General features: G+C 40.2%; 3 protein-coding genes across 5 annotated transcripts; 1 reads left to right on the forward strand and 2 right to left on the reverse strand.

Moving 5' to 3' along the window:
* Positions 1 to 11,241: 11,241 nt before the first annotated feature.
* On the reverse strand, positions 11,242 to 24,699 carry CDO1 (cysteine dioxygenase type 1). The gene is made up of 5 exons (XM_056124688.1): positions 24,267 to 24,699; positions 20,770 to 20,847; positions 18,251 to 18,405; positions 12,987 to 13,156; positions 11,242 to 12,071 (listed from the first exon to the last, which is right to left on the reverse strand). Exons 1-5 carry the CDS (start codon positions 24,434 to 24,436, stop codon positions 12,042 to 12,044), a joined length of 603 nt encoding a protein of 200 aa, XP_055980663.1. The 5' UTR covers positions 24,437 to 24,699; the 3' UTR covers positions 11,242 to 12,041.
* A 6,508-nt stretch (positions 24,700 to 31,207) lies between these two features.
* ATG12 (autophagy related 12) lies at positions 31,208 to 45,731 on the reverse strand. Its single transcript, XM_056124390.1, has 4 exons — positions 45,448 to 45,731; positions 41,288 to 41,424; positions 33,982 to 34,044; positions 31,208 to 32,906 (listed from the first exon to the last, which is right to left on the reverse strand). The coding sequence occupies exons 1-4, from the start codon at positions 45,608 to 45,610 to the stop codon at positions 32,847 to 32,849; spliced, it is 423 nt and encodes a 140-aa protein (XP_055980365.1). The 5' UTR covers positions 45,611 to 45,731; the 3' UTR covers positions 31,208 to 32,846.
* A 282-nt stretch (positions 45,732 to 46,013) lies between these two features.
* Positions 46,014 to 113,294, forward strand: AP3S1 (adaptor related protein complex 3 subunit sigma 1). 3 transcript variants are annotated; one of them, XM_056124375.1, is made up of 7 exons: positions 46,014 to 46,219; positions 62,983 to 63,074; positions 70,383 to 70,494; positions 96,380 to 96,451; positions 103,239 to 103,346; positions 108,490 to 108,620; positions 112,582 to 112,720. In XM_056124375.1, exons 1-6 carry the CDS (start codon positions 46,151 to 46,153, stop codon positions 108,538 to 108,540), a joined length of 504 nt encoding a protein of 167 aa, XP_055980350.1. In that variant the 5' UTR covers positions 46,014 to 46,150; the 3' UTR covers positions 108,541 to 108,620; positions 112,582 to 112,720. The 3 variants fall into 3 exon arrangements, with proteins under 3 accessions (XP_055980350.1, XP_055980351.1, XP_055980348.1); XM_056124376.1 differs by lacking the exon at positions 108,490 to 108,620 and adding an exon at positions 106,276 to 106,316 and having other exon boundaries at positions 112,582 to 112,719; XM_056124373.1 differs by lacking the exon at positions 108,490 to 108,620 and having other exon boundaries at positions 46,015 to 46,219; positions 112,582 to 113,294.
* Positions 113,295 to 144,179: the final 30,885 nt, after the last annotated feature.

Genomic DNA, 144,179 nt, shown 5'->3' on the forward strand with positions numbered 1-144,179 from the left:
GGGCACCTGCTTTGCATGCATGAGGCCTGGGCTCGTTCCCCAGCACCAATGGTTCCATCCCAGGAGTACATCCAAAAACCTAGCTGGGGTGGCCCCTGAGTACTACTAGACATGGCCCAAACACAATTATTTTTCTACCTTTCAACACAGTGAGACTTAACAGGGTAGTACTCAACGGGTCTATCCTAGGGCCTGTTCCCAGAGCCTCAGGAGACTACAAGAGTTGTAAGGAAGTGAAAATGAAATTTTGTGAAAATCCAGAATGAAGAAATTCCCTAGTGACTGGAAAACTGTAAGAGTTGACAGTGGCCTAGGCCTGGGAGAGGAGTTGCTACTCCCCCCAGAAGACAGGGTTTGGGCAAAATGCATTTAAAACATTTATTTAGTTATTTTTAATTAGTTTTTTGTTCAGGGGCACACATGGCAGTGCTCAGGGCTTGCTCCTAACTCTGCACTCATGGATCACTCCCGGTAGGTTCAGGGGACCATATGGGGTGCCAGCCATTGAATGTAGGTGGGCTATGTGCAAGGCAAGCTTCCTACCCTCTATACTTTCTCTCCAGCCCCACTCCATTCCTTAATTAAAACAACAAATAGCTAGGTAGTGGAGATGGCTCAAAGGACCAAGGGCAGGCTTTGCATGTGGGGGACTGGATTCCTGCCATCACATAACCCTCCTAGCGCCACCTGGAGCAAACATGTGTGCCTGGCTAGGAGTAGTGGCCTCACTGCCAGCATCACCAGGTGTGGCCCCAAAACCAAAACAAACAAAAAGTCAACTAACCTAACAAGTATCAACAAGCTCTTACATGGTGGGAATCTGTTCATTTTGTTTTCCAGCATTTCTTCTTTCATGGCCCCTTTCTTCTCATTGTAGAATTGCAATTTTCTTTGGTGAAACTCTCCACTTGCCCCAAAACTGATTTAAGAAAACCATTCCACCCTGACCTCAGATATACACTCCTGACTCAGGTGGGGACAGAAGGTTTTTGTATTGGACGATCAAACTCCATGTGGGTGGGTTCTATAATTCCTAGGGAGAGACCAGGAAGAAACTCTGTCTTAGCATGTCAAAACAGAGATTGGGATTGTTGAACTCAGGAGAACATTAAAAATGTGGAAAACAAGACAGAATCTTAAAAGGGTAGTGCTCAATGGGTCTGTGCTAGGGCTTATTCCCAGAGTCCGCTGGTACGGTCATGGTGGGGAGACAGAAGGCATTCCAGATTATGTCATCAAAGAGCAAAAGGCGGCCAGGCCAAGTCACCACCAGTCAACAGGAAGGTCAGCTATTCAGATCGTGTAGCAGATACTCAGCAACATACAGGGAGTTGCCCAGGAAGGGTATTGGAGCCACATGACACGGCCCTGTTTGAGTCCATGACAGAGACAGAAACTGGAGCCTCTGAACAAAGGAAGTAGAAACCCTAAAAGATGCACAATCTCTGCTTCCCTTGGAGAAATAATGATGAATGATTTCATAAGCCCAGTGTCAGTGAATTCTTCATACCCTAGAAAACCAAAGTTCTTTACTGATCCAAGAAATTTCAAATCCAGGGACCAGAGTGATAGTACAACAGGTAGGACAATTTGTCTTGCATATGCCTGTCCTGGTCCCCTGAGCCCACCAGAAGTGATCCTTGGACACAGAGCCAGGAGTAATCCCTAAGCACCACTGGGTGTGACCCCCCCAAACAAGCAAACAAATACAAAATCCCAAAACAAAACAAAAATGTTTTAAATTCAGGCTAACTGTATGCGACAAATTCTCCTTGTCCATGCACCTGTTGTCAAGGCAATAACACAAATAGCCCTGTGCAAGTTATAAGGAAGAAAAGTTAGATGCTTCTAATATAACTGACATTTACAATATACCAAAGGAAAAATAAGAACAATCCCCCTAAAGACTTCCAACAATTAACAGCTTTTTCCTTTTGGGAAAAGATCATGATAACAATTCTGAGGTGCCTATGGATATATCGCAGATTGGCAGAATTAATTGTGACTTTCAAAAATGGAAAATTAAGACTCAGTTTGGGTTTGAGTTATTCAAATATTCAAATATAGATATCTTAATAAAGGCACACCCATATTCATTGCTGGTGCTATTTACAATAGCCAAGATCTGGAAGCAATCCAATTTCCCCATGACAAATGAGCATGTAAAGAAGGTGTGGTATATGCCACACACGGTTAGTGGCATATTACAAAACTGTAAGAAGAGATGAAGTTGGGGCTGGAGTGAGATCACAGTGAAATTCACTTGCCTTGCAGTGGTCCACCTGGGTTTGATCTTGACACCCCATATGATTTCCCCAAACCCTATTAGGAGTGATCCTTTAGTGTAGAGCAAGGAATCTGTCCTGAGCACAGCTAGGTGTGGCCCCCAAACAAAAAAACAAAACAAAAGATGAAGTCTTGCCTTTTTTTTTTCTTGCTTTTTGAGTCACACTCGGCAATGCACAGGATTTACTCCTGGCTCTGAACTCAGGAATTACTCCCGGCGGTGCTCAGGGGACGATATGAGATGCTGGGAATCGAACCTGGGTCGACTGCATGCAAGGCAAACGCCCTACCCACTGTGCTATCTATCCAGCCCTGAAGTCTTGCCTTTTGCTACATGGATGCAACTGGAAGGGGTCATGTTAAGTGAAATAATAAAGACAAATAAGGGATGGTCTCATTTTTATGTGGTCTATAGAAAAACAAGGCAAGGGAACAATGTCCAGTGAAAACAAACTCTTAAACTCTAACCACAGAACTGAGGTTACAGGAAGTGGGCACTGATGGGGGACAGGTTATATACTGAAAAAGTCCAGTGGAAAGAATGGTGTGGGGGGACAGTAGTTAAAGGATACTGGCACTTTGTAGGGCAGGGGTGTGGTAATATGGTGCCCCAAACGTATTTGAACGTTTGTAACTTATACTCTTATAAGCCTATGTTACTGCAACTTAAAAATGTGTGTGTATTATACAGAAAGATGCTCAAGGATATGATTCCCAGTTAAATAAAGTAGTCATTATTCTGAGTGGTAAAAAAAAGTTTGCAGGACAGTCATTTAAACTCCATCCACTTTTGCCTGGACATTACAATCACAACATGAGCTTGTTTTTGTCTTGTCACTTGGGTCACAGTTTGTCTCTTGGCAACTGAGAGTCCGAGTCAAAGCAACCTGGAATAATTGATCTGGTGCCACAGGGTAGACTATGAGCTCACCCCCAAGTCTAAAACCTGTGTCTTGACAAATACATAGGAGTAAATCACAGCACAGTTCCTGACCTTCACTGTTACGTAACACTTCATCAATTCTCTCAGGAAAGCTAGGGCATTTTCCAGTTACTCTCAGCCAGAGCTCATCAATGCTGTTTTTAAACTATGAAGTCAGGAACCTGCTGAGAAGTTCCAGGCAGAAAATCCACAGATCCCCTATTACGTGGCCACAGTATTGACTTTCTGTTCCTGATTAAAGATTTTTCTCTTTTGCCAAAGATTCAAGGTGACCTGGGCAGAGTTGGTGTCTATTAGCTTTTCCATTAACTAGCTATGTGTCTTAAGACAAAATATTCTGCTTACGGGTCCCTAAACATACTCATTTCTCAGATGGGAAGGAAAGAAAACTACCTATCTCTCCATAAATTTCTCAGGTATGGAGGGTGCAGAGAGACAGTATAAAGTTAAGATACTTGCCTGGCACTTGGCTGATTCTGGTTTGATCTCTAGTACCACATTTAGTCGTCTGAGCCTTGTCAGGAATGATCCCTGAGTAGCACTGTAGCACTGTCCTCCCATTGTTCATCGATTTGCTCGAGTGGACCCAGTAACGTCTCCATTGTGAGACTTATTGTTACTGTGTTTGGCATATTGAATACGTCATGAGTAGTTTGCCAGGCTTTGCCATGCAGGCGAGATACTCCCGGTAGCTTGTCAGCTCTCCAAGAGGGGTGGAGAAATTGAACCCGGGTTGGCCAGGCTGGCTGCTTGCAAGGCAAATGCCCTACTGCTGTGCTATCACTCTAGCCCCTGTACAAAGCCCAAAATAATACCTGAAAACCACCAGGTGTGACCCAAATAAAAGAAAAAATCTTCTGGGGACTAGAGATATAGTTAAGGTAGAGCCCGGCAAGCTACCGAGAGTATTCGATATGCCAGACACAGTAACAACAAAGTCTCCAGTGGAGACATTACTGGGCCCGCTCGAGCAAATCGACGATCAACGGGAGGGCCTTTACCTTACCTTTTTACTTGCTGTTCATGCCACCAACCCCAGTTAGATCCTTGGCACCACTATGAGACCCACCCCCAATCCCCAGCCTCCAGTAGCAACAGGGCCTGGGAAACCCTTGCGTTTAATCTCCGCTGTAGTTGGTTGAGAATCACTGGGAGGCCCCATAGGTCTTCTGAGCACATTTGAGGGCCCCCCAATACCATTTCTCTAAAGTAAAAATGTCATATATTTATACATGCAAAAGTGATTAAAACATTTAGAAGTCCAATAAAATTAAAAGGATGGTGGTCTGGACTGGAACGATAGCACAGCGGGTAGGGCATTTGCCTTGCACGCGGCTAACCCGAGTTTGATTCCCAGCATCCCATATGGTCGCCCCAGCACTGCCAGGAGTGATTCCTGAGCGCAGAGCCAGGAGTAACCCCTGAGCATTGCTGGGTGTGACCTAAAAAGAAAAAAAAAGATGGTGGTCTGGAGATCAATGTTCAACTACAACTCTGAGAGAAGAGAACTTCCCTGACTTTTAGTGCTGATAGATCTTCATAATGTAAACACTCCCACAATGGTCAGTTTTAATCTACCAACCAGCTGGCAGAATTACTGTAACTCAGCTTCCATAAGGCTGTATGAAGCTACAGCAGTACCACATTGCTGGGGTGGGGGGGGCAGTTCGAACCTCAGTAGCTTTTGTTTTTCTTGGTTTATCAAAGCTTCACTTAGTGTTGACTCAAGTATATCATCTTTGTGATTCCACGATAATCTCAGTTTTTTTTTTCATTTTTTTTTTTTACAATTTTATTTATTGAATCACCGTGAGAAGTTACAAAGCTTTCGGGTTTAAGTTTCGGTCATACAATGAAACACCCGTACCTTCACCAGTGCCCATTCTCCACCACCAAAAACCCCAGTATACCCCCATCCCACACCCTCCCCCTACCTGTGGGGCAGATGATTTTCACATTACTCTACTTTGATCACATTCAATATTTCAACACCAGACCCACCATTATTATTTGAGATTTTACCCCAACACTCAGATCTGCTGAAAAGGCAACAGTAGACAATTTGTGTTCTATTGCTGGTCATGAAAAACATATGATGTCGTGTGGCTGCAGTAAGGCCATGTGATTTTGTTTTTTGTTTTTTTTTTAAATAGTCCATTTCTTTATTGAATCACTGTGGGAAAAGTTACAGAGCTTTCGGGTTTAGGTCTCAGTCATGTAAGTATTGAACACATTTCCCTTTACCAATACTTATTCTTAACCGTGAACCCCAATAGAACCCCACCTCCCACCCCTCCCAATTCCTGTGAGGCAGATGAGTTCTAGTTAATACTCTATCTACTTTGACTAGATACATTGTTTCGATAGAAGATACACAATTATTGTTTAGAGTTTACGACCCCCCCCAATCAGATATGCTGAAACAGTGTTGTGAAATGATTTGCTTTCTACAGCTTGGTATAATAATAAAATGATGTCCCACGGCCGCGCGGTTTTGGATTTCTACTGTTTCACTTATTAACCCTGGAAGTATTTCTATTCAAAGTTAGATAGTTAAGAGATTGGTTTCTGTGCTCTGGAGTCGTGGCCGTGCCGGAGAGCCGCTCGTGGGGGGCAGCCGGTGACCTCGGTCGGGCGTGAAGGACGGCCCAGAACAACCCCCTTCCCATGAAGGCCATGTGATTTTGAAATTCTAAAATTTTAACACTTAAATCTGGAGGGATTTCTGGCAAAAGCTACTGGGTTTCGAGATTTGCTCCTGAGTCTCTGGGATCATGGCCGTTGAGCAGCTTGATCAGGAGCCAGAAAGGCCATTTGTGGGCGATGACTTGGGGTCTTGTTGGAGTGGGGAGGACAAGCCCGGCTCCACCCCCATCCCCTGAGGCCCAACAAGTTTCGTCACTGGGTGCCCAAGCCTGACTGTCCAATGGCCTCTGGAGGATGACGGCCACCGAGCCGCCAGGAGGAAGCAGGTGGAAAGACAGCACCCTTTCCCCCCTGGGGTGGCCCAGCGACAGCAACCTACTGCGGGGTCCGGACACATTTCTGCCAAAAGCTGCTGGGTTTCAAGATTTGTTTCTGAGTATCTGGGATCATGGCCGTTAAGCAGCTTGATCAGGAGCCAGAGAGCCCGTTCGTGGACGATGACTTGGGGTCTCATTGGGGTGGGGAGGACAGGCCCGTCTCCACCCCCATCCCGTGAGCCCCCAAATGTCTCATCACTGCGGGCCCAGACCTGACTGTCCAATGGCCTCTGGAGAATGACGCCCACTGAGCCGCCAGGGGGGAGCAGGCGGAGGGACAACACCCTTTCCCCACTGGGGTGGCCCGGGAACAGTAACCTACTGAGGGGTCTGGATGCATTTCTGCCAAAAGCCACTGAGTTTCGAGATTTGTTTCGGAGTCTCTGGGAGCAAGGCCGTTAAGCAGCTTGATCAGGAGCCAGAGAGCCCGTTCATGGGCGATGACTTGGGGTCTAGTTGGGGTGGGGAGGACAGGCCCGGTCCCCTCCCCCATCCTGTGAGGCCAAACAAGTTTTGTCATTGCAGGCCTGAGCCTGACTGTCCAATGGCCTCTGGAAGATGACAGCCACCGATTCTCCAGGGGGGAGTAGGCGGAGTGACAACACCCTTTCCTCCCTGGGGTGGCCGGATGACAGAACGTACTGTGGGGTCCGGACACATTTCTGCCAAAATCCACTGGGTTTTGAGATTTGTTTCTGAATCTCTGGGATCATGGCCGTTAAGCATCTTGATCAGGAGTCAGAGAGGCCGTTCATGGGCGATGACTTGGGGTCTTGTTGCGGTGGGGAGGACAGGACCGGCTCCACCCCCATCCTGTGAGGTCCTGCGTGTCTCATCACTGTGGGCCCAAACCTGACTGTCCAGTGGCCTCTGAAGGATGGCGGCCACTGGGCCACCAGGGGGAACAGGCCAAGGCATGAAACCTATTCCCACCTGGGTTGGCCCAGCACCGGTAACCTACTGCAGGGACCGGAAGCATTTCTGCCAAAAGCTTCTGGGTTTCGAGATTTGTTTCTGAGTCTCTGGGATCATGGCCATTAAGCAGTTCAATCAGGAACCAGAGAGGTCATGCCTCCAATTCTATAGCTGAGCCGGAGGTGGTTTGTGGGTGTGTCTCCCACATACCTAACTTTTGGCCGTTTACATTCTTGGTTAAGCTTTGCCCCAAATTTTTGGGGTCTGGCCAAAGGCACAGCAGCAATTTTGGGGTATCTGGAAGTCTGAAGGCGCCATCAGGCTGCTGATGCACTCGCCTCACAGGTACAGATTGACCTGCTGGCGGCAACCATACCCCTTGGATAATCTCAGTTTTATGTTTGCCAGCGAGATGAGTTTTGCATGAAGTCCTGCTAATGAAGCAGCATTCCTGAAACATGCACTGCAGTGATCCAGTGGGGACCTAAACCTTTTCTTCATGCTGCAAGGTGTCTCAACTTTCAATCGCATTAGCTTTCTTTCTAGTTCTATAATTACTGGGCCCGCTCAAGCAACTCGATGAACAATGGGAGAACAGTGCTACGTGCAAAGAATTTTTTCATGACATGAATCATGATAGCATAAGGCAACATAGATCTAGTAAACAGACTACTGCTTCCTCTTGAGTTAACACAAGGATGACCCCTTGACTACTGATTTAAGCTTAAATTAGTGCTCAGAATTAGTAAATCTCAGTCTGCCCCAGGCTTTGTTTTTTTTTTGTGTGTGAATATCTCATTGAGCACCTCATTAGGTATGTTTTTATTTATTTTATTTTATTCATTTTTTTCCTTTTTGGGTTACACCAAGTAATGCTCAGGGGTTACTCCTGACTTTGCACTCAGGAATTACTCCTGGAAGTGCTCAGGGGACCATATGGGATGCTGGGAATCGAACCCAGTTCGGCTGCCTGCAAGGCAAACACCCTACCCACTGTGCTATCACTCCGGACCCTATGTATGTTTTTAACAGCACACAAAACTATTACTTCTTTGCCAAACCTCAGTGGATGGATGACTAAAATAAATATTCATAATGAAATTTTATTCATTGTAGCACTGTCTTCCTGTTGTTCATCGATTTGCTCGAGCATACACCAATAACATCTCCACTGTGAGACTTGTTGTTACTGTTTTTGGCATACCAAATACGCCACGGGGAGCTTGCCAGGCTCTGCAACGCGGGAGAGATACTCTCCGTAACTTGCAGGGCTCTCCGAGAGGGACGGAGGAATTGAGCCCGGGGTCGGCGGCGTGCAAGGCAAACGCCTACCCTCTGTGCTATTGCTCCAGCCCTTTATTCATTGTAACTATGTATAAATGTGCAATCAAAACTCTGCGCCTCTTCTAGGGACCTTGTAGAAGAGAAATTATACATGTATCCTGTGTCTGGCTCATGGCCCTACTTCACTTGCACTCTTTGAAGAAATCCTCTGCCAACCAGGCAAATAAAATTGTGAAAGTCTTTGATGTCTTTCAAAAGTGAGACAACAGATCTTGTGAAATGTGTGGACGTGCATTGGACAAGAGCGCACCCAATTTGGGTATTTCCTAGAAACTCCACTCAAACTTTTAAAAGGTAAACTAAAAGCTCAGCTGATCAATTTTCTCCTATTCCAGAAAGTGCAGAATATGAGTACTTTTCCACATGTTCTAGTTCACATGTAGTGAGCTTTTAGATTCAGGAAATTGTTTTGAAAGCTGTACACATTTGTTACATACTAGCTTTTTAGGAGAGAAGCAAAACACTCAGATCTTGAAAGTAGTCTATGAACTGAAAAAAAAAATACAAAAACAGTCTAAACATGATTGCTAAATGGGACAAGTAATTCTGTCCTCATCCATGAAGAGCATTTAAAAGTCCTTCAATTAACTAGCTTATCTAAGTGCTTGATTAATGAACCTGCACCAAGCACTTAGATGTTAGATAATCTAACATTAGCCTTATGACTGCAGCTTAAGAAGTGAGCCAATGCTGGGGATTCTGCTCAGCAGCAGAGCACATGCCCTGCACATGTGAATTCCTGAGTTTAACTTCTGAAACTATAAAAAAGTAAAAAGTATAAAGTAAAAAGTAAAGGCCCTCCCGTTGATCATCGATTTGCTCGAGCGGGCCCAGTAACGTCTCCATTGGAGACTTTGTTGTTACTGTGTCTGGCATATCGAATACGTCACGGGGAGCTTGCCAGGCTCTGCCGTGCGGGCGAGATACTCTCGGTAGCTTGCCGGGCTCTCCGAGAGGGGCGGAGGAATCGAACTCGGGTCGGCCATGTTGGCTGCGTGCAAGGCAAACGCCCTACCGCTGAAACTATAAAAGGATAAAAAATTTACAATAAGTAATCTTTGGAACTTGCACACTTTGGGGGAGCCGGAGAGTCAGCTTAGTAGGCTGAGCACATGCTTTGCATGCATAAGGCCTGAATTAGGTCCCTGGTACTACATGGTCATTTAAGCATCACCAGGTGTGGCCCAAAACACACACACACACACACACACACACACACACACACACACTGAACTTCATACTTAATAAAAGTAATAGTGTTGGAACTAGCTCAAATGATAGAGTACATGATTAGCATGACTAGCATGTGCAAGGTTCTGGATATACTCAACACTACAGGGTCCCTGAAGACCAAGCAAGATTGATACCTAGCACATCCAGCAGTGGACAGGATTAGAAAAATAAAAATGGCATGGCAAACCTCATTTGGTACATATAGAAGAGTCCAGAGCCTCAGAAAATGTTAATACAAAATTATTATAAAAGTGGCTTGAGGTTTTTTCCCTATTCATTTGGGGTGTGTGTGGCAGGGGTGGGTGGCAGGGTCTTTCAAGCAGTGTCAGAAGATCAGGGACCACAGCTTGGTGATACTTGGTGTGCAGGATGGGTCAAAGGTTAGGGGCCATAGGGGCTACCCCAGTGGTACTCAGAGGCTATTTAAGACTGGGGATCTAAATTGGGACCTACTACAAGTGCACTCCAGCCCTCTGAGCTATCTCCATCCCACCTTTCCATTTGTTTTATAACTTATCCAGTACCTGCAAGGTGTCAGGGAAGGCTTAAATGCATTTATAACAGTAAACGATACAACGTCTACCTGTGGGATAATTGCATCCTAGTAGAATTCTGACATGAGCTTCTAAAACTGTGGGTCATAACTACCAGGGGGAATCACAAAAATGAATGTGGGGGTGGGGGTGGGGTTTGCATCATAAAAAACTTGATAACAATAAAAGATTTTTGAATGTGCAATGGAGTGAATCTGAGGCATTTCTGGCTCCACTCACTTATACTGCATTTCTTAGACTAAAAGTGTTCATGAGTGAAAAGGGTCATGTGTTTGGTTTTTTTTGTTTGTTTGTTTGTTTGGGGGCCATAACCTATGCTCAGGGGTTATTCCTGACTCTGCACTCAGGAATCACTCCTGGAGGTACTTGGGAGACCCTGTGGGGTGCCGGGGATCAAATCCAGGTCAACTGCATGCAAGGCAAGTGCCCTCCCCACTGTACTATCTATCACTTCAGTCCCATGAGTGAAAAAGGAGTCCTGTCTTAATTGTATCTTAAAGGTTTAAGATGCAATTGTGAAAAATGTGTGTTTCAGAAGCAAGTTGGTTCTGTGGTGAAAATCAGCGTGAAAAGTAGTGATCAAGGTCAGTTCTGGAGGAGAGAGTGGACAGGATGTCAAGGAGGGCTGTTTGGGCCCACTCATATTTCAATATCCTCAAAAATCTTCACAGTAGAAGATTTTGGTAGCCTACCTAAACCTAAAAACTAAATTATATAAAATTGTTAAAAAATCTGGGGGGGGGGGGGTGTTATACCTAAATGTACTTAGGGCTTACTCCTGGCTGTGTGCTCAGGGATCATTGCTGAAAGTGCTCAGGGGACGATACATGGTTCTGGGGGCGACCCAGGTCAGCCACGTACAAGACAGGCTCCTTATCTGCTGTACTGTCTGGTCCCATAAACTATATGAAATTCTATATTCAATAGAAACACAACTTCAAAATGTATTCAACTCCAATTTTATTAAAATTTGTCAGCAATTTTGGTAGCAGTACAAAGTCTTTAGCAAAGACCACTGGACACCTCTGACATGAGTTTCTGGTTTTGGTTTGCTGTGGGTTAGAAAAGTACCTGAACTTTTCTAAATCCTCTGCCCTTCATTTCATTACCAAATGGCAATGTGCCTTAAGTTGATCCACAATTGTCTATTATTTATAGCACAGAAATTTGTAAAACAAGATGAGAAAAACAAAATCCACAGATTGAGAAAGTTATTATCTTCAAATATTAATAAGCTAAAAAGAGTATTAAAGACATCTATTTTTAGTCCTCCAAGTAATATGGCAGGCTTTGATGTGTGTGGTTTCTGGGTTTTATTTATAGCTAATCATGGTTCAGAGGCCAAAGAATTTTTCAAAAGCTATTCAAATACACATATTTAAAAAAAACCCAAAAACAAACAAACAAAAAAACCTTCTCGTTGGCATTCTCAGTATGGTTCCAATAGGTCTGAGGATGGAACTAAGAGAACACTTGATTTGGCCCTTAAAATTACAAGTCCCCTCCCGCTTTTTTTCTTCTTTTTTTCTTTTTTTTTGGTATTTAATGAAAATTTTCTGCAGTAATAGCTCAGGGCACTATCTGCTTATTTAATGCCTTAGAATTAGCCTCTGCCTTGTAGCATATCTAAGTAGTGGCGTTTAAGTGTAGTGTATTACTAGAGAGCAAATGGCGACAGGCCTTGTTCACAGCAAAACCTTCAGCGGAACATTAGAGTGAAATCTCAAAGCGTTTCAGGTATATTCAGTTGTTCTCTAGGGATCCTGAAGTTGTCTGGAAGAAAATAGAAAGAACACTGTGTGAGAATGCATGGGACATTTCAGCCCGCTCTCCTGGGGTTCTGTTTAAACAGGGCACAGAAATTCTGTGGTGGGAAAGGGGCCCTGTTTCCTTATTCCTGTGATGAGAATCAGAATCAGAATCAGATAACAAAGCTGAACAGCAATTTCAGAAATTCTGTCCTCATTCATCTCCAAGGTTGTATCTGCATCAGCTTCAAGAGAAGTATTTTCGATCCCTTATGTCCTATTATCTATTTCTGGGCACTGCAATAACTAAAGACCATTTAATCACCATGACCAGTTAAGTTCGCCATAGGTAGAAAATTGTTGTACCATATTCTGTTAGTTGTTTCATTAATTTTAAGTGGAAACACTTATTCCTTAAGTAGGAACATAGTGCTATAGTCTTCTCTCATTTATTCATGGCTTAAATAGCATTACTACTCAAAGAAAAGGCAACTTGACTGTAAAGGCATGTGAGTTTCTTCATGCATCCAGAATCATGTCTCCACTTCGTACAGGTTAATTTGTAAGTTATCTGTATTGCAAATAAGACTTTTAAACATTCAATCACTATACTATCAGTTGTATCAATAGTAGAACTTTCATATTACTTAATTAATAAATGAGGATAAAACATTTTCTTTAGGAATTGGCATATACTTTGAAGTTTCTCAATAAACAGTTATATCTAATCTAGGAGCTACTTTAAAAAAAAATTGAAGATATAGCCTCCAAAGCTAAAGATGAAGGACATAATAGGCCTTTTCCTCAAGAAAAGTTTTCTCTTGTTCAATTCAAGAATATTTAAAATATAGGATATTCAAAAAATGAAAAATCAACGCATGTAAGGTAATGCTGTGAATGCTCAAAGCATTTTAAACCAGGAGAGAGCAATTATACTTACAAATGGAGTCCTTGTTCCAAATTTGCTGTGGAAAGTCATGGCGACTTTATTTTTATGTCCTGTTCTTTGATCAAAGGCATGACACGTATCAAAAGGCGGACTGTACAAGTGAAGGCTCACGGCAGGTTCTGTATGACTGATATTTTCTACCCGGTGTAAGCCAATAGAATCTAAACAACATCCAGGAGGAAAAAACAGATGAAGGAGCTTAGTTGGTAAATTTAGGTCAAACCGGAATTATTCATCTAAGAGGGTAACTTAGCTGTGGAAACATGGGGAAGTAATAGCATTAGAATTCATTTTAATTGATTGATTGATTTATTCTTTTTTGTTTATTTGCTTGCCACACCTGGAGGTGCTCAGGGATTACTCCTGGCTTTGTACTCAGAGCTTACTCCTGGCAGTATTGGCGGGGGTGGGTGTGGGGTGGGGGTGTGTGTGAAGGGGTAGGGAACCACATGGGGTTCCAGGGATTGACCCCAGATAGACTGCAAGCTAGGCAAACACTTTACCCATTGTACTATTGCTCCAGGCCTAGAGTTAGAATCTCCAACTAAAGTCAGTAATTGGTTTGCATGCTCCTCTTTCCTGAAAACCCCTGACAATTGCAGCAAGAGGACACAAAAAAGGCATTCACATACAAAAATCAAAATGAGAAATAGAGAAAACATCCACCAAAGTTTGAAAGCCTGAAAGTAGAAGAATGGTTTTGCAGAGGAGACAAAGCTAAATCTGAAACCACTCAAGGGAACGGTCAAGAAATAACCTGAGATTTGTATCTCAGAATTTGGCAGCTGCAGTTACTTCTGAAAATGAAAGTGAAGACAGGCCTAAAAACACTAGAAAGGGCTTGCTGAAATCCTCTGACGAGAAGAAATTCAAATTCTTCTCATCACTTTTGTTTCAGCTTCTCCCTGTCTGCTTCTCTCAGTAGAAATCTGAGATCTGTTCTCTAAAAAACAAACAAACAAACAAACAATGGTGAACTTCGGACTGGTGAATCCCAGGAGGAAAACAATGGGCATTTTCACAGGAATGATAAGTTCTCTTCTTTCTTTACCATCTAGATGCCGGAACACTGTCATATAGAAACTGATCTCTCACAGGAGACAGAAATTCTCTGGAAATATGAGAAGTTTAAGAGAAGAGCTCTGGAGATTATTGTCACTGTCACTGGGTTTCTGGTCCAAAGAAAAAGCTCTGCTAGAATATCTTAGAATGAAGCCTAGTAGGCAAATACCATCCATGTGTTTAGAGCTACCAATGAACTTTTCTTTGGCCCAGCTTTTTTTTTTTTTCTTTTTGGCTCACACCTGGCATTGCACAGGGGTTACTCCTGGTTCTGCACTCAGGAATTACTCCTGGAGGTGCTCATCATTTGGGATGCTGGGAATCGAACCCAGGTCAGCCGCGTGCAAGGCAAACACCCTACCCACTGTGCTATCGCTCCAGCCCCTGGCCCAGGTTTTTAAATATTTTCACACAGCCAAAGTCACTAGATATTTGAGCAATGTGTCTAATAAGGAAGACAGAGAAAGGCCAAAACTTTAAACAAAAAAGTCACTGGAAACTGACAATAATTCAGATTTTTTTAATAAAGCAAAACAAAAAAGTCATTAATATATGTCTCAGAGAGGTAAGAGAAAATAATAATAAGAATTAAAGAAATCACTGGGAATAAAAAGGTGAAAGCAGAAAGAAAAAAACAACCCAAAAAACTAAAGACAAGAAAATCCGAGGAAGACTCAAAGAAAAAAGAGGGCTGGAGAGATGGCACAAAGGTATGCAGCTCTGCAGGCAGGAAGCCTGGTTTGATCCTTGGCACCTCATGGTTATTCCCTAGCCCCAATTCAGACCTGGTATAACCCCTAAATTAAATTGGAGGAGGAGGAGGAGGAGGAGGAGGAGAAGGAGGAGGAGGAGGAGGAGGAGGAGGAGGAGAGGAAGAGGGAGAGGGAGAGGGAGAGGAGAGGGAGAAGAGGGAGAGGGAGGGGGAGGGGGAGAGAGGGGGAGGAGGAGGAGGAGGAGGAGGAGGAGGAGGAGGAGGAGAAGAAGAAGAAGAAGAAGAAGAAGAAGAAGAAGAAGAAGAAGAAGAAGAAGAAGAAGAAGAAGAAGAAGAAGAAGAAGAACAACAACAACAACAACAACAACAACAACAACAAGAAACTCCTGCTAATGCTCAGGGGACCATATGGGATGCCAGGAATCAAATTGGGGTTGGCCTCATGAAAAGCAGATGCCCTACCCTCTGCACTATTGCTATGGCTCCCAGAAAATATTTTTTAAAAATTAGACCAGTTCAGGAGGTTTAAATATCAAAGCAATAGAAGTTTCATAAACAGATGAACCAAAATATACTTGAAATATCTTGAAAATCTAAACTTTGAAGGGCACACATTTCCAGGTGGGGAAAACCCAATGATGTCCCCATAAATGAATAATAGTGATGAAACAAGGTTGGTTACTTGTTATATGAGGAGCAAAGACGCCCACAATATGCCAAAAGTTTCTTGAAAAAACTAGGATTCATAGAAACATTCAAGAATCAGAATGGTGGGGCCAGAGACAGTACAGCACTCAGGGAACTTGTCTTGCATATGATTGACCCAAGGGGGCGGGAGTTCAATCCTCCCACCCCATATGGTTCCTGAAGTCCCACCAGGAATGATCCTTGAGCTCAGAGCCAGCACCACCAAGTATGGCCCAGAAATAACAACAACAAATCAGAAAAGTTTAAAAAAGGTCTTTCAATAAGAAGAATGGAATCTAAAAGACAAAGAATGTTCTTCATAGTTCTGAGAGGGGACATATGCCACATTATAAGTCCATATCCAACTAAAGTATCAATCATGTTAATAATGATTTAACATAGAGATTTTTAGGGAGTAGGTCTTGGAGATTTACCTTCCACAAGCCTTTTCTCACAGAGGTATTATAGGACATGCTCCACCCAAATAAGAACAAAGACCATGAACGAAGCAAACATGAAATCAGGAATCAGGATCAGAGCAGCAACAGGAAGGAGCTGAGAGAAGTGTTGGTGACGTGAGGAACATGAGCTGAGCTATGACCGAAGCACTCAGAACACACAGACAAGGCCCTGGGGAAGGGGTCTTCAGGAGAGATAATACCCAAGATGTACACAATACGTTGAGAAGAATTTTATACAGGTAGAAGTCTGAGGAATAACAAAGGAATACAGGCTGGGGGTATAGGTTCATGGGAGAGCACCCGCCTCAGGTTAATCTTGTAAGAGTGTGCTGGTGACTGTTGCCCGTTTGAGAGTGAGGCTTGTACGCACCCTGCTCTTGGCTTTGGTCACTCACTTATCCTGCCTGTTTGTCCCCTCCAGTGTTCTACAGAGACCAAGATGAACTAACCTACCCTTTATGATCTTATCTAGGACTCAAGTGAAAGTCATGGATCTGAAAGACTTTTGGTTTAACTGTGAGTTAGCACAGGTCACAAACTTGTTCTTAGAAATCTGATGTGCACTTTCTCTCTCTCCTCTCTTTCTCTCCATATGTGTGTATGTGTGTGTGTGTGTGCGCGCGCATGTGTGTGTGTAGTGTGTGTATACATATCTATATATAACTTTCAATAAAGAGTCTCCTGCTACATAAAAAACAAGCACCGTGTACATAGCTGACCCAGGTTTGATCTCCAGCATCACATACGGTTCCCTGAGCACAAAGCCAGGAATAAACCCTGAGCACCAACTTGGGCGTGACCCTCAAACCAAACAATAACAAAACAAAAACAACAAAAGAAACCCCCACAAACATAAACACCTTTGTAAGATCTTTATAAATGACTTTCATTCATCCTCACCCTTGTTTTGTGCTGGGGGGTCACCTGGGCTACCATCTGACCTTGCCAGAGGGGCCATGCAGTGCTGAGGAGCAAATTCAGGGCTCGAGTCTGCAAAGCTTGTGCTCTATCCTTTTTAGTTCTCTTCCTGATACATTACTTGGATTTTTTTCTTTTTTGCCTTCTTAGGTTACTCCTGGCAGGGCTGGTGGACCGTGATGATGCTAGGGATCAAGCCCAGAGCTACTGCAGGAAAAGCATGTGCTTCTGCCCTTTGAGGCATCTCCTTTGCCTATGCTTGCATTCTTTTCCTGTCCTGGTTTGTTTTTATTTAGGCTCTTGAACCACACCAGTGATGCTCAAGCTACACCCACATCTGTGGGGTCTTACCCAAGGTGCCTGGGGTGGAGAGGAATGCAATGCTAGGGCATGACTAGCATTCTACATTTAGTCAACAAATCCCATTTTTGGCCAAGTATCAAAGTGTGCTGGACTTACAAGATATAATAAGAAGATCCTGCTTTGCCAGAAAAATCTCTAAAATTTTACTTTATATAAGTGGAACAGAAGCATCCCGATGGAGACTCTGGGCTTTGTAATCAAATTGCTTTGCTCAAATCCAGGCTGCCACTTAAAAGTTGAAAGGCCTTGGGTCAGCAAGTTAACCTTCCTATGTTATGGCAACCTCACTTGTAAATGGGAATTAAAAATGTCCTACATAACTTTTGATGACCCTCTTGGAAACTTATTAACCCTCTTAGGAATATAAATGTTAATTGCTACCTCCTCCTGAAAAGCATTTGGTTCTCCCATATTACATTTAGGGCCAAGAATGAATTCTTGGTATCTAGGTGTCAGAGATGTGGATGAAGACGAAAAGCACATGCCTGCCATGTCTGAGGCCTTTGGCTGGATCCCCAGCATCACATGGCACTCCAAGCATGGCAGTGAGGATTCTTGTAATAATCAATAACAAAAAAGGATAAAAATAAGCACATCTATAAATCATTGTTAATCAGTGTGCTTTATAAAGTTTACCATGACAATACTCTCACGTGCTGGGTGCAGTTTAGAAAAACAGGGACTAGCAAGAATTCTTAATTACTTCCAGAACATTTCTTTACATTTTCTAATACAGAGTCTAATATTTCCAAGTTGACCTCATTATATTTATTTAAAGGATTTTGCTTATGGAAATTCATACTCAATTCTCATGTGCGAAGACTTGGCAGGTAAATAACTTTCCATTGCAAGCATATGTTGCTAGTGATTCCAATAAAGATACAAAGGCTTAAAAGTTAAACCCCCAGAGTTTTTTAGGTTACTTCTCAAATATTTGAAATACTGACTCAATGACCCTAATTTGACTGCACATGTATAAGCAATCAATATTCCGGGTAGGAAAAACCCTGCATCTCTACTTGCCCTTGGGAAAGGGTATCAATCAATATTACCGTTGATGTAGGCACACTGGTTTTCCCTCAAGACTCGTTCTGATTTCTTGATCATCTCATTGGGTTTTTTGTCAGGCCAGGCAAACAATGTCTCCTTTAGATTTCCCTGGAGCATCTTCAGGAAGCAGTGGGAGTCGGTGTGATCATGGATACTGCTACAGAGACACAAAGAGACAAATGGAGCTCAGTGAGGGTCCAGGACCCAGAGAGGGGAATGGTCAGCCTAAAGTTGTACACTGTCAACAGGACACCTGCGAGTCCCTAATTATTAAGTAAAGTAAAGTAAAGGCCCTCCCGTTGATCATCGATTTGCTCGAGCGGGCCCAGTAACTTCTCCATTGGAGACTTTGTTACTGTGTCTGGCATATCGAATACTCTCGGTAGCTTGCCGGGCTCTCCGAGAGGGGCGGAGGAATCGAACTCGGGTCGGCCATGTTGGCTGCACATAAGGCAGCCGCCCTACCCGCTGTGCTATCGCTCCAGCCCAAATTATTATAGTTGGATTTATAGTTCACTTGTAGTGAACTCATTCACTTATAGTTCATCATTGTTTAGGGCAAAAATGAAGTGTTTTTCACATCAACATATATCAGAGATGTATAAGATAGTTGCATGCAAACCTCTATTAGTACTGTAGCACTGTCCTCCTATTGTTCATCGGTTTGCTCGCGCGGGCCCAGTAACGTCTCCATTGTGAGACTTGTTGTTACTGTGTTTGGTATATCCAATACGTCCCAGGTAGCTTGCCAGGCTTTGCCGTGTAGGTGAAATACTCTCGGTAGCTTGCCGGGCTCTCCGAGAGGGGCAAAGGAATTGAACCCAGCTCGGCCGGGCGAGCAGTTTGCATGACAAACACCCTACCCACTGTGCTATCACTCCAGCCCTCTATTAGAAAACAGTTAATTTTTCTTAAACTTCTTTGATACTCCTTTGTTAATAGACAAAGCAGCAACCTCTTTTTCTTCTCTAAGATACAACTTTTATTTTATTTTGTTTGGGGTGTCACACTGGAGGTGCTCAGGGCTTAGCCCTGGCTTTGTGTTCAGGGGTTACTCCGGGTGAAGCTTGAGGAACCATGTAAGGTGTCAGAAATTGACTGGCATTAGCTGAGTGCCAGGCAGATGCCTTACTTGCTGTACTATCTCTCTGGCTCCAAGATACAGTTTTTAATAAATTCAGTTAAACTGGGCTAGAACTTGATTACAAAAACAGACTAGAAAAGAATGTTAGAAAGGATAAAGATAACCATTATAATTATTTCAGCCTACTGGATGTGCTTTACATTTAGTTCTCTTTTTCTCATACTTCCCTCCACCCCCTTATTTTGGGAGAGAAAGGTGTGTATTTTCAGTCCACATTCCACTATAAAGTATAGATAAGTTCAACATTTTGTAAATTTTGAGTATTTCATCTGAGATTATCTTCCAACACTGTGTGAGAAACCATATTGGATTTGGGGAAATGCCTTATATTCATGTAATTTTAGTATAAATACTATTTAAATCCATTGAGTAGTTGTATAGTTGACAAAAATATTAGAGATATCAGCTATTGGCATCTGTTTCATGTTAAATTCTATAGACCTTTATTATATATTATAAGAGGAACTTTCCAAAATCCAGAGTCCTATTATACTCCTGCCATATAAATGTTTTAAAAGATTCAGAGAAGGGCTGAGGAGAAAGTTTAAAGGAGGCAGCACAAGTGTTGCATGTATAAGAACCTGAATTTATTCCTCATTACCAAGCAATGCTGTGGAGGCTGATCTACATTTTGTTTTTGAGAGAGAGAATGAATAAAAATAACTCCATAATACATGATAAAATAAATGTGCTCTACAGACATAACTTTGCAAACATTTATACATTCATGATTCCTTTCTCCTATCAAAAATGGATCTGGATTATTGTTTTTGCCACACTCAAAGTTCTGATGAATAGCTCAAAAAAGACAGCAATATCCAGTTGGTAAAAAGAATTGCTAACCAACTAAGAAAAAAATTGAGGAATTACAAGTCAAAGGATCTCTTTTAGTTTAAGTTGTATATCTGAAATATATATATATATAAAAAAAAACAATTAGAAGGAGAAAGAAATTTTCTCAGTTTATAAATTGCTTTTCTGGCTCCAAATCTGGAGACCTTGGTCTTTGGTCCCAGAATTGTTTACACAATTCAAAGCACCACAAAGGCCAAGGGTTAGCACAAACCTATATAAAGTTTAACCCTAGAAAAAACAAAGAGAAATTGAGTTAAACTGATTAGTTTCCTCCTTGGATTTACTACTCATTTGGAGAGCTAGTTTTGATATGCTTGGATTATGCCTAAATCAATGGAACTAATTCCTTGAGAATTTGGGAGGGCATTAAGAAACTTCATGAACAAATATTTACAAAATAAGATTTTTGGGGTTCCTAATTCTTGTGACCAGTATGACACTGTATATTTTTATAAACTGGAATAGATATTCTGGAGGGGAGGAAGAGGGTGTTGGGAAACAGTAAACAAAGAGCTGGATTACCTGCCATGTCCTTCACCCCAACACAGAATCATAAGGTTAAATTTTCCATTTCCTTGATCCACAAGGTTTCGGGTATATCTAAAAAGAATATTCAGAAGTTTAAAAGTTAGTTGATAAAACCAGAACAGGGGAAAAGCAAGTGTCACAAAGTATCTTTCTTTCACCAATGTTTCTATTTCTAAGTAAAGATGAATGTGGTTTTCTAATTAAAAATAAAATCTGGTACAAATGAAAATAAAGACTTCTTTGAAAAGTTTAGTTTGGACGTTTTTATAAGTTGAATCACCACATTTTAAGATACTCAGCTTCTGGCCGAGGATGTGGCTCAGTGGCAGAGTACATGCTGTGTAGACATGAGACTTTGGTCTGGATCCCTGACATCCCACCTCCCCACACCAAGAAAACAAAAACACAAACCCCAACCAAAAGATAAGAATGCTCAGTTTTAATTAATGATTTAGAGTAAGAGAAAACACAAACCCCACAAATTCCTTGATTCTTATGAGACTGGCTCAAACTGATAAGAAGAATAAGTTTCTCATAGAAGGTCCTTGCAAAGTGCATTACTCTATGCAAGAATATTTCTTTTGTTTTTCTTTCACGTCACGTAGCTAAACTACAACAGTGAGTTTTCATTAAATAATTTCCAGAATCCCCCAGTTTCGTTAAATCCCAAGCACAAATCACATTCAAAAGACTCATAATCGGAACCGGAGTGATAGTACAGCAGGTAGGACATTTGCCTTGTACATGGCCAACCTGTGTTTGATCCCTGGCATCCCATAGGGTCCCCTGAGCACTACAAGGAGTAATTCCTGAGTGCTGAGCCAGAGGTAACTCCTGAGGATCACTGGGTGTGACCCAAAAAAGCAAAAAAAAAAAATACTCATAATGAAAAGTCACATAATACGTAAGCCTTTAAGTAAGGAGAAAGTGATAATTTGCAAAGTAAAACAACTATAACCATGCCATCAGGAAAAAAATCCATTTTAAAGTTTATATTGGTCCAAGAGGAAAAATTTACACCATTATAATCAACACAATTCAGATAATGAAGAATTTAATTTAGGAACTTTTTTTTAATTTTAAAGAATTTTTAGGAATATTGATGCTGTTTTTGGGTTAATGTTTGATGACACGGTCATCTATTTAATTTTTACAAATTATTAAAAATGCTTTATGTCAGATATTGAGCCCAGATATTGGACCTTCTTAGGGCCTCTACTCTCCTAAATTTCAGTCAGGATCTCTGAGACTGGAGTTGTAAGTTCTTTTTTGATGCCAGCCTTCCATGCTTTGTAGGCCCCTCTCACCTCGGACCCCAAGGGGCTATGTTTTCAATTTCACGATAAATTCACTTTCCATTCCAGAGCCCTCTCTTCTTCCTCCACCACTCTTAAATTTACCCCTCTTACTTCTCTGGGGTTTCATCCAGGAAATTGTCTCAGACCCACACTGAAACTTAAACTCTCTTTTGGTTCTTTAGCATTGGTCTTCCCAAGACCAGAGGTCAGATCCTTCATAGCTAGGACTCCATTCTTTGAAAATCACATTATCAAACTGATCTCTGTTCTTCCACCTCCTTCCCTTCCTACTTCACCAACTGCTCAGTCAGAATTGCACCCATATTCCTGTTATCCCTCAGATTCCTATGGAATAGAAGAGCCCAAGTGATTGCAATTCAAAAGATTTATGGCTGCTAACATGTCCTTAGAAAACACTCTTGTTCTAGAATAAGATCCTCTACATGCCAGCCTCTATTAATTTCACTTGGCCAATTATCCAGGGAGAGGAAAACCCAATGTATCTGCAGAGTTTTGTAGTGGTCGTAGAGTATAGGCTCTAGAATAATCATGCTCTGTTGAATCCATGTGCTCAAGATTTTTTTTTTTTGCTTTACTTTTTTAAAAAAATTTTTATTAGTGGCACACCATAAGGTACAGTTGTAGACTTACAATTTTTTGTGCTTGGTTTTCAGTTATACAATGATCGAGTACCCATGCCTCCACCAGTGCCCATTCTCCACCCCCAATAATCCCAGTATCCCTGAGTTATTGTTAAACTGATTAACATTGTGTTCAAGATTTGATAGAAGATCTCTTAGATGGAGGTTATAAGGTAACTCAAGTTTTTATTGCCTGTAAGATAAGGGGAAGAATGGTACCTATCTCAAGCACTATTGTGAGGTAAATGCATTAATACTTGTGCAGAAGAGTTACTGGTCCACAAGAAGTCCTGAATAGTCTGGAACTAATAGCACCAAATTCAAAATTATACCTCTGTGACTTTAGTGAATGTCACCAAAGGAACTAGCCAAGAATTGATTGGAACAAAGGAATTTCTAGCAGATACTTGCAAGTGGAAGATAAGATCTAAAGACGCTTCTGTTTTAAAATTTCAGAACCAAACATAGGTTAAAATAACCTAATGCAATTAAGTCTGATAAAACATTGTCTTGAGGGAAAGTGACTAGATGAAAGTGGTTCCAAACAAACCTTAACCCTTTCTTTAAAAAAAAAAAAATCTTTTCCGTTCCCTTTTATGATAGGGATTGAACCCAGGACTTCACAGTAGCAGGACAAGTGTTTGACCGCTTTTTCCCGGACCCACTTCTCTTTCTTTGCCCTTTGGGAAAGATACTCACCCTTTGGGGTGATTCGATTATATTTTTGCCCTGAAGGATTGTAGGGATGCGCTTTTTTCACTTTTGCACCCAGCCTAATCAGAGTTCCACGCACAGCAGACACACAGTCCGGGCACCTCTGAGATGGCGCGGTCTTCCAGACCCCTTTTCGAACAAAGGATCCGAAAAACCAAACCGCTTTAACAGGGGCTGAAAGAGGGATGGGGGTTTTAACTGGTGAACCTAACAGTGGATTTAAGTAAGCCCACTGGAAGTTGAAACGAAGGGGACACCATAGAAAGAAAAATGACTAGCTGCCCCCTACTGGGAGGTGCCAGGTGGCCACGGACTTCTCCCGGCGGCTGGTGGGGATCGCTCCTGCGGGCACCGCCCGTTCTGAGCGCGGCGGGCGGACAGGACTCTGCGCGTCCCGGGCCACCCGGCCTCCGCGCAGCGCCGCGTGCTATCGATCGCCGCTGGAGAAAGGGCTCTGCATCGGAGCCCGCGAGCACGAGTGGCTTTTTGGAGGAGAGAACAGCCAAGTTTTCCGCGGCTCGGTGGCCTCCCAGAGCGGAGCCTGCCGCGGTCCTTGCGAACACCGTGTTGCAGCCCGAAGCTCGGAGCAAACGATCCCGCTGCAAGCCCGAAGCTCGGAGCGCCCCGGAGCCAAACGCAGCGGCTAGGGCAGAAACAAACGCGGCTTTGCGAGTCCAGGCAGGGTGGGCGCGGCGCGACTGGGGTCTCTCTGCAAAAGCCCAGAGCTGCTCTCCGCTTCCCCCCACCCCCTCGCTATTCCGCCGCTGGTGCAGCGACTCGGAGGCCTGCACGCACCCACCCGCGGATCCTCGCGGCGCGGGGCTTCGTGCACGCTCACCTGTACTGGTCGAACTTGGCGTACTTTGCCCACTCGGCGGGGTCGCTCTCATAAGCTTCCATGACGGCCTGCACCTCCTCCACATTGATCTCCTCGCTCGCGAAGAGCTGATGGAGGATGCGGATGAGATCCGCGAGGGTCTTGGGCTTGAGCACCTCGGTCTGCTCCATCTCTGGCTGCAGGCGCGTCTCCCTGCTGGCTGGGCAGCGGCGGCGGGGCCGACACGAGGGTCCCAGCAGCCGGCTAAGCTACACGCACACCCTGCACGCCCGCACGCGCTGGCACCCACGGACCCGCACTGGCCGTCGGGGGACAAAGAGGCCAGAAGCCCTCGCCCAGATCTCAGGAGAAAAACCCCTCTTGGCAGCGCGGCGAATCTGGGCCGGCTGGGAAACGCGCCGTGCACACAAATCAGGACCTCGCTGACGGCTTCAGCCTCCCGGGCCCTTTTTTAAGCTCTCTGGTGTCAGCGGGACTGTACCACCGCCCCTCGGAGGGTGGGGAGAGGCGGGCAGAGACCTGGGAATCGCGGCGGAGGCGGCGACAGCTTGCGGGAGCGGCCCACGCCCGCCGCCCCCGCGCGCGGCGCGACCCTGCCCCTCGCCCGCCGCGTTCTCTCCAGGATTCGAGCAGGGACCGGGGCTCCGCGCCACCTCTGCACCCTGCTTTCACCCGGCGCGATTTGGCTGCCCATCCCGGCTCCCTTCTCTCCGTGCCCCCCACGGCCCGCAGCCCCGAGCAGTTCGACCGGGCGGCCCAGGTGGGTGATGTTGGGACCGAGCCAGCTGGGAATCAGAAAAAGGCCACGAGAGGGGAAGGAAGGAGAGAGGGAAAGAGCCGTGGAAAGGGGAAGGGCTTGCGGAGGCAGAGGATGGATTCCCGTGCCCAAGCCCGGAGCTGTTTCGTCTTTAAAACCCTCCGTAAGATAAGTGAAACAAGTCAAAATTTTCCTTAAAAAAAAAAAAAAAGTGAACGCACTGCATTGAAAGTATATTTTGACGAAGGAACTCTCGAGCCTAACGAGTGAAACCACGAAAAACTCGGCTTTCGTCTTCGAGTTTTTTTTTTTTTTAAATTACATCACCGTGCATTACAAAGTTACAAAATTATTCATGATTGAGTTTCAGGCACACGACGACAAAGCACCAATCCCTACACCATTGTTCTCTTCCCTCCCGCCGGCCCCCCCCCCCCCCCACTTCTATGGCAGGCACTTTCCCCTTCTTCTTTAGTTAGACCTGTGCTTTGCAACTGTCACTGAAAGCATATCGTGCTTATTATTTTAACTCCTTTCAGCACCCAGTTCTCATCCAAATTGATCGCGTCCCCCTATCCTTGTCGTAGTGGTCCCTTCCCTGTCCTAGTGTCCCTTCCCCCACACTGGTGAACTGCTCTGGCCCTTGCTATTGTCTTTGGGCACTAATTCTCTTTGTATGTTTCTTTATAGCCCACAAATGAGTACGATCATTCTTTGACTGTCTTTGGTCTTTGACTTTTGAAATCATAGTCTTCTTGAAAGCTAACATACACCTTTGATATTAAATCTAATATAACACTTTTGATATTTAAAAAAAGACCGTATTAAATATAAGTCAGTGCTTGCGTTTCCTACAAGAAAATGTATTTCCATATAGCGCAAAGCATTTAGCACTGAGGAAACCATGAAGTATGATGAAATTTGATGGTTAAAAGAAATGCCATAATGTTTCCTTCTTCTTCATTACAAAAACCCAAGGAATGATTTGGGTTCAAGAGTACTGCAGATTAAGATTTATAAAAGAAGTCTTTTTAAAAATAGGTTTGTTTCAAGACATGTATATACATATTGGTGTATGTGTGTTTATCTAAATTTACTTGGGTTACCTGCAGTCTTCAGCATCCTTGCTTAAATTGCTTACAGTGTAAGTAGTCTAACAATGAATTAAAACGGCAGGATCCAACACCATTTTTCAAAAAGGGCTACAGGTAGAAGACAAGATAGAAACCAACATTTTGTGATGCATATTGCAAGGAAAGGTGGTTGATTATTTTGGGTAAGAGTAATGTACATTTTGTATATTATTTTTATCCAATATTATTTTTATTCTTATCAGAATTTCTACTGGGTATTTTAATACCCAGCATCATTCCCAGTATTTTAATCCATACTTGAAATTAACAACAACAAAATTAAACACAAGCTTATCTTTGTTGCGTTTCACAGTGGATTACACGTCTCTAAAATTTCCAGCAATTCTTTTCCTACTTTCTCTGGCTCTTGACCTTCAAAGATCTTAAGAATTTTTCCTAATATTGCTACATTCACATTCATTATCTATTGACTCTCCTTTAAATCCTCTTTCCACACTCGATTGCAGTTATCACTTCCATGTGGATGCAACCATAGGTCCTAATTTTACAATCTTACCACTTTTTGTCTCTTCAAATGCAATATATTAGAAACCCAAGGATATTTTTTCTACACCTCGAGGTTCTCTAACTGCATGACATTACCCAGATTCAGAACTCCTACCCACTGTTCCCTGATTTATTGCTTTCTTTGCTCCTTTTCAAATAAATGCTCAGTTTTGTATCCCAAATGTCTTGTTGTCCTTCCCCTTATCTCTAATAATTTATTTACAGGCATTACATAAATTAATCTAAGTTACAGACTGCCAATTTCTTGTGAGAAAAGAGTTTTGAGAGGTTTTGGGTCATACTCAGCACTGCTCAGAACTTACTCCTGGTTCTGTGCTCAGGGGAACATATGGTATGCCAGGAATGGATCCTGGTCAGTCACCTGCAAAGCAAGTGCTCTACCTGCCCTACTGTCACTCTGGCTTCTCTTGTTCAGTAACTTCTTACACACAGGTTTCTCTACCTAGCATTTAAAGTTCTCCACATTTTGGCTCTAAATTACCTTTACTTAATTTGGGGGGGTTTCGGCCATAGCTGGCAATGCTCAGGGGTAACCTTTTTCAAGGTTTTAAAAAATATATTTTATTTAGTACTCATAAAATTACACAGTTGTTCATGATTAGGAGCGATAGTTTTTCTTGAGGGGCCATGATAAAGGGTTTCATACGGAACCCTTTACCAACTTTTAGCATTGCCTCCTCCTCCCAGTAGGAGTGGTAGGGAGTTTGCCTTGCACGCAGGCCAACCCGAGTTCGATTCCCCGCCCCTCTCCCCAGCAAGCTACCGAGAGTATCTCGCCCGCAGGGCAGAGCCTGGCAAGCTCCCCGTGATGTATTCAATATGCCAAACACAGTAACAACAAAGTCTCCAATGGAGCCGTTACTGGGCCCCTCCAGCAAATCGATGATCAACCGGAGGGCCTTTACTTACTTTAGGTTTCAGGCATACAATGTTTCAACATCAAGGGCTGTCAGCAGTGTCCACTTCCTTCCAACAGCCCCCCACCCCCACTCTCCCATCCCACCCCTGGCCCTCCTTTGCCTCCCAGTCATCAGTCTATTTCTGTTTGTACTGTGGTTTATAGTGTGGATACCCATAGGGTTTCATACGGAACCCTTTACCAACTTTTAGCATTGCCTCCTCCTCCCAGTTGAACATCTAACAGTGAAAACCTTTAGGACACATACTATCTTTTATGCTGATCACTTCCTACATTCCTCTCACCACACCCCCATGCTTCCTACTCAGCACCTTGTGTCTGAATGATGGTGAGGTCAGGAAAAGCACATTTTTAGTTGGCTAGGATGTGCGCTAGTTCAGTGAAGTTTTTCTTGAGGGGCCATGAGAAAGTGAGTTCATAACCAGCAAAGACTTCTTTCTCACTTTTTGGCTTTTCTGCAAAGGGATCCTCTCTCTCAAGAGTTTTATATTATTATGGGGCTGGAAAGACAATACAGCAAGAAAAGAGCTTTGCATTGCATATGGCTAACCTAGGTTCAATCCCTGACACTTTATATGGTCTCCAAGCCCTGCCAGGAGTGACCCCAGAGCATAAAGCCAAGACTAAGCTCTAAGCTTTGGTTTTGGACCCAAACCAAACTAAAACAAGTGTATATTTTAAACTATTGTAAAAAACAAAGGGTGATGAGTATTATAGGTTTATTAACTCATGTAAAATACTTAGATTCAGAGTAGTAGTAGTTTCTCTATATTCTGCATTATTTAGGGCTTGACTGTCACATTTTAAGACACTGCCATCGATTTCCAGAGAATGACAGAAATGAAAGGATTCATCTATCCACTTAGTACCTTTTCAAAAGTGTGAACTAAATAGCTGGAATTTAAGGTACCTACCTTGCATACACCCATCTCGATCCCCAGCATTACATGGCCTCTCAAGCACTACTGGATATAGCCTTGTTAGTGTCTGAGCACCCACCAGGGTGACACACAGTCCTAAGCAGCATTGCATCCTTTCGTCCAGTTAGCATGACATTGTTCAGTGGCCCCAGACCTCTGAGTACCACTTGGGACACACACCACAAAACAAATAAATTTGAAAACTTTAATAAAAATAGGGCAGCATTGAGTGGCAATCATGTTCGGTCGGTAGTTCTACTTTCACATCGATCTCCCACCCTGAGAGGATCCTCCCAGTCCCCTTTATCTGGTGCTCGCTTCTTTATCTGAGCTGCCCTTTCCCCTAGCATGTGTGGCTGGCCTCCAAGCCATGGAGTAAACCTCCTGGTACCTATCTCGGCTATTGGGTGTTAGTCTCCTATTTTGATACTTCATGTTCCCCAGATGAATGCAATCTTTCTATGTCCGTCCCTCTCTTTCTGACTCATTTCATTTAGCATGATACTTTCCATGTAGTACCACTTGTATGTAAATTTCATGACTTCATCTTTTCTAACAGCTACATAGTACTCCATTGTGTAGATGTATCAACGTTTCTTTAACAAGTCAGAGGCAGGGTGGACTGGGAGGTATGGGGGTGGGAGGGATACTGGGATCAGTGGTGGTGAATGGGCACTGGTGGAGGGATGGGTACTCGATCATTGTATAACTGAAACCCAAGCACAAAAATTTGTAAGTCTACAACTGTACCTCATGGTGTTTCACTAATAAAAATTAAAAATAAATAGGGCAGCATACTCTCAGAGGGCTTAGGGACAAGTGGGGTAACATACCAACACTGCATTCAGGACATATGGAGAAATAAATGCAGATACTGTAAACAACAGTGATAATGTGGAGTATAGGATAGAGAAAAATGAGGTGGAGCAAAAAAGGTAATGTGAGGTCAGCAGTTTTGGATGGAGTTCAGAGGAACATAACTTTCTTAATGAGGTGATTTTTGAGTCGGGATGAGATTATGAGACCCAGTTGTTTGGACAAATCTCCAGATGGAGGAATGGCAAGTGCAAGTCATGGGATGAGAGTATGGTACTGCAATAACAACAAAGATGATCATAGGTACAGAAAGTGTGGGAGAAGTGGGAAGACCATGAAGGCCTTTGAAAGACCGTGTAAGGAATCCTGCTTTTGTTCAGATACAGAAAGCCATGAGGATTTTGGGCACAGAAGATTGCAGGTAGTGAAACCAACTACTTGGATTTTACAATGAGAATGGAAAGAGTGACCCAGACAAGTTTTAAGGAAAGGATTAGGCAGGAAGGTAGCATTATTTTCTTTCTTTGGGTCACACCGGGCTGTGTTCATTGGACTACATGGGGTGCCAGGGATTGAACCTAGGTTGGCCACATGCACAGCAAGCATTTTACCTGCTGTTCTATTTCTCCAGTCCTAGAAACTTAGGATTTTAAGACACGAAGGTAAAAGTACACTTTGAGAAATGAGTTGCTTAACACTTTGGGTTGGATAACATTGTAGCGAAATAGTATTTCTAAGACTAAATCTGATGAACTGTTTTCTGAATTTTCCCTTTCATGATGTGGTCTTTTCCAGAGCCAGTTTAGCAAATATAATCCTTAGAAAATGGAACAACTGCACGAATAGTGATTTTCATTTTTATATTCCTTGACTACCACAGGCTTTCCCTTTCTGATAGAGATCCATAATGGATGACTAATCTATATCTATGTTTCTATGACTAATCTAATCTATGTAAGGTATGACTAAGGTATATTCTCTTTTGAGGGAGAGTCAGAAGGATACCGGAGATTGAACCCAGAACCTTATACAAGATAGGCTGCACTCTACCACTGAGTCATATCCCAAGGTACCCTGCAAATTTATTTATTTTTTTGCTATTTGTTTTAGCTTTTGTACTACATCTGGTAGTGCTGGGAGCGACTTCCATTGGTGCTCAGAAGACCATGTGGTGCCAGGGATCAAACCTGGGCATCTTTACATGCAGAGCATTTACTCAGCTTGTGAGCTATCTCTCTGACGCTGCCTCAATTATTTGTGTTTTTTTGGGGGGGCTACATCAAGCAGTTCTCAGGGCTTACTTTTGGATCTGTACTCAGGGATCACTCTTGGCAGGCCTGGGGGACCTTATGTGGTGCCAGATCTTGGGTTAGGGAAGGCCACATGCAAGGCAAGTGTCCCATCTGCTAATTATCACTCTACACCCTCTTCAGCTTTTTTATGTGATTGAATAAAGCGAGTTATGCCTTTTATTAAAACTTCCAGTAAGTCATTACTATAGTTGCTTTGATTATAAATAGTTTTAGCTTACTCTAAAAATGGGGAACTCATTACAAAGCACTTGGTAAACAACGCATACAATGTATAATGTATACAGTAGTCTCAATTAGTACAACTGTGGTTATTTTGCACGGTAAGATAAAGCATGACATTACTCTCAACACTTAAAAAACCCAAATTTGACTTCAATGTGAATCAGACATTGATATTTATATATACACTTAAAAAAGTAAATGTTGCAAGGTTGCAAATCTTACTGTTGTGTAAGGCTTGATATGGTAATGTTAATAAGTATGATTTGAGTAAATGTTAAATATTAAGTCCTATGTATTTTTCATGGTTGTTAAGGAAGAAAACAAAATACATGGTATTATCTTTAAATTTAATCAACTATAAGTTTAGATAAAAACAGAAAAAACTGAAGTCATAAATTCAAACTCAAGTAGTTTTGACTGCAGAAGTAATAAATATTTTGCAATTACAAATCTTACTTGCAAACATATATTTTTCAAAAGATATATGCAGATAAATATTTTAACATACTTTAATAAACTATAGACAATAGATCTTTTCCATTTTCAACCTATTTGTCAAAATTTTTTTCCAGCTTTCAAGACATATATTTCTTAATCCTAGAAGATACAATTTTACAATTTAACCTGTATTATTTCAGTGCAAGCTATTAACTCTAATAATTTATTCCACAGAGATACCACTTTAAAGGGATGTCATAATTCTTTATTGAACAGAAAATGAAACAGTAACGTTATCATTGTAAACTGAACTGTTCCATAGCAACTTCTAATGCTAACACTTGTCAGATTAACAATAGTGCACATTATGGGACCGAAAGATATAAAGGGACCTATACTTCAAGCACCTTGACAAAATCATATTGTTCCTAATACCATTGAAAATAAACCCTTAAAATTCTCATATATATCTTAGATCTTGCTTGGACAGACCATTCAATTTGTTGACTTTAAAAAACTTATTTGATATATAATACAGAAAGTAACTCCAATCTTAAATGTCTCACCTGAAGCATTACTTGTATTAATCTAATAGCAATAAAAATAGTACTTATAGAATGGGACAAAATAGACAAAAATAGATCTAAAATTGCTTTTCCAATTATTCTGTTGAACATTTTCAAAGGGAAAATGCAACAAAAAACTTTAAAGTTTTGTCAGGTTTATTGAGCGCTGTAACAGTGTAAAATGAAACAATACTACAGATATATCCAAGATACTCAAGAATCATTGACAGAACTGAAAAGTGTTGTATTTTAGTCCGGATTTATAAAATTATATGTTTTCCAACAAAATAACTAATTTAAGCCATGTATAATCACTAAAGTAACCTTCCAGTGTGTCAACAAGCTGGTTCTCTTGGTTAGATGTTACTTGAAATGAACAAGAACAACTTTTCCCCCTTCATTATCTTCTGCCAAAGATGTAAAAACCAAATGTCTTAATTCTGCTAACTGGGCTGCCCTCTGCTGGATTCATGTGAGGTATGCAGCCAGCAGATTAAGGAGATTTTCATTAACATTGCAGATATAAATGTAAACACAAAAAGGCATAGGAGTATCTCACACAAACTGGACTGAACAAACACAAAATAATCTCTTACAAATCGACTTTTACAACAGAAAAAGGTAGAGTGCTAAGTCTACAAGTAAATAATTTCAATCACTATTTGCAAGCCCATATAGCAGTTTTACAGTCTTATTCTCCTTTCCGACACCTTGAAAAAATTCCTAGAGGTATAATTGTAGTAATGTGTACTCTAATGTCAATCTTTTATGATAATTATGTTTTACTACAAATTATGTTTGTGTGAGTTCATCCACTCTGGATTTTTAAGTGCATAAATACGGGTCACTGTAGATACATTCTGAGGAGGTCATATTCCTAAGTCTCTTGCCATAATTATTACAACTTTCTGAGAAGCTTCCTTTATGAAGTTTCACTTTAAGTAAGCAGGAACCTTTTCCTCTGTAGTTCATCCCCATGCTTGAGATTTGCAGTAATGTAATACCAGTTTACCATCACTACCAAAACACTGCAAGAAAAAAAGAGCAGTATTAAATTCAAATTTGGTTATACTTAAATAAAACTAAAAAAAAAAAACATATGTACCATAAGTATCTTCATTTATGTAAGTATTCTAGTAAAGCTAACCAAACTGATTCAAATTATCAGGCTTATATATTTTAATCTCTCCGTATCTTTATATATGTCTATATATATATAAAATATAAAAATAAATAAAATTTAAAAAAATATATACTTTTTTTCATGGTGGTGGGGATCGAACCCAGGACCTCACATGTGTGAGGTAAGTTCTCTTTTTCTGAGCCACATCCCCTGCCCCAAGTCCTTTGAATCTTTATAAAAGCTTAGCTGTTTTCTAGCTGTGATGTTAGTATGTATACTTTAGTAATTATTGCTATAAAACTATAAAAATGGGGCCGGAGAGATGTCTCAACAGGATGGAGCATGTAGGAGACCCAGGTTTGATCCCTGTCACCACATGGCCCCAAGAGGACTGGGGGTAGTCCGTGAGCACTGGTGGGTGTGGTTCAAATAAACTCAATGTATACCAATGGTAAACTTTCATGTATACCAAGTTAACGTACACATAAAACTCTCTCCAAAAATGATGAGTAAAGTCTTTCTTCCCCGCCCCCCACCCATCCATACCTGACTGCTCAGGCATCACTTCTGGTGCTGCTGGAGACCAGATGGGATTTTGGGGATTGAAAAGGGCCAGCCATGTGCAAGTTAAGTATTTTACTCACCATATTATCTCAGACCCTACGTCATTCTCATGTAGTCTCTTAAATTTTTTGAGGCCCATTTGTATTATTGATTATATGAATATTATAGAAGAAACTAGATTATAGGTATATATAAAAAAAAGAGGATCTTATTTCCTGGATGTACTACAAAGTCATCTTTTGTTATTCATTCTTTAATCACTGTGTAATTATTGAGATCCAACTATATTCAAGGTATATAACAGAAAACAAGGGACTTCTTTCCTGATTAAGTATATTGTATTATCTCTCAAAATAATGATGTGGATTAATGATGATAAAAGGTGTGTGCATTCCACTAAAACAAAGCAGTATTACCTCATAGAGAGTTCCAACCTCTTGGTCTGGGGAAGGTGCAAAAGACTGATTGACATAAATAAACTACAAGAAAAAAAGGAATATATGGCAATTATTTTTAATGGTACATGGATTAATAATCTGCATTTTTCAGTCAGCTATTTCAAATTGTCTTTAGAACTGAGGACATTCCTAAATTCCTTCTTCTAAGTCTCATAAGTTAGTCAATTACAAAGATTTTACCTGTCTTCTGGAAGAATATAAATTTTTATTCCTAGAATAGTGGCTCCAAACTTTTTATAATTAAGAAACAGCAAATATTGTTTTTATAGGATTTGGGGCCCCCTCATTCCCCAAGCACTGGCAGTCCCCAGACACCATTGTGCATCCTCAGGCCCTAGCATTAAACCCTTGGGGTTAGCTGGAGTGGTCATCCTGGGAGGCTCCTCCCCAAAAAAAGATAGAAAAAAAGTTTTTACAAAAAGCTTTTGAAAGCTAATAGATGGCATTTTAAAATATACTAATTTAACAAAATTTCACATACTTTCATAATCAAAAGTCAAATCTGAGATAGACTATGCCTTAGGATAACTGAAAAATATAGTTGTATTAAAAAAAATCAAAACCATCTCTACCAGCTTTGAAAACTCTCAAAGGTATTAAACTACTACAAGGTCAGCTGTAATCTAGGAGTCAGAAAAAAATGTAACATAGTGAAACCCTCACAACGTTGTTCTCTTAAAGGATTCCTTGTTCAGTGTTTCAGCTGAGTCTGTTTTGACTAAAATTCTTATAGAGATGGAAACAAAAGTCATACTCAAACTGGCTTTTAATAACCTTCTCTTAAAAAACAGAACATATTTGTGGGCAGCATTAAATATTCCCTTACCTATTATCAAAATTCTAAGGATGAAGTTTCTTAGGTTTAACATAATCTTAAAATAAGTTATCAAGGTAGTTGGCTGGCATCTAAATTAATTCAATAAGAATAAACACTCTGGCTAGTTCTCTCAAGCTAGTGTTCTCCCTTGAACACATCTCTCTCCCTGCTTGCTTGCTCTTTCAAATTTGTGTTCTCTCTTGAGTATGTATCCTTTCCTTCTACCTCACATTTTCCTTAAACGAGCTTCATTCAATAAAAGCTTACTTGCTTCAAAAAAATAAATAAGCACCCCTAGGCAATACAGTTGAGTTCTAGTACCTGTCTTAGTTAAGACAATAGGTTCTGTTGACAAATATCTGTTGACAAATAGGTTTTGATGCATCCTCTAATAATTTAACTCTTCTCAGCTTGCTTCCTTATATGCAAATACGAAAATATTACCTATACTTCTTGGGGCTGTTGGTAAAGATAAAATGAGATGATGCACATCAATCATCTGTGCCTTTGATATATTTGCTTGGTAGGCACTAGTTATGTTAATTTAGGATTTTGAGCTACACCTGTGGTGCTTCTAGGGACCAAATATGCTTCAGGCATGCACAGCATGCATTCTAGCCCACTGAAGTATCTTTCCATCCCTTAAATCCTTAAAGTATTGAAAAATAGGGTTAGGTTTGATCCCTGGAACCCTATGGTACAAAGAGCACTGCACAGAGCAACAGCTACCCAACACTACAGGTTGTGGAAGCTCCTAAACATAGCCAGGTGTGACCCTAAAACAACAACAACAAAAACAGTATGAGTTCATGCTTAAATATCAATTCAACGCTAAGGAAGTAAGGTTCTAGATCAAAAGTAGAAATCAGTGTGTACTTTAATATGAATTTTTTTTCCTCTCTGAAAGTATTTTACTGAATTTTATAAATACTTCTTTTGGGTGTAAGTACTTGTTTTTAAACAAAGAGATAGCTTGTATTCCATAATCTACAATTTCGGGTATAAGATTGCTAGTGAGAAGTCTTCTTTTATGTCAACAAAATCTACTGTAGTTGGAGGCAGCAAGTCTCTTCACTTGCCAATGGCTGCTGGTGAACTCACGAACTGTTAATTACCTAGAATTTTCAATCATCCCAAAGGCATTCTCAGAAAGCAGATCCCAATCCTCAGCCAGATCAGTTAGCACTTATCTCTGAATGGATTCATCCCTGGCTACACCTCCACAGCTCTCATGATAAAAAGATGAAAAGTAGGACAATCACTAAGGCCATGCAGAGTTCCTGTTGACTGCCCTCAGAGATCAGGTATCCAGTTACCTAAATGAGTCTGAATTTAAATTTATGATATCAGGGCCAGTCTAATGTGAATTTCTTGTAATACACAGATTTTCGACAGTTTGTGTTTGGCTGGAAATTTAGATATAAATCAACATATTTTACTTTTTTTTGTATTTTAATTTAGAGTTAGGGCTTAGAATGACAATTTTGTTTCAGAAATATTTCACTGATTGTCTAGGAACAGTTCAAGGGACAGGATCATGAAAATTTATAGGATATCTTCTTAATGAGTTTTCATTTCATTTGAGAAAGACATACATGTATAATTAAGAATATAGGCAGGGGACTGGACACAGCTTAAAGGGCTGGAGCACATGCTCTGTATGCATGTCCCTGGTACCGCTGGGTGTAGTCCCCAAGAGAAACAAAAAAAATATATAGGAAAAACACTTCTGACAAGGAACACAGAGAAGTATCATTAGCTTAGCAAAAAAGGCCAGGGAAGACTTCCTAGAAGAGATACCTGAGGGATTAAGATAACTGGGTTTAAAAAAAAAAGGACCATAAAGGCCAAAAATAAGATAGGTATGAGTTTTGAGAGAACATTAGGACAGATGTAGCAGAGAACAACAGATACTAACAATTACTTAAATCAGTTAGTTTAAAACCCATAGAAGTTAAATTTCAATATGTAACCTTCTGCTAAATGTTTTAACTTAGAAAACTCATTTTAGTATTAAACAATAATTGTTTTCAAATCAACCTTCTTTATATTTATATCCAATTTTGTTGTCTAAAAAGCTTTCTCCATTAGATTCCTCAGATTAGGAATAATATTCTGAGTTCTTACTCATTGCCAGTAGTTTGTGCTGTTTATTTACTGATTTTGCGGCCATACCTAGCAGTGGTCAGGCTCAGATGCTCTTGGCTCTGCACTCACAACTTACTCCTGGTGATGCTCAGGGTATCGTATGGGGTGCCAGGGACAGAACCCAGGTAAGCTGCTACATACAGGCAAAGTCCCCACCCCAACCCTGCCTGTTTGTGCTGTTTAAAAGTCAGTTTATTTTTTGCATTTTGATCACACCTGGCGATGCACAGGGGTAACTCCTGGCTCTGCAACTCAGGAATTACTCCAGGCAGTGCTCGGGGGTCCATATGGGATACTGGGAATTGAACTGGGTCAGACATGTGCAAGGCAAACGCAACACCCGCTGTGCTATCTCTCCAGTCCAAAAGTCAGTTTTGTTGTATATGAAAGTCTTATATTGTCTTTCCTAATATCTTGGTTGTCAAAGTTTGAAGATAATTTAGTATTTTTCCTAAGTCATATCCTCTTTTACTCCCTTCATGGCAAAGAATTATTCTATGTCCAGTAATTTTATTGGAATACCTTGGTACTCATTATTCTGGGTTGATTTATTTTCAAGTACTTGGCATGACTTTAGTACGTAGCTTAAAATTCTGTATCTTAATTCCTCAGAGTTGTATTTAGAACATTTTGTTCCTTTGTTTTCTTTTTCTTCAGGGACTCCCATTATCCTTAGTTCAACAACCTTTACTGATTCTCACTGTATCACTGTCTAATCTTTATTACCTTTCTTTTCTGAGTTTAACAATTTATTTGCCTATTTTTCTTAAGGCATTAGCTGCTGTTTGCTATTATGTTCTACATTTAGTCTCCAATGCTGAAATAACTTAAAGTCTTTGTTTTGGTTTGTGGGCCATACTGGGCAGTGCTGGAGGGACCAGGTGGGACTATAATTGAACCTGAGCTGCCTACGGACAAAAATGCATTCTAGCCCTTTGAGCTATCTCTTTAGCCCCCTTTATTTGTCTTTTCCTGAGTTAAGTGCCGCTGAGTCTGACTAATGTTGATTCATTTGTTCTTTCATGTCAAATTATTTTTAAAATCGCTCTCAACTTGTTGTGAAATGTTAGTTACCTATCTTACAGGAACAATTTTCTGGCATGCTTTGTTTAGGTATGTTACTGTAGCTTCTTATACTGCATGGAAAACTGACCTTGACACTACTTTGCTTATCTTTACATGCTACAATTTTTTTCAACTTTACAGGTAAGTAGCTTGGTGAAGTTTTACTAACTGCACAGTTTCTGATTTTTGTAGTGTTAAGGAGGCAGAGAGCTGTTTTTTTGAGATTTCTAGTTTCTGTCCCCCTTCATTCTAATCTGTTCTTTCCTTTTCCTTGTTTTGCCATGTTTTTATCCCACTCAATTTTGCCTGACTTCCAGAAGTCTTTCCTCAGTGTGAGGTCTTGTATAGAAGAGCCATACTGAGCAGCTGAGTGTGTTCTGAGAGCTCTCACTGACTTCTGCTGCAGAACCCTCTCTATGCCTTAATGCAGGTATTCTATAATCATCTGCTGCCTTCTAGTTCTCCTTTTCTCTGTGCCAATCCTATTATTTGCTGAATATTTGTTTTACTATCTAGTTTACTTACGTTGTCTCTTTCTTTTTTTTTTTTTTTGGAGGGGGGGTCACACCCAGCGATGCACAGGGGTTACTCCTGGCTCATGCACTCAGGAATTACTCCTGGCGGAGCTTGGGACCATATGGGATGCTGGGAATCGAACCTGGGTCAGCTGCATGCAAGGCAAATGCCCTACTCGCTGTACCACTCCTGCTCCCATGTTGTTTCGGGGGGTGGGGGGGGGGGGTGAGGAGGAGAGCTCCCTCCCAAGCATTAGTCAGTGGACCATGGACCACTCCTAGCAGCCCCTTGTCAACTGGGTCTCAGTACAATGTTAGGGCCTAGCAATGCTGGGTTGGGGGAGGACCAAAAGGGGACCTAGCAATGGTGGAGATCAAACTCAGCTTGCACATATGATGTATGTCCTGAACCCCGATCCTTCTACCTGGTTCCTAGCTATGTTATGGCAATTTGGGAGATTCAACCATGTCTTCTAATACCTGTGCTATCTTGTCAGAATTCCCAGAATTAGCTTTTTTCTTTAACAACCATTTTACTAAAAAATAATGTGAGGCTCAGCAAGAAGAAAGTCGAAGAGTTAAATTTAGGAAACCAATAGAAACAATTTTACTTTTTGGCTTTCAATTGCTTAAAGAGATAATCAGAGTTATAACTAAGTCTTGAAGTTGAACCATAGGAAATTATCTTTATAAGTAAAATGAATTATTGTCAGCAATTTTACATAGTTCAACTCAATATTCACTGTTAGCAAGTCCTTTCAGATTACTAGATATATGTACAATCAAAATGTCAAGACATAACATTTTCTATCTATACACTTCTCAAGGGCTGGAGCGATAGCACAGCGGGTAGGGCGTTTGCCTTACACGCGGCCAATATGGCCGACCCGAGTTCGATTCCTCCGCCCCTCTCGGAGAGCCCGGCAAGCTACCGAGAGTATTCGATATGCCAGACACAGTAACAACAAAGTCTCCAATGGAGACGTTACTGGGCCCGCTCGAGCAAATCGACGATCAACGGGAGGGCCTTTACCTTTACCTTTACACTTCTCAAGGGCTGGAGCGATAGCACAGCGGGTAGGGCGTTTGCCTTACACGTGGCCAACATGGCCGACCCGAGTTCGATTCCTCCGCCCCTCTCGGAGAGCCCGGCAAGCTACCGAGAGTATTCGATATGCCAGATACAGTAACAACAAAGTCTCCAATGGAGACGTTACTGGGCCCGCTCGAGCAAATCGACGAACAACGGGAGGGCCTTTACCTTTACCTTTTATCATAATTTAATCTTATATTTTTCTAGTACTACACCTTTAGTTTATTTTATATATGTAATATATGATACATATTATGTGTCCCAAATATATATAATTGCATATGATATATAATTTATATACTACATACACAGGGCTGGAGCGATAGCACAGCGGGTAGGGCGTTCGCCTTACAAGCGGCCAACATGGCCGACCCGAGTTCGATTCCTCTGCCCCTCTCGGAGAGCCCGGCAAGCTACCGAGAGTATTCGATATGCCAGACACAGTAACAACAAAGTCTCCAATGGAGACGTTACTGGGCCCGCTCGAGCAAATTGACGATCAACGGGAGGGCCTTTACCTTTACCTTTACATTTCTCAAAGAAATGTCTTACTTGGCATGTGCCTCCAATTTTTTAACTTGCCATTCTTCATTATGTACTCTTATGTGTCTGCTCATTTCTGTTCATGTCTTCTTTCTCCAGACATTTAGTTGTACTCTAGGCTAGGATGTCTGTTTCTGAAGTTTTAACTGTCATATTCATGTGGATAATTTGGTAATCTTCTAGTCCATTTATGACATTTAATTTTTTTCATATAAAGTGTAATTTTTCATATTGGTGTAGAGCACAAATATGAAAAACAAAAAAACAGCTTTTCCCCACTCTGATTATATAGGAGGTTCACCTGTAAAACCCAAAGCTTTCCTCAGTCATGGAGAAAACTCAAAGAACTAGTGTCCTGAGTTACATGGCTGTGTTTGGGTCCCTTGAACATATTTGAGAGTGGACCCTAGACATCAAGTTGGGAGTAGCCAGAAAGTGTCTGTGTATGGTTTACAAACCAAACCAGACCGAAATAAATAAATAAATAAATAAAATAAAAAGTTTTCACGATACTTCCTTTGGAGGAATTCCTAGCTCTCTGTTAATCTTGCATCAAATAAATATTCTTTTTTTGTTTGTTTTTGGGTCACACCTGGTTTTTGTTTTTGGGCCGCATTCTGTGATGTTCAGGGTGCACTCAGGACTTACTCCCTGCAGTGCTTGGGGATCACATGAGACGCCTGGGAACGAATCTGGGTAAGGCACTTGCATGGCACCCTACCTACCTGCTGTATTCTCTCTCCAGTCCCTATATAGACGAATTCTTAAGTGATATTTTAAAACTACTTTGGTGATTATTCAACCACCTACTCATACTATCTGTGATCTAATACTGGCCCAGATTGTGATATGCAAATAAAGATGTCTATTTTTGTTGTTGATTTTTTTGAAAGGTAAGGGTTGGGGGGGTTATAGAAAACAACACTGCAGTGATGAGGCCCAGCATTGGGGGACAGAACAAAGATATCAGGTCCACAATTCAAATGTGGCCCTGGTCCTCCACAAACAAAAAACGAAACAGTCGAACTTTATATAGTTGTTGCTTAGAAACTACTGTGGCTTTTGATAGGGTAATGATCATACCAACTGCTCAGAGGCCACAAGTTTGAGGAACTTTTTGATGAAGTCAATGAGTCCTTGGATAGTTCGGGTTCGCTCCACAGCCCACTTCTTTGTTTTCATTATAGGAGTGTCTCCTACAGCCTTCAGCAAGATGTCAACTATAAGACAAAAAAAGAAAAAAAAAACTGACCATTACACACTAAAACATTTTAAGAGAATATCACAATCACAACCATCCAGTTATTCGTCGATTGCCTCGAGCAGGCCCCAGTAACGTCTCTTCGTCCTAGCCCTGAGATTTTTTTTAAAAAGTGCCATATTCAAGGCTCTTTCAGAGTTAGGAGAATGAGACCCTTCATTGTTACTGGTATTTGGCATATTGGGTATGCCACGGGGAGTTTGCCAGACTCTGCTGTGTGGGCAGGTTACATTCGGTAGCCTACCAGTTTGTCTAATTGCTGGATTGATTAGACGATCCAGCAACAAGGAAAAAAAAATCTACTAGGTCTAACTACACGAAAATTTAAAACTTACATATGGTTAAAACAAATTTAAAAAATCACAAAGTAATTCTAAAGATGAATTACACATTGGATATAGTTGTAATACCCATTAACACTAAGGGCTCTTTTTTTTTTTTTTGAGGGCAGGGTAGGTCACACCTGGAGATGCTCAGGGCTTACCCCTGGCTCTGAGCTCAGGAATCGCTCCTCGTGGAGTTTATGGGATTCTGGGGATGGAACCAGGGTCAGCCATGGGCAAGGCAAGCGCCCCGCTCACTGTCCTATCACTCTGGCCCCAAGGGCTCTTCAATTTACAAATGTCCATACATATTATTAAGAAAAAGATAATCCAAAGAGTCTCGATCAGGGGTAACTATTTAAAAGATAGAAATGATTTTAAAAGGAGCGAGCAGCTTGCTCATATACTTGAATTTCATTCATAATTAGGGAAATACATACAAAACTAGGATTGTGTTTTCCTCACAAGATTGATTAACAAATGTTAAAATGTTGGAGGAGGCCCAGATCGGGAGAGGGATGCATGCACCAGTAGCGGAGAAGCACACAAAAAAACAGGAGGACAAAAACACTTGAAAGCAGCTCCATCCTAAGGAAGCAGGATGAAGGGCGGCGTGCCTGGGGCTGGTTGTTCCGGGGTGAGGGGGACGTGCTCGCATGCAGCCGCTGACAAGAAACAAGCTCCAGAGACATGAGTGAAAATGCAGGTGCCGGAGCCATAGTGCAGTGGGTAGGCGGCCGCCTGGCACACAGTTGCCCCAGGTCCAACCCCTGGCACCCGTGTGGTGCTCTGAGCTGTCCAGGAGTGACCCCTGGGCACTGCAGGCCCCCCGAAAAACAAACAAAATCTCCCAAAGAAATGAAAAAGAGAATTAAGAGAATATAAGACTTGAAAAAACTTATGATTCTATCTCCCAGCTGTGTACCGAGGGTTCACTCCTAGCAGTGTTCAGAAGACCATGCGTAGTGCCAGAGATGGAACCAGAACTGGCCCTGTGCAAGGCAAGCCCTTTACCCACTGTACTATCTCTCTGGCCCTGAAACATTAATTTTTATGGGGAAGGGGGCAATCAAAAACAAAACCCCGGACAACCTAACTATCCAACAAGAATGTTTATAGAGGATTGATTAAATATCACACTTGATGATGAAACACATGCAACTTATGTGAAAAGCATATACTCTCAACTCCATGGATTCAAATTCCTGGCTCTGCAACTTCATACTAGCTCTCTGGTCCTTGGAAAGAGGTTTCAATAGTCCAAACTAGGGCCTGGGGATATGGTTTAGGGGTAGAGCTTGAGAATGGGGTTCCATTCCTGGCACAGAAATCTTTAAATTCAGAAATAAAAAAAAAAAGTAAACCAGACTACATATTTCTCTTAAAGTCACTCTGCTTCAAACAAACAAAAAATCAAGTATCTAGAATCAAAAGCAAAATAAAGCACTGCTGCCCTCTAATGTTAACTTTATTCTTTTACATTCTTGTCCAGGTCTTTGGCTTGAGGAGCTGGGACCCTACAATAAGACTGAGATCAATTTGTTCAAATACCCCTAGAATGAGAACAGCTAGAATACAAAATGCACACCATTTACTTTCCTGCTAAAGTTTATCCACTGTATCTACTTAATGTTAGACTGTTACTTTGGGGATACATAAATTACTGGGAGATAAAGGACTTTGATTAACTCATCTTTCATACCTCAGCTTTCCAGTTCCCTCAATCCCCTGGCGCTGTCAACAACTCAACTGCAATTTGAAAGAAAAGAAAGGAAGCAAAGCAGAAAATACAAAGTAGTGTACTATGATCCAAGAAGGGGGGAGGGTCAAGAAGCTAGAAGAGTATGTATTATAATCAAAGTTAGACTTTTAAAATTCTTATGGTGTTTTTGGGGCTGGAGCAATAGCACAGCGGGGAGGGCGTTTGCCTTGCACTCAGCCGACCTAGGTTCGATTCCCAGCATCCTATATGGTTCCCTGAGCACAGCCAAGAGCAATTCCTGAGGGCATGAACCAGGTGTAACTTCTGTGCATCGCTGGGTGTGACCCCCCCAAAAAAAATTCTTAAGGTGTTTTTAAAATTCCTAAGGAGTTTTAAAAGTTGCACTTAGAAAATTTTCAGTTCTCAACAATTACTCAAAAAACTTCCTCAGGTCAGGGGGACAGTACTGGGGTAAAGGTGCCTGAATGGCATGTTGAGACACAGATGGAATTCCTGAGCACAGACCAGGAGTAAGCCCTGAGCACTGCCAGGTGTGTCCCCAAAACAAAATAAACAAAATACCTCCCCAGGCCATCCTATATGTATGAGCAGGGCTAAACACCACAGTTGGTGAGTACATGAAATTAAGCTTCTGTCCATCTAAAGAGATCCTCAAGGAACGACTGGCAATTTCAAGGTAAAAATGCAATAGCTAGACACAAGTTTTACACTGGACAGCCGAAGTCAAATGTCAGAAAATAAAAACACATCATCTGGGGCGGAGCGATAGTACAGCGGGAAGTTGCGTTTGCCTTGCACAGGGCCAACCCGGGTTCAATCCCCCAGCATCCCATATGGTCCCCCAAGCACAGTCAGTAGTAATTTCTGAGTGCAGAGCCAGGAGTAACCCCTGAGCATCGCTGGGTGTGACCCAAAAGAGCAAAACAAAACAAAAACACCCCTCATCATCTGCAGAGTGAAGTACAGAGTCAGACAAAAGAAAACATGCCACGTTCCTCATGATGGATCATTTATGGTGTGATCCATCACTTTTTAGCCTCTGTTTTACACTATGTTCACGGTCAAGGAGTTAACTTTGGAGTAAAGCTGAGCGCTAAACCAACCAATCCTTGGCAAATTTGCTTCCTCGTTTAAGAAAAATTGGAAGGGGGGAAAAAAGATGAAACAAGAATTTGCTAAATTCTCAGGATTCTTCAAAAAGACTCTAGAAAGGATTTATAAGTACACTACTTAGTTTCTGGTTTTACAGAAATAGGGGAGATGAAGTATTCGATTTCCGCAGATGCCTAGCGGCACCATATCCCCGGGATAGCCCCGCAGAGAGTGCTCCAACAGCAGGAACCTTAGCAATTTCAGACTGTCACACGGCCAATTCTCCAGCAACAAAGGGTTGACAAGCCAGCGCAAGCAATTACAGTACAAAAAAGGATGCCGACGCATTCCGTGCTCCCGTTGCACTCTGCATATTGGGTGAAGTCCAGATCTGTTTTGGGGGGGGACAGGGGGAATCAAGGAGTCAACTGACGCCTGACTGCTCGAAGATCACCTTAACAAGTCGCGGGGGTGGGGGTGGGAGGAGACGGAATTAGTTCCCGTGTTCAGTCCTTGCAGCGACTGAGACCCCAACTCAGCTCCTTCCCTATTTTCAAAGAGCTGCAGCCTGGACCACTCCAAGGGAAAAAAAAGGAAAATCAGAACCTCGCGAAACGCGTCCCCGTGGGGGCACGGTCAAGTAATCAACGCCGCGAAAGAGCGTCCCGGGCGAAGAAGATTCTGGGGACGGAACCGACGCCAAGATCTGAAAGCACCACGAGACCCGATGATTCTCTCCTGACTGGCTGCAAGCCACTTCTGGTCCCGAACCCGCGGGGAAATTTTGCTACCAAAGCCTCCCCGCGCCCGAGCCCCGGTAGCAAACTGCAATGCAGAAAGTTACTTTTCTTCTTGGCGTCACCCGCAGGCTCCTCGGTTCCGGGGGAGACCGCAGCGGAAGAAGGCGGTTCCGGAGTAGCAGTGTCCGGGGACGCTTCCGCAGGTGCATCCCCCTCGGCGGCAGCCGGCGCCGGCAGCTGCAGCGCCGACTCGGGCTCCTCAGCCATCTTGCTCGGTGGCAGGCGAAGGCGGAAGTGGTGGCTCAGCGCGTGCCGGGGGGGCGGGCACAGTAAGGGCACGTCGCTACGAGGAGGCGACGCCGAAGCGGCGTGGGGCGGCAGTCACCCGTCCCGACTCGACAGTGAAAGCTGTGACGCTCGAGGCGGCTTCCGCGATCGAGACTGTCGCAGACCCTGACGGTCAAGACGGCCACCCCCGTTTCCCCGCTCAGCCCCACGATGCCCCGGAAGCGGGCCAGAGAGCCACGTCTCCTCCCGCCGCGCCCAGTGCGCAGGCGGCCTCGGGCCAGGAGCGTTTCCGCTTCCCTGGACGCCGGCCCCGCCCCGCCCTAGCCCGGCCCGGCCCGGCCCGGCCCTGCCCCGCCCCGCCCCGCGCCAGGCCCCGCCCTCCTGCCGGGCGCGCGCGCGCGCGCACGCGTGCGGGAGGGGGCGGGTGGGGAAGGCTCACCGGCGAGATCCTGAGGCGAGGCTCGCGCGCCCGCCCCCGCCCGTGGCCCCCAGCGCCCACCGAGTCGGCCCGGCTCAGCCATGATCAAGGCGATTCTCATCTTCAACAACCACGGGAAGCCGCGGCTCTCCAAGTTCTACCAGCCCTACGTGAGTATCCGACCGCCGCGGCGCAGCTGCGGGCGAGGGGCGGGCGGCGGCGGCTGCGGGCAGCGCCCTCCGCGCGGGACCCCCCCTCCCCACCCGACCCCCCGCTTCTTCCGTCGGGCGCGCCGCGGCCCTCGGTCTGGCGCCCGGGCGGCGTCGCGCGCCGCGCTGTCAGGCGGGCGGGTGGGCGTGAGCCGCGGTGCCCACCTCCCCGGCGCGCTCCGGGCCGCCGCCGCGCCCGTCTGTGGAGCCCGAGGCCCCCCAGCGGAGACTTCCCGCTGCGGGGTCCGTGGTGGGGTGGTGGTGGGGAGGGCGCTGGCCTGTCAGGCAGCCGCTGCCCACCCGCGCCCCCCGCGGCGCGCCGGCCTGGCCGCCCCACTTCGCTCGCTTGTTCTCTCTCTCTCTCTCCTCACGGGGACAGATGGGTGTTGGCCGGGATGGCCGCGGCGCGCAGCAACTTTGGCTCGCCGGGGTCGGTCCCTCCCGGGCGGCGCGCGAGGGCATCCTCGGCCGGGAGGCGCCTGAGGAGAGCCGAGGCGCGGAAGCGGGGTTTCTCTCGGGCTCCCCGCTGGCGGCTGTCACCCGTGCGCTGCCCCACCCGGACTGGCCACGTTTGCACTTGGCCCCGGGGAGCGGCGGCTTCCCTTGCCCGCGAGAGGGACCCTCCTCCCCGCGGCTCCTGGGGCAGCTGACGCTCCGGCTCGGGGATGGGTGGGTGGGGGTCGGGGGGGCGGGGAGGATGCACCCCGCCACGTCCGTTTCTCCCCCGCCTGAGGAAGCCCACTCCTGGTTCGTCAAAACTGGGGTTCCAAGCGCGATTTTTTTCTTTTCTTTTGAATAAACGAGGGAGATGAGAGTTATGAATAAACCCAATGCTCCGGGATGAAATTCACACACCCCCCCCCCACCCCGCCCTCGGGTACACCACTGGCGGGTGCCGTCCCAGAGAGACGAGATGGGTGTGCAAGTCTTCGAGAGTGACCCGGTGCTGGAGCATTTCGCGTGCCCAGAAGGGAACTTTCACTTACTCCTTGAAACTGTGCCACGGCTCACACTTGTGTGCAGATAAATCCCAGAAGGAAATCATTCCCGCCGTTCAAAATGAGAAAATGTGAAAGTGTGACTTTGCCAAAGATCCGGCAATGTCTGGAGGCAGTGTCAGGAGGTGTTCCTGGAAGTGAGAAATCCTGAGCTCTTTGCTTCACTTCCTTAAGTGGTTTTTGCTTTCGCCCAGGAAGAGCTTTTCCGAGTTGCTCCTGTTTAGCTTGCTTTAGCATACACGCGGATGTAAATTAAATAAATCTAAGTTAAATATGAATGATCTGCTTAAGAATTCAGCATCATTGAAAAATCTAGGGTGAATCAGTAATTGATCCTTCTGAATTAAAAAAAAAAAGCCCTTAGCTTTACATTGTTACCGATTGCCTACTACATAATGCAAGTCATTACTCAAAAGACTCTTCCTCCTAGAAAATAAGTTGCCCGTGCAATCCATTTATAGTGTCACAAAGATATTCTTTCCAAGAGTGAAACAATTGAAATATTTGGTTTCATATTTACTCTTAAAAACTAAACAGTATTCACTAGATTTTTTTTAGTTAATCCTTAGCATCCAAGTAACTACTCCAAGTATTGTAGAATTCTACATAAAAATGTATTTAACTTTGGAAATACATATTCTGAAAAAAAAATGTGTCTTGCTGTATATCTTTGCTTGTTCAGTGGTGGGAACAGAAATATCCTTTACCTTTCTTTGGTAGGTAGCATTGAGCCTTAATGTGGGAAAAAGTAATTTTAGCAGTAATGATGTCATATTTGGCCATTGCATAAGTGTTATTAGGAGCAAGGACTGAGGACATAGAAAGTGTTTAGTGGTCACTGGCCACATAGAAGAGGGGCTGCCAGGAACTGTCTCTCTGTTCGGCCTTAATAAATTGGGTTTTGCTAACAATATATTTCTGTCGTTCAGGAATAATTCAGCGTTATTTATTTTATATTTCCTTCATCTGCTAGATCATGACCTATTTGAAGGAACAGTTGTTTTTTACCTATTTTATTCCATCAGTTAGTTTGTCAGTATTAATTTTCAGCTGACCCTCTTCATTTAGTGTTTTAAAATATTGTGATGAACAGATAATTTTTGTTCTTTAAGCAGGGGATAGATGATGCTAATAAGTAGGTAGGAAACATAGACTGTCAGATAGTATTGAGTTACGTGGAAAACTAAAGCAGGGAAGGATAATAAAGGGATGTGAGGAGTGATCATTTAAAATAGGATCACTGCATAAGGGGACTTAGGAGCAAATGCTTGGTGGGAGTAAGGAACGCCATGCAGATACCTGGGAAAGCTCATTCTAGTCAGGGCGCCACAGATGCAAAGTTTCCGAGGAGGGAATGCCTGATTGAAGAACTTTCTATGTTAGAACAACACCAGGAAGACCCTCATAGCCATATGTGAGGGAAGAGTAGTTGCAAATGTCTGTTGGTAAAGGGAGTCTTAGTTTATTCTCCTGTTCCTAGCCTTGTTCAACTATCCAGTAAGCATTCCCTGAAGCCCTTTTGTCTTGCTGAATGAGTTTAATTCTCCTGGTTCTCTCTGCTCCACATCTTTTAATTCCTTGCGTCAGTTTGTGAATTCCTTGAAGAAGGTATCAGGTTCTAAATATGTTTGAGTCACTCCCATCAATCAAAATTGAGTCTTGATTATGGAAAACGCTTTCTTAGTCAGTCTTTGTGAGATGCGTACAGGATAGTCTCTCAACTTGGAATGAGTTTGGAGTGGCATGCTAATTGCTTCCAACTCTTAAAATTTACCACTTATATAGAAGGTTTTAAGAATTCATACCCTTTGTCTTAAAGACAAAGCTAATGTGTTAATTGTTACTTAACTCTTTTCTATTTTACCTTGAGGAGTTGTGTGTGTGTGTGTGTGTGTGTGTGTGTATTCAATAAGAGAAAGTTGAATTTTATTTATTAAATAGTATCAAGGAGTATGAGTATTCCTGGGTTAACAGTTATATACACTGATAGGATGGTGATGTTTAATAATAATGGTTTAACATCGAGCAATTTGTAAGTTGTTTTTCCCATCCACTTTCCATTATTGTATTTTATTTCTATTCCTTATCTGTCTTCCTTTATGAAATAGCAGCTTATATGTTCAGTTAACCCTTTTGTAGTGTAGTATTTCCGATGTGGTAGGTTTTCAGAATGGTTGTGGCTTAAAGCTATTGTTAAATGTCACATGCCTATTTTGCTAAGCTGAATTCTTTGGTTCATCAAGCATAGAATTCAAGGGTGGATGCCTACTCTTTAATTTTGCCATCTATATCCTTGAGCTATAACTGCAGAAGTCCAAGTGTTTTTCTTTCTTTAATTGGCTCTTTAATTGATACTTAGCCACAGAGACCTGGCAACAATAAATTTTAGTCTTTTAATATTTGCCCGTTACTGTGAGTAATGAGATTTACATTTCATAAGCCAGGTAATACCTATCAAACAAGAACAAAATAAAAACCCATGAGTTACATAATTCTCATATTATTAATGAAACATACCCATATCATTTGGTGCATTACTTTATTAAAATAAAAAATGTTTTCCTTTGATGTGAATTATTTCAGTTGTTTCCACAGATAAGATTGTGTGATACATAAATGCATATATGCCCAGAAAGGAATTTTTCAAGCTATTACATGATTTGCCTCTGTTTTCTTTCTCCTTCTACCTCCCTTCCTCTCCCCCACCTCCTCTCTCTTTATTTCCTGCACCTGGCTGTGGGATCACTACTGGCAGACTCAGGATCATCTGGGGTGCCAGGGATTGAAACTGGGTTGGGTACAACATGCAAAGCAAGCACCCTATCAGTTGTACTCTCTCTCCAGCTCTTATTTTCTCAAGAACTATATCTGATTATTAGGTTAATATTCGGTGGCCAAATGCAATCCCTTGAAGGAACTTGAAGATTATTCTTTAAAATTTTAAATTTGTTTATTGGAAATATGTTTTTCCTTTTTAAGAAATTCTTAATATGCATCCATGTTTACTGATGTCTTTTTTTGTGATTAGTAAGACAAAGTGACAGATGGGAGAGTTTAGTTATTCTGCGATCTAGATATAATTGTCAACATTCTAAATATTAATGAAGGCGTTACATACATATTAACACATAGTATCTCAAGCTGTTTTGTTAGCAGGATAATTCCAAATGGTTTTATTTTTCTTTCTCATTAATTAGGATGCTTTTTGTTACAAAAATTGGGTTTTTGAATATCTTGACTCAAATTTGCTTAAAAAGAGCTGTTATGACATGTAATAAGTAGTGCTACATAGTAGACAGATTCAGTAAATCAGTAACTTCATCATAGGTTCAGTTTCTTTCTGTTTCTCTGCAGTTAATATACAAAGGCATATTTCCTACCCCTTCGAATCACTGATAGTTAATTCAGCCCAGAAAGAATGAATAATCTGTTTCTGCAGTCCTAGATCTGTTTTTTCTTTTTGTCTGATTACTCCTACCCAAGATCAATAATAGCTAACACTAATCAGGGTCTACTCTTGGAGTTGAGAATAAGGATTGAAATGAGAATAAATTTATATTCTGTTGGAAAGGTGGAAGGGAAAAATAGATTAGAAGTGGACAAATAAGTGTCCCCTATTCTCACTTTATTGGCACATGTAAATTATTTTGAATAGTTTTATGTTTTCTTGGTAGTTTTAGATTGCACGAGGTTGTTAGTATCAGGAATTATCTTGATAATGTCTTTGATAAAGTCATTGATAATGACTTTAAGATAGTTATATATGTTAATGCCTGGCTACCTTATTCAATGTTTAGAAATAGAATAAGTATCTGAGAGAGAGGTCTGTGGGCTGGGCTGAGCATACCTTTACATCGAATATTACCCTCCTGGTATGGCCCCCAAACTGAATACAAAACACTTTAATATATCTTTATAGTCTCTAAATAGTATTTATATTTTTCTCTCGTGTCTTTTTAATAAAATTGAGCTCACATATAACCAGTGTTATCAGGAGCCTTTTCTGATTCTGAAGAGAAATCTATTAATTTTTGGTGGAAGGTCGAACAGTTTATTTTGTTTTTAGCATTTAGAGTCTTCTTTTTGTGACCTGTGACTTTCTTCATTGTCCAGAATCGTGCCTTCATGCCAAATTAAACAGACCCTTCCTCAAATCTTTCAGTATGATAGCTTCATTCCCAATATGTCCTCCACAACGAGATAGCTCTCCTTGAGTCTTACTAGTTTTTTAAATCTTAGTTGTTTTTGGCTTCTGCAGGAGAGGCACTGGTGTTATCTTTTATTCCTTTTTTTTTTTTAACCAATTATCGTTAGGATTTGGAGATAGAAGTGCTAGCTGTATGCTCAGTTTTTGTGCAGGCTCTGTAATAATGTTCACCTGTGGTCAAATTGGATCCATTTACTAAGTTACCTACGATACAGCTCCGGAAGCAAAGCGTTAGCCCCCTCCCCCCCCCCACACACACCCCCTCCCCTAGCATTTTATAACCTTAATTATAGGGGAGCAAAGGCTGTCTGGACCATTGTTCTCAATTAGGGGGCTATATGGCTCCTTATGGACCCGCAGGGTATTCTGAAGGACTACAGATGATAATTGTATAAATGAGAGGCCAGGGCCTGGGACCACTGAGCCACTTGGTAGGAAAGGGGGATCACAGAAAGGGAAACGGGTCTGGAAGGGGACCATGGTTGGAAAATGTTGAGAAAACAACTCTAGACTACCATGGCCAGTTTGCTCTGAAGCATTTACACCTTTCCTGCCTTGCTTGAAGTCTAGTGCAATCTAACAATCCCTAGCTGCTATCATTGTTCTTTGTTACTGGCTGTTCTTTGTTACTAGCTGCCATCATTGTTCTCTGAAAGAGTTCTTTTTCAGAATGTCAGACTCTCTGAATTGTTTTGATTACTGTTTTATCTAATTAAGTATGGCAAATATTGTCAATTCGTCCTATCCTGTATATAACCTGCTATTTCCTATCATTAATATATTGTAGGGTTGTTGTTGGTAGTTTTTCAGTGATAAAATATGTAAAACTTATCATCCAGGTATGGCTTTCAGAACATTTACTTTATTGTACAGCCATCACCACAATCCACATGCAGAACTTTTTCTATCTCTTTGGGTTGAAACTCTATAAATGTTAAATGAACTAACCATCCTCTTCTTTCACAACCCCTGTCAAAAAGCATTTTATTTTCTATCTCAAATTTAACTGTTTTTGGGAGTCTCATGTAAGAAGAATCATATACTATTTTGCAACTGGATTATTTCACAGCATTATGTTGTTAACTTGTAGCACTGTAGCACTGTCCTCCCGTTGTTCATCAGTTTGGCACCAGTAACATCTCCATTGTGAGACTTGTTACTGTTTTTGGCATATTGAATACACCGGTAGCTTGTCAAAATTGCTTTCTTTTTAAAGCTGAATAATATTCGATAGCAAGTATGAGTATTCTACATGTGATTTACTCCTCTGTTAATAGACAGTTGGTTTCTAAACCAAGGTGCCTAATGCTTAACTTTAAGTTAAGAGCTTGGTCATGGACAAGTGATGTCATGATCCAAAAAGTAATAACTAGGGGCTGGAGCAATAGCACAGCGGGTAGGGTGTTTGCCTTGCATGCAGCAGACCCAGGTTCGATTCCCAGCATCCCATATGGTCCCCCGAGCACTGCCAGGAGAGATTTCTGAGTGCATGAACCAGGAGTAACTCCTGTGCATCGCTGGGTATGACCCAAAAAAGCAAAAAAAAAAAAAAAAAGTAATAACTAGACTCGGATCCTGGTAGGATTAGGAATGATTAATCTGGCCTGAGTGCTGTAGTCTGAGGCTGTGGCAAGATGTTTCCAGGAGAGCTGCCCTTCAAGCCTCAATGTATCTCTTACTGTGTCCATACAAAAATAACTAGTATTAAGATGTTGATAGAGTTATTAGATGAGGAAAGGAGAAAAACACCTTAAGAGGTATTTTGCTTGAGACAGTCAGGAAGGGCTTTGGAATACCTCTTAGGTGATGTTCCCTTTGAACTTGGTGGGCCCTCAGGAAGGGCTTTCTTATGTTGATTTGGCTACCTGACTGGGTGCAGTGTCAGCCCAGAGTACTGGGGGGTTAGAGTGAAGAGGTGTGGGAGAGAGAGGAGAGAGCACAGGGCAGCAAGATGGAGTGCAGAGAGACTACGGGAATAGAGAGAGAAGATTACAGAAGAATACAGGAGCAGGCACGTGGAGAGAGAGAGCCCAGGCTGTGAGGTGGAGCATGGAGAGATGAGTGGACAAGACAGGAGGAGATGGGAATAAGGGACAGTGTGAGACTAGAGTGGGGGGCTCAGAGAGACTGGGGCAGGCGCCTGGGGAGAATGGAATAAATGGCATCTGATCTATCAACCAACCAGCTTGGCCCTCGTTTCCTCCACCTTCTGCCCCATGACCCCAGCTGCTCAGGCTGGGCAAGTGGCCGGGGTCCTCCAAAACCTGAGCGGCTAGGGGAAAGCCCATCGGGGCCTCCCCTGGCCTCCTCCAAAGATTTTATACACTGTACTATTTTACGTTCCCACTAATAGTGCACTAGGCTTTTCGGCTTCTTTATAGCCTTAACAGCACTTGCTATTTTTTAGGTTTTATGTGGTATTGTATTGCAGTTTAGTTTTACATTTCCTAATGATTGATAATATTGAACATATCTTTTTTACTTTATTTAAATGTTGTGGTTTACAAAGTTGTTCATAATACAGTTGTTACAGGCATTCAGTGTTCCAGCACCAGTCCCACCACCAGATTGACCGTCTCTCAATCAGTGTCCCCATTTTCCCAAGTATCTCCCAATCATGTTCCCTTAACAGGCACAAAGTAACTTATTTTATGTTACTTGTCACAACTAAATGGCTTATGAAATTATCAAAAAAATACTTCAGTGAAAGAAAATTTGTGAAAATATATCTCACTTTGGAGTCCTTAAGTCCTTTTCGGAGAGTTTGCTAAGCTGTTTGTTGCTTGTTGAGGTTTCCTTGTTAAGTTTATTTAGCTTTTATGTTATTTTTATGTTACTAATTTGGTGTGCTCCTACTGGGATATCAGGACTTTAGAATTTGGAGGTGTTGTGTGGTCCTGTATGCGGCTACATGCTCCAGAAACCAAGATGTAGAACTGGGCTAGTGAGTTTATGTGGTGATGGCTTTGGGGTGTGGTTGCAGCTGCTGGGGCTTCTCCAGGGTGGGGACTCTTACATAGTGGTAGCTGTGGGGTGTGGATGTGGCTGCTGGAGCTTTGGCAAGGTGGGAACTTGGCTCTCTCCTTTCTGAGAGTCCCCCAGAGTCTTCTGCTGGGAGATTAGGGTACCCATGAATTTTAGTGACTTGGTTTGCATCTCCTTAGAGATTTAGTTGTGAATCTGTAAAACTGGGCTGATGGATGAATTTAAATTGTTGCAGCTATGGACTATGGGTATATCTTCGCTGTACATCTTTTTTTGTGTGCTTACTGACCACTTGTATATCTTTCGAGAATCTATTCAAGTCCCTTGACCATTTTTACCTTGGTGGTTTGTTTTCTTGTTGTCTTGTTGAAATTCTTTCTTCTTATTATTGTATTTAGTTTTTCAGACTACAAGGCTTACTCCTGGTTCTGCACTCAAGGATCACTTCTGGCAGAGCTCAGGGGGCCTTATGGGGCATAAGGGATTGAACTTGGCCAGCCACGTGCACAGAAGCCCTACCTACTATACTATGTCTATAGCCCATTGTAGTCAATTCCTTATCAGATGAACAACTGTTTTTTTTTAATTTTTCCTCCTTTCCTGACTAGCTTTTTCACCCAAAAATGTTATCCTTTTTACCACGAATAATGTGCTTTGATGCACAAGGTGTTTAATTTAGGGGAGATCAAACTATATTGTTTCAATGTTTTTTCCTCTTGTGCTTTTGGTGTCATATCCAGAAAAAAAAAGTTTTAATGACTACACAATAGCTCATTGTACAATATATCATCTTAAAAAAACTTCTAATTTTAATTATTTTTTGGTGTCACATGGGCTGGAGTGATAGCACAGCAAACCCACCTTGCACACGACTGGCCAGAGTCAGTTCCTCCGTCCCTCTCGGAGAGCCCAACAAGCTAGTGAGAGTATCCCGCCTGCATGGCAGAACCTGGCAGGCTCCCTGTGGCGTATTCAATATGCCAAAAACAGTAACAACAAGTCTCACAATGGAGATGTTACTGGTGCCCGCTTGACACTTACAGTGCAGTGGTGTCACATACATAGGTCCTTGGGTTTTTTCTTAGTTCTGTGCTCAGGGATCAAGGGGTTCTAACTTGGGTCAGCTGAGGGCAAGACATTGTACCCGCAGTATACTCTGTCCTTACTATGAATTTTTAAAATTTTTTTTTCCAGGAGGGAAAGTCATTTACCCAGCAGTTCTTAGTTAACCTGGAGGCTGTTCTTGTCAATACTTATCCATTTGAGCTAAGTGATTCAAACTAGGACTCATGAATGTGGAGATACTTGGGCCTTTTGTTGCTGGGAATTTGTTGGTACTCTGGATACCTTCAGGGTATTATCTGGTGGTTCTGTGTAGTTATTATGCTGTGTGGGGAGATTAAACTGATGTCCCATGCCCCAGAATTCCTCAGCTATCTTTCCAACCTTAAGTATTCATTGTTTGATTACTCTAAATAAGATTGCTAAAAGCAGGGATGGAGAGATAGTACAGCCATTAAGGCACCTGCCTTCCTTGTAGCTGACCTAAGTCCATTCTCTACCACTAGTTCTGAAGCACCTCCAGGAGAGATCTCTGAGCACTTCTGGGTGTGGCCCCCAAACAAAACAAAAAGATTGCTCTGAACATTATGTACAATTTTTTTGTGTGAACATGTTTTTATTTTCTTGGGTGTATGTCTAGGAGTCATATTCGATATGCCAAACACAGTAACAAATCTCACAATGTTAGTGGGCCCGCTCGAGCAAATCGATGAACAATGGGAGGACCATGACCGTGACCGTACTGATGTCTAGGAGTGGACCGGAGTGATAGCACAGCGGGTAGGGCAATACCTTGCACGTGGCCTACCCGGGTTCGATTCCTCCATCCCTCTTGGAGAGCCTGGAAAGCTACTGAGAGTATTCTGCCACACAGCAAAGCCTGGCAAGCTACCCATGACGTATTTGATATGCCAAAAACAGTAACAAGAAGTCTCACGATGGAGACGTTACTCGTGCCTGCTTGAGCAAATTGGTCAACAATGGGAGGACAGAGCTACAGTGCTATATCTAGGAGTGGAGTTTCCAGGTGTTTGAAGAAATACCAAACTTTTCCAGACGAGTAACATTTTACAGTCTCATCAGTGATGTATAGAGTTTCTCATTTCTTACTGCCTGCTTTAACTTCTGTTGTTACTGACTTTTTGAGTCCAGTGAATGCCAAATTCTCATGTGATTTTGATATTGATACTATTTTTTGTTATTTTTTTGGCAGGGGGAGGGGAGAGCATTGTTCAGGGTCTGCTCTTCATTGTGAAGTTTAGGGCAGGGATCATTTTGGCAGTGCTGGGTGAAGTACATAGTGCAGGGGATCAAAGCTGGAGCTCCTATATGAAAAGCATGCACTCTAGCCATTTGAGCCTTATCCTTGTCCCTTTGATGTTAATTTTTATAAAATTTTATATTGATTTCCATTTTATACAGTGTTCTTGCTTCTGCTTTCAGTGTTATATTTAAGATACCTTTGTCTAATAACCTAAGATCATAAAGATCAATGCCTACTTTACCTTACATGCAGCCAACATGGCTGACCTGAGTTCGATTCCTCCGCCCCTCTCGGAGAGCCCGGCAAGCTACTGAGAGTATCTCGCCCGCATGGCAAAGCCTGGCAAGCTCCCCGTGACATATTCGATATGCCAGACACAGTAACAAGTCTCACAATGTTACTGGGCCCGCTTGAGCAAATCGATGAACAACGGAAGGACTGTAACCATGACCAAGTTTTTACATTTAGGTCTGTGATACATTTTGTGTTAGTTTCATGTATGATGTGAGATAGGATATAACTTTTTTTTTTTATTTTTGCCCCTGAGTTGGAAGTTGAACCCAGAATTTCACACTTGCAAGGAAAATACTATACTGCTGAGAAATAGTCATGGCTCTAACTTCATTCTTTTTTTTTTTAATTTAGATTTTTATTAGTGAAACGCCATGAGGTACAGTGTAGATTTACAAATTTTTGTGCTTGGTTTTCAGTTATATAATGACCCATCCCTCCACCAGTGCCCATTCTTTACCACCACTGATCCCAGTAACTTCATTCTTTACCATGTTGGATATCTAGTTTTTCCCAGTGCCATTTATTGAAAAGACTGTTTGCTCCCTGTAGGTTGTTGTGGTATCTTACTTATATATTTCCTATTTCTTCATTCCCCCACCCATCCCTGCAGTTTTACCTTGTTTTGGAGTTCTCCCACATTTCAGTTTCAAACATGGTTCAAATTCTTTAAATACAGAAGATCAGTTTATTGCCCTCTTACCTACTTATTTAAATTAAAAAAGTATTTCCGACTAATACTAGGAAGCATCTTAGTATGTTAACTAGTTGTTTAAAGTAACCCAGTTTTGTTATTTTCAGCTTTACAGTTCTGGGTATTAAATCCACAGTTTCACACTTGAAAGGCATGAGCCTTACCACTCAGCCTCCTCAGCACCTCAATGTGGTTATATTTTTAATTTTTTAATTAAATGTGTATTGGCTGTATCTGGTGGTGCATAGGGATCACACCTTGAAGTTCTCTCTGGACCACATATAGTACTAGGGATTGGACTGGGATCAGCCATGTGCAAGTCAAGTGCCTTAAGCCCTCTACTATCTCCAGCTCTCAGTTAATGGTTTTAGAGTTCTAATAATATCACCATTGGCCCAGGCTGATCAGTGAACTGAGATTGTGTACATGTTTTGCCTGTAGGAAACGTGGATTTGATCCCTGGCACTAGATGGTCTCTGAGCACCTCCAGGAGCAACCCCTGAGCTTCCAACTAGAAGTAGCCTCAGTATGATGAGGCTTGGCGCCTATTTTAAAATAATAATATTATTGTCTGATAATAGCTGCCGCTTGTTGAGTGCCTGTTGTTGTTGTGCTAAGCAATCTTTGTCTTTCCTTTTTCTGTTCTTTTTTTTTTTTTCTGTCCAGTGCCTAGTATTAATCCCAGATCTCATGTGTGTGGGCCTGTGCATATGTTTGACCATTGAGCCACATTCTGTCCCCTGTGCTAAACATTTTTACTATATTTAATGGTCTGTGAGGAACATAATAGAGGAATTTTCTCTAAGGAAATTTAATAAAAGATTAGAATGAGTTCCAATGCAGTTTTTGACCTTCTCTTTACTTTTTTGGTGGGAGCCTTTTTGTTTTTATGATTTCTAAATGTTGAAGTACTCTGAGGCTTAGTCCTTAGACTTCTTTAAATGCAAAATGAAATAATTATTGTTCTACATATATGCTTCTTGATTCTTTGGGGTTTTTGTTTTCCTTCAGGTTAAGATGTTATACAACTCTGAGCATTCTGTTCTCTGAATTTTTAATAAAGTTTTAGTAAATTCCCTCCTAGGTATCTGTTATTTTTCTTTGTCAACAATAATCTTGCTGCTGAAAAATCACTTTTTTTTCCTTGAATACTTCTAGTATGTTATTGTTGTATTGTTATTATATCAATAACTCTGACTTTAATTCTGAAGACTTTATTTTGAAAAACTTATAAAACACTAAAATTTCTTAGGTTTATTTAATTTCCTTGTCGTTTTTGAATTTTGAAAATTTTTGTTAAACAACCATGATTTACAAAGTTACCAATAGTTGGATTTTATGCATACAATATCTTGTATGAAACTCTCTGAGAAATTAATTCTTGGTCATTTTTATAATCTACCATCTAGAGGAGTGAATGAATGTCTTGAAAAAGAATTCTGCTCTGTGTGGGAGGGAGGTGTGAGGCTAATGATGTAGTTACTGCTAGATTAGAGGGAAGTTTTGCCTTTAAAAAGTTGTATATTTTGAAGTATGCATTAGGGGCAGGATGGGAACAGGGGGGAAAGTTTTACTAGTGGGTTGCTGTAATTTTTTTTAATTCCCTCTTTAATGCATTAAGAACTGTTTTTGTTTGGGGACCATGCCTAGTTGTGCTCAGGGCTTGCTTCTGGCTCTGTGCTCAGGAATCACTCCAGGAGGTGCTCAGGCAACACCATATGGGAACCTGAGGATTGAGCCCAGAGCAGCCGGGCACCTCCTGTACTATCTCGTCAGCCCCACACTAAGAAATATTTAATTTAATAAGTATTGTTGCCTTTATGTAAGTCAAGTTGTCTTTAGACTGACTTTATCCTGGAATGTAATTAACTGACACGTATAGCTTTTGACTCTGTTAGGAAACGTGTTATGAAATCTGATCAGCCTGAAGCAAGCTCCAGGTTTCTTTGTGAATGTTGATAAATTAAATTGACTCCTAAGAAAAGAAAAATTGTCTTGTGTCAGCAGATTTCATTTATTTAATCTTAGCATAGCCTTTGGGTGTTGGATTAAAATTTTCAGGCATTCTTTCTGTAGTTGAACATTGCTGAATAATTAAGAAAGGCTATTTAGAAGTTCACGTGAGAAATTCTTTTCACTATTAAAATAATGGAAATAGTTAGCTGTAGCACATTTAATGTTACTTTTAAGCAACAATAGATAACTTTAAACTTCCTGTAAGATCTTTATACTATAATAAAATTCTAGAGTTTGTTTTATAGATGATGACAAGGCCTGAGTTAGATATTTTAAAATAAAGTAGTGTCAGTGATTGCCTGTCTGGTATTATTTTAAAGAGAATTATGTATGTTCATGCAGTCATTACATAACAATATGAGGCACATATTATTTTTTTTTCTCTGCCACAAAGGAGGTACACTAAGATTCAGGTAGATTAAGTAACTTAGTCAAGGGCATACAATTAATGCATCCAAGAGTAAATAAATCCACATAGTCAATGCGCAGATTCTATACTCCTCTCACTCCAAGGTCCTCTTGCTTTGTACATGAAATTCCCGTTTTTGTGGTATTCTGGTCTGATATGTAATTTGTGGAATCAGATTAGGTTTTCAGTTTGTCTTCCTTTCCCCTTAGCAGGGAAATGGAATATTTTCCATTTACTCAAAAGCTGTTCAATAGTTACATTTCTTTTCTCCCAAAATTTTGTCTTGCATGTTTTTGTTTCAGTTATTTGTCGCGCACACACACACAAAAAGCTGAATATATTTTTATGGTGTTACAAAATAATATATTTTGAGGTACTAAGTTGTCATGTTATTGCTCCAGTACCAAGCATGACAATTTAGTACCTCAAAATATACCATTTTGTAACATTTTGTAACTCTGTGTAACAGCACACTAGCTGTGCAGTTTGCCTTGCATCCAGCCCACCCAGGTTCAATTACTCCATCCCTCTTGGAGAGCCCAGCAAGCTACTGAGAGTATCCCACCTGCACTGCAGAGCCTGGCAAGCTCCCCATGGGTATTCTATATGTCAAAAACAGTAACAACAAGTCTCACAATAGAGATGTTACTGGTGCCTGCTCAAGCAAATTGATGAACAACGGGAGGACAGTGCTACAGTGTTAAGTTGTCAAACTCATTGTGTCACACATACAGTACATGTGCTCTGTTATTGAACTATATTCTTGACCATAAATGGTGTTTTTAAAAAGTTACATTTTCTGGGTCCAGTGAGATAGGTTAAGTAGTTGAACTAGTAGAGCCATTCCTAGCCTGTGTGCATTTGATCTCCAGTACCACATGGCTCTGTTAGCATCACTGGGCAAGAGCCTGGTATACCCTCGAGTACAGCTGGGTATAGCCCATATTAAACAAATGACCTTTTCAAATGATTATTGAAGAATTTCAGAATTGTGATAGAGTTTTTTAGTTTGGCTATGTGTTCTTTGTGTTAATGTTTAGCTTACTGTCTAGAGTGGAAATACTTTTCCCAAATTATTGTACCATTTAATTGTTTTTGGGCCACATTTAGTGGTGCTCCTGGCTTCTGGCCCTGTACTTAGAGATCACTCCTGGCAGGGCTTGAGGTACTGTATGTGGTGCCAAGGATAGAACCTGGGTCACCTGGCCATGTGCAAAGCAAGCCCCTTCAACACTGGTCCCTGACTGCAGGTTGAGAGTTCCTTCACCAATTTTGTTGTTACATTTGGAATGACCAGGGATCTCACATGTGGTGGTGGCACTTGCCTATTGTGGTATGCTTGTAAGTCAGATTTCGGTGCTCATTTGGATTCACGCTCCATTAGTTGCAGTGCTTGGGCACAGGTACATTGGGAGTTGCTCTCCAGTTTTGGTGTTCACAAGTATAATTGTAGTGTTTATCAGGTATTGCTGTGGTGCTTGTAGGCATGTTTTCCAGGAGTCATACTTCCAGATGTGCTCACACATATGTTTTAGTGTAGGTGCTTACTGGGGGTTGCTCCCCTTTCATTGTGCTCACAGACACCTGATTGCTTTGTGACCAGGGTTCCCTGATAGCAGTCTTTAGAACTGTACTTAGGGCATCTATTTTATTCTTTCTATTCTGTTCTAAGGTGGGCCGGAGTGATAGCAGAGCAGGTAGGGTGTTTGCCTTGCCTGCGGCCAACCTGGGTTTGATTCCTTCGCCCCTCTCGTAGAGCCTGGCAAGCTACCGAAAGTATTCGCCACCTTGGCAAAGCCTGGCAAGCTACCCATGACGTATTTGATATGCCAAAAACAGTAACAAGTCTCACAATGGAGACATTACTCGTGCCCGCTAGAGAAAATTGATGAACAACGGGAGGACAGTGCTATAGTGCTGTTCTAAGAGAGAAATTATGTCCTGACCCTGATGCTCAAAATCACTGAACTGTTTCTTGGGTCTCAGGATGAGAGTTTCTTGGTGCCATATCTTTGTCTGTACTTCTTGTTGTATGAATTTTATACTTGTTGTATATATATTGTGCATATGGATATCTCTGTTATTTTAAGTTGTATTTTTACTGAAATGTTTGGGAATTCTTTTTTTTCATTGGCATATAAGTTACTTAGTGAATTCAATAAATATTTTTAAGGCAATTCTTGTTTTTGGGCTATTCTTATATAAATATGAGTAAAGCAAGTGGACTCTTACCTCTCAGTATGCAATTAGGTAAATTAGTTGGCCAGTCCAAACTTCTGTATCTTTCTTCTAATAAAATATAGACTAGATTATGAATTATTTATAACTTTTTCTCTTGCTTTTTACTCATTTATTTTAAAATTTTACAAGAGTTCTTTGACTACTGTATAATCGCACTTTCACTAGTGTCTAAAATAATTGTTTACTGTATTTCTTGTCACATATATTTTCCTTTGGTTGGGTCACATTTGTTGGTGCTCAGGGATTACTCATTATGGTTCTCAGTGACCATGGATCAAACTCAGACCTTTTATGCAAAACATTTACTCAACCCATTGAGTTATATTATTGACCTTGTTTTTTGAAACTTAGAAATGTTTGTTTTACTGTAATAGTAAACAACAGAGTAATATTTTAAAGTGTCGGGAGTTACTTTTAAAATATGTAATCCATGAGTTTTTCTACGGACATTTCTATTAGATAAGAAGTCAGACATTGATACCTTTTACTTTCTTAATTCTTAAATATTGTTAATCTTAAAAACTTAATCCTAATGTATATGAATTATTCCTTCTCAGAGTGAAGATACACAACAGCAGATCATCAGGGAGACATTCCATTTGGTATCTAAGAGAGATGAAAATGTTTGTAATTTCCTAGAAGGAGGATTGTAAGTAAAGCATTTCATGGACATTTGTAACCTTTTAATATGTGACTATAAGTACTGCTTCATCAGTATTTGGTTAAAAGTTTCCTGATTTTAATTACTTGAATCAGGCGAATAAATTTCTACCTATGTTATTTATAAATCTAACTTGTGGGAGTTTTTAATCTATGCAGTCCTTTAAGTTTTTCTTTATAAAGTTTTATGAGAACATTTTACATAAAGGTAATATATTCACATGACAAAAAATTCAAATTTTATAGAGAAGTATAAAATGTAAGCTAAGAATCTTCCCCGCCAACTTTTTGTCCTCATTCCCAGTCTCTTTGTATCCTTCTAGGAAATTAATTTTGCATTGACTATCATAAAAAGAAAATCTTAATAATCACAGAAAGTTAGCTTTGCTAGTTAGTTTGCACATTGTTTATTTTCACTTAATATTTTGAAAAGTTTAAACACATCCAGAATAACCATTTCCTTTTTAATAAAGATTAAATTATGGGGAGTAAATCTCTTTATAAAAATTTAGGTTAGGGCCTAGTGAGATAATCCTGGGGTTAAGGTGGTTGTCCTGCACCCAACCTGGTACAGTTCTCAGTCCCACGTGGTTTCCAAGAACAGACAGTTGTAGTCCTGGAGGCTCCTGTGTACTTCTGGGGTGACCCATATGGTCCCCAGTACCATAGACCCCAACAGCACCACATCTTTGGGCCCTTGACTGAATTGTCTGATCACGTTACCTGAGAATTCCAATCCTTATTTCCTGAATCTGCTGAGCACTGCTTAGATAGTCTAACTAAAAGAAAAATTTAGATTAAGGTGATAAGGCCAGGAATGTGGACCAGTGGTAGAACACATGACTTACATATGTGAGGCTCTGGGTTTGATCCTTTGCAACCACACACACACACACACACACACACACACACACTCACGTCCACGCACACATACAAATTTTAAATGAGATTATTGTTGCAAATAAAACTTTGCTTTTAAAATATGTATATATGTGCATATATGTATATAAGCATATATTTGTAGATATAGAATTAAACCATTCTGTTTTTTAAATAGGTGCAAATGTCTTATTGCCAATGTCAGACTTGCCAACTGTTATAACTTTTCTGTGGACCTTGTTTTATTTCTCTTTTTTAATAGCATTTATCATACAGTTTACACCCCCTCCCACCCTACCCACACAAACTTTATTTTCTCTTGTCCACTAAATTGTTCTTACAGATTTTTTAAAATAAATATTTCAAATCAATAGGTTTTGTGAAAACATTTGTTTTCACATTCTTTTACTAATGTTCCTTTTCATGTTTCCAAATCTAATTCTTTGTTTTTTGTTGTTTTGGTAGGGGCCACACTCACCATTACTCCTCCCATGTTTCCAAATTAAATTCTTGTTTTTTTTAGTGGGGCCCACACCCCCTATTGCTTGGGATTATTCCCAGCTCTGTGTTTGAGGGTTCTTGCAGGTAACAGAGTTAGTTGCTATTGTTGTTATTATTATTATTATTATTTTAGTGGGTTGGGCCATACTTGGTGGTGCTGGAGGGCTACTGCAGCTTTGTGCTTTAGGTTTATCTCGGCATTGCTTTGAGGGTGCTATGCAGGGAACTGAACCTGTATTGGCTGTATGCACAAGCTAAGAATACAGTTGGCTGTGTTCTTAAGTCCTGTGCTATCTCTCCAACCCAGTAATTGATTCTTTTGTGACCATAAGTAGCTTTTTATCATGTAGGAAGTTTGCATTTTTTTCTTCAAAGGTTATTCCATCTGCATAATATTTTAAAATATACAATTTAAAATATACATTTTAAATTTTGCTATCAGCTTATTTTCCAACTTATTATTTGAGATAGATTCACTTGCTTTCATTGTAACTGTTTTTTTTAAATTTAATTCTGCTTAATTTCTTTTCAACCAAAGTTGGAGGTTTGGACACCTTTGCTATTACTTTTACTTCCCTTCATGACAGCCTCTTAATCTTATAAGAAACTTATCGTCCTCCATAGTGCAATACATACAGTAGATGTGCAAGAACCTGATAATCCCTGGGCACTGTTTGAATTTGTGATCATTCTTATCAACATTGTAAAAAGTAGAAATACTGAATCATTGATGATGCCACATATCCAATTTTTATTACAAATAAGCTAATTTTCTTGATCAATCTCTTAATTTCTTGTACCTGTTTTTCCCCCCATAAAATAAAATTATTTGGACTAAGAATATTTCAGAATTTCTTTGATTTTATATGATATGTCGTATTCATGTAAGAATTTGTAACAGTATTTATCAGTGTCCTATTATTTAAAGATAAAATATTTTCAAAGGCAAATTTTATAGTTGTCATGTTAATAGTTTTGCTTTCTTCATAATATTAGTAATCATTTTAAAACTAAAAATTTCTCAAAGATTTGGTCTTATTTTATTGCTGTTTTAATATATGGTCTGTTTTGCCTACAGAGTGCTTGAGTGTTGCTTTTGCCAGTGCTGAGGGACAATGCATGGCTGGGCATCAGATCTGTGGCTCCCACATGCTAAACATGTATTCCAGCTCTTTGAGCCATCTTCCTGGCCCTGTCTTTTAAAGTAGAGTAAAACAATGGCTCAAGATAATCACAGAATTGTTGATTCAGGATGAAGTGAAGCCTGCTGTTTGTGCTCTTTTTGTCTTTTTTAAGGAACTTTTGTGGGCTGAAGATATAGTACAGGGTTTAAGGCACTTGCCTTGTATGTGGATTTTAGATCTCCTGCACCACATAGATAGGTCCTCTGAACACCACCAGGAATAAGCCTGAGCACTGACAGGTATAGCCCCAATACCCCTACTCTCTTTCCCCATCAAAAGGGAAACTTTTTCTCTTAGTCTGTAAATATAATCTTAGAATATTTAATGCACACACATATTTATTATTATTACTACTTTTTAATTTTTTTGTGTAGTTGCGCTGTGCCAGAGATTAAATCTACGGACTTGCACATGCAAGAAAGCTGCTTTACAAATGATCACATACCCATATTTTTATTTTTCATTTTATTTTATTTTCAGATACTGTGAAGGTTTCAGGAATATAATATTTCTTTTCCTTTTTTTTTAAATGTAGGAGTACTGCTACTTATTCAGCCACTGATTAGCTGATTAAATTGGGCATGAACTCCACTTACTTTTTTTTTCATTTTTTATAATTTTATTTATTGAATCACCATGAGAGCAGTTACAAAGCTTTCAGGTTTAAGTCTCAGTCATACAATGAAATACCCGTACATTAACCAGTGCCCATTCTCTATCACCAAAAACCCCAGTATGCCCCCATCCCACACGCTCCCCCTACCTGTGGGGCAAATGATTTCCACATTACTCTCTCTCTACTTTGATTACCACCAGACTCACCATTATTATTTGGGATTTTACCCCAACACTCAGATCGGCTGAAAAGGCAACAGTAGACAATTTGTTTTCTATTGCTGATTATTAATAACTTTGATGTCGTGCCACTGCAGTAGTGGCCGAGCAATTTTGAAATTCCGAAATTTTAGCAATTAAATCTGGAGGGATTTCTGCCAAAACCTGCAGGGTTCCGAGATTTGACCCTGAGTCACTGGGATCATGGCCATTAAGCAGCTTGATCAGGAGCCAGAAAAGCCGTTGGTGGGCAGCGACTCAGGGTCTCGTTGGGACGAGGAGGAAAGGGCTGGCTCCATCCCCATCCCATGAGGCCCTGCATGTCTAATCACTGCAGGTCCAAACCTGACTGTCCAGTGGCCTCTGGAGGAGGCGGCCACTGGGCCGCCAAGGGAACAAGCCAAGGCACAAAGCCTGTTCCCACCTGAGGTGGCCCAGCACCTGTAACCTTCTGCAGGGACTGGATGCATTTCTGCCAAAAGCTGTTGGGTTTCAAGATTTGTTTCTGAGTCTCTGGGATCATGGCCGTTAAGCAGTTTGATAAGGAACCAGAGAGGCCTTGCCTCCAATTATATAGCTGAGCTGGAGGTGGTTTATGAGTGTGTCTCCCACATACCTAACTTTTGACCATTTGCTTTCTTCGTAAACTTTACGGGAAGTTTTTGGGGTCTGGCGAAAGGCACAGCAGCAATTTTGGGGTATCTGGAAGTCTGAATGCGCCATCAGGCTGCTGATGCACTCACCTCACAGGTACAGGTTGACCTGCGGGCAGCATCATACCCCCTCAGGCATATAATATTTCAACACCAGTCCCTTCACCAGTGTCCACTGCCCTCTACCAATGTCCACAGTTTCCCTCTTTCTCCCAGTCTGCCTCTGTGAAAGCACTTTATTTATTTATATTGAACCACCATGAGTTACAAAATTATAAAAGTATTTGTGATAGAGTTTCACTTGTACATTGTTTCAATACCAATCCCTTCACCAGTGTCAACTACCTTCCACCGGTGTCCCCAGTTTTCCTCCTGCCTCCAGCCTGCCTGTAATGACAGCACATTCCCTCCCCCATTGCCCTAGTGTTCCCTTTCCTAACATCTTTCCACCTTGCCCCAGTTGCAAACTTCCTACTGAAGCCAGGTTTCCTGCTCTTTCACATTCTTTTGCTCTTTGTTTCTGTTATATGACAGGCACTTTGACTATAAATTTTAGGCACTGTGGTTTACATTGCTATTAATGATAGGATTTCATGGTTAACACTCCACCACTTTTCAGTGCCCTTTCCTCCTCCAGAGTGACCACTTCCCCCACCGTTGTTGCAGTGTTTTCTTCCCTGTCCTATTTCCGACCACCCCACCCCAACAACCAACCAAGTGGCAAGCCTCCTACTGAAACTGTTGTCTCCATTTAATATGTTTTCTATAATTTAGTGTAGTACAAATTTTTAATTCTTATGAAAGATCTTATCTGCTTTTCTATCAGAGGTCATAAAGATGGTATATACTTAGAGAAGTTAGTTTTATGGAACTGTAAGTTTAGTGTTACTGTTCCAGACTGAAAAATAGATGCTATTCATTTGTGGGATATATATATATATATATATATATGTATATATATATATATAGTGAGACTGATATCCAAGGTGAGGGTAAACAGGGGCCAAACAGACAGGTCAATGGTTGGAAGCTTGCCACAGAGTGTGTGGAGTGAAGGGCAGCACAGGTAATGGGATATCTGATAACCTTTCATTGTCTGTATTAAAAAATACAAACCATAAGGCCCAAAAGGAAGGAGAGAGAGGAGAAAGAAAGAGAGAAGGGAAAAATGAGAGGAGAGAAGGAAAAAGCTAGAGGGGGTAGAAGGAGACAGACAGCAGAGAGAGAGAGAGAGAGAGAGAGAGAGAGAGAGAGAGAGAGAGAGAGAGAGAGAATGTAGTAGGAGGTGGGAGGGAAATTGGGACCATTTGTGGTGAGAAAAGTACATTGGTGAAGGAATGGGTGTTGGAACATTACATGACTGCAGTCCAATCATGAACAACTTTTTAAATGTGTATTCAATTAAAAAAAAGGGCAAAAAATTTTTAACTGGAAAAAAATTAGATACTATTTTCCTGAGTCCTTTGATATTTTTATATCCTGTTGTGTTAAAGTATCTTCTGAGGTGAATTAATTGCAAAGGTATCAGTGAAATAACCACATTTAGAAAAATGTGAGATGTTTGGTGTGATTTTCAATTTATTATTTGTGAAATGTTAAATTCCAATAAATAAAAATATTTGATGAAATACTTAAAAATCTCTTAGCTCATTTTTTTTTTTCGCATTTATATTCCAGGATAGGTGGGCTAGAGTGATAGTATAGTGGTGGTACATTTGCCTTGCATGCAGCCAACCCAAGTTCAATCACCAGCATCCTATGGTTCCCCAAACATCACCGGGGGGATTCTGAGCACAGAGCCAGGAGTAACCCTGTGCATTTCTGGGTGTGGCCTAAAAACCAAAAAAAAAAAAGATTATATTTCAGAATAATATGGAGATCTTAATGGTAAAGATCTTTTGGCTATCCAAAACGTAAGATATGTCTTTTATTTTCTAGTTGGTAATCAGTTTTAAGCTATGTAACTTACTATGAATATGGACTCAAATCTAATAAGCACTTTTGAATGTCCTCTGATCAGATATCTCCCTACTTCTTTGACCTCATTCATTGATCTTTCCTTGACCATAGTCATCCTTTCTCTGAACTTAAAAACATGTATTTATTTATTTATTGATTGCCTTTTTGGGTCACATCCGGTGATACTCAGGGGTTACTTCTGGCTCTGCACTCAGGAATTACTCCTGGCATTGCTTGGGGAACCATAATGGGATGCCAGGGATTAAACCCAGGTTGACTGCATGCAAGGCAAATCCCTACTCACTGTACTATCACTCCAGACCTTAAAAATATTTTGTTCATCATAAAATGGCTTTTTCATAAGTTGTTATCTTTGCCTGAAAAGTTTATTTTCCCCCTAACTTTTTTATTGTTGATTCATATCATTAGATCTCAACTTGATTGCCACTCTTTTAGTTTTGTTGGTGGAGGGTGGAGGTGGTATTGCTTTTCCTCCTCGGAGCTACCAGGGATACTTGTGATGGTGCTCAGGAAACTATGCAGCATTAGGAATCAAAGCCGGATTTTCTTACACCAGAGAGACTCTCCCAGTTCCTGGAGCTAATCTTCGTGTCCTGAGCGTCACTCTTTTTTTTTTTTTTAATTGAATCACTGGAGTGTCACTCTTCTTAATGCCTCTTTCGAAGTGGTCAATTCATAATTACTGCATCATTTTAATTAGATTTTCTGTGTTCACCTTTCATTCGGATCATTTTTCTTTTGTGTGTGTGTTTGTGTATTGTTCCTTACTCACAGTGGCCAGCCTATAGTAGGTACTCAGTTTAATGAGTGAGGTAATCTATAATTACTTAGTAAATGTAAATATAGCTTAACAGCTTTTTCTTTTACCTAACACCTGTGACATTAAAAAATCATCTGAATTTATTTACATAGTCTCTGATAGAGGTTTACTTGAATGTTATGAGGTTACTTTACTTTTTGTTTTGTAAATGTTATTTTTTGTTTGGTGGTAGTGGTGGTGCTGGTGGTGATGGTTTTTTTGCTACACCTGGCTGCGCTCAGGACTTAATCCTGGCTCTGCATTCAGGAATCACACCTGGTTGTACTAGGGGTACCATATGAGATGCTGGGGATGGAATCCAGGTCTGCTGCATGCAAGGCAAGTGTGCTAGCCACTGTAATATCTCTCCTGTCACTATAAAAGGGTTTTAAACAAGTTGTCATTTTTCTTATGATAATAAAATTGTTTTATTCCCTATAACATTTTTGTTTTCTCTTGTTATTTAGATTGATTGGAGGATCTGACAACAAACTGATATACAGACATTATGCAACATTATATTTTGTTTTCTGTGTAGATTCTTCAGAAAGTGAACTTGGCATTTTAGACTTAATTCAGGTAAGTTAACATTTACCTCATACTGGCTTAAATAACAGTTTTGGTATTCATATTTTTAAAAACTTGTATGTTCTAATTTACTTGGAATATTTTCTCTGGTTAGAAAGTGTTCTATGGTAGATAATTCACTTATCACTTAATCACTTAACTTCCCGTTAGTCGTCGATTTGCTCGAGCGGGCGCCAGTAACGTCTCCATTTGTCCCTGTCGTGTGCTAGTGTAGCCCAATGGCATCTGTTCGCTCCGGGAACATGAAGGGCCTCAAACCGATCGTTCATGATCTTGATGAAGAAGTCTGACCATCTGGTAGGTGGGCGGCCACGCGGTCTTTTGACATCCCGTGGAATCCAGTCAGTAACAGCTCTAGTCCAACGGTCGTCTTTAAATCTCATTACGTGACCAGCCCATCTGATTTTCGACACCTTGGCAAATGAGGCAGCGTCCCTGATCCTTGATCGTCGACGGATGTCAGAACTCCGGATTCGTTCTCTCATTTGAGTGAAACATGATATTCCAAGCATAGCTCTTTCTATTCTTCTTTGGGAGACCTGAATGGCGTTCTCATCTTGTTTGCGTAGGGCCCAGGTCTCTGAGGCATATGTTAATGCAGGAAGAACAGTGGAATCAAAGAGATGTGCCCGGAGCCGGAGGTTCTTCGTCCTCTTAGCTATTTCTTCGACGTTCTTGAAGGCGTTCCAAGCCACTCTCTTCCTCCTGCACAGCTCGGGTGCCAGGTCATTTGTCATGTTGTCCTCTCGACCTAGGTACACATAGCTGTTGCATTGTGTACCTATTTCCTATTGTGTACCGATTGTGTACCTATTGACACTATTTCCACTACCCAGCCGTTGCCACACTCCAGGATGCTTTCCGGACCCGCGCGGCCGCGCGACACATCATAAGACACTAAATACCCATCTTCTGGAATTGTCATACCATATTTGATAGGGTTCAAATATGGTAACACCTACAAGGGTGATTAGAGGTCACCCCAAAAGCCTCTATCCCTCTCGGAAAGACTGGCAAGCTACCGAGAGTATTCCGCCCGCACGGAAGAGCCTGGCAAGCTATCCGCTGTGTGTATGGTAGATATTAGGTGGGTAAAATGAAGGTTAAGAAACAGTGGACTAATTTAATTTAATTAAAGCCAATTGTAACCACTAATTTCATCATACCCTTTTTCCGATTAATATCCCTTCCTGTTTCCTGAAATTATTTCGTAATATTCCTGGAGATCAGGTTAGTCATCAGAAATTTATTTTTTACCTTTAATTACTCTTATTCATATTACATTTTTTTGTTTGAAATTAAATGTGCTTTTCTTGATTACTCAACCTGCAGTTTTCTTACTTGCTTAGAGGTGTGCTCTTTTCTTCTGATTCCTTTTCTTCTAGTCTGTTCTTTTTTTACCATGTTAATAAAAGATTTTTAATTTATTTTTATTATTGAATCACCATGGGAGATGGTTACAAAGCTTTCATGATTAAGTGCAGTCATATAATGACCAAACACCCATCACTCTACCAGTATACGTTTTCCACCACCAATGTCCCCAATATCACTCCCACCACCACCACCCAGCCCCATTCCCTGCCTCTGTGACAGACAGTTTACTTCTTACTCTGTCTACTTTTGGGCATTATGGTTTCAATACAGATACTGGGAGGCCATCATGTTTGGTCTTTTATGTACTTTCAGCATGTGTCTCCCATCCCGAGCGATCCCTCCAACCATCATTGGCTTGGTGATTCTTTCTCCATCCCAGCTGCCTTCTTTCCCAGCTCATGAGGCAAGCTTCCAATCATGGGGCAATCTTCCTGTCTTGTCTCTACTGTCCTTGACTCTTAGTCTCATATTATGTTATTTAATATTCCACAAATGAGTGCAGTCATTCTATGTCTGTCCCTCTCTTTCTGACTCATTTCACTCAGCATGATACTCTCCATGTCCATCCACTTATCAGCAAATTTAATGACTTCATCTTTTTGTTTTACAGCTACATAGTATTCCATTGTGTAGATGTACCAAAGTCTCTTTAAGCAGTCGTCTGTTCTTGTGCACTTGGGTTGTTTCCAGGTTCTGGCTACTGTGAACATTGCTGGAATGAACATACAAGTGCAGATGTCCTTTCTACTGTGCCTTTTTGCACCCCCTGGGATATTCTCAGAAGTGGTATTGCAGAATCATATGGAAGCTCTTAATTTCTAGTTTTTTGAGGAATGCCATATTGTTTTCCAAAAAGGTTGAACCAGTCAGTATTCCCACCAACAATGAAAGAGAGTCCCTTTCTCCCCACATCCGTGCCATCACTATTTGTTCTTGTTCTTTTTGATGTGTTCCATAAACTGTTCTTCTAAAACATATCCAGGCTTTTTCTTATGTTATCAGACTTCAGTATCTTCTACCTATTCTGTTGCTATCCAACTTTCATCCCTACCTTCACTGGAAATTTTTTCAAAGACTTCCAGTGTTTTGAGATTTTGCCTTACTTGCAAACTAATATATTAATAATCATAGTTTTATAAATTCTGGGAAAGAACAGGACACTTTAGGAATTTATTACTTAGAGCAAAAACAGCAGCCAGAGTAACAGCATTTTCTACACGAGCTCCTCTAGTCTCAATTCCTAAGAAATAACTTGAAGTGGGCCAGCTGATACTTAAATTCGTAGTGGGCTAAACTATAGGATAGTAATCTGAGGCTTTGAGAACAGAACTTCTTTTTTTCTTTTTGGGTCACACCTAGCTATGCTCAGGGGTTACTCCTGGATCTGCTCTCAGAAATTATTCCTGGTGGTACTTGAGGAACCATATGGGATGCTGGGGATTTAACTCGGGTTGACCCTGTGCAAGGCAAATGCCCTACCCGCTGTACTATTGCTTCCGACCCGAGTGCAGAACTTCTGTTATGGACACTACTGTTATTGACACTAAGCCAGTTTGTCTGTTTCTTAGAGAAGGACTATCTTCCCTTTACTTTGAGAGAGACTCTCTATTTTCTAGGACTGTTATATAGATTGTTGATTTTTTTTTCATTTTGGAGTTACATTGAGTAGTGGTTGGGGCTTCCTTCTGGCTTTGTGCTGGGGGTTCACTCCTGATGGTATTCAACGTGTGCCAGGGATTGAACTGGGGTTAGTGGCAGGAATGGCAAGTGCTAACCCTGGACTGTCTCTCCTGTCCTGCTAAATTACTTGAGAAGATGATTCATAAGTGAGGTCAAAAGTGTCTCTGTTCATAATTTAGAAACAGAAGACCCATATAGATTTTAGTTCTTAATTCACTGATATTCACTGTATTGTGATTTTTGGTGATTTTGTTATTTATTCTAGGTGATTTTAGTGCGTCATTCATCCATCTGGTATGATAACTTCCAGGCAGAATTCCTCTTCTTCAGTGTATTTTGCTTCCTTTTTTACCTCATCATTTCTAGACCACTTCTAAACTGCAACCCCTCCATCATTTCACTTTGTTTCTATTCTTATATATCTTTCCATATCCAGATTTATATTTTTATAACAATTTTAGAACCTTTTGGGACCTTGAGTCTTAAACCCATTTTTTCCCCCTCCTACTGTTTCTGATCTTCCTGGTCTCTTAATTTCCTCAATCAGATTAAATTGTATAGAGAGTCATGACAAATTATAACTTCATATAGGTTTAACACCTACCATATGTCCGTACATTGAATGTAGAAAAAATAAATCATATTTTTAAATCTTTATGTTCAGAATACTTTTTTTTTTTGCTCGAGCGGGCCCAGTAACGTCTCCATTGGAGACTTTGTTGTTACTGTGTCTGGCATATCGAATACTCTCGGTAGCTTGCCGGGCTCTCCGAGAGGGGCGGAAGAATCGAACTCGGGTCAGCCATGTTGGCCACTTGTAAGGCAAACGCCCTACCACTGTGCTATCGCTCCAGCCCCAAAGGTAAAGGCCCTCCCGTTGATCGTCGATTTGCTCGAGCGGCCCAGTAACGTCTCCATTGGAGACTTTGTTGTTACTGTGTCTGGCATATTGAATACTCTCGGTAGCTTGCCGGGCTCTCCGAGAGGGGCAGAGGAATCGAACTCGGGTCGGCCATGTTGGCCGCGTGTAAGGTGAATGCCCTACCCGCTGGAGCGATAGCACAGCGGGTAGGGCGTCTGCCTTGCACGCAGCCAACATGGCCGACCCGAGTTCGATTCCTCCGCCCCTCTTGGAAAGCCCGGCAAGCTACCGAGAGTATTGGATATGCCAGTAACTTTTTTTAAAAAGTATTTTTATAAAGTTGTTCATGATTTATTATTCAATATTTCAAACACCAATTCCACCACAATTACACCTTCCCACTACCATTATTTCCAATTTTCCCAACCACTCCTCAAGCCTGCCCCTATGGTAGGCCCTGAATGATTTGTTTTACTTGTTATTATTTTCTAAAAATGAGCAAAAAGTATTTCCTTAGAAGAAAGTGTATGAATATTGTTGTATCTCACCATGGAACCCTTAAGGTCTCATTTAAGAGATTACAAGTTAAGCCTTGTGTGCGTATATTTTTCTTTTTATTTATTATTTTATTTTTATTAGTGAAACACCATGAGGTACAGTTGTAGGCTTACAAACTTTCGTGCTTGGGTTTCAGTCAGACAATGATCGAGTACCCATACCTCCACCAGTGCCCATTCTCCACCACCAATGATCCCAGCAGCCCTCCCACTCCCACACCCCATCCCCCCACCCCACCCTGCCTCTGTGGCAGGGCATTCCCTTTTCCTCACCCTTTCCTTTAGGAATAGAGGTAGTTTGCAATAGAGGTATTGGGTGGCTATTGTGTTTGGTCTATAGCCTACATTCAGCACGCATCTTGCATCCAGAGCGAATCCTCCAAACATCCTTTACTTGGTGTTCCCTTCTCTGTCTGAGCAGCCTTTTCCCCCAGCACGTGAGGCCGGCTTCCAGTCCTGGAGCAGACCTCCTGGTACTTAACTCTACTATTCTTGGGTATTCGACTCCCATTCTGTAACTTTATATTCCCCAGATGAATGCAGCCTTTCTATGTCTGTCCCTCTCTTTCTGGCTCATTTCGCTTAGCATGATACTTTCCATGTAGAACCACTAGTATGTATATTTCATGACTTCATCTTTTCTAACAGCTGTGTAGTATTCCATTGTGTAGATGTACAAAAATTTCTTTAACCAGTCATCTGTTCTCAGGCACTCGGGTTTTCCCCAGATTCTGGCTATTGTGAACAGTGCAGCAGTGAACATACAAGTGCAGATGTCATTTCGACTGTACTTTTTTGCCTCTCCAGGATGTATTCCCAGGAGTGGTATTGCTGGGTCAAATGGGAGCTCGATTTCTAATTTTTTGAGAATCATTCATACTGTTTTCCAAAAGGCTGAACCACTCGGCTTTCCCACCAGCAGTGAAGGAGGGTCCCTTCCTCACCACATCCGCAGCAACACCAGTTGCTTTTGTTCTTTTGAATGTGCGCCAGTCTCTGTGGTGTAAGATGATATCTCATTGTTGTTTTGATCTGCATCCCCCTGATGATTAGTGATGTAGAGCATTTTCTCATGTGCCTTTTTGCCATTCGGATTTCTTCTTTGAGAAAGTTTCTGTTCATTTTGTCCCCGGATTTTTTGTTTTTTTTAATTGTTTTTTATTTTCACTTTTTGGGTCACACCCGGCGATGGTCAGGGGTTACTCCTGGTTCTGCACTCAGGAATTACTCCTGGCAGTGCTCAGGGGACCATATGGGATGCTGGGAATCGAACCCAGGTCAGCTGAGTGCAAGGCAAATGCCCTACCCGCTGTGCTATCACTCCAGCCCCAACCCCCCATTTTTTGATGGGGTTGGATGTTTTCTTTTTGTGGAGTTCAACCAGTACTTTATCAAACCCTTGTCGGATGGGTATTGGGCGAATGGAATGAGCTTAACTAAGGAAATAAAAGACATGTACAAAGAAAACTACAAAACACTACTTAGGCAAATAAAAGAGGACACAAGAAAATGGAAAGGTATCCTCTGCTCATGGATCGGGAAAATTAACATTGTCAAAATGGCAATACTCCCCAAAGCATTGTAAAAATTTAATGTGATCCCTATAATGACACCCATGACATTCTTCAAAGAAATGGAGCAAGCACTCCTGAAATTCATATGCTCGAGCAAATGGAACAATAAGCTCCCACAAATAGTTAAAGCAGTTCTTGGGAAAAAGAAAATGGGAGGAATCAACCTCCCTAATTTCAAACTCTGCTACAAAGCAGTAATAATTAAAACAGCATGAAACAAAGGCAGATCAGTGGAACAAGGTTGAATATACTTACATCTCCCCGCAAACATATGATCATCTAATCTTTGATAAGGGAGCAAGAAATGTGAAGTGGAGCAAGGAAAGCCTCTTTAACAAATTGTACTGGCAAAACTGGATGGCTACATGCAAAAAATTGGGCTCAGATCTCTACCTAATACCATGTACAAAAGTAAGATCAAAATGAATTAAAGACCTCAACATCAGACCAGAATCCATATGGTACATTGAAGACAAGGTTGGCAAAACCCTCCGGGACATTGAAGCTAACGATATCTTCAAAGATGACACGCCACTGGCCAAGCCAGTGAAAACAGAGATAGACAAATGGGACTATCTTAAACTATGAAGCTTCTGCACCTCAAAAGAAACAATGACTAAAATACAAAGACAGTTTACAGAATGGGAAAGGATATTCTCTTATATTTTCTTAATAGAGGGATTACTCCTTGCTCTGCACTCAGAAAGCACTCCTGGCATTGTTTGGGGACCATATGGAATGCTGGGGGTCGAACCCAGGTTGACCAGGTAGAAGGCAAGTGCCCTACCAGCTGTACTATTTCTCCAACCCCTCCCAGCAATCTTGACCAACTAGGTTGTATGTTAAACAGTACAGTGCCACCTAGGCTCTATGGTGTTGGGGACCACCAGGGACAACCTGGTGACCCCTGATTATTTTTATAAGGGTCACATCTGAATATGCTCAGGTATCCACCAGGGCTGTACCCAGAATTGCTAGGGTGCCCAAGTAGTACTGGGGATTGAACATGCTAGGCTTGTGATCTTTACTATAGCTATCACTCTGTCTGCCTAATAGATTTTGCCTGAATTGTTACTGTATGTACCTTACTGTAACATACTTTACCTTCCTTACTGTGCCTCTGCCCATCACTACTCCCACTACGGCTTTTGACCTTTTTTCAGTAGGACAGCTAGACTGATAATGTTGAAATATGTTACCTCAACATGCTTTCATTTGGAACTGTGAGTGGCTTCCTTTCTCACTTCACAGTCATGGTCATGGTCCTCCCGTTGTTCATTGATTTGCTCGAGCGGGCCCAGTAACGTCTCCATCATGAGACTTGTTGTTACTGTGTTTGGCATATTGAGTACGTCACGGGTTAAACTCCAGCTACATGCAAAAAAAAAGGGCTCAGATCTCTGCCTAACACCATGTACAAAAGTAAGGTCAAAATGGATTAAAGACCTCAGCAACAACGAGATAGCATCTCACACCACAGAGACTGGCCCACATCCAAAAGAACATAAGCAACCGGTGTTGGCGCTGGTGTGGCGAGAAAGGTACGCCCCTCCACTGCTCGTGGGAAAGCCGACTGGTTCAGCCCTTTTGGAAAACAGTATGGACGATTCTCAAAAAATTAGAAATTGAGCTCCCTTTTTACCCAGCAATACCACGCCTGGGAATATATCCCAGAGAGGTAAAAAAGTATAGTCGAAGTGACATTTGCACTTGTTTGTTCATTGCAGCACTCTTTACAATAGCCAGAATCTGGGAAAAACCCAAGTGCCTGAGAACAGATGACTGGTTAAAGAAACTTTGGTACATCTACACAATGGAGTACTATGTAGCTGTTAGAAAAGATGAAGTCATGAAATTTACATACAGGTGGTACTACATGGAAAGTACCATGCTAAATGAAATGCGTCAGAAAGAGCAGGACAGACATAGAAAGATTGCATTCATCTGGGGAACATAAAGTAACAAAATAGGAGAATAACACCCAAGAATAGCCGAGATAAGTACTAGGAGGTTCACTTCTTGGCTTGGAGGCCAGCCGCACATGCTAGAGGAAAAGGCAGCTCAGATAGAGAAGGGAGCACCAAAGAAAGGGTGTTGGGAGGATCCTCTCAGGGTGGGAGATGCATGCTGAAAGTAGACTATAGACCAAACATGATTGCCACCTCAATGCGTCTTTTACAAACCACAGCACCCAAAAGGAGAGAGAGAACAAAACGGAATGCCCTGCCATAGAGGCAGGGTGGGATGGGGGGAAGAGGGTTGGGAGGGATACTGGGATCAGTGGTGGTGGAAAATGGGTACTGGTGGAGGGATGGGTACTCAAACATTGTATAATTGAAACCGAAGCACAAAAATTGTAAGTCTACAACTACCTCATGGTGTTTCACTAATAAAAAAATTTTTTAAAAAATGTCAAAGCTTACAAATACTCCATGTGTTCTGATGACCCTTCCATAATCAAATACTCAATCTTTATTTTCTCCCTCACTTCAAGTACTGACTATCCTACTATTCTTCAAAAATACACACTGGTGGTCTTATATCAGTGGTCTTATACTGGTGGTCTTATACCAGGTCTTCTATTTGATATTTCTTTCACCAGAGTGTTTTACTATTTGATATTTCCATGTCTAACTTCATTTGTTCAGGTCTTGATCTACTAGACAGCCCCATTGCTATTCTCTGGTCCTTCTTTATAAAAATTCTCCATTCTTTAATTTTTTTTCTTCTCATTTTTTGGCCACATTCATCTGTGCTGAGGGCTTACTCCTGGCTCTATGCTCAGGGGCACTGTACTATGTAGCTGTTAGAAAAGATGAAGTGTTGGACCATGCTCAGAGGACCATATGCAGTGTTTATCGATCACATTTAAGGCAAACACTTTGGTCATTATATTATCTCTCAACTCTAATCTGTAATATATATATATATATATGTGTGTGTGTGTGTGTGTATATATTTCATATATATATAAAATTTGTTTTTTGGGGGACTACACTCAACTGTGCCCAGGGTTTACTCCTCACTTTATACTGAGAGATCACTCCTTGCAAGCTTAGGCCATATCAGGTGCCAGAACTGAACAAGCTGCTTGCAAGCTCCTTACCCGTTATACTGTCTCTTCAGCCCCATTCTCTGATATTTTTAACCATTTCCAAGTTGATTGTTCTTTTCCTCAGTACGTATCACTAATGTTATATGTTTGGCTAACTTTATTCTGTTTATTGTCTTTTATTCTTACAAGCATATATAAGCTTTGTTAGATAAACATTTGATGGAGGATATTCTCTTGGGGAGATAGATTAACTCAAGAAGACACTCTGTCTTCCAGTGACATCTACATTGCTTTTATCTTTCTCTCAAGTTGTATAAATTATCAATACTTGCAGTTGTTTGGATAAACACAATAAGAGACAAGGATCCCAAAAATTAGTTCTCTGGGTTCTGAGAGCAAGCAAGGCTTTTTACTGTAAATCCCAGACTAAGTCCTCAGGCTAGTTCAGTTTGTCCTTCCCCCTGGGAGTCCTGTCTCTAAAATCATAACAGTTTGCATCAAGATCATGCATTTATGCTTTCTAGAATGCCCCGTTTCAATGCTGGGGTAGCTTTGCCGCTTGCCCCGAGTCCATCCCAGTTCCATGGCAGGATCTCCCCTTTATGGTGTTAGGAACTATAGCACCTGAAGTCTGAGTCAAGTAATTATGACCAAATAATTATGCCTAGGAGTAGATATATTTCAGAGTTAATGAACTCCAAGATATTAGGAGCATAGTATTAATGGACTTTCTGTGTTTAACCAAAGAACATTGCTCTATAGTAAAATATAAAAAGGCTATAGGGGAAATAGAAAAGCAGGCACAAATATACAACACTTCAAATACAAAGTAGTACAAATACAAAGTTCGGAATTACCAGAAAGTTTTGGCTTAAAAGTAATCAAGATGCCAAATTCAACCAGCCTAATCAATGACTGAATAAATAGCAATACACGTACATTTAAAAAAAGGTAATCAAGACTGACTTGGGGAACTGTGACAAGGAGAGGTTAAAATATAAAGGAAAGGTTAAAGATAGACTTTAATTAAATTAGGTATGTTAGCTAGAACATGGTAAGCTTCTCTGGGAGGAGAAAAGAGGCCAATTCACTGATGAAGCCTAAAGCACTTAGGGTTAATATCCAACACAAGGGAAAGACTGAAGATAGACTTTAATTAAATTAGGGATATTAGTAAGGGCAGGACAAGCTTCTCTGGGAGGAGGAAAAGGGGCAATTCACTGATGAAGCCTAAAACACTTTGCGTTAATACCCAACCGTGAGGCCGAGGAATTTTGTTTATTTTTGTTCACTAATTGATCCTCACCATATAGAATGACTCATGGCACATAAGTCATCAGTAGATAATTACTGAATGAATGGATGTATTTAGTGTCTAATATTGTTCCATATAAGTGACAGAAACAACCAAAGAGAAGAGTTAGCTAGGAAAATGGAATACTGCATTTATTATATGCTAGTAGTATATATTTTTTTATTTGACTGTTGGTTCCATTGTATGTTTAGTGAAAGTCAATAATCTCTATATAAATTTAGGATTTTGTACTTTGTACTTGTGATATTTTCAGCAAAAAGTTAAAAATTAACTCACAAAATATAGTTTCTTTAAATATTTGTATTAGTTAAGATTATCATAGTGCTTATCACTTGTTATCATGCTCTTTCTTGACCTTGGGCAAAGAGAAATCATAGCCACATAGGAAAAAGATAATGAAAAGAAAGCTTTCTTTGTCCAATAGGTTCCTTGTTTTTGCATTGCCTTTTAACTTTGTTCCGTATTTCATTTATTGCTATATCATATAGTAAGCAGTTATTTCACTTTACTGTTACGTCAAAGATGCTTTTTATTTTTATACAATATGTTTAAAATGGCTGACCCGAGTTCGATTCCTCCACCCCTCTCGGAGAGCCCAGCAAGCTACTGAGAGTATCTCGCCCACACGGCAGAGCCTGGCAAGCTCCCCGTGACGTATTCGATATGCCAAACACAGTAACAACAAAGTCTCCAATGGAGACGTTACTGGGCCCACTCGAGCAAATCGATGAACAACAGGAGGACAGTGACAGTGACAGTGATGTTTAAAATGAATAAAGCTGTTTTTAATTAATCTCTCATATACCTATATATATTCTTTAAAACATTTTGCTTGAACTAGCTACTAATGTTGTAAGGGAAAAAATAATTTATTTCAAATTCAGTCTGTTTTGTTAAAGAACAGTTTCAACAAAGAAAGACTTACAAACAGATGTAAGTTTTTCGAGAGGCAAATTGGAAGGTCTTGTTCTGTTTTACTTTTACAGCCACACCCAAGTGTGCTCAGGGTTTTTTCTTGGCTCTGTGCTCAGGGAAACAATATGTGGTACTGGGGATCTAACTGGCACTGACTGCATACGGGCCAAATGCCTTATTCCCTATACTATCTTTTCAACCCAAATCTGAAGAATTTTGTCTTTGTTTTCTGCAATTTAAATCAGAAACATTAATTATACCCCCTTACTGTCTTTTTGACCCAAATCAAAGCAAGTGTTTTATACTTATTTCCTGAGATTTAAATCAGAATCATTAATTATATCTCCTGTTATTATCTTGTTGATCCAAATTAAAACAAGTACTGAGATTTATTTTTTCCTAAGATTTTTTAAAATTTTATTTATTTTTTAATTGAATCACAGTGAGATTACACAGTTACAAAACTGTTCATGGTCAGGTTTCAGTCATACAATATTCTAACATTCATCCCTCAACCAGAGTACATTTCCCACCACCAATATTCCCAGTTTCCCTCCCACCACCAGTATCCCCAGTTTCCCTCCCACCATGCTACCCCACCAGCACACACATTCTCTCTCCCTCCCTGCCTCTCTCTATCTCTCCCCCTCTCCCGCCTTCCCTCCTCCTCCTTCTTCTTCTTCTTCTCTCTCTCTCTCTCTCTCTCTCTCTCTCTCTCTCTCTTCTTCCCTCCCCTTTTGGGCATATGGTTTGCAATACAGATACTGTACTGAAAGTTAATCATGCTTCTTTCCTTTATCTATTTTGGGCATACAGTTCTAATCCAGAGTGATCACTTCCAACTATCTTTTTCAAAATACTTCAAAATAGTTTGAAGTATTTTGTACTTGTTTCCTGAGATTTAGATCAGAATTATTAATTATATATTTAATGCTGTAACTAATCTTAATAGTTATGATAGCATAATTTTTATAATTCAGAATGTATATGAGAAATTGTCAAAGAACAAATATCTTACACTATTTCTTCAGTAAATTCTATCGAATTTGTGTAAAGTAAAAACTATTATCTGATTTACAAATTATTTTAGCTCTGAGCGTTCAAATGTTCATTTATGTCTAGACTTGAAAAAATACAGATAAAGGAGTCTCAGGATAATTGTGTCATATTCCCATTAATAATGTAGGCATTAGTTTTTATAAGAAGATTCTGCTGAATTATCACATGTCCTATAAAGCCATAAGAAAAGTTCTATAATTTATCTTACAAGAGCTAGTTCTACCATTACAATGAATATGTTGGAAGTTCATCGTTGCTGTCTGTCCGCTGCAGTTACCACAGATCACTAAATTTTGCTGTGGGAGTGCTGGACATGTGTGAGTAAATCACATTAAAACCACTTTTTGAGTAAACAGTTATGGGAGGGAGTTGCACATTGCTTCTGTGCAACAGATAACAGCTGTTATCCGAACAGCTATTTAGAGCTAACTTAGAACTGATTTTGTTTCTCTTCCAGTTTCAAGAATGTCTAGATTAATTGTAAAAGCAAGGGCTGGAGTGAAAGTACAGTAGATAAAATGCCTGCCTTGCATATCACCAACCTGCGGTTGAATTCCCCTGCACCCCATGTTGTCCCCTAGTCCCAGTAGGAGTAAGCCCTGAGCACTGCTAGGTGTGGCTCTCAAACAATGAAGTCAAAGTGGAAAATTGTAAATGTGGAGAGAATATGTCAGAATACCTTGTTCTTACATATTCTTTAAACAATAGATAAAAAAAACTTTAAACGTTGCTAAACATGTTTAATTTATACTTTTTTTTGTATGTTAAAAATTATACTATACTTATGACTTACCATTCATTAATCACTGGAATCATGTATTTTTGTTTTAGTTTGGTTTGAGGGCCACACTTGACTGTAATCAGGGCTTACTCCTGGCTATGTACTCAGGAATCATTCCTTGTGGCTCTCAGGGAATCATAGGCAGACCATTGAATCAACTTGAGTGGGCTGTGTGCAAGGCAATTTCCTAACCCATTATAATGTGTGACCCCAGGGAAACATGTAATTATAAATGAAGATTTTCTTTTCTGAGGTATTCATGTTACACTAGATGAGACTTTATATGAAATCTGAAAGAGGATATTGTTAATAAACTATGTAGAATTTAGAGTAATATGTCTATCCAGCTTCTGTTCTTTGTTTCTGTTTTTAGTTCTTTGTTGATTTGGGAAAAAGCAATACTTACTTGTTTCTGATATGTACCATTTTAGTATTATTAACTGCCCTATAAGCAAACTTTAGAGTTACTAGCGAGCAGCTAACTAAAGAATACTTTCTGTTGGAGCTTATCTTTAATGGAAGTGTTAAAATATTTAGAGTGAGAATAGAATTCAGTAAAATATTAATGTTAGTTGTTTGTGTTATTTATAAGCAGTCACACTGTCCTCAATTAATTTGTTATGCCAAGCTGTAATGGATGCATAAAAATTCTCTCGACATTTCCAGATCCTATTCTTTTCTTCTTTACTAAATGTAGCAGTTATATAAACATGAATTAATCTTGTTCATTTGAAGTTAAGAAAAATTGAGAACTAACGGCAACATGTTTTATAGCTATTTAGAAATGGTTGTTTGGTTGTTTGTTTTTACAGTTTCTATAAAATGTATATAAATTAGAGCTCCATGAACATAGAGTGTTTGTCACTACTGTGGCACCATTAGACTAAATAAATCATTTTATTTATGCTGGCAATGCTGGTTGAGCAAGAAAATCTGTAGGCTGGATTATTTTCAGCTTTATACCTGTTTCAGTATACTGCCTATACCGTCTTATGAGAAAAGTTAATGAATTAAAGTAGTAGTGGCTAAAACCATTCAGGCTGCTTACTACTTGTGTCAGTAGAAAGACTTTGAGCAAGTTTTTAAAGTTTTCTTGATTTTTCTCATCTGCAAAATAGTAACAATAATAAATTTATTTGGAAAGTAGGTGAGAGAATTAAAAGAACTATATTATACGTGCTCACCATGGTTGGGGCGATAGCACGGTGGGTAGGGCGTTTTCCTTGCACGTATCCAACCTGGCTGACCCAGGTTCGATTCCTCCACCCCTCTCAGGAGAGCCCGGCAAGCTACTGAGAGTATGTTGCCCACACGGCAAAGCCTGGAAAGCTCCCCATGACAAATTCAATATACCAAACACACTAACAAGCGTCACAATGGAGACATTACTGGGCCCACTCAAGCAAATCGGTGAACAATGGGAGGACAGTGACAGTGGCAGTAATATTATACATGAAGGCTATGGTCACATGACTGACATGTAATTGTAATATTTAGTTGACACTGTCTTTAAAGCATTTATTTATAAGAAAAACTTTCAAAATATTCTTAGTCACTTAATCACTTAATTAAATTAGGTAAAGTAGTACTTAATTTTTTTTTAATGTTTAGAAGAGTATGAGTTTTTTTTAAAATCCTGATGTTGGTGCTGTATGATGAATTAGCATGAATTCTACATGGTAATAAGGTTGTATGATACATGACGTAATTGGGGAAGCATAAGGCAAGAATACTTCAGTGAAGAGAGATTTCCTGATTTGACTATTCTCATATAGCAAATCATGCCTAGATCGGTTATATTGAACATAGAATTAGTATGTCTATGAAGTTATGCCTCTCCTTGTGCATCACTATTGTCTTTTGGGGTAGGCTTTTGGGGTGACAGACATATTACTTAAATGTTGGACTCTCCGGATTTAGAGTTAACAATGTCTTAGACCTGTGTGAAGAGCCAACTGACTGTGATTAGCACTTAGAATAGAAATTTGGGAAATTGAACTCCCTCTCTATGGGAAAAGATAAGGAAAGTATGTCTGTGTGGAAAAGATGGAAACCCCTTTTCCTATGTGCAGTTCCATCTATCAGAGAAAGAGGGAGTCCTAGTAATGCTAGTGTATTGGTAAAGGTAAAAGGTAAAGGCCCTCCCGTTGATCGTCGATTTGCTCGAGTGGGCCCAGTAACGTCTCCATTGGAGACTTTGTTGTTACTGTGTCTGGCATATCGAATACTCTCGGTAGCTTGCTGGGCTCTCCGAGAGGGGCGGAGGAATCGAACTCGGGTCGGCCATGTTGACCGCTTGTAAGGCGAACGCCCTACCCGCTGTGCTATCGCTCCAGCCCTCAAGATGTATTGAAAACCTTTTTTTAGTAAGATTTTTTCCTTTTATGTATATAACTAGAAACAATTTGAGGCAGCATTCCAGAACTTTTTTTTTTAATTTAAGACAACTTGTTTATTTTTCAGAGTCAAATGATTGATTTTTCAGGGGAAATTAGATATAGTAAAGGAGAAAGTTCCTTGACCTTGATTTTTCAGAATGTACATTAAAAGTGTGTTCATTCAAGAAGAAATCCGAATGGCAAAAAAGCACATGAGAAAATGCTCTACATCAGGGAGATGCAGATCAAAACCACAATGAGATACCATCTCACACCTCAGAGACTGGCCCACATTCAAAAGAACAAAAGCAACCGATGCTGGCGTGGATGTGGCGAGAAAGGGACACTCCTTCACTGTTGGTGGGAATGTCCACTGGTCCAGCCCTTCTGGAAAACAGTATGGACGATTCTCAAAAAATTAGAAATTGAGCTCCCATTTGACCCAGCAATACCACTCCTGGGAATATATCCCAGAGAGGCAAAAATGTATAGTCGAAGTGACATCTGCACTTGTTTGTTCATTGCAGCACTCTTTACAATAGCCAGAAACTGGAAGAAACCTGAATGCCCAAGAACAGATGACTGGTTAAAGAAACTTTGGTACATCTACACAATGGAGTACTATGTAGCTCTTAGAAAAGATGAAGTCATGAAATTTACATACAAGTGGTACAATATGGAAAGTATCATGCTAAGCGAAATGAGTCAGAAAGAGAGGGATAGACATAGAAAGATTGCATTCATCTGGGGGATATAAAGTAACAAAGTATGAGATTAATACCCAAGAATAGCTGAGATCAGCACCAGGAGGATTACTCCATAACTTAGAGGCCAGCCGGGTATCCTAGAGGAAAGGGCAGTTCAGATAGAGAAGGGAGCACCAAATAAAGGATGTTTGGAGGATCCTCCCAGGAGGGGAGATGCATGTCGAAAGTAGACTATGGACTGAACATGTTTGCCATTCAATGCCGCTTTTGCAGACCACAACACCCAAAAGGAGAGAGAGAACACAGGGGATTGCCCTGCCACAGAGACAGGGGGGATGGGGGGATGGGGGTGGGAGGGATATTATCCATGGTGGTGGAAAATGGGCACTGGTGGAGGGATGGGTATCTGATCATTGTATAATTGAAACCAAAGCACAAAAAATTGTAAATCTACAACTTTAAAAAAAATAAAATAAAATAAAGGGGGAAAAAAAAAAAATAAATAAATAAATAAAATAAAATAAAGGGGGAAAAAAAAAGTGTGTTCATTCTTTTGGGCCAGAGAATTAATTCAAAGAATTGAGCTTATGCTTTAAATGAAGAAAGCTTGAGTTTGAGCCCTACTACTGCATGATCCCTGAGCACTTATCGAGTGATTCCTAAACTTAGTGGCAGGAGTCACCTGAGACTTCCAGGTGGTCCTGAACTACTTCCAACCATCACCCCGAGTGCTTTACTTTTTCATGTTTAAAATTTCAGATTTGAAGACAAAAGGTTTCAGAAATAGTACAAATAATTCTAGTATACTTTCACTTCAGAAACTTCTCTCCAAATTTAACATCTTACCATAGACTCAACATGATGATAAAAGGCTTCATCATTGTCTTTCATTTATTTCATGTCGTTTGCACCTTAATCCTTGATAGAGTACTAGACAATTTTTTTGTGTGGGTTTTTTGTGTGTGTGTAGGAGGGGATGACTACTGTAAGTGCCCAGGCTTTACTCTTGACTCTGCTCATGTATCACTCCTGGCAGGCTCAGGGGACCATCAGGGGTGCTGGGGATCAAACCTGGGTTGGCCACGTGCAAGGTAAGCACCCTACCTGCTTGGCACAACCTACCTGCATCACTCTGGCCCCTATTTTTGTAAAATTTTACTATTTGTATTTTTAGATGTTTCTACTTAGTTGGGGGTGGGGAAAGGCCACCCATAGAGTGCTTAGGGGGCCTGGGGACCACCCCTAGTGATTCTTGGCCAACCAAACCAGTAGATTCAATGCTCAGACCTGAGGATGCATGCTGCTTGGTTTATGTGGTACAGAGAACCACTAGGGCCACACCAAATAATGATGGGGACCATGAAGTGCTCTGATCGGTCTAGCTTTCTGTGCATTCAAAGTGTGTATCCTAAAACCTGTGCTATTTCCCAGTTTTGTTAGATGTGTTTTTATTTTTTCCTTCTTTGAGGCATCTGCAGCTCAGGGCTATTCCTGATTCTGTGCTTAGGGATCATTTTGAGTAATTCCCAGGGGACCATGTGGTGCTGGGGTTTGAATTTGGGTTTCTTGCATGCAAAGCATGTGTTCAGCCCTCTGAGCCATCTCTCCAGTCCTGTATTAGATGTTCCCTAATGATTAAACTCTCGTTATGTGGTTGCGGTAAGAATACCATGGAGAAAAAAAAGAAAAGGGAAAAAATAACTAAAAACAAAAAATCACAGAGGTGATGTTATATCCTTGGAAAAGCATTATATTTTAAGGTATAGAATGCCATTCTGGCCCATTATGTATATTTATTCGATATGCCAGACACAGTAACAACAAAGTCTACAATGGAGACGTTACTGGGCCCACTCGAGCAAATCGATGATCAACGGGAGGGCCTTTACTTACTTATTCTGTTTACGAAAAAGTAGTGCCTCTTAGCTTTCCCTACTGTCAGGTAAATTCCACTTTCACTTACCCTGTGTGCTTAAAAGTATTTTATGGGGAATATTTTGAAATTACAAATAACCTTTCTCCAGGGGCCAGAGAAAGAACACAGAAATCCCACATGCATGTGGGACCCCCATCAACCCCCACCCCAGTACAGCATGGTTCCCTGAGCACTGCTAGCTATATTCCTGGAGATCCCTGAACACTGCCAGGGTTACTTTGGTGGTCCAGATACAGATCACATCCTTGGGCCCTAACATTGAATTGTTAAGCCCAGTTGGTTGAGTACTACTAGGAGTGGCCCCAGGGTCCCTTGGTGACTGCTAGGAAGCCCACACCCTCCTTAATATCAATACTGAAATTGACTTTGAGCTTTGTATCATTTAAAAAAATAAAACAGGGCATTTCCCTTGAAAATGGTATGGGTTTGATCCCCAGCACTCTATATTGTTCCCTGAGCTTGCTGGAGTGATCCCTGAGTGCAGAGCCAGGAATAAGGCCTGAGCACAACTTAATGTGGCCCAAAGAGCTAAAAATAAAATAAAATGCAGGCATGTAGATCAGTGTTAGAGTGCAAGCCTTGCATGTGTGAGTTCCTGGATTTGACCCTGGCATAGCAAATACAAAAATGAAAGAAAGAAACACAAGAGGGTGCTAGTTACCACACTATTAATGTTTTTTTTCCCTGGCTGTTTTCACTTTCTCATGAATTACAATGCAAAAGCTATTAATTTTTTTATGTGGATAGAATCCTCATTGCCCTTTCATTGTTTTTTTGTTTTGTTTTGTTTTTAGTCTTTAGTTTAAATATTACTTTGTATGTTCTTTCCTGTAGCAGATCAGTGGTATTTTTCCAATTATAGGATTCTAGATTCCCGTTCTTTTGCTTTAATTCAAAACAAAAGCAATGAAATTGTTTTTGTAGAGCATTTCTAATTTTATTTAAACCAAACCTAGCATTTGATTTCCTCAAATCTTAAAAATTTACTATTTTGTTTTCTCCCCTTCCCTCTGTTGATGTTATCATGACTGGGGCTTATCACTATGTTTCGTCATAGTGATACTAATGATTTTATCTGGTGCTTACCTGGGGTTGCACATCAAGACACTGTACCTGTCCTTCAGTTGCAGTGCTTGTATACATTCTATCTGGGCATTGCACTCCTTAGTAGTGATGTTCGCACATGTGCTCACTGAAGGGTTGCACTCCTGGCTGTGCTACTTATACATCTTTTAGCTGTGGTGCTTGCAGGGGTTGGCATCCTTTAGTTGCTCTGTTCACACACACCTGGTTCTGTTTTGGTTTAGCTAGCTTTTTGGAACTGAACTCTGGTCTCTTGATATGTCTTAACAGGAGGGTTAGTGCATATCTGAGGTTATAGGCCACAGTGTACCAGTTTCATCAATTCATGCTAACAATGGTGGACATAAGTCATGAAAGCCATTTAAATAGAATTTTCACTCAGAGAATGAACTTCTGATATTTAAAAAAAAAGGATGACTATTCATGTAGTTATAAAATCATGTAATTTGAAAAAATAAGCATGTAAATATAGCATTATGAAAATTTTACTATGATTTGTGAGTCTGTTAATAATTTTAAATTAAGAAGGCCACTGCACACAACACATTAAAATCAGTTCCACATAGATTTGATTCAAACATTAAAAATAAAACTGAATCATTTTTTTTTCTTCAGGAGACATACTTTTTGTTGTTGTTTTTTGTTTTGGGGTCCATACCTCATGGGCTTATTCCCAAATTTATGCTCAGGGATTACGACTGGTGGGGCTCAGGGGACTGTCTGATGCCAGAGACTGAACATGTGTCAGCAGCATGTAAGGCAAGTCCTATCCACTGTACTATCTCTTCAACCCAGATAATACATTTTGACCTGACTTTCAGTAAAGATTTCTTAAATTAGAAATTAATAACTATTAACAGTAAAGGAATAAAACTGGTAACATGTAATGTGTCAATATTTAAAACTTATTTTTTTCCAAAGACACAATTGGAAGAATGAAAAGATGGGCTGTAGAATGAGAATATATATCTATAATACAATTGTACTTAGAATATTTGAAAAATTCCTATATGTCAGTAAGAAAATACCAATAGAAAAGTTAAAAGTCTTGAACAGACATCATAAAAAAGAATATCTAAATGACTTTGAATATGAAATGGTACACAACCATATTAACTAGCACAGGAATATAAATTAATATCACAATGACTTAATCACCATACACATACATGAAAATCACAAAATTATAGACTGAAGTGCTAATAAGAACTTTAGAATTCTTAGATGTTAATTTTGAAGTATAGTTTTATGATTGTTTTTGTAATCCCATGCAGTACAATGTATACTAAATTTGAATGTGCTATTCTGTAGTCCAGCAGTTCTACTATAAGTGTACTTTCAGTGGAGATACGTACATATGTTTATGAAAAGACAGAAGAAAGACTGTTCTTAGTAGGACTAATTGTAATGGCTCCAGACTGAGAGCAATTCAAATTTCTGATGTCAATGGAATGGGTATATATGTATATGTGTGTATACCATCCTTTGTAGTATTCTCTCTATGCTATACCCTATAATGAGAGTCAGTTGTTCTGTTATATAAAATATAAACAGATCTGGAAAAATATGTTGAATAAAAGAAGCCATTCATACCATTATGGTTCTATTTAAATATCATTCAGAGATAGGCAAACCAAATTTGTTGTGTTTATTTAGCACAGGGCTATGGTGCTAGAAAATGGCAGTGATTAATGGAATATGAGTGGGTAGCAACTAAAGCTACTGATCAGATCTGAAATTTGGTTCCCTTTGGTTACACAAACCAAACTGAAACTTGGTTACACAAATATGTTTGTGAAAAGTTACAGGGTTATGATTTATATACACTTTATATACACTTTATATGTATATTATACTTAAAATTTTTATTAGATGAGGGCAGAATTTAAATGACTATTTCCCAAAACTTCTTTAATTATGACTTTAAAAATTGGTATTCAGATAGTTTCCAAGCTTAATATTTCAAAATGAAATATTTCCTTTTTTATCAGTGGAAAGTCTTCTCTTTTTCACCTCCTTTGTTCTGTGTTCAAGCAGCATTATTCCAGTTAATTCTTATACAAGAATCTGTTAGAAATAGATGGGAAGTAAATCTGAAGTAGTTAGAAATAGAATGAATAAAGTCATTTCTGACACCAAGTCACCAAGAACTTGAAGAGAAGTACTTTAAGTTGGAGTTTGGATAGATGTTCAGTGATACATAAAGTCTACCAGCAGCAAAACAGAAATAAACTTAAAACTCAGCTTGAGTGAGCTCAATTGTATGTGCCCTCTCATTAATCTTAATAATTTATCTCCTTTTCGTAAGCGAATTTTGAGTAAGACTGCATATTCTTGGTTACCATAGACATATTTCTCTCAACACCTTGGCCGGAGTCATTTATCATTCAAATCCAGCCTGCTACCTGTCTTTATAAATAAAAAATTTCATTGGGGTTTGGAGAAAATAGCTCAGTGGGTGGGGTGCTTGCCTTGCATGCTGCTAATCCAAGTTCAATCCCCGGTACCACATACAGTCTTCTGAATCTACCAGGAGTGATCCCTGAGCACAGAGTCAGGAGTAAGCTGTGAGCACAGTGAGTGTGACCCCAAAACGAAACAAAAGTTTCTTTGCAACAGAACCAGTCCTGCTCATTTCTGTATTGTTTATGCCTGGTTTTGTGCTATATTGTATTGCCTACAAAGCTAAAATGTTTATTCTTTTTTCTTTTGAAGATAATGTTTGTCAAATCCTGATCTAATGCCATGATCATAGTCATGTAGCTACATATCTACATTGTTTGACTTCTTTTAGCCATCCGTATAAAGACCATTAAAGAACTTTGAATTGTGGTTCTCTGTAAATGACCCACAGGTTGAAGCAGTTGTAGTATGAAGTTGTTTAGAGTTTACTTTGTCTCATAGGATCACAAAAAGTAAGGTGATCATCCATTTTAATTTGCTTGAAAGAATCCTGGTTTACATTGACTGCTGCAGGCTGCTATTATACTATGACATTATGTACTAGTATGATGATGATAATAATGAGTAGCTACTCCCTTTCAATCTTTAAGTTTCCATATAGATTATATGTAATTCTGTCTACAATAATTATTTTTTTAGAAATGGACTAGAGGGGCTGGAGCAATAGCACAGCAGGTAGGGCATTTGCCTTGCACGCGTCTGACCCGGGTTCGATTCCCAGCATCCCACATCGTCCCTTGAGCACTGCCAGGGTAATTCATGAGTGCAGAGCCAGGAGTAACCCCTGTGCATTGCTGGGTGTGACCCAAAAAGCAAAAAAAGGGGAGGGGGGCTAGAAATAGGACTATAGTAGGGAATGAAAGCCACGCCAGATGAAAATTAAAAACTTCACTTTGGGGTGTGAAAGAGATAGATTAACAAGCTGCAGTATATGCTTTGCATGCAGGAGGCTTAGATTTGATGCCCTGGCATCATATGATCTATTTCTTCCCTAGCCTTCTTGTGCGCTTCAGGAGCTCCCCCCCAGCACAAATCCAGAAATACCATTTGAGCACAACCAATTGTGACTCCAAAACCAAAAGAAAAAAAATTACTTTTGAAGGTTTGTGTCAGAGATTCCTCAGGCCATCTCAGTGATTTTTTAGAATTCATACACCTCAGAGGTTGTCATACTTACTGTTACTGTTTCTTAGAGTAAAGGGATGCCATTTAAAATCCAAAGGGATAAAGTACATGAGGGGAAGTCTGGAGGAACTCTGGAGGTACAAACTTCCAGATGTCCCATTCTACTGAAGTCATGCAAGATAGGTTTAATCCCTCCAGAATAACATGTGATAAAATGTACAAAGTGTCCCAACCAGAGAAGTTCACCCTAACCTCAGTGTCCAAAATATTTATTGGAGGTCAGTCACATAGGCACATAGCATCTGTGTGCCTGACCTAGGTTACATTTAATCTCCAGGCCCTCGAGAATAAGATAGTCACCATAAATTACACAGCATAAACTGCTCAAATTGGTTCACTGTGGCCCAGGAGCTCATGCACAAAAAAACCTTTCTATCAGAACATTGTAGGCACTCAGAATTCAGATCCCAGGAGCTGGCCAAGGACTAGTCTGAAAGCCACCCATTCTGAGGACAGTGCCCAATTTGAGCATTCAAATATTCTGAGTTACCCCTTCCCAATATAAAGTCAAACATGAGCTGGAGTTTAAACTCAGCTAAGTCTGACTCCTTCTGCTGTTTTTTTTCCAGAAATTTTTGGTGACCTTGTGTACTGATTTGCTAATTAAAAATTGTTGACTGGGGCAGGAGCCATAATATAGTGGGGTAAGGTGCTTGCTTGCACGCAGTCAACCTGAATTGACTCTCTAGCACCCCATATGGTCCCCCGTGCCCACCAGGAGTGATCCCTGAGTACAGAACCAGGTGTAATCCTTGAGCACTGCCAGAAGTAATCCCTGAGCACTACTTGGTGTGGCCAAAAAACAAACAAAAAACCCAAAACAACCCCTCTCCAAATTGTTGACTGCATTAGATGAATATTTCTAATAAGCTCTTTTTTTCCTCTCACACGAAGATAGAGAGCTTGATAAGAGTGTTTTTATGTGCTTCTGTAAATAATAGTGGTACTAGTACCTAGTTATAATTTTCAGTTCTTTTTCTTTTCATTTAAAAACTGTGATTTACAAGGTTGTTCATAATACAGTTGTTTAGGCATTCAGTGTTCCAACCCCAGTCCCACCACCAGTGTGACTTTGGTGCTACCAGTGTCACAAGTTTCTTACCCATCCCCTAAGCCTGCCCTCTTAGCAAGTACAAATTTACTTCATATTGCTTGTTACAACAAAATAGCAAGTGGAATTATAAAAAAAATCAATTAAAGTCAATTTGTGATAATTGATATATCAGTGGTTTTGCTAAAGTCACTTGTCTGAGGATTTTCTGGGCTTGTTGGTAGTAGTTGAGTCTTTTTTTTTTTTTAATTTTTATTAGTGAAGCACCATGAGGTACAGTTGTAGACTTACAGATTTTTGTGCGTGGGTTTCAATTATACAATGTTCGAGTACCCATCCCTCCATCAGTGCCCATTTTCACCACCACAGATCCCAGTATCCCTCCCAACCCCCTTCCCCCCATCCCACCCTGCCTTTTGTTCTGTCTCTCCTTTTGGGTGCTGTGGTTTGCAAAAGAGGCATTGAGTGGCAATCATGTTTGGTCTATAGTCTACTCTCAGCATGCATCTCCCATCCTGAGAGGATCCTCCCAACACTCTTTCTTTGGTGCTCCCTTCTCTATCTGAACTGCCTTTTACTCTAGCATGTGCGGCTGGCCTCCAAGCCATGGAGTGAACCTCCTGGTACTTATCTCGGCTATTCTTGGGTGTTAGTCTCCTATTTTGTTACTTTATGGTCCCCAGATGAATGCAGTCTTTCTATGTCTGCCCCTCTCTCTGACTCATTTCGCTTAGCTTGGTACTTTCCATGTAGTACCACTTGTATGTAAATTTCATGACTTCATCTTTTCTAACAGCTACATAGTACTCCATTGTGTAGATGTACCAAAGTTTTTTTAACCAGTCATCTGTTCTCGGACACTCAGGTTTTTTTCCAGATTCTGGCTATTGTAAAGAGTGCTGCAATGAACAAACAAGTGCAGATGTCACTTCAACTATACTTTTTTGCCTCTCTGGGATATATTCCCAGGAATGGTATTGCTGGGTCAAATGGGAGCTCGATTTCTAATTTTTTGAGAACCATCCATAATATTTTCCAAAAGGGCTGAACCAGTCGTAGTTGAGCCTTCTTTTATACTGGTTTTGCTCTTTGAGCATGGTGGTCTTCTATGTAGCATCCCCATCAGATATCCATTGCACCTACTAGGCTGTCAGTACTATGAAATTTAGAGGTATCTACTCAGCCAGGTGCTCTGGGAACTATGGAACTGTGATGATTTGATGTATTGGTGGCTTGATGAAGTTCATTTGTGGAGCTGGGCTGTTTATGTACCAGAGGATGCGGTGTGGATGGGGGCTGGGCTTTTAAGCAGGGAAGGCAATTTGCTCTTCCCCATTCCAAGAAGGCCCCAGCATTCTCAGCCCAGAGATTTGTCTAGCAGGGGTAATTCATCTGCTTGGCATCCTTTTGAGAGTTCTTAATTTTTATTTTCAACAGTTTTGTTTGTATGTAGCACGGTAGCACTGTCCTCCCATTGTTCACTGATTTGCTTAAGGGGGCACCAATAACATCTCTATTGTGAGACTTGTTGTTACTGTTTTTGGCATATTGAATACACCACAGGGAGCTTGCCAGGCTTTGTCATGCAGGCGGGTTACTCTCAGTAGCTTGCCAGGCTTTCCAAGAGGGACGGAATCCAACCCGGGTCAGTCGTGTGCAAGGCAAACGTCCGCTATGCTATCACTCCAGCCCTTGTTTATGTGTAAAATATTTTTAAAAATTATACAGAAAAATTGTCTAAAATTTGGTTTTTGTTCCCTATACAACTTTTATTTAAAAATATAACCATTAGAAAGGTTTTAATTTACAAATAAGAATGATCTGCTTTATAGAGAATAGATTTAAATGGACTCGTACAATTTTCAAAAGCTTAACTTTTTTCTTTTCTTTTTCTGTAGGTATTTGTGGAAACACTAGACAAGTGTTTTGAAAATGTTTGTGAACTGGATTTAATTTTCCATGTAGACAAGGTACTATTTTTGTATTGTTAAATCTTTTTATTCAAGGAAAACATTAATATGTAAAAATATATTTAGTGCAAAATAGCTGGCTACATATAAAACACTTTAGTTAAAACTAAAAGTTGGTTTTAAATATGCAGTCAGTTAAATTTTGGCAAATACATGTAGTTATGTAACCACTACCACCATCAAGATACAGCGCTAGTAATGCTCCTTATTTTTGAGCGTTAAAAAAATGTCATTTGGGCTAGAGATACTGTACGGGTTTTAAGGTACTTGCCTTGCATGTCACCTACCCTGGTTTTGTTTGTGATACCACATGTTCTCCTGAGCATTGCTGAGTATCCTTGAAGGCCTCCAAGCCCTAGAGTCCCTAGCACTGTGGAGGTAGCCCAGGTAATCCCTGGCTCTCAAGGGCTCTGGTAGCATCACTTCCTTGGGCCCTCACCTTAAATAGTGGTGAATAGTGGTTGGCTGGGAGAGGTCTCTAGACTTCTTGAGTATTACCTTGAGACCCCACACCCCAAAATATTTATTTTGTTGTTTGGTTTGTTTTTTTGGCTACACCTGACAGTTCTTTGGGTGTTTTACCAGCTCTGTGCTCCAGGGTTGCTCCCAGAGGTGGTACTCTGAGGATGAACCCCCAAAAGCTACCTTTTTGGGGGGAGGGAGGTGGTTTTTGGTATGCACCCTACAGTGCGCAGGTCCTCCTCTATATTTGGTGCCAGGGATGGGACGTGAGTTGACCACATACAGAGCAAGAGCCCTACCCACTGTATTATTGCTCTAGCCCTGGTTACAGAGGTTTTTGCCACAAAACTCTTGGCCTGATTTTGGATCACAACTGGGCAAATGAAAGGAGGAAGTTGTAAGCAAATATAAAACATTTTAGTTAAAACTAGAAGTTTCCTCATTCTTATATCCTCCTTAGTATGTTTCATATCTTCACTTAGGGACATGTGACAAAGCTGCTGCTGTCTGCAATATAATAGTCAGGTTCTGTATTGAAGAAAATAAGTTGTTAATGGTTTCCATGTAATCTACTCTCCAGCCTATCAGTATTCCATATTTTCTTTTACTGTGTTAGCAATTTCTCATCATGAATCCTAATCTGTATTAGTCACCCTGAAGTAGTAGGACAGGATCCTCACTGCCCACGCCCAGTCAAAATTGGTGTGTTTTTAAATACTGAAGATGGCAACAGCACCAAGAGGATCTAAAAAAATTTATTTCTCTCATAGGTTTTTTGGGTGACAGTAGACACAGCAAAAGGCTTAAAGTTTTATAGTGGGTGAGGTTGGAATGAAGTCTTGCATGGTTTAAATGTTACATATGGCAGAAGATGGAACATCTGAACTTTAAAAAAAAATTTTGTGGGGAGGAGCGGTTAGGGTCATACCCAGTGATGCAGGAGGCTGCTGCTTCAGTCTCTGTGCTTAAAGATTGCTCCCAGTTATTCTTAGGACCATACAGTGCTGCAGATAGAACTGGGGTTGGCCACCACTCTTTTTTACAACTTACTTTGTGATTGTAACATAAAAGATATAAATAACTTCATTTTTTTTAAAGTTACACTCACTGTTCACTGTGGGTTTGCTAGAAGGGTCAGCTTATTTGCCAGGTTACCTTTCATTTGCTGAAACCCCAATGGCTCTGGGGAGCCCTGGGTTGCTCCATCTATAGCACAATATCAAAACCCAGGGCAAAGATGAGCAATTTGCACATTCTTTAAAGAGAATATGTGACTTCCACCCATTTAGTTGCTTAATTCACCATTTTCTGCACTACCCACCAGACCTGCTTTCCCAAGTAATTAACTGTCCTAACTATTCTTCCTGCCCTTGAGGCTGGGAAAAGAACTAAGTAGTGTGGTTTTCACCAATCTAGTTCCTCTTGAGTTTGATAATATATCCTTAAAGCCACATAGTGAGAGACTCCCTTTCCTCTCACCAATTGAAAGAGTCTAGCCATTAAGAGTATCTTGGTAATTCATCTGGAGCGATAGTACTGTGGCTAGAGAGTTTACCTTGAGTGTGGTCAACCCAGGTTTAATCCCTGGCACCACACCACCAGGAGTGATCCCCGAGTACACTGCTGAGTGTGGCTCAACCCCACCTCCGCCTACCACCACCACCACCACAAAAAAAAAAAGTAATTGACAAGCAACTTGTAATTATTCTTTGGGATTTAAAGTATTTTTTAAATTATAGAGCTTAAAGAAAGAGGACTGCTACAGTTAAGTCTAGAAATTTGTACAGGTAATAATCTCAGAGCACAGGATTGAAAGATAGAAAATAAGAAATATTAGAGGTTTTAAATGGTACATTTCACATGTATTACAAAATTTTTTTTTCTTTTAGTGCTGTGATAAATTGTTCCTTATACAGTTATTTCAGGCATTATTTAGTGTTCCAACACCAATTCCATCACCAGTGTGACCTGCTTCTACCAATGTCCCCAGTTTCACATTCAACACTCGAGTCTGCCCCCTTAGCAGGTGCAAATTTACTTCATATTGTTTGTTACAACAAAATAGTAAATGGAATTATCAAAAAGATGAATAAAAATAAATTTATGATAATTGATATATCTCAATGGTTTTGCTAAAGTCATTGAGGATTTTCTGAGCTGATTGATGCTAGTTGAGCCTTCTGTATTACTGGTTTTGTTCACTGAGCATGGTGGTCTTCTATGCAGATTCCCCATCAGATAGTCAGTGCTCCTACTAGGCTGTCACTTCTATGAAATTTGGAGGTGCCTGCACACAGCACACACTCAAAAAACTGTAGACCTGGGACAACGTGGTAGTTTGGTGGCCTGATGAGTTTCCGTTCTGGAACTGGGTGGTTTATGTGCCAGAGGATGTCAGGTGTAGGTGTAGATGGGGGTTGTTGGACCTTCTGGCATGGAGGGGAATTTCCATCCCCCATTTTGAGAAGACCCAAAGGTTAATTTGAGATACTGTACTGCCTTCTACCTTGGGTGATTCAGCAGCACCATGTTCTTTTTGAGATTAGTTGTGAAACTAGGCTTCTGTTTCTATGCCAGAAGATGTCTGGTGTGGGTGGGAGCTGCCGGTCCCAGAATTCTCAACCTGGAGACCGGTCTACCTGAGACAATTTAGCTGCTTAGCATTCTTTTCAAGATTAGTTGTGAAGACCTGGCACTGCATAATTTCCCAGGCACAAATCCTGAGCACCTAGCCCCTGGTATTACTTGGCCAGAAATAGCTTCTGAATATCATTTGGTATGGCTCAAATACAGAAATCAACAAACAAAAATTCTATACTTTAGAAATGCTTGTTGGAGTATACCACTGTACCACTGTCCTCCCATTATTCATCGATTTGCTTGAGCGGGCACCAGTAACATCTCCATTGTGAGATTTGTCGTTACTGTTTTTGGCATATCGAATACGTCGTGAGTGGCTTGCCAGGCTTTACCATGCAGGTGAGATACTCTCGGTAGCTTGCCGGGCTCTCTGAGAGGGGCGGAGGAATTGAACCTGGGTTGGCCGAGTGCAAGGCAAACGCCCATCCACTGTGCTATAGCTCCAGCCCTTGATCTTGTTGGAGTATAATACTTTGTAACCCTGAGCCATTCAGTTCAATCAATCTAAGATAAAAATTACAAAATTACAATATAAATGATTACTTTTCTGAGACACAATTGTCAAGGGGATTGTTCTTGTTTTTAATAAATATCTTTTTTCTTTCATTATTTATATATTGGAAAACCATGGACTTTGGGGTATTGATTTTGTAATTTGCCATTTAATATTCAAATTCATTGTTTCTAGACGGTTGTTTTTTTGTTTTTGTTTTTTGTTTTTTGTTGTTGTTGTTGTTGTTTTGTGGAGTTGAGTATTTTCCAAGTATTGTGTTGTGTTATCTGCAAACAGTGAAAGCTTGGCTTCTTCCCTTCCTACCTGGATGCCCTTTTTCTTACCTAACTGCTATGGCAGGTACTTCCAGAACTATAGTGGATAGAAGTGGCGAGAGTGGTCACCCTTGCCTTATGCCTGATCTTAGAGGGAAGACCTTTAGCTTTTCCCCCATTGAGAATAATGCTTGGTGTGGGCTTGTAGTAGATGACTTTGACTATATTGAGGAACATTCCTTCAACTCAAATTTTATATAGAGTTTTTATCATGAATAGGGGTGCTAGATCTTGCCATGTGCATTGTCTGCATCTATTGATATGATCATGTGGCTTTTATCTTTTTTTATTAATATGGTATATTATGTTAGACTTGTGAATATTAAACCATCCTTGCATCTCTGGGATGAATCCCACTTGGTCATATTGTATGGTCTTTTTGGTGTGCTGTTGGATTCTGTTTGCTAGAATTTTGCTGAGGATCTTTGCATTTGTGTTCATCAGAGATATTGACCTGTAATTCTATTTTTTTTAATTTTTATTTTGTGTGTGTGGTATGTCTTGTTTGTTTTGTGTTTTGGTGATATTTGCCTCATAGAAACTGGTTGGAAGTATTTCTGTTTCTTCACTGTCTTGGAAAAGCTTGAAAAGGATGGGCACTAGATCATCTTTAAATGTTTGAAAGAATTTACATCTGGGCCTGGGCTTTTGTTTTTGGGAAGACTTTTGATTACCATTTCAGTTTCCTCTGTAGTGATAGGTCTATTCAGGCATTCCAAATCTTCATGATTCAGCTTTGGGAGGTTATAGAAATCCAGGAATTTATCCACTACTTCTGTATTCACTTGTTTCATGGCATAAAGATTCTTGAAGTGGGGCCAAAGTGATAGTACAGTAGGTAGGGCATTTGCTTTGCATGCAGTTACCCTGGGATCAATCTTCAGTATCCCATATGGTCCCCCGAGCACCACAAGGAACAATTCCTGAATGCAGAGCCAGGAGTAACCCCTGAGCACCTACAAGAGTGACCTCAAAAGTCCCTCGCCCCCCCCCAAAAAAAAGATTCTCAAAGTAATCTCTCATGATTCTTTGAATTTCTGTGGTGCTGTTGTGATGCTCTGTGTTTTATTCAGTTTGTTAGGGATCTCTCTTTCTTTGTGAGTCTTGCTAGTGGTTTTTTGATCTTGTTAATTTTTTCAAAGTACCAGCTCTTGGTTTCATTGATCTTTTAGATTGCTTTTTGGAATTCCAGCTCATTAATTTCTTTTTTAAAATTAAAATTTATTAAAAATACCGTGTTTTACAAAGTTGTTCATTACATAGTTGTTTCAAGCATTTTAGTGTTCCAATACCACCAGTGTGACCTTTCCCCCACCAATATTCCCAATTTGCTAGGAAAAGCTATTCTTTAGAATTTTTTTGTGAGGTGTTGATCTTTCTAAAATAAAAATTTATAAATTTGATAAACTAGTCTTAAAACCATGAATTCATTTGCAGTGGCATCTTATAAAAGAATGGAAATAAATAATAAAATATTTAGTCTCTCTAACATTATTGTTTTTAAAAATGACCATATAGTACATACTAGATACTGTGCTGAGCACTTTACATGAATCATCTCATTTAATTTTTTAGATAATCCCAAGATGTGCCTATATTATTACTATATCTATTTTAAAGTAAGCTAACAGACTCAGGTTAGTAATTCTTGAGAGCATATAGCTAACTAATAGAGTCAGTATATATTCCAGGAGTAACCTTCTATTTTCTTTCAATCTTAATTCTAATGCCACATCTTTAATATGGATACACATATAAAAATATATATTGTTCTGTAATACCTGAATTTTGCCTTAACTTGTTAATTTTTGATCTGGTAACTTCCTTATAACAAACAATCTGGATTATAATATTTTTGGCTCAATGTAAACAATTTTTAGTCTTCGTGGTATGTATTGGATGACAAAAAAATTTTTAATATTAAACTTTGATTTTTTTAAAACAGCATTCTTAGTACTGACAATAAAACTAACATTTTAATTCTTTAAAATTTATAGTTTATGTTAATGCCATATACTTTATTAAATACAAGTATTAAAGCACTTTAAATATTGGCTAAAATAAGGGTATAAAAGACCTTATACACCATTTTTAAACATTAAACTTGATAGATAATAATAGTAGCAAATGTTTGTAGATTATGTTTTTATACTTCCAGGAATGACCATGTTTAATTCTTTCAATGATTAGAACAAGAAGATGGCATACTATTAAAATACATATAGGTATACACACATATATTCCTATATATATACACACACACACAAACACACACACACACATATATAATACCTTTCAATAAACAGAATGGTCACTATTATCTTTTTTACAGTCTACTAAAGTAAGACTTAAAGACATTCTGTGTGGGGCCAGAACAATAATAGTACAGTGGGTAGGGTGTTTGCTTAGCACACAGCCAACCCATGTTCTATCCCCAGCATATTGTGGGTTCTGCATATGGTTTTCTGAGCCTGCCAGGAATAATTCTTGAGTCCAGAGTTAGGAATAACCTCTGAACTTGTGCCCCTCCCCCTCAAAAGAAAGATATTCTGTAACTGTTTGCAGGAATACTTTGTTTTCAGGGAGGGAGTACACACCCAGTGGTGCTCAGGGATCACTCCAGGCTGTGCTTAGGAACCATATTCAGGGTTTGGGTTCAAAATTGGGTTGGCTGTGTGCAAGTGCCTAATCTCAGTGGCCACAGAAATAGAGCCTTTAAAGAACCATACTCCAAATTGTGTATTGCAGGTCATACTTATAAAATAGACACAACCATACTTGAAATAAAAACTATTAAAATTATGAAATACTTTAGTTGTGAGTTTTCTTTTTTGGTATGTATTTTTTTTTCTCTCAGGTTCACAATATCCTTGCAGAAATGGTGATGGGGGGAATGGTCTTGGAGACCAATATGAATGAAATTGTCACACAAATTGATGCACAAAACAAACTGGAGAAATCTGAGGTAAGAGCTTTCACTGTTTGTCCTTTATTCTTTTAGGTACAGCTGGTGTGCTTATTTAGTCTTTTTTTTTTTAATAGAGACGCACATTAGTATGCTAAATGATTTGTGACAACTCTCCAGGGCCAAGTGTTTTGTATTCTTTAGCAAAATGTCTTAGATAGTAAACACCATTTCAAAAGAAAAAAACAAGTTGTTTTTAAAATAATCAATTCTTTATAAAAACCTCAATAATAATAAAAGAATCTAAAAGTTATTTTCAAGATGTGCATATCCATTTATTTCTGAAAAAGGAAAGATGAGAAAATGGAATTCTCAATGAGGAAGTAATGTAAGTTCTATTACGGCTACTGAGCAAGGTTAAGTACACATTTTAAAAGGAATGCAGTACTTAATTTAAAAAATCTGGGTCCTTCCAATAGTCACTGATAACTTGTCACATATTTTATACAGTGATATGAGTACTCATAGCTTTTGCTGCATTCTCAAAGAGAAATATTTGATTATTAATACAGAGCTAACATGCTATTAGGATAGCATGAATGAGGAAGAACAAATGATTCTATACTGTGTAAAATCCTACTTTAGAATTTGTGAATTTTTGCTCAGATACCTAAACCTTTTGTATCAATAACAGATGCTATAGCTCAGCTATTCAAGGTCACATTATTCTTGGTTGTTGCTCATTACTGTAGCAGACAAAGTTTAGAAAGGTCAGTAATCCTGATAGCTCATTTGATTTTGAGGATACCTTTACTATATCTTCATTATTTGCAGTCATAACGCAGATTAAAACCATTTTATTTGTAATTAATGCAAATTCAGGAATTTGGTTGATTTAAAGTAAAAGAATTACATAGAAGCAGCAAGATGCTAAAATATACTAGCATTAGTTTATAGCAGGTGAGTTCTGAACAATTTTTATCTTGTTTGCATTGTGAAAGATTGGGGTAACACAATGCTCTATTCAATGAAATTGAATGAAACTCGGGATGATGGATATATATGAAACCTGAGGGTTATAAGTAGTTAAAACTTTACATGAAAACATTTTTCCGGTGTTTTATTTTAAAGTAGTCCTGCATTTCTTCTTATCTCAACTTAATATCCCAATAGTTTTCCAAATGAGAGCTGTGTCATAGTGGAGAGAGCTTAAAATAATGGCTCTTAAGTGACTACATATTTTATGTAATCTCTAGCCAGATTTTAAAGTACTAGTTTTTGAAAGGAGAAAACATAAAGTAGAATGATAAGAGAAAATTTTGTTTTTAGGACAGGAAAGTGGTTCAGTATTATTTAGTATAGTTGGCTTGCAATTTATTATTTGCTATTGCTGTAGTACTAAATTACAAGTACTGTAAATTGTCCTAAAATTAAAACTTGAAGTATATTTGATCTGTTAAACTTTGCTTTAAAAAATTTTATGTATGTAATGTTTAAATCCCAATAGACAGTGATAATTTCATTAATAATCAGTCTAAGATGAATTAATATGTGGTAATTGGTGAATTCTCTGTAATCTATAAAAATATATTGACCTCCTGTCTGACATATTTATATTTCCAGATATTTATCTCTTATTTTTTGGTGATATCTTTTTTGAATTTTTTTTTCTCCCTACTCTACAGTGTATGATACTAACTAAAGTCTTTTTTTGGGGGGGTGGTGAGGGACCTATAGTAGTTCTGTATTAGGTATTTCCTTTTTTGTTTTAATCCATGAAAAGCAGAAATACAGAATTTATATTTTTATAAAAATAATTATAAAGCAGTTTTTAAAAAATTATTTTGCAAAAGCAATGATGCTCAAAGTGGATTTCAATTTCAGTATATACTTCCATTTCTCATCCACTGATCATCTTTTAACCTGAATAATCATTCGTTGCCTATTACAAATTTGTTTTTCTTTTTGTCCTTTCATGAAGGTATGGTTAAGTCTAATTAGAGATAAACCACAATAGTATATGTTTATCAAGTGCTTTTCTACATATGGTATCTACTATATTTTAACTTTAAAGATTTTGATCAAATTGAGACCTTTTAAGAAATCCTGTTAAACATTTGCCTTGTTTAATTTTTTAGTAATTTTCATATACATTATAGTTTGAAAGCCTGCCAGTTTTATATCAGACTCACTGAATATCAAAGATTTTCATATGGAGCCCATTTCCATATTAAACTGGTTAATTCTACTAAAAGCAAGACTGCAGAATAATCCAGATTTATTTGAGAGCAAATATATAGGCTGCTATAATCTAAATATTGTTAAATTTCAGTTAAATTTTATTTTATAAACAAAAGCTTAATAAGAAATACAATTAAGATCCAGAATATCATGGTTGATGAAAAGATCTAGCTATTATATATTTAAAATGCACAAAAGTTATCTTTAGAATAGCATTTATCTTTTAAAAATAAGCCATGGTATAATTAAGATACAGCTCTAACAGTACAACATGAACCTGCTTAGCTAACCTTTTTCCTTTTTGGTCAGTAATAGACGATTTATTATTAAGGCTAAAAAGGTCATATTTCTTTCTCTGAAGAAAGTGAGCCAGTTTTATTCCCACTACCTAGAAAGGTAGAAGTGAAATGTCTTTAATTTTTAAAGTGATTAGAAACAAAGATAAAATCATGATATTGTATTCTGCTTTGATAGAAAAAATGGTTTGCGATAACATTGGGATCTTGGGAAAGGATGAGAGACTGTGGGATTTGGGGAAAATGTAAGAGGCACCTTGGAGTCTGCCTGGAAATGAAAAACTTCTCTGGGGGCGGAGGTAAAGGGGTGGGACTGGGGAGACTTCTTAGGTTTTATATGCTTCATGTTATTTTAAGATGGATCTGAATTTAGTCACTACTTTTAAAAAGTCAGTCTTCTTTTTTCTGAACATCCTGATCTTTCTAGCTCTTTCCATTCTTCTCTCTTACAGACCTTTATCTTTCAATCTCCCAGACAGGACAGGTAGACAAGGTATTGCTGACTTTGAGAAAAATGTACTTTTACAAAGGGAAAGCAAAATGATGTCAAAGGCAATTAATTATTTAGGCCAGACTCAAAAATTATTTGTGTTAATGAACCCATATAGTCCCTGTAGCCTATTTTTCATTCTAGTTTCTCCTGTAGTTTCATCTTTTATTGGACTAGGTGTATTTTAGTAGTATATCATTGATGTCATGTTTGTTCTGTTTTGTCTGCCTGCATTGTAAAAGGAGATTTTAAATTTTTGTTTTTTCCCAAACATTGTCATTTAACTGACAAATTACATTTGTAGAAATGACAATTTAATTTGTATACAGAAATTTGTAGTTTATTTTGAGCAACATATGGCAGAACCAATCTTAATTTAACTCTCACAGATACTTTTTTCATTTTAAATTAGGGTGGTGACATAAAAATACCTGCTGGATTTTAGAAGATATGATTTTAGAAACCCAAAGCAGAGCCTTTTGCATACATAGTAGGAAACAGTGAAGATATAGCATAGTGACTTTAAATAGTACTATTTTTCTTATAATAGTTTTTAGCACAAAGTCTTAACAGAATTGCTAATACAATTTTGACTTAACTAGTATATATAAAAGTGGCCAACAAAAAGTAAGACAAAACACCTTTTAAACCTTTAGTTAATTGCTCTAAAAAATGGAATTAAAGTGCCCGACAGATACTACTGTGGGTAAAATTCTTGCCTTGCACGCAGCTAACCTGGGTTCAATTCTTGGCACCCAATATCGGCCCCCCAAACCTACCAGAAGTGATTCCTGAGCACAACCAGGCTTGGCCTCAAAACAAAAACAAAACAAAACAAAAGGAATTAAATATATTGACCAAAAGAAGATGTATCAACCTTCTGACACCTAAACATGTTATAATAAAATGTATTAAAATATTGTAAACCCTGAACATTTTTACAAAGCATTTTGGTAAGTATTGGAATGTTTTAAAATAGACTGGTGCTTTAAAAAACTGGGTTTTTAGTATTTCCTTTGAACTTTTTTCACACCATAAATTATTAGTAATTACTTAATTTTTTTTTCATTTAGATGACAGTGAACACTTCTTTATAAAATCATTTCAGGATTTGACAAAGTGGATCATATTTATAGGCTCCCCTAAAATTTTCAAATGAAAATACTTTGTTGAATCCTATGAAGGAAAAGTAAAATCTGTATGTAAAAAAGATAGATTACACATATACGAATGAGGGGGAAAAATGCCACTGAGAATTTGGTATTGAATTTAGCCACTGTCTTTATGTTTTGGATGTTTTTTAGAAGTATCAGCATGCAGGTAGTGGCTTTATAATATTCTATCCCAAGATCTTGGACTATATTATAAAGCTCTGGGTACCACATTTGGTCCATGGACTCATATACCTTTATTCCAGGAATAGAAAATACACTAAGATAGTATTCATTCCTTATCCAATCTCTTCTGTGTTGTACTCAATATTATACTAGTCTGCTATTTTTAGCAAATAACCATCAACAGTTTGGGTCTCTTAACTAGTTCTGTTAGTATAACTCTTAGCTTTCTTGGAAATTGAAAAATCAAGAATCTATTTTTCAAAGAGTAGAGTAGAAAATAAAAACGTCACCCATCAGATAAAGATGTTAAAAGTTAGGTTGTAAATTGGTTCTGCCCCTTTACCTTGATATGCACATTACTATTCCTTTTTGCAGTTATAATAGGATCCCTAACGTTGTTTGTAATGATGAAAACTAATCATATTAAATTGAATAATGCCATTAGTTGGCTCTGCTTATTTCACACAGGTAGCCCTGTGTTACTCAAAACTAAAATTATAACTGAATACTATATAAAAATGATTAGCAATTCGGTAGATATCAAAATTTTAAACATTATAACTGATTAAAAATTTTAATAAAATACCAAGTTGTCATTGCATTTCATACTTTTTCATTTTAGTTGCAGTATTAATGTACTGCCTTTTAAGACAAAGAATAAGCCTGAGATAGGTACCCATATTCAGTTATTCTATTTCACAGTCAGAAATTAAAGTGACGTTTTCTATTTTGCTCAAAACGTGCTTTCAAAATCTGCCATTATTTTGTTAACAGTTTTGAGTCTGAAACCATTTAATGCTATGTTTATTAATGTTGATGTTCTTTCACTTTGCTGTCAGGTCAAAATTATGAATGTGCATATAGCAACTTCCAGCAGGAAGAGTGGGTAAAGGCTTTAGTAAACGTATAAATTATTCCAACTACCATCTTATTATGCTGTAATTGAAGCTTGAAAAAATGCTTTAAGATGGTAAGGTGGTATTTTATGTCTTAGATGAGATATTTAGATTCTTTCCTTTTCCTTTTAAAAAAAGTTAATTGCATGAGGAAAAGGGAATCTTCAGATTCTTTGAAATACATTTTAGTAATGCTGCTTTTTTAGTTTTGCTTGCACATGTTTTGTTTATTTTTGGGTCTGGCAATTTAAAAACAAAATCAAAAACAAATCATATCCATCCATTACTATCTTTGTGATTCAAGTGCTTGAAATTTCTGAGAGTATGTCTGTATAAGTCTTCTATCTGTTTGGCCTCATTTTGGTATACTGCAGACTTCATTTTGTTTTCTTTCTCTTAATTCTGTTAATTTATTTAATCTCATGGGAGAGAAAACATGACCATTCTTTTATATATTGTACTTCATTCTTTCATCTAATACATATTCTTAGCTGCTTTGGATTCATATATTTGTTTTTGTTAGTGGAGTTGCCGCAGTTTTCCTGCTGTAGTGGTGCTCGGGTATAACAACATAGATGGAAACAAGTTATTTCTCTAGTAGGGTTTCATTCTTTTTTTTTTTTTTGTGCTTTGTGTCAACTGTGTAATACTATATCTTTATTATGTTGTACGTCGAAATATCTTTTATGTTTTAAATTGTCCAAACCACTAAGAAGTCAGGTAAAACTTAATTTGTGTTCATTTTAGTTCTTAAAAATTATGTTAGTATAGTTAGTTACCTTATTGTTTTGAGTATCTCTAACTGAAAAAGAATCTTAACCAAGATGAAAATTATATTTCTCTCTTGACATTGGTTTCCTAATGGCAAATTGCTTCTTTTACATTTTATTCCTTAAAAAATGTTTCAGACTTCAGTTTCATATATGTCTGAAAATACTTTGTTTTATAGAAATTCTAGAGTAGGCTACCTGAGAATCATAAAGTTTTTTAAATATCCTGATTTTTATATGAACATTCGCAGCTCATTTAAACATCAGTTTACTGATCAACAGTCTTTATATTTTTCACATTTTATATTTTTCAGAATATGATTTTTAATAATTTTACCTACTTGAAACTTTCTGGAAGAACAAATTACAGGTTTTCTTTTTCTACCGTTTCAGTTCATGACATACTACACAAAAGTATTGAACATGCTTGAGAAATAATTTGATTCTCTTAATTCATTTGCGTGTTCTAAATAGTTACCATTCCTTGCATGTCTATGGCTTGCTCCTTATGTTTAGATTTGTAGTTTGTGGTACTTAGAAACTTTTTTTTTGTATTACATAAGAACTTGGCACATTTATGCTACTTAAATCAATTGCTATATTGACTATGTATTCTTGTTAGCAGCAAATAGTTGACACCATCTTTGATCGTAAAGAAACGACTTAATCTAATTAAACAACAAGATGCATTTTTATTCTCATTTTCTTTGCTTCAGTTCAGTATAACCATTTATGGTACAGGATATTATGGGAAAATATTATGCTTTTTGATATTTAACACTGAAAACTTTTTACTATATAAATGCAAATGTAACATCTAGTAATTCTCTTTTGAAATTGAAAATTCTCTTTTGCGCGCACAAACACACACACACAAAATCTTTTGTGTTGCTTTCTTAAGTAAATTCTTTAATAATTCCTGACTTTTTATTTGTACCATTATACGAATTTCAAAATTAAATAGTGTTAAATCCTTTTTTAATTTGAAAAATTGCAAAGTCCAGCTACCAGGAAATGAAGCCAGTTCAAGGAAAATCTGTAATTTAAAATAAAATATGTTCCCTTGCCAGGCAGCATACTTCCTGGTAAAAGGAGGGTCTTCAAGATGGTAAAACTCTTTGAACTGGGTTCTTTGATCCTTAAACTTAAGGTTCTTTATTTTGGTAGCTAAACATTGAACTTGACATGATCAGTTTAAAAACCCTGTGAATAAGATTCATGCAACCTTAATAATACTCATTTTTGTATCCAACATTTTTTGTGCAGTGGGAGGGAAGTAGGGTATAATAAAACACGCATTGCTTCAGGTAGGTATAAATATGGAAAAAAGCAAACTTTTAGTTATACACCCAAATACCCAATTTCCATTAAGTTGTAAAAAGTAAATTATCCTGCCCTTTTCATTCTTTAATTGGGTATGGAATTTTTCATCCATATCAGCCTTTTCATTGCTTGTTTGGACCATATCAATTATTAATACTGTTTTATTGATTTTTCTATTATTTCCAGTTCTAATTGACAATCCATGATGTTAATTTCATCGTTTAACAATATTTGTATCCTCACTCAGCAAAATAGTTTACAGGCCTATTTTGTATCCGTCAAGATTTTTTTCAGGTAGCAAACAGCTTTATTTTATTTTTGAATTAACAAAACAACTAGACTTATATGAGGTGTAAAAAACCCTAAAGTACAAAATGAAAGTTTATAACTGCCTTTTCTAATTACACAAATATTGTTTCATCTAAGCAGAATGAAAGAGTTTTTCTTTTTATTCAGTTGCCTATTTTTTTGGTACCAGGTGATGTATACCACTGACCTCATATTATTAATGTAGCCTGAGTAAAAATTGAAGACTGGAGAGATAGATAGTAAAGCGCATAGGACGCTTGCCTTGTACATGACTGAATGGGTTTGATCCTTGGCATCCTATATGATCTCCTGAGTGCAGAGCCAGGAATAATCCCTGAGTATCTCCAGGTATACCCCCCAAAATTGATAAAATATAACTTTATATAAACTAAACCCTAAAAATATAGAAACTGTAGATACAGTTTAGAAACTTTAGATACGGCTATTTGATTAAAATTATATTATGCATTTTAATTGCAAGCATATTTTCTTTCAAAATTATTTCACAAATTATAAATTTTTCTAAGACAAAAGACAAATATTGTGTATGAATAGTACTTAAAAATTTTAGAATTTTATTTATATGTACTATTTGCTACATGTTATCTGCTAGTTTTTATTTTTGTATATTAGTGTTTGTTATGTTTGGGGCCACACCTGGCAGTGCTCAGGAGCTGCTCCTGGCTCTGCACTCAGAAATCACTCCTGACAAGGCTCAGGAATACCATATGTGGTGCTGGGTATTGAATTCAGGTTGGTTATGTGCAAGGCAAGTGCCCTGCCCACTGTACTATCTTCAGCTCCTTAATTTTGTATACTATAAACCAAACATATGTTTTTGAGTCTTTATATAAAAAAATTTTTCTGTTTAATTTTTACAAAAACATTGAAGGGTTGTTATGATCCATTTTTTTCCTTTTTTTGCTGTTTTATTTGTAGTAAAACTGTTCTCTTTGGGTTAAGGTTTTATTTTAAATTGGAACGTGATTTTAAAAACTTTTCTACTAGAAAAATTTTTAAGAGAGCTCCAACCTAATGACAATTTTTCCATAATTTTAAAATATTTAATTTCTTACCATCGAGAAAGCAAACAAGCATAACTGATTTATTACTTTGAGTTTTTATTTCATAGCACACATTGATATAAATGTTTTGCTCTATTACTGAAACCAGAGATCCACCCCAAAGGCTTATGCATACACTCTGTGAATGGGCTATGTCCTTGCCCTAAAAATGAATGTCATTTTAGAAGCAATACATCCCCCCAAATCTATCGTGATTGTTATGTTATGGAATCTAATTTTTTTTGGTTCTATGGTAAGGTAGTTGAGTCAGATATAGGAGAAGATAAATCATTTGTCATTTGAATATTGTAATAGATCAGGCAGTATCGCTTAATTTGTATTGAAATCTTTACATTGTTATCATTGCATGTATTCACTGTATTTTTTTAAATGTGTCAGCTGTTTTTTCTATAGATCAAAGTAACCATTCCATACCAATTCAAACTACCATCTGGTCTCTAAGCTTGTTATTTGAAAATCTTTTATCTATGACCTCCATTTGAAGTGTTTTTGATGTTCTACACCTGAGTTGTACATTTTCTTTTTCTTTTATTTGCTTCTGTATACAGGCTGGCTTAGCAGGAGCTCCAGCCCGTGCTGTATCAGCTGTAAAGAATATGAATCTTCCTGAGATCCCAAGAAATATTAACATTGGTGACATCAGTATAAAAGTGCCAAACCTGCCCTCTTTTAAATAAAAAATTAAAAAGGCCACTCCCAGGTAAAATCCAGGGGGGACAAGTCATCTAAGTTTACCATGCAGTTGTTTACCAAAAATAGAGGAGAGGAGAGTCTTAACTTTTGCTCTTGGATTTAAGTCAAGGTACTGTATAGAAGTTGTTTAAATCAGTATGGGAGTTCAATGTTGCTTTTCTTGCTCAGTGGTTTTAAAGAAATTGAGTAGTTTTGGTGTAATTTTTCTTTTTCTTTCTAAACTGCATTCCTGTGCCCACCTAAGGCATGCCTCTATGTATTGGCTACCACAGTATTTCAAAAAATGTTTGAGACATTTCTTTAAATTATGTACAACCCAAAATGTTTGGTGTTTTGTATGGATCACAAGTGCAGCATTCCTTAATTCTTTCTGTACTTGTCATAATTGTTGAAGAACCAAGTATGTATTGCATGAAAACATGACCTTTTTCTCTTAGTTGAAATAAACTCCAAGGTAACTGGACTTCAAAAGCACCTTTCTGTTTGCCTGATACATACTTTAGCAATAATTTTTTTTTTATGATCCTCTGACTCAACAAAGTAAATAAAAGTATATTTTATCACTGTTGATCGTCTTTTAATGTTGATTTATTTAATTTGTACTTTCATTCTTAATATTCAGGATTTGCTGAATTATTCTAAAAGTTATTTTACAAATGAGAAAAATCACATTCACACAACTCTTACTATTGCATATTGTTATAATTGTTTTATTACTACTTATTGTTATTCTCTTAATGTGTCTTATTTGTACATTAAAATCTATCAGAGGTATGTATATGAAAATTTAAGAAATATATGTAATGTTCATTATTATCTATAGTGTCATTAGAGACACTGGAGATCTTAAAACAATCTTATATATAAAAGGGCTCTATGCTAAGCTGTGTGTGGGGGGGGATGAGAGAGAGAAACTAAGAGATCAGATTTGTTTTAAAAATTGGCTCATATGATTATGGGGACTGAAAATTCACAAGACATTCAGGGTGAGTCAGCTGGCATTCTAGGAAGTCCAGAGTTAAAGGTCTGATCTAAGACTGAAGGCCTGAAAGACAAAGATAATCACCGGTGTAGTTCTAATTTGAAGGTATCAAACTTAAGACTGAAGGTAAACCAGTTTCACTTCAAGTCTAAAAGTAGGAAAGAGTTAATATCTGCTTTCAAATTCAGTTAAGCAGCAGAAATTCTCTTACTTGGACAAAGGTCAGCCTTCATATTCTATTCTGGCCTTCACTTGATTGGATGAAGCCTACCCACATTAGGAAGTGAAATTTGCTTTTCTCAATTTACTGATTTAAATGTTAATCACATACAAAAATACTGTCACAGAAATACCAAGCATGTTTGATCAGATGTCTGAGAATTTTATAATCCATGGTATGCTAGTAATTATCTAAGAGAGTGACAGGAAGGAAAGGGTATGAAGGGTATGAAGAGAGATGGTTTGTTTTGTTTGTTTACTTTTGGATCACACCTGGCAGTGCTCAGAGGCTACTCTCAGCAATGTACAGGGAACTATGCAGTGCCAAGAGTTAAATATAGGACTATAGCATGTAAAGCAAGTGCTCCAGTCCATTGAACTACCTCCCCAGCCACAACGTGTTTGTTTTCACCTTTCAGATTTTTATTCTTCAAAACTTTTTCTCCAGGACCCCCGTGCAGTATTCAGGGTGTCTGGGTGTCATTTCCTGGAAATACTTGGCCAAGCAGGGCAGCTAGTTTTGGTGCTAGGACTTGGGTTGCAGCATTGCTTGGGTCCAGCAGTGTTTGAGGACCACTAAGGCCACACCTGGCAGTGCTTTGGTGATCAGTGCTTTTGTGGGATTGAACTCAGGTTTTTGTGCTTGCAAGTAATTTGCTTCTGACACCTGACCTATCTTTTCCAACCAGGTTTTTCTAAATTAATAGTGAGAAAGAGAATTCAGGGAAAGGGATTGGGAATAGAAGGTAATCTTCTTGGAATATGCCTTATTTTACCTTTTAAATATTGGTAATCAAAAGCAAATTTTAAAAATGACCCCTAAAAATGGGAAGAAAAACTACTAATTGACCTGTACAAAGAATTGGTGGCATCATCATCCACAAGCGAACTATTTCATATGACTTTAAAACACTTAACTGTATATTACTAAAGACAAAAGGATCTGCCTTCCTTCTTCACAACTAAATCAAATTTTCTGTGTCCTTCATACTGGTGATATTAAGTTCTCTATGTGGATTGTGAGAAAGACATAGGAGGAAGTACTTTAGTGCCTGTAGTGGTTGCTCTGCAATGTATCTTTTTGAACTGAGGCAGTTCTCTCCCATGTTGGTAATGTTAGAGACTGAGAGAACTTGGCTGAATTGCCCTCAGGGAATTATCACCAAATGTAGACAGTTGCTTCTCCAGAAGTCTTGGCACCTCTCCATCTCCAGAAGTCTTGGCACCTCTCCAAGGATATTCTATATCCTACCTGTAAAAGCCCAGCCTGCTTGCCTTAGGTAGAACAGCTTGAAAGACCATCTAACTCCACTTCCACTCATGGGAGTAGCTGAACCTTTTGTTTTATCTTCATTAAATATTAACTCTTCTCTCAGCCTTATCCTATTTTATATACCCAAGACATCCCATAGTAAATATTTTGTATGCAGAGAAGTAGTGATTATGTAATTATGTAAAGAGAATCACTGTTGTTAAAAACAATGTATGAGACATGCCAAAGACGGTAATTGCCGGCTAAAGAAACCAGGTGCCTGCCCTCCTTGATAGAATATTAAATGATCTCTTATAGTTAGAATGACAGACAGAAAAAGCTAAGGATCAGACCCAGGACTTAATAAGGGAATTAATACCATTTTCATCTTGTCTGCTAAGCCAGGATCAGCGACTTGATTGAAAAGGATTTGAAATTTTTGGATAATTTACTAAGTTGTATGCTTACAGATTGTGGCCTAATGACTCTCAGGCAGGTAGCTAATAGTGGGGGCTCACTAATGAAGACTTGGAAGAAAGGATTTGAAAATTGTGGACAAGGAGTTTTGGGTAATAGGTGGATGAACCTATGGGAATGAGCTGGGACAAGTATAAAGGTAAAGGCCCTCCCGTTGATCGTCGATTTGCTCGAGCGGGCCCAGTAACGTCTCCATTGGAGACTTTGTTGTTACTGTGTCTGGCATATCGAATACTCTCGGTAGCTTGCCGGACTCTCCGAAGGGACATGACTTTTTGAATTTTATGCTGCTGATCTGAGAGAAGCAGACAGGGCAGGGTAGGGTGAGGCTCCTGATTATAATCCCTTTGTCACCTGTTGTTGGTGGGAGCAAGCAGAGAATCTCTGTCCCTGGGTCCGTTGAGCCTGGAGTCCAAGGTCTCAGAGAGTTCCACTTATCTTGTTCTGTGGGTCTTCAGTCGTGCGTGAGTCTCAGCCGGAGCTGCCATGCAGGTCCGGAAATCGTCCTGGAGTGTGGCGACGGCTGGATAGTGGAGGTAGTGTCGGTAGTGGAGGTCTGCCAGTGAGATATTTATCTGGTTCAGGTAGGGGTAGGGTGGGTCTTCTGTGCGCAATCCAATCCCTGGGTCTCTGGTGGTTGGTGGAAGCAGACAGGGCAGGGTAGGGTGGGGCTCCTGATTATAATCCCGTTGTCACCTGTGGTTGGTAGGAGCAAGCAGAGAATCTCTGTCCTTCAACACTGGAGAAGAATTGTTCCTCAGAAAATGCGATAAAGGAGGTGTCGGAGGCGTCAGTGTCCTTGTCAACACAAACTTGGCCATGAGCATTGATTCATTGGAATGCCTAACAACCCGAATCGGACATTTACATGTGAATAGATGTGGCTCACTGCCAGCAGTTTCTATCTTCGTTGTCTACGCACCAACATCTAATTATGATGAAGGAGAAATTGAGAAGTTCTACATGGAGCTGGAGAAGTTCTATAAAGAAGACCACACCTTCTACAAGATCATTGTGGGTGATTTTAATGCCAAGATAGGAACGAGAAGATCAGCTGAAGAACTTCACATCGGGACCCTGACCTAGAATGAAACGAACAGGGTGAGAGATTGTCTGAGTTCATCATGTCGACCAAGACCATTCATGGTAACTCACAGTTCCAGAAGGCTGAATCTAAACATTGGACATGGGAGTCTTCCGGTGGACGATTCCACAACGAAATAGACCACATCATATTCAATTGACGGTTTTGCCTGACCGATGTCGCTGTTGTCCCAAAATTCCAAATGGAATCGGACCACCGTCTTCTTCGTGCAAAATTCTACTTCACAGAGCGGGGAGAAAGGGCTGCAAAGTTTAAAAAGAGAACTCCCAGAGTGACCACCAACTGGGAACTCTTTGGCACTATTGTGGCGACATGGGAAGATGCCATTGTTGACAACATTGACATGGAATACGATCGACTGGTTCAGCACCTCCATGATTGTGCGAGGAACGCCAAGAGAGAGATAGCCACAAAAAACGCCTGTCTTCGAAAACTCTTGAGTTTATTCGCCAACGTGGTTTGGCGCATACCTCAGGTAACCACAAGCTAATGTCCGAGCTCACAAAGCAGTGCAGAGATGCGATCAAGGAAGACCTCAAGGATAGAACAGCAGAAGTGCTGGTAGATGCAACAGAAGGCGGGAAAAGTATTCGTAATGTCCGCCTGTCCTTCACCAACTACAAGACCAAGATGACTGCCCTCTGACGTCCTGATGGATCTGTCACATCCTCCAGAACGGCAATGGAGAAGATTATCCATGATTTCTACTCAAATCTCTTCGATAGCCATATCCACTTGCCGACATACCAAATTCCACAGATTGGATATGTCGTTCCCAATGTTCTCCCTTTCGAAATCTGACACGCCATTTCGTCAGTAAAGAAATGAACAGTACCCGGCCCAGACAAGGTCAGACCTGAACACCTGAAGAACCTGCCGTCAGTACTCATCAATACACTGGCTCGGCTCTTCACATGCTACCTTTCTGAATGCAAGGTTCTGTCCCAATGGAAAACCAGCAGGACCATACTACTGTTCAAGAAGGGAAACATCCATGACATTGGCAACTATCGCCCGATCTGCCTATTGTCTGTCTTCTACAAGTTGTTCACTCGAGTCATCCTAAATAGGATTGGCAGAACACTAGATGAAGGACAAGCATGCGAGCAAGCCGGGTTCCACAAAGGAATCAGCTCCATCAACCATATCCACACGATAAGCAAGCTCATTGAGGTTTCTCGGGAGTTCAAGATGCCGCACTAACGTTCATTGATTTAAAGAAGGCCTTTGATTCTGTTGAGACGGAAGCGGTCTTTGAAGCCCTAGCCAATCAGGGCATTCAAGCTCAATACATCAAGATCCTCCGTGAGCTGTATTACGGATTCACTACCAGGATCTCACCATTCTACAAAGAAGTAATCATTGATGTCAAGAGAGGGGTTTGGCAGGGTGATGCCATTTCACCAAAACTCTTCAGCCACCCTCGAGAACATCATGCGACGACTGGAATGGGAAGGAATGGGAGTGAAGATAGATGGTCGGCAACTACACCACCTCCACTTTGCTGATGACATTGTTTTACCAAACATCAACCAAGCGGCACAAATGCTGGCCGACTTCGACCGTGAGTGTGGAAAGGTCGGTCTACAGCTGAATCTTACGAAGACAATATTTATAAGAAACAGCCTCGTTCCTGACAACCCATTCGCTCTCAACAGAACTACCATCTCCGAATGCAACAGCTATGTGTACCTAGGTCAAGAAGTCAACATGATGACCTGGCACCCGAGCTGCACAGGAGGAAGAGAGCAGCTTGGAATGCCTTCAAGAGAGTTGAAGAAATAGCTAAGAGGACGAGGAACCTCCGGCTCTGGGCACATCTCTTTGATTCCACTGTTCTTCCTGCATTAACATATGCCTCAGAGACCTGGGCCCTACGCAAACAGGATGAGAACGCTATTTGGGTCTCGCAAAGAGGAATTGAAAGAGCTATGCTTGGAATATCACATTTCACTCAAATGAGAGAAAGAATCCGGAGTTCCAACATCCGTCGATGATCAAGAATTAGGGACGCTGTCTCGTTTGCTAAGGTGTCGAAAATCAGATGGACTGGTCACGTAATGAGATTTAAAGATGACCGCTGGACTAGAGCTGTTACCGACTGGATTCCACGGGATGTCAAAAAACTGCATGGCCGCCCACCTACCAGATGGTCAGACTTCTTCATCAAGATCATGAACGATTGGTTTGAGGCTCTTCGTGTTCCTAGAAGGAACAGACGCCATTGGGCTACACTAGCATGTGACAGGGACAGATGGAGACGTTACTGGCACCCACTTGAGCAAATCGACGATTAATGGGAAGTCAAGTGATCAAGTGATCAAGTGATCTGAGAGAAGCTATTACAGAAGAGAAGTTATCCAACAAAATAGGATGACTTGGCAAGGTGTTAAAATGTGGTTGTGTTGGCATTTGTAGCCAGGGCTCAAGACCAAACATAGGCCCAATAATGTTAACTCCTACTAGCCAAGGCTAATTTCGCAATTTGTAACCAGTTTCCTTTCTACTAACAACAGAGGCAAATGCTTTACAGCATCTTTCTTCAAAGAAATCAAGCAGCCACTTGGTAGCAAATAACTTTGTAACCCTTCTTATGGAAGTGAATACTAAATAAAATTGACCCATGTTCTAGATGTAAGCACTTCTCTTTTGATCAGCCTATGTAGTATCCTACTTAGCAGGACAAAGGACCAGGGAATGTGCTGTACAGCCAAAGAGGTGTAGCAGTAAATACAGAACCATGAGATCTGCTTATCCTTTGCTGCAAAATTCAGAAGATGCCAAACTGATAGAGGGTGGCAGAATAGCCTTATAAAAGGCACACTGGGGGCACCATCTTGGAGATGATATTCTGCGAAGATGGTGCAGTATTCCCATAGATATAATGAATATACTAAATATTCAGTCATTGTACAGTGTTTAGTTCTTGACAGGTATACTATGCATCAGGCATCCAGGAGTACAAGGAAAGATTCTATTTACACAATCAGATCCTAGAGTTATGAGGACAGGGAACACACATTTGCCTAGTAATACACCATAACCAGGTTGAATTCATTCATGGGATATTAAGGTAGTTCAACATAGGGAAGTCAATGAATGTGACGTACGACAATAATAAAATGGGGTAAAAAACAATCACCATACGAAACCTCAAGAGAGGGGATATGGTGCCGCCAGCAGATCAATCTACCTGTGAGGCAAGTGCATCAGCAGTCTGATGGCACCTTCAGACTTCCAGATACCCCAAAATTGCTACTGTGCCTTTGGCCAGTCCCGAAAAACTTAGGGCAAAGTTTACTAAAAGCAAACAGCCAAAAGTTAGGTATGTGAGAGACACACCCACAAACCACCTCCAGCTCAGCTATATAATTGGAGGCAAGGCCTCTCTGGTTCCTGATCGAACTGCTTAACAGCCATGATCCCAGAGACTCAGATCTTGGAACCCAGCGGCTTTTGGCAGAGATGCGTCTGGTCCCCACAATGGGTTATTGGTGCCAGACCAGCCCAGGGGGGAAAGGGTGTTGTCCCTCTGCCTGCTTCCCCTTAGAGGCTTGGTGGCTGCCATCTTCCAGAGGCCATTGAAGTCAGGTTTGGGCCCGCAGTGATGAGACACTTGGAGTCTCACAGGACGGGGGTGAGGAGCCGGCCCTTTCCTCCTCACCCCAACAAGACCTCAAGTCACCACCCACGAACGGCCTCTCTGGCTCCTGATCAAGCTGCTTAACGGCCATGATCCAAGAGACTCAGAAACAATTCTTGGAACCTACAGGCTTTTGGCAGAAATGTGTCCAGTCCCCACAGTAGGTTACCAGTGCCAGGCCACCCCAGGGGGGAAAGGGTGCTGTCCCTCCATCTGCTCCCCCTTGGAGGATCGGTGGCCACCATCCTCCAGAGGTCATTAGAGAGTCAGGATTGGGCCTGCAGTGATGAGACACGCTGGGCCTCACAGGATGGGGGTGCAGCCTGCCCTTCCCCACCCTAACGAGATCCCAATTTGCCGCCCACAAACGGTCTCTCTGGCTCCTGATCAAGCTGCTTAACGGCCATGATCCCAGAGACTCAGGAACAAATCTCAGAACCCAGCAAGTTTTGGTAGAAATCCCTCCTGATTTAATTGTTAAAATTTCAGAATTCCAAAATCACGCAGCCACTACTGTGGCCACGCAACATCATATGCCATTCATAACCAGCAGTAGAAAGCCAATTGTCTATGTATGGTTGCCTTTTCGGCAGATCTTAGTGTTGGGGTAAAATCCCAAATAATAATGGTGGGTCTGGTGTCAAAATATTGAATGTAATCAAAGTAGAGCGAGTAATGTGGAAATCATCTGCCCCACAGGTAGGGGGAGGGTGTGGAATGGAGGTTATACTGGGTTTTTGTGGTGGAAAATGGAAAATGGGCACTGGTGAAGGGACGGGTGTTTCATTGTATGACCAAGACTTAAACCCAAAAGCTTTGTAACTGCTCTCACAGTGATTCAATAAATAAAATTAAAAAGTAAGGTGGAGGGGGCCGGAGAGATAGCACAACGGGTAGGGCATTTGCCTTGCACTTGGCCGACCTAGGTTCGATTCCCAGCATCCCATATGGTATCCTGAGCACCACCAGGAGTAACTCCTGAGTACAGAGCCAGGAGTAACCCCTGTGCATCGCCGGGTGTGACCCAAAAAGCAAAAAAAAAAGTAAGGTGGAATTCATGCCCAATTCAATCAGCCTAATCAATGGCTGAATAAATAGCAATACTCCTATGTAAAAAAAAATAAAATGAAAGAAATCTCAAGTGATTGACTATAGAAAATAATAAAGTTGTAAAGATGTAAAATCAACATACAGAAAAGAGTTGCATTTGAATATATAAGATATTCAGTCATTAATAGGACTATTCTATTCACAATAGCTCAAAACCAGCAAAATATCTAGGAATAAATAAAAAAAAGTGTAAAATGTACACAACAAATTACAAGACTGTTGAAAGAAATTGAAGAAGACAAGCTTACTGATAGGAAGAATTGATGTTACTAAAATCTACAGTTAGTACAGTTCCTATACAAATTCAGTGGCATTTTTTTCACATAATTAGGAAAAAAAGAAAATTTATGTGAAACCATAAAAGAACCCCAAATTGTCAAGACAATAAAAGAATAAAGAGCTATCACAATTCCTGATATCAAGCTATATTTTCAAACTAAAGAAATGAAAACACTGTTCCAAGTGTCGACATACACAACAATGGATAGATTATATTCCCATATATCACTGTATAACTGTCCTCCCATTGTTCATCAATTTTCTTGAGTGGGCCCAGTAACATCTCCATCGTGAGACTTTGTTGTTACTGTTTTTGGCATATTGAATACATCATGGGTAGCTTGCCAGGCTTTGCTGTGCGGGCAAGATACTCTCGGTAGCTTGTCGGGCTCTCCGAGAGGGGCGGAGGAATTGAACTCAGGTCGGCCATGTTAGCTGCATGCAAGGCAAACGTCCTGCCCACTGTGCTATCGCTCTCCAGCCCATTCCCATATATACAGTTAACTAATATTTAACCAGGGAGCCCCAGTCAACAAAGAGAGACAAGAAACAGTCTAACAAATGGTGTTAAGAAAACTGGACAGCCACATGCAGAATAGTGATACTGAACTTCTATCTTATATAGTCAAATATTAATTTAAAATGGATCAAGGACTGGAATGTTAGACCTGATAGCATAGCACTCTTAAAGGAAAACATAGATGATAAGTTCTTTGACATTGGTCTTGGTTATGAAGTTTTGGCTTTGACACATACAAGAATAAACAAGAGGGACAATATCAACTGAAAAGTTTCTGCACAGCAAGGGAAAACCAAAATGGAAAGACAGAACACCAAGAGGAGAAAATATTAGTAAGCCATATATCTGACAAGGGGTTAATTTTGAGGATATGTTAAGAGTCCACACAATGGGGGCAGAGCAATAGTAGCAGGGGTCAGGGTGTTTGCCTTGTACATGGACAGCCCGGGTTCAATCCACTGAACCCTATATGGTCCTCCTAAGCCCATCAGGAGTTATCCCAAGCACAGTCAGGAATTAGCCCTGCCAAAACCAAAAATAAAAAATTCACACAATTCAATTTTTTTTTAAGTAAAACATTTTATTTGGAGATTTTGAAGGGAAGGAGAAAGAGAAAGTGGGAGAGAGTGGAGACTAATGTGCTCAAGAGAGAACCTGAGCTTCTCCAAGGGCAGAGAGAGCCCCTACACACACTCCAGCATTAGGCAAGAAAGTATGAAAGTACACATCTCAAGAGGGGAGATGCGGGCGACACATGTGCTTAGGCACCAATGTGCTCAGCCACGTGGACATAAGCAGCATATGGGCTCCGGTAGCATATGCTCACCTAATTCAGTATTTTAAAAGTAATCCATCTTATTTAAAAATGGGTTGAAGATATAAAGATATTTTTTCCTAAGAAGACATACAGATGACTTCAGGTACATGAAAAGATGCTTACCCTTACTAATCATGAAGGGCTGGAGCAATAGCACAGCGGGTAGGGCGTTTGCCTTGCACACAGCCAACATGGTCGACCCAAGTTCGATTCCTCCGCCCCTCTCGGAGAGTCCAGCAAGCTACCGAGAGTATCTCGCCCACACGGCAAAGCCTGGCAAGCTCCCCGTGACGTATTCGGTATGCCAAACACAGTAAAAAGTCTCACAATGTTAATGGGCCTGCTCAAGCAACTGGATGAACAACAGGAGGACAGTTGCAGTGACTAATCATGAAATTAAAAATCAAAACTACAATGAAATATCAGTTCACACCTGTGATAAATGACTTTTATTAAGACAAGAAATACCAATGGATACCTTTATATTAGCAGTTGGCAAAGCTATGGAGAAGAGAGAAACTGTCCGTTGTTAGTGGAAATGTAAATAGCATCAGCCATTAGAAGTGGTACAGAAGTTTCTCAAAAAATATATAAATACAATACACACAATGAAATGGTGTTTATCTCTGAGAATGAAAGAAATTTCCCATTTGTGGCAACATGGATTAGCTTTTAGGACATTATGTTGAGATAGAAAACAGCATGAAAATCATATGTATGGAGTATTTTTAAAAGCCAGTCAGGCTCTCTTGCCACGCCCTTCTCCCTTGAACAAGTGTCTTGCATGCTTGTCTCTGTTTCTTTGCTTATTTTCAGTCTGGAGAAGCTTGTGTTCTTGCTCAGTTAAATACTTCTCTCTTTCCCCTCACATCTTTCTAAATAAGCTTCAGTAAAAGCTATCTTGCTTCACCATTTTGCCTCTTCCTGAAACTTTTCTGTGAGAAAAAAGACGACAAACCTGAAACTTTTGAGGTTGGGGTTGACCTGATGTAGGCCAGGATTTTCCCCCAAGTACTGCTAGCCACGAAATCTGATAGCTCCTCAGCTCAGCACTAACCTGCAGCTCCTGTGCTTGGGGCTGGTTCCAGACTCCCAGGCCTTGGCATGGAGGCCTAAACACACAAGATGGAGAGACACACCAGAGTCAGAACCTTTCAGCCAGGAGAATGAGTAGAGAGGGACCCTGAGAACTCACTTCCAGGCTGGTACACAGCACTGACTTTATATTCCCCCAGATTTGGAACTAGAGGCACTGCAGTCACTCCTGACACCCTGTCTACAGATCAAAGGGAAGTCACCAGAAGGAAGATCCTGACGCTATTTCCTCTTCTCTGTCAAGCTTAGAGTGACAGGTTCTCCAAAGTCTTGCTTTCATTTTTCATGTTGTTTGAACTCGTTCACTGGCTTTAATAAACACTATCAATTGTTTTCTTGTTTTTCTTTTAAAAAACCAAACAGGCTCTGGCGTGGATGTGGCGAGAAAGGGACCCTCCTTCACTGCTGGTGGGAATGCTGACTGGTTCAGCCCTTTTGGAAAACAGTATGGACGATTCTCAAAAAATTAGAAATCGAACTCCCATTTGACCCAGCAATACCACTCCTGGGAATATATCCCAGAGAGGCAAAAAAAGTATAGTCAGAGTGACATCTGCACTTGTTTGTTCATTGAAGCACTTTTTACAATAGCCAGAATCTGGAAAAAACCTGAGTGTCCAAGAACAGATGACTGGTTAAAGAAACTTTGGTACATTTACACAATAGAGTACTATGTAGCTGTTAGAAAAGATGAAGTCATGAAATTCACATACAAGTGGTACTACATGGAAAGTATCATGTTAAGCGAAAGGAGTCAGAAAGAGCGGGATAGACGCAGAAAGATTGCATTCATTTAGGGAACATAAAGTAACTAAATAGGAGACTAACACCCAGGAGTGGCCGAGATTAGTACCAGGAATTTTGCTCCATGGCTTGGAGGCCAGCCACACATGCTAGGGGAAAAGGGAGCTCAGATAGAGAAGGGAGCGCCAAATAAAGGGTGTTGGGAGGATCCTCCCAGGATGGGAGCAGCATGCTGAAAGTAGACTATAGACCAAATATGATTGCCACTGAATGCCTCTTTTGCAAACCACAACACCCAAAAGGAGAGAGAGAACAGAGGGGAATGCCCTTCCACAGAGGCAGAGGGGGATGGGGGGTGGGAGGGATACTGGGATCCGTGGTGGTGGGAAATGGGCACTCCGTGGTGGTGGGAAATGGGCACTGGTGGAGGGATGGGTATTTGATCATTGTATAATTGAAACCCAAGCACAAAATTTGTAAGTCTACAACTGTACCTCATGGTGTCTCACTAAGAAAGAAAGAAGAGAGAGAGAGAGAGAGAGAGATTAATTGATATCGCAAAAAAAAGCAGGCTGGAGAGATAGTTAAGCCACATATGGCCAATCCTGATGTGATCCCTAGCAGAGCATGGTACCTGAGCCCTGCTGGGTGCAGCTCTGGAGGCCCTTGACCCAGCTCAGGTCATCCCAGACACTAAGGGGCCTGAGCAGCACTGCATCCTCAGGTTCTTGTGTTGAATTGCTGGCCTTGTTGGTGAAGTTGCCAAGAGGATCATCAAGCCTCCTGAAACCCTCTTGGGAGCCCATTCCCCTGCCTCTCATCCCCTCCACCCCACTGAATGAATGAATGAATAAATAAATAAAAGAATAAGTTGCTTTCACTTAATTTTTTTGACATTTTGGGCCACACCAAGTCATGCTCAGGGCTTACGAACTCTGCTCACGGATCACTCCTGGCAATGCTTGGACCAAAACTGGGATAACTGTGCAAGACAAGCTCCTTCTCACTGCCACTACCAAAGACATTGCCCTCTCCCTGTCTTATCCCCCCTGGCTCTCCAACCCTTACTTGAACCTAATATAAAATAAATATTTGACTCTTGAAGGAAACTCATGTGCTGCATATTCAAGGACAGTGGCATGCCCTCTTAGAGTAAGGTAGCATGGTTTCTAATTCTAGATTGACTCTGCCTTAAGACAGGTACCCAGTTCCTTTAAGCATCCACCCCCTCTCCTGCAGGCTAGAATCCTGAACTATTCTGGGTCAAGTATCAAACAAGATGAACATTCAGTGAAATTGTGAGTTAGAATTTAAATTATTGGGCTGGAATGATAGTACAGCAGGTAGGGCACTTTTCTTGTTTTCCTGCAAGACTCACCAGGAGTGATGCCCGAGTGCAGAGCCAGAAGTAAGCCCTGAGCACTGCTAGGTGTGGCCCCAAAGCCACCCCCATCTCAATTTTTTTTGTTTTCTATTACTATTTTTAGTGCTGGTGATTGAACTGGGGGCCTCACACTATACCACTGAGCTATATTTCTGATTCCCAAATTTATTTTACCTTTGCTTTAGAGGGAGACAGAAATACAAGGTGCCTGACTTGTTAGGTAACAATAATTTTCCCCGCCTGCCTGCCTGCCTGCCTGTCTCCCTTTTCCCTCCCTCCCTCCATCCCTCCCTCCCTCCCTTCATTCCTTCCTCATCTTTCCCTCCCTCCTTCCCACCTTCTCTCTTTTTTCTTTACCTGTTGTTCCTCAGGGGGGCGATTTCTGGCTCTATGCTTAGGAGTGACCACTGGCCATGCTCAGGGGACTGTATATAGTACCAGGGGTTTTAACTGGGTTTGCCACATGCAAGGCAAGTGCCATACATATTGTACTGTCTCTCCAGTAGGGATTATTTCTTGGAATATTCTTCTCTTGCAGGCATCTTCCTAATTATGCAAGCTCTTGAGGTTTGCTAAGACCTCTCCTTAACACTACTTGAGTTTCTCCCAAGGACTAGAGAGTATATATTGCTACACAGAAATTAAGATCAGAGTATTTTCCACAGCAGGATTGCCTTAGTTTCAGACAGCAGGATTTTGAATTATACATAAAACTCCTCCTTGTAATTTTTCTTTCTCTTCCTAGAGGCGTTTAGTGTGTTTATTGTTTTGTTTCTAGTTTAGTCACTGTGAAATTACAAAGTTATTTTCATGATTGAGTTTCAGGCATACAGTGTTTCAGCACCAAACTCTTCAGTGTCCACTTCTCTACCAATGCCACCCCTCTGACCCCCATTAGCCTCCCACCCACCCACCTACCAGTCTGCTTCTACAAGAGGCACTTCATTTTTATTTATTTTTTGGTATATGTTTTTGCACCATGGTTTACAGAACTGTTGGATTTCATACCTAACACTTCACCACTTTTAGCACAACCTCCTCCTCCCAGTTGAACGCTTGCCACTACCAAAGACATTGCCCCCTCCCTGTCTTATCCCCCAGCCCTCTTGAGTGGCATGTTTTCTACTGAACACCAGTTCTCATGTTCTCCGTTTTTATTGTCATTGGGTATTTATTATTCCACCACTGTGTTTCTTTTTACCCTGCATATGAAAGAGATCATTCTGTGTGGGTCTCTCTCCCTCTAACTTCACTCAGCATGATGCTCTCCATGTCCCTCCATGTCGTGGCAAATTTCATGACTATTGGCCAAGCAATATTCCCCATTATGTATATGTATCATAGTTTCTTTATCTGGTCATCTATTCTTGGACACTTGAGTTGCTTCCAGATTTTTAGCTATTGTGGACAATACTGCAAAGAACATAGGAGTGTAAATGTCTTTTCTCCATTGTGTTTTTGGGCCCTTAGGGTACATGACAAGATGTGGAGTTGCCAGGTCAGTAGAAGCCCAATTCCTAAATTTTTTAGAAATGTCCATATTTTCTAGAAAGACTGGAACAGTCAGCATTCCCACCAGCAGTAAATGCGAGTCCCTTTCTCCACGCATCTGTGCCAGCACAGTTGTTCTTGTTCTTTTTGATGTGTGCTAGTCTCTTAGAGTTCATGTTTGTATGAAAATAGAAGAGACAATAATACCCAAACCACAAAACCAAGTATTCTGGAATTACAATACATGGCAATATTTTTTCCCCCAAGATCCCCAAATGTAAAGGTTTAATTAGATTATTTTCACATTCCACCTATTAACACTAAGCATCACCACTTCCTCTATTATTTGTCCCACTTCCTGCTCCCCCAATGGACCATTGCTGGGAGCAGGCCTGGATCTCCCTTAGAAAGTTGTGCCATGTTGTCTTTAATTCAATGCCATTTCCTAAACAGATGGTTCATTTTACAGCAGTTATTTCAGTTATTTGTAGAAACAATAGAAATTGGTTACTTAACTATTTTATTCTTGAGCTACTTTCTAGTGCTTTACAGTGGAATATAAAGAATTCAGCACACTGGCAAATACTTTTAGAGTGAAATATGCTAGTGACAATTTAGTAATTTGGAAGGCATTATCTTTCAGTTTTCAAAGGACTAGGGCTATCTGTGTCCTACTCCAAAGACTTTTAGGTGTCCTTTAAATTTGACTATAGTCAAATCTAATAACTCAAGGACGTGGATTTTAGTGACCAGATCAATCGCTGTGTAGGGTAGGTGTGGTTTGTTAACCGAGTGCATCAGTCTGGAATATGCCAAGATCTCTTGCACATTTCACCAAACACTTTTCACATTAGTGAAGTTCTATTAAATGTAGCTTACTTATCACAGACTTTGAGGTGAATTGTTGTGCCCTCACCTCAAACTTCTTTGTTTAAGTCTAATTCTTTGGGCATGATTTGGTCATGAAACTGGAGCTCTTGTGAATGGGATGTGTCTTCTTTTCACTAGAGAGAACTTGTTTGATTCTTCTATCTTTTGAGAATATAAAAAAATGTCTGTGACATGTAAAAGTCCCCTCACTTGATTTAGACATACAGATGCCATTTCTGTTGTTATTAAAACAACCCGTGAGTTCTAGCAGACCAAAATGTACTAAAACACAAGCCTAATTCACCAGAAATATGAGAAGCCTAGGTAGGAGAGATCATCTGACAGTAAGGGAAGATAAGTCTGGAAAAGGGCTTCAAAAGAGCCTGAAATTGTCACTGTATGGAACCGACTAAGAATATGCAACTAGAGGTTGGTTTCTGACGAATTGAAGGTTTCTGAAGGTTGGTTGGATTGATATTTGGGGCCAGGAGAAGTTCCCTCTGGATATACATGAGGAGCTGCTAAAGAGAACAGCTTTCCTCAGGACTGGAGCTACCAACACAGTTCTGAGCCCGGGAGTTGGGAAAAAGGAACTTCCTAATTTTTTCTCAGAAACTGTAAAGGCAGAATGATGCATTCTGATAAAAATTATGATGAAGTTACTGGATTTCAAAGATAAGCAGAATGTTTAGGAAAAGTAATCTATGTATAAAGAGGGAAGTAAATTTTTTTTTCAGTACTGACTGCTGCCTATCTCCAAGGTTAGAATTGCAGACATTACTTTGAACTCACGTTTTAGCATGGTTTTGATACAGAGTGATATAGATGGAAATATTTGTAGACACATATTTGTAACTGGCTATTATAAACACATGCGCATACGTATTTTTTCCTGTCTACAAAGAGAGTCTCCACACACACACAAAAAGTTCCACAATCTTGTAGCAATGAGCACATTCAACACCCAGCTCTTTTCAATAAAGGAAACAGGCTTATTGAAGAAATGACTGATTCCAAGCAGAGGCAGGGTATTTATAAGATGAGTCTGGAATTTCTTGTGGAACCATAATAAAGGAAATGAAAAAAATCCCCAAAACCGAAGACAGTGGGTTCATATCTAAGGCCCCCCCCCCGAAGCCAATTGAAAGAGCTTCCCAACTTGAGCAACAAGATAAAACAGTATTAGATTATAACCCAAAGTGCATCATAAATAGCTTCTAGTTCATACACAAATGAGTAAGTAAAATAGAATAGTTAAATCATTGGCACAAAAGAATTTTTTTGTTTTATTTTTGCCACTTATTTTTAAATTTTTATTAGTTAAACACCATGAGGTACAATTGTAGACTTACAAATTTTTGTGTTTGGGTTTCAGTTATACAATGATCCAGTACCCATCCCTCCACCAGTGCCCATTCTCCATCATTTACATTTTTTAAAAATTTTTGTTTGTGAAACACCATGAGGTACAGTTGTAGATTTACAAATTTTTGTGCTTGGGTTTCAATTGTACAATGATCAAACACCCATCCCTCCACCAGTGCCCTTCTCCACCACCACGGGTCCCAGTATCCCTCCCACCCCCCATCCCCCCATCCCACCCTGCCTCTGTGGCAGGGCATTCCCCCCTGTTCTCTTTCTCCTTTTGGGTGTGGCACAAAAGAATTTTAAATAATTTCTATAAGCGTTATATTGCCAAGTACATAAGATATAACTTCCTATTCTTAAGTATGTGCTACGTATTTTGCCCTCCATCCAAAGGCTAGAGCATGGAAAGGAATGGATAAACCTAGCTAACAATGCATCAATATTGGTTCTTTAGTTTTGACAAATATAATAATGTGAGATATTAATACGGACAACCAAAGACTTGGAGTAAGGGGCCTTCTATGACCTTTGTGGCTTTTCTGTAAATCTGAAACTATTATAAAATTTAAGAATACCTTTTAAAACTCTAAAACCCATAAATATTTTCTTTCTTGCTTACATCTGTTCTTCCATCAATTCTTCTCTCATATATTTACTATGACTATAATGCCATTCATCACATTTTATATATGTTAATAATGGAGTTTGTGACAATTTTTGAACTACTTTAATTATTAGTAACACTGTATTTCTATTTGATTCTTTCTTTTACTCTTTTTTCTTTAAACACTTGTTTACAAAAATGTTCATAATACACATGTTACAAGCATTCAGTATTCCAAACCAATTCTACCACCAATATGACCTCTACATCGTTGTCCCCATTTTACCCATGTTCCCCCTTAGTAGGCAAAAACTGATGTATTTCATATTGCTTGTTGTGACTAAATGGCTAATGAAATTACAAAAAAAATACTTCAGTAGAAGAAAATTTGTGCAAATTGTTTTATCTCACCATGGGGTCATGTCTGAGGGTTTATTAAGCTGTTTGTGGTAGTTGGTTCTTCTGTTTTTATTGAGTATAGTTGGCTTCTATGTTACTTTCACATCAATTCGGTGTGCTCCTGCTGGGATGTCAGTATTGTAGAATTTGGAGCTGTTGCAGACACAAATGCAGCTGTGTGCTCCATAAACTCCAGGGTATGTACCTGGGCTGTGAATTTACATGGCAGTAGTTGTGGGCTTGTGGGATATGGGGCATTTGGAAGTGGGAATGGGGAAAGCCACTCACCCCTACTCCCATAAGACTCTAGAGTTCTCAGTTTATAGAACCAGCCTACCTGGAATTTTCAGCAGTTTGTCATCTCTGCAGACATTATTCATGAAGCAGTATAATTAGGCTGTTGGCATGGTGACAGATGTGGGTTGTGGATGCAGTTGCTGGAGCTTGGGCAGAGTGGAGATTCAACCTGCCCCCATCCCAAGGGTGCCCCAGAGTTTTCAGCTGGAAGACCAGTGAACCTGTGAATTTAATCATGAGTCTGTCAAGCTGGGCCAGTGGCTGAACTTACATGGCAGGGGATGTGGGATCTCTACTAGATTCTTAAAATCACCATATTTTTTATTTTAGAGTGGTCCCCTCAAGCAAATCTCAGGACATCTGGAACATCCTCCTTGAAATTCTCAGTTTGATTGGCTGTCAGTTAATATCACGGCCCCAGATTGCAGTGCTTCTTGGATACTGTGGTGCAGAGATTACCTAGTGATAGTCAAAGGCCTCCTGGACTGTACTCATGATGCCCAGTAGACCTGGGATCAAACTTAGGTTGGCCCACATGCAAGGCATTCACTTTCACTGTATACTTACTATATGACCTCTGTACTTATAATTTTTTTTATTGTTTAGGGCACTTGGCCCAGAGGTGCCCCATCGGCCACTAAAACCACATCTGGCAGTGCTCAAGGTCCGTCTTATGCAGATGGACCTTGAACACTGCATTCTACATGCAAGGCATGACCTATGTCACTTAGGCCACATTCTGGCCCCCAATATGTTTTTGAAATGAGGGAGTTGGAGAGAGAAAGTGCCAATTATCAAGAACTTTTTATTCTGATAATATTTTGCTTTGATATTGCTATTTTATTTAAATATTCAGTTGTATTATTCAGTTGTAGCCAAGTATTTGAAGGACATTTGACCCAAGATAAGGCTTTCTCAATCAGCACAGCCCCTCAGTATGTTTGAGCCAGTTACATAATCAAAACCATAAAAACAAAACATGTTCTTAATTCTCCCCCCCCCGTAGGATCTCTCTCTCTTTCTGTCTCTCCTTTTTTCTCCACTTTCTCCTCTTTCTCTCCCTTCTTCTCTTATATATACACACAAGCATCTTAATTGCATGATTTAGCTTCTCATATACATAACATCTTCTGCCTTTACTCATTACTGGGAAGAAGAATGCCCAATTGCTCCCATTCCAGTCTGGCAGAGCTCAGTTCAGTTGTAGCCAAGATGAAGCTTATCTAGAGTACACAACAGTTTTCATTAGTAGCAGAACACTGTTGTGAGTTCTGTGATTAATTGTCACCTCTGGTAAATATAGTGGAAATAACAGGTTTTAAATTTTTTAAAAAATGAGAAGAATCTCTCTTCCCATCCCTCAAAGCAGAATAAGTGTCCAGAACTCTACATTTTTAAAACAACTTTAATTGGAGATAGGTTCTAAAATGGGCTGGAGTGATAGCACAGGGGTAGGGCATTTGCCTTGGCTGACCCGAGTTCAATTCCTCCACCTGTCTCGGAGAGCCCGGCAGCTACTGAGAGTATCTCACCCGCATGGCAAAGCCTGGCAAGCTACCCGTGACGTATTCGATATGCCAAACACAGTAACAACAAAGTCTCACAATGGAGATGTTACTGGGCCTGCTAGGTTCTAAAATCTTCACATTTTAGCACATTTTAGCACAACATCACTAAATCCAATGACCCCATGAAGCAAATGAGAAGAGATTTTAAGAAAATTCGATCAACTTGGTCAGGAGGTAGCTATTAAATTTGCAAAATGATCCTGTTCTATATTCCTTTCAGTGTGTTCCCCATATTTCTGTCCTCCCCCTTTTGTTTTTTCCTCCCTTCTCTTTGTGGTTGTTTCTGTGATAACCAGGGGACATTTTGTGGTTCTTGAAAGCTTGGGTTGTGATGTTCACATACTTGGTTTCACTGTGCCAGAGATCGCACACTTTATTGTAATGCCAAGGATACCAAACAGCAAAGCCAGTGGGTTAACGCTGTGGTGTGGGGGTTGGGGCTGGTGATTGAATTCACTGCTTTGCCAACTTTGAACTTGCAAGGCGAGCATTCTACCACTGGCCTATCCCTGAGGTCCCTGTTATTAGAGAACCCTCCACAGTAGTGCTTGAGAACCAGGGACTGCTCTGGGGTATACTTGGTCGAGAATTATGGATCTGGGGGTCAGTGTTCAGGCCTTGTGGTGCTTGGGAGCCACCGTAGCTATACCTAGCAGTGCTCAGGGGTCATCTGGGGAAGACTGCTGGAATTCAAACTTGGAGCCTCATGCATGCAAAGTTTGTGTTTTACCCCTTTGAGCTATGTGTCTGCCCCTTCTCCCTGTGTCTTTAAAATATGAATCAATTTAGAAAGATAGAATTCACACATATTTAGCAATTCAACCAACGTTCACATATGCTCATTTATGTAATGTCTTCTGTATGCAAGGCTTCTCATTAGGCACCACAGCATTGGACAAAGGGAACCACTCCTCTGTGGTATCGCATATGTTATAAGGTCATTACCTTGAAGAAAAACACAGTCATCTTGTCAGTTGATGTTTCCTTTTAGATACATAGGAAAAGGCCATGATGGGGGTGGCCCAGCTTGCCCTGTATAGCAGGATAACAGAAAGAGTAGTAGCAAGGACAATAATGGACACAAAAAAGCAACACAAAACCAAAAAGTAGGGTGTAAATGCTTTTAGAAATCATCAGATTCAAGCAAAAAGCAAGAAAACCCTTGGTGTGAGTCGCACTGTATTTCTTCATGTCTTCATCTTCCCAGTTTCTCTTCCCATGACTGTTCTTCTGAGCATCAGACCAAGAGCCTAGAAGCACTGGCTAAAACAAGATTAAGTGTTTCCATATGTCTGTTTCCAAGAAAACAGCAGCAGCAACAACAACAACAACAATAAATGAACTAGAGGAGAGAAAATATTAAAATTCTTCTAATGAATCACTCTTCAACTAGCCTTAATTTTCTGTTTGTATTATAAATAGGGGTTATGTATCTTAATGCAATAATTCATAGATTGCTGGCTTATAGTTTATAGACAATGATACATTTAAATATGACTAGTGTTTGTTGTCTGAGGAGAAGTATGCTAAGATTTTGCTTAGCAGAGGGAGGCGTAAAGACTAACTAAATACCAGCCAGCACTCCTGAAGACTCTGCTCTAAGAAGGGATTTGCCTGAAGACATCACAGGTTGTCAGACTTGTTGGAGAATTTTAAAAAACCAGTAGACCAATACTAAGCCTAGGACTGAAACCGAAGGGGGGGGGGGGGCGGGCGGGAAGCACAACTTAATCCTAAGTAGCATAAAAGCAGCTCTGTGTATCTCGATTATTTGTAAGGAATTGACAATTGAGGTAGAGATGACCTCTAAAGTGTTACAGCTCACTAGTGTCTCCCTGCACCAGTTAGAGTCTGGAGGGATTTAGACAGCTCCAACAGGAGTTTCATGGCGATTGAATTCACAAGTTGGGTACCAGAGAGATAGTACAGATGGGCATAATGCTTGCCTTGCACACGACTGACCCACATTCGATCTCTGGCACCCCTTATGATTCCCCGAGACCTGCCAGGAGTGATCCCTGAGCACCGCCAGGTGTGGCCCTAAAGCAACAACAACAACAACAACAAAACCAATTCACAGGTATGTAAAACACCTGTATCTGTTTCTAACTAATAATAATGTGTCCAGAATGTGTCATGCTTTTTGTTCTTTTTCTTGTACCCAGAATTCATTTTTCCCAACTCCCAGAATCTTCTCTGCAACTGCAATCATTCCTTCTTTGTGAGTAGAAGCCCATTCTGCAGGATTGGGGTGACACTGAGGAAAATCTGACTAGAAAGAAAACAAAGCCCAAAAAACAACTTAGGAAAAGGGGGAGGGAAGTTAAAGTGAATTGAGTTTACTGAAGATGCTCCTTGCTGCCAAAGGAAATAACAAATTTGCCAATTGGCCTCATGGAATCCTACACTGGGCACAGAGACAAGTGGAGCAGATGTTAGAGTTCTCCCTGGATTTTGTGTCCAGACTCATGTATGTCCCTTAGAGTCCCCAAATGTAATTGTTCATGTTCCCTCAGTTCATTCCAGTTCTCATTCAGAAGTGATTGACACAGAAGTTGAGGGGTAATGGATTTTTTTTAAATGTCCCTTACTTCCTGGAAGTCCCAGTATGTTCCAGGCAAGCCCTGTCACTTCTGGAGCCTGCCATCTCTACATGTTTTACCCTTTACTCCCTCTTTCTGTCAGTCAAACCTGCTTTTTACACCACACCGAGAACTCTCCTCTGACCCTTACTAGAAAGGGTCAGTCACACTAATATTTACCTCCCTGGCGCATGTCCATGGTCCCTAGGCAAACCAGAAATCTCAATGAGCTTGAGGGGAGAGTTAATGAAATACAAACCAACCATTCTAACATTTCACAACCAGGAAGGGCTCATCGAAAACAAATGTAAATTTTATTAAAATGTCAGGATTGAAAACGTTCAAAAAAACATGTTAGAAGAACATTAACATCATATGTGGAAAGCAGAGGGATTGGTTCCATTTCTTCAGGAAGAGCTCACAATATGACAGTGATTCTCACAGCCACATGTTCTGAGGAACTTGCATCTCAGGGAGGAGGAGCAGAAGGAGATGTGACGAGTCAGCCTGAGCATTAATCTCAAAGAAGAGCTCCTGAACTGATCGGAATCCTTCCTTCAGACTTAGTGGTCCAAGCTCGTTTATGAAGTACCACCACTACTAACAACATAAAATCATGTGGAATCATATTTCCCCTTGCTTTGATTAAGCTGCTCTTTCAACTGAGTCCATCTCGCCTTTGCAACTAGACTGTGAATTGCAGATTAGGAATTGAATCTTAGTTTTCTCTTTTCTCCTCCTTTCCCCTACTGTAATGTCAGTGCCTGGGCCAGAACAGCAACCAACAGTAGATGCAGAATTATTCACAAAACTGTAATAATACTGAAGAAAACTTACTTTGCTCACCTCCTATTCAGGCATATGCATTCTGTAACTCTCCAGAGTAATAATCTCTCTCTCCCCTTCCCAGACATCCCCAGGCTAGTGAACACTCACCATCATCAGGTCAGGCCCGATACACAGTTTTTATGAAAAGGCAAGACTAAACAAATTGGTAAAACTCAGAAATGCTGGCTTTGCTCAACACACACTGCCTCAAACCTGCAAACATTGTCTTTCTGCCATCTGGGCACAGCACTTGGGACATCCTGCCCTCGTCATCTCTATTAGCTTGCTGGGGCTGCTACAAGAGAGTACTACAGACCAGGTGGCTTGGACCACAGAAGGTGTTAGAGATTCATAGAGTCCTGAGACCCTTGACCCTCAGTCTTGGGGATGGCTTCATGACCTGTTGGCATGAGTCCAGTTAGGAAAGCCCAGATGTAGGAAGATTTTCAGTGGACTGAGGAATTTTCTTGGAGAGCAAATAGGATCTCAGCTTTAGAGCTGTGTAAAGGGCTCTCTTTTCCTCCTATGCAAATTCAGGATGTATGAACTGGGACAGAATTCTTCCATATGTTCTCTTTTTCTGTTTATCAAGGACAGTTCCCACATGGCTACATTTTATTATCAACTGTCACTAACTGTGGCACAGACATTTTCCATCTTCTGCAAGAATAGAATAGCAGTTCTAAAGTTTGAGTCTCATTTTACAACCTTAAGATTCATTATCTATATGGCTTGTATCTGGTGTACTCGGGATGTTATTTACTGCAGGGGAGTGAGGATGTAGAGCACAAAAGATGACTAATCTTGGGCATTTTGAGTCAGACTTAGCAATTATTAGACCAACAGGTTTTCAGATTTCCTTTATTCTCTTCTTTTATTTGGGGTGGGTGGGTGGCTATACTCAATGGTGCTGAGGTCTTACTTCTGGCTCTTTGCTCAGGGATCACTTCTAGTGGACTTGGGGGACCATAATGGATGCCAGGGATTAAACCCAGGTTAGTCATATGCAAGGCAAGCAACCCCCACCCCATAGTATCTCTCCAGCCCCAAATAGTTTTTTTTTTATTTTAATTTAACAAGACTGGAATCTTTAAAATTAAAAGTGTATTACATAAGAAGTGTTATTCTTTATAACAACCGAGTTAAAGATCTCTAATATAAGTTAAAGATCTCTAATACCCTCATTCCCAGAGATGAGAATTGTGCAGTTGCAAGAGGTCTGGGGGTGCACACAGACATCTCCTTGGGAAACAATGGAATAGACTCAAGTGGCTTTTCTCCCAGTTCTCTTGCTCCCACACCACTTGGTCTCTGCTTCCAGTCCTACTGTTTTAACACCAATAAAGTTAATTCTCTTTTATTTACCCATTAGGAACACTTTTTCTTTCCAAATTTGTTTCCTTTTGACAGAATCTTAAAAGGAGTTTGACTGCAGAAGGAAAAAGCACATGGAGTGGAAAGTTAGGAGCAAAGAGTACAGGGTAATATTAAGGCCCTTGCAATCGCATGCAGCTGACCGAGGTGTGATCTCTGGCACCACACCTGGTCTCCAAAGCCCTGACAGGAGTGATTTCTGAGCACAGAGCCAGGAGTACGTCCTGAGCATTACCTGGTGAGACCCAACCAACACCCCTTTGCCTCCCCACCCAAAATGTGACACAGGGGAAGTCCAAGAACCACTTCTGCAGTGTCTACCTTGGCATAATTGCAGCCTGACGTTTTGATAGCTTCTCTTGATCTCTTATTTCCTCTGAACCTGTGCTGTATTCTTTGGTGAAGCTTGTCTTCTCTGTAATGTTGGAGGGCTGGGAAGAAGAAGAAGGAGAAGAGGAGATAATACACGTTACGCTTCCAGATCTTAAGGCAGTCCTCATGAGTCTTGTCCTCTATCCTGTGGATCCCCGCTTGACCCTGGAGGACAGGAAGCAGCATGTTGTAACCAACTCCAGATGGCTAGGAACCTTAGAGGCCCGAGGTATCTGGAAGTGGTCTAGATCCTAGCCCAGTGCATGAGGTTGTCAGTTTGTATAAAGCTGTGTAAATTTTTTAAAACTTGGTTTCAGAATAAATTTCCCTGTGATTTATTATTGTTTGATTTGTAGACCTATTTTATACACTTCTTAGTCAAGATCACACAACAATTTCATGGCAAAAAGAGGTCCTGAGTGCAAAATATTTCAAAAGCCCTGATCTACAGTAGTGGTTTATATGTCTTCTTACGTCTGTAAAAGCAGCACTGGTCTACAGTAGCAGTTACAGCTAAGCAACAGTAACCTCTTTCTGGATCACCAGGATATCCCTGTGCCCCTGTGGAATAACAGTTGAAAATCATTGATCTAAAGTATTCGAGGAGTCTAACGACCACGGACACGAAAAGACTGATCCTTGTCTCCTTTCCAATGTTGGGACCCTAGCCCCTTTCAAGGGTAACCACCCAGCACATTGCCTTTAGCTGTAATTCAATGTCCTTAAGAATGTTAAAACGGGGGGAAATGCACTCTTAATCTCTAGCACATGATTTAGCTACATTATATTTCAGGTGCAGGCCAGCTACTGAAGTATGATAAATGACTTGAAAATACACCCCAGTGCCAAGAGACTGCATTTGGTGTGCCACATTGGTCTGGTAATAATCTGCATGGAATTGTAAACCATCATGCTTGAGACAATAGACTTCAGTATTTGTCCCAATATCACCATAGCTCCAAGGAGTTCTTATAAAGGCACATCTGAAGATGTTCTTGTAGGTGTCTTGGAGAGTGAATGTTTGACTGAACAATGGGAACAAAAGTTTTGTATTGGACACCAGCTAGCAGAGGAAGGTTAAGTACGTACACTCACATCTTGCTCACTATATGTATATTTATATGTATATGTATGTATTGCTGAATATATATACATATATATATATCTTTTTGTGTCACACATGGAGATTCTTAGGGGTTACTCCTGGCTTTGCACCCAGGAATTACTCCTGGCGGTGCTCAGGGGATCATATTGAATGCCAGGAATTGAACCCAGGTCAGCAATGTGCAAGGCAAATGCCCTATCCCCTCTACTATAGCTGCAACCCCCACTCACTATCTTCTTAAGCATTCCTACCCTAAAAAAATAAACAGAAGCACATTTATTTTCAAAATTCTGAGTTAGGCCAGGGGTGAAATGATCTAAGTATTTCCCTAAGCTTCTAATTTCTCATAGTAAAAGACAAAAAATTAGAGCGAAGTTCTCTGTATTAAAGTTCTGATTGTAAGGAATGGTGATAAAGGGGCCAGAACTGAATCTTGGTTTTTCTCTTTAATGGGTCATGGATTGGTGTGGGAAGTTTCTATGAAGCAACAATCTTAATTAATTATTATTGTTTTAATGAATCACCATGAGATACAGTTACAGGCTTACAAACTTTCATGATTGCATTCCAGTCAAACAATGTTCAAGTACCCATCCCTCCACCAGTGCCCATTCTCTACCACCAATGTTCCCAATATCCCTCCCCCCACCCCCACCCTTTCCCACCCCCTGCCTCTGTGGCAGGCACATTTCCTCTTACTCTCTCTGTCCTTTTGGGTGTTATGGTTTGCAATACAGGTATCAAGCGGCCATCATGTTTGGTCCATAGTCTACTTTCAGCACACATCTACTATCCTGAGTGATCCCTCCAACTATCATTTACTTAGTGCTCCCTTCTCCATCTCAGTTATCTTCCCCCGCCCCAGCGCATGAGATGGGCTTCCAAGCTCCTGACCCTTATTTATACTGTTCTTAGGTGTTAGTCTGCTATTATGTTACTTTATATTCCATAAATCAGTGCAGTCATTCTCTGTCCCTCTCATTCTGACTCATTTCACTTCACATACTCTCTATGTTGATCCACTTATATGCAAATTTTATGGTTTCATTTTTTCTAACAGCTGCATAGTATTCCATTGTGTAGATATACCAGAGTTTCTTTAACCAGTCATCTGTTCTCAGGCACTCGGGTGTTTTCCAGATTCTGGCTATTGTAAGTAGAGCTGATATAAACATACAAATGCAGATGTCATTTCTACTGTAGTTTTTTCCATCTCCTGGATATATTGCCAGAAGTGGTATTGCTGGATCAAATGGGAGCTTGATTTCTAGTTTTTTGAGAAACTTCCATATTGTTTTCCAAAAAGGCTGGACCAGTCGGCATTCCCACCAGCAGTGAAGGAGAGTCCCTTTCTCCCCACATCCACTCCAACATCAGTTGTTTTTGTTCTTTTGGATGAAAACATCAATCTTTTTTAAAAATTAATTTATTAAAATTTTTATGTTTATTTTGGCTTACAATATTATTAATGGTTTCTCATGGACATAATTCCAACACCATACCCATCACCAGTGGACCCATATTCCTCCCTGCCCTCTCACCCACCACCCAACTCAATTATATGTATGAGTCCCTGCCCCCCCCATATCCTGTTTAGATCTTTGTTGCTGCCTTGCTATGTATCTTTAAGTCACACATATGAGAGTGATCACTTTGTAGCTGTTCCTTTTCTTCTGTCTGACTTCACTAGGCATGATAATCTTCTTGCTCTCCCCATATTGCTGCAAATGGAATGATTTGGTTCTTTCTTATAAGTTACGTAGCAACAATTTTGAGATCCTAGACCAAACATGTTTGCACTGTGGCTTTTTTGCTGCATGGTGGTTTTTGATCTTAGACATTGTGCCTAAATTAAGAAACAAGCATCTTGACCTGAGTTCCCCAAACGAGTAGAACTAGAGGTAGATACTTAATGTGCTACATGCTACAGCTTCTTTTAGAGAGTGGGATGGTGTGTATGTGGGGGGGGGGAGAGGGGATAGTGAGGAAGAAGGAAGGACAGAGTGGTGGCAAATGCAACTGGTCAATCTTTCAGAATCGCCTTCTGAAATTAGGGCAGGTCATTTATAATCTGCCTACTGTTGACCCAGTAGGTCATCAAATAGAACATTAACTGCCCATCTGAGTAATTCTTCCCCCCAGTCTGGATTGTACAAGTACAGGCACTGAAGAGAATCAACAGGGCCTCATATTTCCTCTCTATGTACTTAGCCACAGTTCTGGTGTCCAAATTTATTAGGCTTGGTAGGAAGCAGAGAACCCATAATTTTTTTAATTTTTATTTTTATTGAATCAATGTGAGATAGAGCATTACAAAATTGTTCATGATTGTGTTTCAATCATACAGTGTTACAACACCCAACCTTCCACCAGTGTAATTTCCCTGCTCCAGTGTCTCCAGTTTTCCTTCCACCCCTTCAAGCCACTTCCCACCCCAGCCTGCCTCTATGGCAGGCACCTCTCCTCTCTCTGCCTCTCTCTCTCTCTCCTCCTCTCTCTCTTTCTCTCTCATTTTAGACATTATGATTTGTGATACAGATGCTGAAAGGTTATCACCTATATCCCTTTACCTGCTTTCAACACTCAGTTCTTGTTCAGAGTGATCATTGCCACCTAGTATTGTCATAATGAACCCTCCTTTATCTTAACTATCCTCCATCTCCCACACCATTGACCCACCATTGACCAGTCCTCCTGGCCATTTTTCCTGGCCTTGAATATTGATTTTATAGGTTTTTTTTTTAAATATCCCAAATGAATGCATTCATTGTATATATGTCCCTCTCCTGACTCATTTCACTCTACTTTACAAGTCTATACATTTATAGACAAATTTCATGACCTCATTTTTCATAACAGCTGTTTAGTATTCCATTTGTGTATATGTACCATAGTTTCTTTTTCTATACGTCTGTTCTCAGACACTCAGGTTCTTTCTCAGTAGCGTGACATTTTATCTCATTGTTGTTTTGATTTGTGTCTCCCTGATGATTAGTACTTTACTACAAAGCAGTAATAACTAAAACAGCATGGTATTGGAATAAATACAGATCTGCAGACCAATGGAATAGAGTTGACACAGACATTAAAATATATAATCACCTAATCTTTGATAAGGGAGCAAGAAATCTGAAGTGGAGTAAGGAAAGCCTCTTTGTCTAGTTTTCCCAGTGCTGCTGGGAAAACTAGACAGCCACATGTAAAAATAATGAACTCTGACCCCTACCTAATGCCGTGCACAAAAGTCAGATCAAAATGGATTAAAGACCTCAACATAGACCTGAATCCATAAGATACATGGATGAAAACATATGCAAAACCCTCTATGACACTGAAACTCAAGGTATCTTCAAAGATGAAACACTGCTGACCAAGCAAGTGGAAGCAAAGATTAACAAATGGGATTTCTGTACCTTAAAAGAAACAATGACCAAGATACAAAGACAGCCCATGGAATTGCAAAAGCTATTCACCCAATACCCATTTGATAAGGCATTAATATCAAAGAAATACAAGGCACTGGTAGAAATTTACAAAAAAAAAACCCACCTAATCCTATCAAAAAATGGGGAGAAGAAATGAACAGAGACTTCCTCAAAGAAGAAATTCGAATGACCAAAAGTCACATGAACCCCATAATTTATGTCTTTCCAGCCTCCTTTGCTATTTACAATGCCTTATAGTATATGAGGGGTGGCATTTGTGGTAGGATAGAAGTGACAAGCAGTGACAGATTATTTTTTTTCTGGTAATTTTTATTGTGTGTTGACGACATTGGATGCTCTGAAGTTGCTTAGTAGGGCCAGGTATCACAGCCTGGAAAGCATCACAGCCACCCATCTTTCATGAAGAAGGCTGACACAGAACACAGTAGGACTTTCTCTTAAACACACACACACACACACACACACACACACACACACACACACTCCAGCATGCCCTTGTTAGGGATTTCATCCTTCTTTTGATCAAGTTGTACTGGCAGCCTCTTTGCTAGTCTTCCTGCCTAGTGAAAACAGCAGATACTTTCAAGTGAAATGGAAAAGGTTTTTGATAATTGAGCACTCGTTGGAACCATCTCTTAACAATTTCAATGTTACTTGATCCAGATCCAACATAAATGCAGAGACACTGACAGCAAATGATATGTTTACTCCATATCATAGTATCAGTGGTTATTTCCAGACCAGGAACTCCTTCTATATCCTGCCTTAGTTGTTGATACATTTTATGGAGATAAATGAATTAACAAGAAACTAGGTCAAAGAGATATTGGAAGTATAGCCAATGGTAATAGATATTTATAGCAAACCCAGTTGGGGCTTGCCATTCTCCTTGTATTTCTCTATACTTCCCAGTTTTCTTTGCAATTAAGGGCATATGACTCATTCTGGCTAGTCAACTATGAGCTGAAGTCATGCATGAAAGTTCTGAGTGGAAACAGTTAAAGGGTGCCCACTTCTACCTTTTTCGATTTCAATGAATTTGAAGATCACTATTTACTAGTGATGCCACAACCAAAAGGATAAAGATCACTCAAGCAACAGTTCTTGTTTCTCCTTGTTTCCTGAGTCTCCTTGCACTCTCTTTCCCCTATTCTTCTGTTCCTATTCCTCACATTACACTTTTCCTTGGTAAAGAGACTCGGATATATGTATGTCAGGTGAGAGGGGAGGTGTGTGTGTGGGGAGAGAAGAAAGAGAGGGGAGAGAGAGAGAGAGAGAGAGAGAGAGAGAGATGATAGATGATATGAGGGAACAGTGTCAATTCTATTAGATGATTTCATGTTCTCCTGTTTGTCATGTCTCTGTGAGACCCATGATGTCTGTGAGACCCATGATGTCACAGAGGAACCTTATGATGCAGTTTTTATTGTTACTTCCTCACAACCAATTTTTTTTAGCTAGGACTAATGTCATTTAAATTATTCTCGTGGAAAATTCTCATCTACTCATTTTTTCTCTATTG

Source organism: Sorex fumeus, unplaced genomic scaffold (genome assembly GCF_029834395.1).
Source record: "Sorex fumeus unplaced genomic scaffold, SorFum_2.1 ptg000051l, whole genome shotgun sequence".
Classification (NCBI taxonomy): Eukaryota; Metazoa; Chordata; class Mammalia; order Eulipotyphla; family Soricidae; genus Sorex; species Sorex fumeus.

Bases quoted from the DNA above. Each gene is read 5' to 3' on its own strand.
- CDO1 (XM_056124688.1), bottom strand. From the start codon at position 24,436: ATGGAGCAGACCGAGGTGCTCAAGCCCAAGACCCTCGCGGATCTCATC. The intron at 20,848-24,266 runs GTGAGCGTGCAC...TATTCTTTTTAG, and splicing joins GCCAAGTTCGACCAGTACAG to ATATACCCGAAACCTTGTGG. The intron at 12,072-12,986 runs GTAAGTATAATT...ATTTTCTTCCAG, and splicing joins TTGGAACAAGGACTCCATTT to ACAACTTCAGGATCCCTAGA.
- AP3S1 (XM_056124373.1), top strand. From the start codon at position 46,151: ATGATCAAGGCGATTCTCATCTTCAACAACCACGGGAAGCCGCGGCTC. The intron at 46,220-62,982 runs GTGAGTATCCGA...ATTCCTTCTCAG, and splicing joins CCAAGTTCTACCAGCCCTAC to AGTGAAGATACACAACAGCA. The intron at 103,347-112,581 runs GTAAGAGCTTTC...TTCTGTATACAG, and splicing joins ACAAACTGGAGAAATCTGAG to GCTGGCTTAGCAGGAGCTCC.
- ATG12 (XM_056124390.1), bottom strand. From the start codon at position 45,610: ATGGCTGAGGAGCCCGAGTCGGCGCTGCAGCTGCCGGCGCCGGCTGCC. The intron at 41,425-45,447 runs GTAACTTTCTGC...TTTGTCTTATAG, and splicing joins GGGTGACGCCAAGAAGAAAA to TTGACATCTTGCTGAAGGCT. The intron at 34,045-41,287 runs GTATGATCATTA...TTTTTCTTGTAG, and splicing joins TTGTGGCCTCTGAGCAGTTG to TTTATTTATGTCAATCAGTC.